Source organism: Larus michahellis, chromosome 7 (genome assembly GCF_964199755.1).
Source record: "Larus michahellis chromosome 7, bLarMic1.1, whole genome shotgun sequence".
NCBI lineage: Eukaryota > Metazoa > Chordata > Aves > Charadriiformes > Laridae > Larus > Larus michahellis.
In genome coordinates this window covers 12426287-12544020 of record NC_133902.1, presented here as the reverse complement: position 1 = coordinate 12544020, position 117734 = coordinate 12426287, and the positions used below count along the sequence as shown (strand labels likewise).

At 50.0% G+C, this 117734-nt stretch overlaps 3 protein-coding genes across 5 annotated transcripts; all 3 read right to left on the bottom strand.

The window, feature by feature from the left end:
- Positions 1 to 17571: 17571 nt before the first annotated feature.
- SUPT4H1 (SPT4 homolog, DSIF elongation factor subunit) lies at positions 17572 to 21535 on the bottom strand. Of its 3 annotated transcripts, XR_012588359.1 has the most exons (6): positions 21389 to 21493; positions 21142 to 21248; positions 19721 to 19776; positions 19479 to 19532; positions 18653 to 18871; positions 17572 to 17995 (listed from the first exon to the last, which is right to left on the bottom strand). XR_012588359.1 is itself a non-coding variant. In XM_074594895.1 (5 exons), exons 1-5 carry the CDS (start codon positions 21455 to 21457, stop codon positions 17928 to 17930), a joined length of 354 nt encoding a protein of 117 aa, XP_074450996.1. In that variant the 5' UTR covers positions 21458 to 21535; the 3' UTR covers positions 17572 to 17927. The 3 variants fall into 3 exon arrangements, 2 of the variants coding, with proteins under 2 accessions (XP_074450996.1, XP_074450995.1); XM_074594895.1 differs by lacking the exon at positions 18653 to 18871 and having other exon boundaries at positions 21389 to 21535; XM_074594894.1 differs by lacking the exons at positions 17572 to 17995; positions 18653 to 18871 and having other exon boundaries at positions 19262 to 19532.
- Positions 21536 to 24921: 3386 nt separating this feature from the next.
- RNF43 (ring finger protein 43) lies at positions 24922 to 86536 on the bottom strand. The gene is made up of 9 exons (XM_074594893.1): positions 86191 to 86536; positions 42134 to 42256; positions 36910 to 36984; positions 35464 to 35595; positions 34836 to 34937; positions 33915 to 34070; positions 33240 to 33342; positions 31287 to 32816; positions 24922 to 25057 (listed from the first exon to the last, which is right to left on the bottom strand). Exons 1-9 carry the CDS (start codon positions 86425 to 86427, stop codon positions 25014 to 25016), a joined length of 2502 nt encoding a protein of 833 aa, XP_074450994.1. The 5' UTR covers positions 86428 to 86536; the 3' UTR covers positions 24922 to 25013.
- Positions 86537 to 91323: 4787 nt separating this feature from the next.
- Positions 91324 to 116170, bottom strand: HSF5 (heat shock transcription factor 5). The gene is made up of 6 exons (XM_074595646.1): positions 115609 to 116170; positions 112460 to 112831; positions 104280 to 104374; positions 98798 to 99316; positions 95828 to 95981; positions 91324 to 91391 (listed from the first exon to the last, which is right to left on the bottom strand). Exons 1-6 carry the CDS (start codon positions 116168 to 116170, stop codon positions 91324 to 91326), a joined length of 1770 nt encoding a protein of 589 aa, XP_074451747.1.
- Between the last annotated feature and the right edge of the window lie 1564 nt (positions 116171 to 117734).

Here is a 117734-nt window from a genome sequence, read left to right as displayed (position 1 = left end):
GCGGGGGTGATGCGGCAGCGGGGGGGGGAAGTGGGGAGTGGTGGGGTGGTGAGGGAGCGGGCTGCCCCCCGGCATCGCATCACCCCTCCGCACTCCGGCGCCGGGGTCCCTCGGAGCCCCGCACCCCGCCGGGATGCGGGGGGGGGGGGGGGGCTGGGAACAGCACCCGGCGCAGGGCGAGCAAGGCTGCTCCCGGGAAAGCCCGCGGGATTCGTCCCCTTTCCCTCCTGCTCGGGTGACCGCTGGGCACAAGAAGGGGCAGCTCGGCCCTGCCCCGGGGCTGCTCCCACACCTTCCCTCCGGGCCAGCAACACCTCAGCCCCCCACCGACACAGAACCATAGGACCGTCTAGGTTGGAAGGGACCTTTACGATCACCGAGACACGGCCCGCTGGAAACAACCCGCCACTGAAAACGCAGGCTGGGCCCTGCCCTCAGCGTGCCCGGGCCAGGGGCTGCAGGGGCGAGAGACAGCGGATGGTGGTGGTGGGGGTTGATATAGACTCATAGAATGGTTTGGGTTGGAAGGGACCTTGAAGACCGTCTAGTTCCACCCCCCTGCCATGGGCAAGGACAACTCCCACTAGACCAGGTTGCTCAAAATGCAATCCGGGGAGACAGGAACAGGCAGCAGATCGCTATAGCAAATGGGGCACTGCCATCTCCGAGCACACACACACATGCGCATGCAGAGCAGGCAGACACGTGCTGTCTCTCTCTGCCCACTCCCTGCGTCTTTGATGAAGATCATCTCATTCATCAGGCTGCACAGTGCTCAGGGGGGGAAAGCCACGGGGCCACCCTGGGGGACAGCTGTCGGTCCTTGCTCCCCAGCCCTGTTCGAAGCTCGCCCCGCTGCAGAGTGAGGTTTGATGATCCCAAAAAGCAGGAGGGGTGGCACAGGCCTCATACCGTCGCTGAGCAGTGGGGCCAGGTCCTGCCTCCCCGCCTCCTCGTGTGGGGCAACAACTCGCAGTTCACTGCTGGTGCCTCCCCGCTGCGGGGTGGGGACGGCATTTGGCTTTTCACAGTGTGTGGCTGCCTTTGGGGTCCTGGCTCCCGCTCCAGGGGAGCCTGCTCTGGGGCTCCTGCTCCAGGGGAGGTATCGCGCAGGGGGTCCGCGGTGCCCCTTTCAGGCACCACGTTGCGAGCACCTCCTTTGAGACCTTTGTCAGCACATCCAGATGTGTACGCTGCAGATGTGTCAGCTCTTGAAGCGGATGCCTTCGGCTATGTGTCATCGCTGCCTGAGTGAAGGCAGCGCAGGCAAATCACCCCTAAGACAGTTATTTCTCACCGCTGACTGCAAAGGGTGCAGATGACCCACTTAGATGGAGCCCTGCGCCACGGGGAGTTACCACCAGGTCGGACGGTCTCGCAGCATGCAGGAGCCTGCCTTCCCACCCAAATCCCGGTATCCCCGAGCTGACCGTTTTTAAGGAGTGCGTGTGCATGGTGGGGGGAGCACCAAGCTGGTGGTGAGCAGTGAACACAGCCAACAGGCCAGAGGGAAGATTCCAAACAACTGATCCCACCTTCCTGCGCTTCCCGGTACTTGTGTACCTCCAAAACACCAGCTTAAGTGAGCCCTACCCTTCCAGGAACAGCTCAGGAAGAGTCCCACCACCTCCCACTGCTGGGATCCCCCTGGTCCCTGCCCATGACTGTTGACTCTGTGTTTCCACCCCCGTCGGGGAGACACCAGGCAGAATCTCCGGGTGCTGTGCAACTCGCTGACAGGACAGAACAAGCAGGTTTAATTAGCAGGAGGCGAGAGCCAGCAATGGGAAGGGAAATGCACCACTGATAAGATCGTGCGGTTGCGAGCGGCACGCACGTCGCTCACAGCACGGCCTCCTTGGAAACCCTGCTCCGACAAGTCTTGTTTTGCACTTCCACCGCCATGCGCTGCTCACGGTCTCTGCTCATCTCATCTGGGATGTGCCGCCACCACCACGGCCCCCTGGGCAGCTTTCTGCTTCTCCCACGCACCGGTGCCAGACCCACGTGGCTCCATGGCACTCCCAAGACCTGCTGCCCTGGAGAAAGAGGGGGACAGGGACAACCCAGGCTCAGTTTTGAATCTCCCACAGCCTTCACTGAAGACTCGGGATGGGATGTCCACACGCCTCCCACCCATTCTCTCCTGGGGCCCTGAGCCTGAGAAGCTGGAGATGATCTTTCACATCTTGGGCAGCCTACAGCTATTTAGCCAGCTGGATAAGTCATGGCTGCAGACCTTCCTGAGAAAGGTGAGAAGATAATTTCATGTGGGCTATTAAACAAAGACTCAGTGGCTCAGGAGCTCTCTGAGCTGTAAGTCAATTAAGTCTTCCTGAGAGCTACGGGGATGGGGTGCTACAGGCACCCCTGGTCCTCCAGGTCACCCAGGGACCTGCTGTGGTGCTGTGCTCCCTGCGGAGGACAGGGGCCAAAGCGCTTCCTTAGAGAGATCCTTGAAGCTCTCCCAGACCAAGGGAAACCACAGGCTCAGGGAAAAGAGGTGATGATATACAGCAACAGATGAAAAACGGGTGATAAAGGAGAGCTCACCATCAACAGCTCAAGTCTGGGGAGATGAAAATGGATCCCCACAGAGCCCTCCAGCAACACCCACTGATCACCAAAGGCCTGTGCCTGGACAGTGCACAGTCCCCCAGGGCCTCCTGCTCTCCTCTGTCAGGGAAGGGCAAGGGGAGACTTCTCCACAGCTGGCAACAAATAAGAAGCCAAGCATGACCCCAGCACACACAGGGTCCTCAAAAGCCAGAGAACCATCCCACAGCTTTTGAGCAGGACACTGATTAAGAGGGTCCCTTGACAGCCCCAGGCAAGATAAGATGAAGCAGGAACAGGAGGAAGAGGAGACAGAGGCAGCACTACAGACAAGGCTGCAGCACAGATGGCGGGGGGGGCAGTCCATGCAGGGTGCAGAGCCAGAGGCAAGCTACCTGCAACATGGATCTAGGGTCCATCCAGAAGACATGGCTGGACACAAGCATCTTACAGTACAGATCCAGGGACCACTGAGGAGACAAGATGACGTAGAAGGTCACCTCCATCAATGCTCAAACAAGAGCTAAAGCCCCAGGGCTGAGCTTAAATAACACCCCGGCCCAGGGGCAGCAGGTCCACAGAGTGGGGCCCCAGGTGAGGCTGCTCAGGGCAATTAAGACCAATTAGTGCCTGCTGTGTCCTGTTGAGCTCCTCCTCTGGCTCTGGGGTTGGCATTTGGCAGGGACCAGGTTCATAGGAGCTCCACTGTGGTCTCAGCTAGGGGAGGAAGAGTGAGGATGAGCGCCCAGGGCCATGCCAGCCCTGCGGGACCTGCATATGGTGCGAGGACGATGACACGTATGAGCACTCAGGGGCACCTCCAGATTGAGGTGACCGGTGGGTGCCAACACGTTTCCACCTGCTTTCCGGCAGATCCCTGGGCGTGGCATCAGTGAGACGGCCCCTCCTGCCTCCATGCACAAGGGTGACTGCAGGAACGCGCAGTGACACGCGTGGGTGCCTGCTCTCCCGGGGCGAGGGGTGTCCCTGTCCCACTTCCCCACCAGCTTCCCACTTCCCAGCTCCCGCTTCCCACCTCCCTGCACCCACCCTGTGGCCGGGGTTTGCTCTGGCGTGCCCTGGCGCAGCTCCAAGCAGGAGGCGTGAGCGGCCCCGTCGCCCACACTCGCTTCTTCCCCCTCATCCTGACACCCCCAGCAGCACGCGGCCGCTGGTGGGACCATGCTGTGGAGCAGCGCAGGGACCGAACCCCCAGCAGAAAAGGGGCTTTGACAGGCTGGCCGTGCTGGGGTCACGGTGCAGCCCCGGACATGGTGGGGCAGAAGCACCATTAGATGCACCGGGGCTGGCGCAGGAGACTGATTCTTACCCCAGATGTCGGCAGAGCCTGGACGGGTGGCTGCAGGTGCCCATAACCCTCCCCAGAGCCACCCCGACAGCACCGGGACGGGCACCCACACCCTCCATGGCACCCGGAGGGGTCTCTGCCCCAGCCCCTGCCCCACCTGGGGCATTTCTGGGTCTGCAGGGACAGGGACCGTGCTGCCTGTCCCCCCCTCAGCCGCATCCAGCAGGGGCAAGGATGAACCAGCCGAGGTCCTTCGGAGAGCAGGAGCTCACCCCAGTATGGAGAGGACACGTTTCCTTGCGGGAACCTGCCAAAACACATGCACTATGGAGGGAGGGCACTAAAAAATGGAGTGGTGGTTTATTTTTTTTTTTTAAAAAGGAAAAAGTAGCAGATTCTGTTTTGCTGCTCTCAGCAAGAAATGTCTTTCCAGGCGCCTCTCCCCGCAGTGAACGCTGAGGGGCTGTAATATTCGTAACCACAATGATCCCCGACCAAAAACGTTTGGTATTTATCATTCCCAACACTTGAATATTCATTATTAGGGGGTGAACTTTCAAAACTTTTGCATGTTAAAAAATTGGACTTGCTTTTCCCTTCCAGCACGCAGCAAAACGAAAGCCGCTCAGGGCGGTTCGCACTGGCTGCTTGGGGTTTTTTTTTTTTAGCCCTTTTTCGTTTTTACTGTTTAAAAACTTGCCTCCTTGTGACCATGACGACAGTTTTGATTTGATTTTTTTTTTTTTTTTCCCCTTCCTTCCACATCCCCTTCGAACAATCACAAAGCCAGGGAACGTGGGAAAGCCAGGACAGAGAAGAGAAGCAAAACACCCCAGTCCTTTCTGGGCAGCCCGGGGAGGAGTCAAAGTGAAAGAAAAATACCCCAAAGTCAATAAAAACACCCACAAACGCTCCCGAGACCGGCACAAGAAGTTTTACAAAATGAGGAAACTTTCCATTAACATGTGGGCTCAAAAAAGGAAAAAAAAAGTGTATTTTTAATATGTTTTTTTCTACTATTTTTAGATGCTCTCTCCCATGGGCAGGGAATGGGGAGTCAAAGCCAAGGGTGAAGATGCCTGGGGGCGGTTTCAGGAGCTGATGTTTGGGGAACAGGGACCCTCCTTCTGCATCCCTGGAAGTGGGGTCGGTTTTAGCCCCCTCCAGGAAGGACGGGCCAGGGGTGCGTGGCTGGCAGTAGACAGGGACAATAGGAGGGTCTCTTTGCCCCACGTGGCCGCGTCACCATGGCCAGGGCTGCCACAGGACATGGCAGCTTCGGCAGTGAGCTTTGGGGGACTGACGGTGAGATCTGCCGGCTCCTCTGGAGCTATTCCCATCACCCCCACCCGTGGTCCCCCCAAGGCTCCCCCAGGGCTTTGAACATGGTCTCCAGCAGCGTGCAACCTCGTGGTGCCACTGTGGGACAACCCTGCTGCCCGTGGCCCTGGGCACTGCAAGTGTCTCTTCCCTGGAATAGAATAAGTTTCCCAGGAACAGAATAAAACAATCCACGAGTCAATGCCGAAAGAGTTTTATTTAGCAGCCCCTCGTCCCGCTGCACCCAGCCATCATGTGGCAGCACGGAGCCCCCGTCCACCTCCCATGCCTCTCCCCATCGCACGTGGCTGCCACCACCCAGGTCTTCCCGGGGCTTCGCCACGTGGAAAATGAAGATAGGGGGGAAAAAAATGGGAATTGGAGGCTTTGCTACCTACCTGGCCTCCCAGCATGGTGCTTGCTCCAACCCGACGGGCCCCTCCGCCACGCACGTGGGGCACCGGGCCATGCAGCCCCTCTTCCCCACGTGGCCGGTCCCCAGGTGCCAGCGGGACAGCGGGGACAGAGCGTCCACAGCCTGGGGAGGGTGACAGTGCCCATGGGGGAGGCGGCCGAGCGCAGGCACCCTCCCGCGAGCCGGGCACCCTCCGCTCTCGGACCGCGCGCAACTCGTGACGGACACGTGGGTCGCGGCGGTGCTCTCTTCTCCGTAGCCCACAGTACACTCATCCATAAAGTAGGAAACACTACACCCTGCAGTGCTGTTTAGTAGTGCTTTCTACTTTATGGGTGACTGCACTGTCTCTCAGTCGGTGTCCGGCGATTGCTCTCCTCCGGCGAAGTGCTCGCTTCCGCCCACGCAGGGCCACCTCCCGCACCCCACATGGCCCAGCTATGGGGCCACCTTCGGCATCAGCGTGGCCAGGGATGCAAATTGCAGGGCTGGCCATGCCCTGGGAACAGAGAGCCTCTGCCAGCATCACCTGCCGCCTTGGGGAGCCATGCCAGGCATGGGGGACGTCCTCATCACCATGGGGGAGATCCTGCCTCGTGCTCCCTCATCTACCCTAAAACCCCATCCTGGGCACAGGGGACATCCTCACCTTGTCCCTGTGGGCGAGACCCTACCTCATACCCCATCGTGCCACCTCGATCCCTATCCTGGGCAAAAAGGGACATCCTCACTTTGTCCCCAAAGCGGGGAAGCCACCTAATACCCCATCCTGGTCATAGGGGACAGCTTTGACTTGTCCCCAAAGGAAGGACCCCACCTCAGACCCCATCATGGTCATAGGAGTAAGTTTTCACTTGTCCCCCAAGGAGGGACTCCACCTAATACTCCATCCTAGTCATAGGAGACCACTTTGACTTTTCTCCAAAGCAGGGGACCCCAACTCAGACGCCATCGTGGTCACAGAAAACCCAATTGCCTTGTCCCTGCTGGTGAGGATCCCACCTCAAACCCCATCATCCCCTCTTAGACCTCATCCTGGGCACAGAGGGTATGTTTCCCTTGCCTCCCATGGGGACACCTCCACATCACACCCCATCTCACTGACAGAGGACCCCCTTGCCTTGTCCCCATCAAGGACATCCCACCATTGAACTCCATCGTTGCCCTTCAAACTCCATCCCGGTCTCAGAGGACCCCCTCGCCTGGATCCCAAAGGTGAGATCCCACCTCAAACTCCATCGCTGTCCCTCAAATCCCATCTGCGTCACAGAGTCCCCCCCTTGCCATGTTCCCATGAGGGGACACCACCTAAACGGCACTGTGGTCACAGAGGACTCTTTCCCTTGTCCCCATGGTGAGGACCCCATGGCGAACTCCATCTGCATGACAGGGACCCCTTGAATTGCCTTGTCGCCACAGTGGAAACCTCACCTAAATGCCACTCTGGTCACAGAGGACTCTTTCCCTTGTCCCCATGGTGGGGATCCCATGGCAAGCCCCATCCCCATCACCCTTGAAATGTTCCCATTGCGGAACCCCACCTCATCCCCCCTTCCTTTACCAAAGACCCCCTTGCCCCATCCCCCTGCCCAAGGCCACAGGAGCTCCATGGCCTGGGGCTCCCCATGGGACCCCACCTCACCCCATCTGCCAGCCACATGGAGACCCTTTCCGTGCCCCCATGGCCCGTTGGGCCACATGGTAGGTGTCACCTGGAGGTCCCCATGCTGAAGACTCCAGCCCCGACAGCCTCACCTCACCTGCCCTGCCAGCCTCCATGTCCACCCGGTCTCGTCCCCGCTGCCACTGAAAACCCCGTGTGGCACTTCTGCTTCAGGCACTTCCCGCCTCCTCCCGCCCGCCCGCCAGCACGGCGCCTCCTCCCCCCCGCGCCGCCCCGGGATGGGGGGGCACCCCCTTACCTGCCATCGGCCCCTGGCACCCACTGCCCCCCTCGCATCAGGACTGGGGCTGCAGCCGCCAGCACCCCAGGAGACCCCATGCTGCTCCTCAAGAGCCATTTGGGCACCTTGAATGGGTCCCCCCATTACCGGGTCAGGGCGCGGGTGGCCCTTGCTGGGTGCTGATGGCCTGTGCCAGGCAATGGTGACCCACGCTGGGTGCTGGTGACCCACGCCAGGTGCTGGTAGTGCCTGCCAGATGCCGGTGGCCCATGCTGGGTGCTGATGGCGCATGCCGGGTGCTGGGAGCTTCATGGGGTGATGGTGGTGGCCGGGGAGCAATGGGCCCCTGTGGGGAGCGGGGCTGCTTTTAACCCCATCCTGCCCACGTGGCCCGACCACAGGAAGAGCCGTAGCTCTGAGGAGATAACGGTGCAGGTCCCACCCAGCGCCACCCCGCAGCCCGACCGCAGCCGGCCCAGCCGTGGGGCGAGGGGCGGCCGCTGCCGAGCGCCGGAAGCACCGGGGGCCGTTGCAGAGCAGCCGGTTACGCTCTCCTGGGCTTCGCTGCTGAGAGCGACAAACATGTTTGTGCAAAAAAAAAAAAAAAAGAAAGAAAAAAAAAAAAAAAAAGGCTGTTTGCACAGGGTGACAGTAACCAAATCCACACCACCACCACCCTCCCCGGGCTGTGTGGGGAACAAGAATGGCCGCGCAGCTCCACTCTGTCCCCTTGCCCCATCCTGGTGGTGGGACCTGTGCAGGAGCGAGATGTTCCTGACCATGGAGAGAGCTTATGGAGGGGCCGGCAGGCCATGGCGGGCGTCTGCAGGATTCAGGGTGCTGCCCGGTGGTAGGGGCGAAGCAGGCGGGGACACGGGTGCCAGCGGGCCGCAAGCCCTGGACCTGCTCTTTAGGAAACATGTTGCCCAAGAGACCTCCTGGAGCCTCCCACCCCCTCCGTGCTCTGCAACACCAGACTTCCCCTGGCCCCGGGCAGCTGTAACGGCTGAGGGGGGACGTGAGGCCCCTGGGAAGAAACCCAAAAGCCGGGTTTGGCTGCCCGACACCGGCACCGGGGCTGGAGCAGCTGCGGGACTCGGAGCAGGGGCTGTTTGCACGGCCGGCACCGCGCTGCATGCCCGAAACACACCCCGTCCCAGCGCCAGGTGAAGCTGCCCATTAAACTGGGTTAAAAACTAGGAGCTGAATCCCCGAAAGTGACTGTAAATGGGACCGCATCGCTCTGTGCAATGGTTTTCAGGCAGCTCTGCAAAAGGCTCTTTTTTAGGCCAAGGCGATTCACTCTTTACAACGATAATCTGGACGGAAATGTAAAAAAAAAAAAAAACCTAACCTACTGGTGAGGTTTGCAGAAGGCAGGGGAAGAGCAAAGTCAAAAATAACTGAGCAGCAACACAGTGAGAAGTGATTTGCCTTGGGCAGCACGTGCGCTGGTGACAGGGGGTAGAAGGGGCTTCGGTGGAGAAGGAGTTGGTCAGGAAACTTTCCAAACTGAGGTCGAACTGCTTAGAGACTTTCACCAGGAAAAACAAAACAAAACAGGCTGGAGCAAGTCCCTCCGCACTGCCCAGCCGGGCCCATCCCTGTGCCTCCGGCCCCCAGAGAGCTGCCCTGGCTCCCACTCTCCACTGCCCATCTCCATCCCTTGTGGTCACCAGGCTGGGGACATGGCGCATAAGCAGCCATGGGTGATGTCTCCACAGGGTCCATTTGGCAGCCAATGCAGCTCCAACCCAGGAGAGCATCTCTCTGCATCGCCAGAGCCTGTGGTGAGCAGCTCCTCGCCGGCAGCGGAGGTCACCACGTGCACAGCTGGTCCCACGTGGAGTTGGGCTGGGTCAGGTGCCTCCTGGGCTCCCCGAATTAGCCCTCCTGGGGACAACTGAAATGTAGCGAGCCGGTTGTTCCTGACCCAAAGAGCCCCCCTGGAGGCAGCACCCAGCACTGTTGGCCACCTCGGTGCCATGGGACTGAGTGGTGGTGGGCGCCATCACGGAGGGTCAGAGTTGCACAGGGCAACCGCGCTCTTACTGCAAAGCTGAGGAGCCTTTTTCGGTGCTGCTGGAGGGAGCTTTGGTCCCAGAGGTGCTGCCAAGGGGCTTTTCCTCCTGCTCTGGGGTCAAGGCCGCATTTCTTGCAGTGTGCTTTGCTCTGACGACAAGCCAGTCCCTGCTAAATACAAAGTGAGGGAGGCAGAGGGGGGATGGTAAGAAGCCAGGCCCTAGCTGGCCATTTACAGGCTACCCTAAGTTTTGGATAAAAGATCCGTTGAACTCTAACCACGTTGCAAAGCAAGATGAAGACGTGTTTCCTAAAGGAGGCACTGAGCGAGACGGCCCCTGGGGCTGGTGGAGGGAAAGGTGTCAGCGGGAGAGCGAAGCATGTGGCGGGTGCCGGGGGGCGCAGCAGGGAAGGAGCTGTGCCCTCCCGAAACAGGGTCTGCAGCAGAGCGCTGCTGTGCCGCGCCGAGGAGCCCTGCGGGAGGGACACGGGCGCCTTCCCAGCAGGGAAGTGGGGGAGGCGATGCTTCCTCTTTCCCCAGCCAAGCACGGACGGGGGACATGACATTTTGGGTGTCCCAAGCTGGCTTCCTTCTGCCATCGGCGGCCACCCGCCGCCTTGTGCTGCCTCTCAGAAAGGAGGAAATCAGCAGATCTGGTTCCTCGGGCTCAGACGAGGAGGTCTGAAAGTCTCCAACTGATGATGAACTTACCACATCCCCCGGCCATTGGTTAATTTTACCGGCTGGCAAACGAGGCTGCGGGAATTTCTACCCCAGCCCTTGCCCCCCGATCGCTGGTCCTGCTCCGCTCGGCACACCCGGCCAAAATAGCTCCCACGGGCCTGAGAGGACAGAGGCTTTTTGGGGTTGGGGGAGGCTGAAATATCTGCGTTTCCTCCTGCAGGGACCTCATGAGAGTGTCTGGTCCCCAGCGCCGCAGAGGCCCCTCTCCGCTCCCTGCCCACCACCTCGGCACCACCTGGGGAGGTGCCGATGGGCCCCCAGGGTGCAGCTCCCCGACCCGAAGCATCTCCCACCGTGGCACCGCTGCCCCGGCTCTGCCCTTGCCTCCCCTCAGGGCACCCAGGCGTGGGTCAGACACCCGCAGCGTCCCCCTGTGCCCAGCAGTGTCACCCAGTTTTTGCTCTGCATTGAGCACCGGGGGTGCATTGCCATGGCCACCCCCTCGGGACCCGGGCTCCCCGCCGCCCTGTGGGACACGGGCTGTTGCTTTTCCAGTAACTCCCAGTATCGGTGAGCGCAGGGGAGCAGGAGCCGGGGGCTCGGGGGGCAGCAGCGCCGCTGGCCCAGGGGCAGGGGGAAGGGCCTTGTCGGGCGGCGCAGCCCAGGCGCTGCGAAAGCGCTGATATTTCTTATCGCGCTTTGCAGCAACTTCCCCTCCTCGCCTGCGGTCGCAGCGCTCGCTGCACACAGGGGAAGTGGCGGCCGGGCCGGCTGCCTTCGGCCTGCGCCGTGTTTAAAGGAGACGAACTCTTGCCGGCGGCCGGGCCGGTGGACCCAGCTCCGTGCCGGGGCAGGCAGTGCCTGCTGCCCAGCCATGCCCACGTGGCTCCATCCATCCATCCATCCATCCATCCATGCAGGCCTGAGAGCTGTGCTGGGGGAGGAGGAGGAAGAGGAAGGGGGTGGTCTCACCCAAAGTCTCCCTGAATGCCCTCCACTGCCCTGGGGCCAGTGGGAAAGGGGGTCTGCTAGCCACTGGGTCCGGAGCCCTGGGGGCACAGCCAGCCGGTAGCATCTCTCAGACACCATTATGCCAGACCCCAACAGACCTGCGGCGCCCAAGTTATGTCAGTGTTAACACTGAAGCCTAATGACTGCATTCCCAACACAAGCCACCTCTGAGACCAGGGGACAGAGGCGCAGGGGGGTGGCCTCAAAAGAGACCCTTGGGACAGAAGGTCCGACCTGGCGCTGCTCCTGGAGAGCACAGGGAGGGCTGCTGCTGCACCAAAAAAATCAAAAGGTGCCAAAACCAGCTAAACCAGCTCTCCAAGAGCTTTTGGGATGGGCAGACCATCGATCACCAACATTCTGCCAGGCACAACGGGGCACAAGGGAGAACCGCAGCACCAGTGGCATGGCTGAGCGCCCACCTCCGCGCCCAAAAGAGAGGGGCTGGGCTCAGGGTGAGACCCATTGGGCTCAGCCCCATGGCTTAGCCCCTGTTCACCACGGGGCAGCAGGATACTGGCACCGGGTGGGATGCTGGGGATGCTGGGGCGGGGGGGGCTCCCCACTTGCTCCCAGCCTGACCCCGCTGCCTGCACCCTGCCTGCTCCCCGGGGAAGCGCCGCTGCCGGCAGGGCCGGGGTTGGAGTGAGGCCGTTAAAAGTGAGTCAACTAGAAACTGCCGGGTGAAACAGGCGGCGAGCGGGAGGCAAATGAGAGCGTGAAGGGAAACCTCAAAAAGCCGAAGTGACGCGCTGGGGCGGGCGCGGGGGGACACACGGGTTAACGCGGGCGCCTCGCTTTGCCCATATATAGACAAATCGTGGCCCATCTGCGCCAATGACGGGCGCAGGACCGTTGGGCTGGTGCCGGCGGGGGCACAAAGTGCCCTGTCATTTTCCATGTCACCTGCTGCAACCGGTCTCGCAGGTGGGGGAAGGGGAGGCCACGGGTCTGGGGCCCCAGCGCCCCCAGAGAGGCCCCCCCCCCACAGCACCCGGCGCTACGCTGTGGCAACACAGATGGATGACTCCTGTTTTCTCCCTTCCTTGCCTTAATCCAAGGGTTGCGCAACTTCCCGGGGTGCTCAGCGCCAGGGTGGGCCCCTTTTGGAAGGAGCGTGCTCCGGGATGGAACCCGGCAGTGATACAGGGAAAGAGGGATGAGATTCCCCCCACCCGCTCCAGGCTGTGGATCTCCCAGGGCAGGACGGGCTCAGGAGATGGGGGCTGAGCTCTCTGGTGACAGACCCTCCTTCGCCAGCAGTCTCTGTCGTCCCCCTTGCCAGCACAAGGCGTGGGAAGAGCTGAGCCCCTTCGAGGTCCGGAGACCCCGAGGAGGGGGGACAGGCACCCAGGGCTGCCAGGGCTCCCAGGAAGCATCTCCCCAAACCTGGCATTAGTGGCACGTTTCCAGAGCAGGCTGGGACAGGCGATGCTGGGACAGCAGTATCAGAGCCCCCAGCCTGGCTGAGGGGACAGATCCTGCGGCCACCAGGGCGTGCTGACACCCTGCCCTGCACCACAAGCCTGGGCTGTTTGGGGACCCACCAGAGGAGGTGTGATGTCCTCGGCCAGTGCATGCCCCAGGGCTCAGCAGCTCCTCTGTGACTGCCCGTGCGGGAGGACCATTCCCATGGCAGGGACAAAGTCCCTTCCAGCCCAGCAGGTGCTTTGGGCAGAGCCTGGGTGATGCACATCTGGCCAGGAGGAGGAAGGACAAGTGCCATGCAGGATGCAGCAGGAGGTCCAGGAGAGCTCGGGATGGGGTAGATACTGTCAGGTTCCCAAATCCCTCCTGTGACTTCAGCTGTGGTCTTGCTTTGCCATTTGACTTAAGGAAACGTGCCCTCAGAGACCTCCACCATCAGGATGAGACCCCACGCTGCCCCACCAACCCTTGATGTCACCCCTTCCTGTGATGCAGAGCTGCAGGAGCAGACCAGGGAGGTGAGAGGTCTCAACCCAGAGAAGGTTTGGGACCCTCCACCAGCTTCTTGTGTCCCTCCATGCACCAAAACCCCAACTCTGTCGGCAGACCAATGGCTTTAGAGGGGTCCACCATGAAACAGCCATTGGCCTCTTTGCAGACAGCACCAGGCGTGCGACGGGTGGCAGTACCTTCTTTTGCAGGCCCTTCTTCAGGAACTGATGGCCCACCAGCCTGCCACTCCTCCACAAGGCAGAGCCTCCTCCTTCCACTGCAATTCCTGAGAGGCAGACACGCAGGGGAACCATCATACATCAGAGCTCCCCATTTTTCCTGCGGATGCCCTCAGCAGGGAACACGTCCCAGCTCCTCGCCCACCCATCTCCATCACCAGCACACCAGGAACCTCCTGGGACGGCGCACGTGGCAGCTGTGCCTCCTTTCTGCCACGCTTTGTAGCTGCCTGCACCTCCAAAACCTGCACCCATCCCCTCTGCAGCCCGTCCGAACAGCTGCTGCTGAAAGCTGTCCATGGCGCCCCCTCCTCTCCCCACCACATCAGACCCACTCAGGCACCTCGGTGGCTCTTCTGCCCGCAGGCCCTGACGCAGAGGTGACGGGCAGGATGAGCCACCCATTAACGACGGGCACTGTGGCTTTGCCATCCTCGCTCCAGCAGGGTTTCACTCCAGCCCTGGGCGGGCAGCACGGGTACCAGGAGGACAACGTGGATCATCTTCCCCTGCACCTCCACCCTGCCAAGGTCTCCTTGGCCAGTTGCCAAGGAAAAGAGCTTTAAGCTGGGGTTTGTTTTGAGGTTCCCCCCCCAGCCCCAGCACCTACCACCAAGGGTCTCTACACCCCGGCGGTAGGTAACCAGCCCCCCCAGACACACAGGGATGGCTGAGAGGCACCTGGGGAAGTCCAAGTCCACACGCTGGAAGGTGGCGAGGCAACAAGTGAAAGCAGATTTTGGGTGAAGCAGGCCTGATGTCGCTGCCGCCGGCCCCAGGCAGCCCTTCTGCCCGCTGCCCTTCCCACCAGCACAGAGGTGACGGCAGCGGAGGATGCCACAGTGTCCCCAGAGCACACACAGGAGCTAAACTGGGGGGGAGTCACCCTGCCTCACCCACAGCCCCTCTTAGCCAGAGCCCAGCACGCTCTAACACCCGTCCCCCTTCACCTCACGCCGAGTTGCCCAAGATACAAGACAATGGCCACCGTGAGCCGCTTTCATCCCCGGGCGGTGGGGAACAGCATGCGTGGGTAGGTCCCCGTCCCCGGGGCGGCAGGTCTGGGGGGCCCCCCCCGAGCCGGTGGGGACGACTCGGCCGGGCATTTCCCAGCGCCCGCCAGCAGCCGCTTCACATAGAAACACCGTGTGCTCTGCGGTTTTGGAAAGTCACTTTTCTGGCCCGGAGGGAGAGCCGGGGTATCGGTTCTCAAAACCCGCACGAAGAAATCCACTGGCTCGTGGTTCCTGCCCTGGCCCCCCTCCCCCCGGCCCCGCTACCCCAGCACAGCCAGCCTGCTTCGGATGCCAAACCTGCAGGATTTTCAGGCCTGGCTGAAGTATTTTAGCGTCATTTGGTGCAGGGGGAGGAGCCATCTTAAATTGACTCAGACCTACAGCTCCCGGCCCGGTTGACGCTTTCTCTCCCGATTACAGCCCGGGCTGCTGCCGCCGCCGCACATTTTTCCTCCAATTTTTTCAACGTGAGAGCTCCCTGACCTACTTTTCTCAGCAAATAAAGCTCCGCATCCGTTTGCTTTTTGCCGCTGCAAAACCCTGGCAGCTCCAGGGCTGGAGTCTAACCAAAATGCTCATTTCAGGTGCTTTGCAGAGGTCCAGCGCTCAGCTCCTGGCAGCCCGGGAGCAATGAATCACTTGGGCAGCGTGGGCTGGGAGATGCGGTGTGTGTGTGTGTGGGCGAGCGAGCTGGCAGGGAAGAGGTTGCCGAGCCAGCCCGAGCGGAGGCAGCAGGTTCCTGCGAGCACCACGAGCTGCTGCAGGCAGAGGAGGTGCAGCTCTGAGAGACCACCGACATTCAGCCCATTGGCCTCGCCGTCCTGGCTCTAATGCACTCGCACGGCGGCTTCCACCGATCGTTAGCTCCGTACAACCCAGAGTGGCTGCACGTCATGGCAAAGGGTGAGGTCCCTGGGGTTTTACAAGCCCCCTCGCTTTCCCCGAGAGGCGCAGTGACAACACACGCTGCTCCCTGGGGACAATGTCCTAAGCTGAGCTCCCAGTGCTGGGCAGCGACCGCGTTACTGCGGGACTGTGGCTTCTCGGGGGAGAGACAGAACCACCGTGCCCACAGACCCACAGCCAGAGCTGTCTGAACAAGTCAGCCCTGCCCAGGGCCCTCGTCACTTCCTCTGCACTTTGGGGCCAGGGGACAAGGTGGCCTGGGAGTGGGGAAGGGATCCTGACGTGCCTCCAGCTTTGGAGCAGCTCCAGCATGGCCATCCCCATCCAGGGAGCCAGGGAAGGTGGGGACACAAGCCGGGAAACAGATAGGGAGCGAAAGGTGCCGTGAAATGCAGCGGAAAATGGAGATGTGCCTTGGGTCCCCCTCCAGCAGCTTCACCCCAAGGCTGTCACCGGGCTCCGGCCGCGCTCCACAAAGCCGTGCTGCCACCCCGTGGCACCCGGAGGGTGAGGCTGTGAGGGCTGGGCACGGCCAGGGTGTCTGTCCCCTGTCATCCCCGCCATCCTTCCAACCCGGCGGCAGCCAAAACCTCATTCCCCCAGAGCCATCTCCCTCCAGCCGGAGGAAGAGCTGCCCAGCTCATCCTCCCTGACCCTTTTCAACCTGAACCTCGTCAGGTCTTTGCCAGCCTCACGCGGCTGCCCAAGCTGCAGCTTTCCAGGACTGTTCCCCAGGGGACAAAGGCATCCCAGGGAAACCCCAGCTCAGCCAGGAGGAAACCAGCCTTCAGGGCCTGCAGGTCCGTGCCCAAGATGTCCAAACGTGAGCACCCTGGAGAGTCACGCCACGGGCTGCTGGGACAGTCACACCGTTTACCCGCAGACCTGACCTGCCAGGCATTTCCGAGGCACATCTCCTGCCCAGTCTCTGCAATCAAGCAAGCCCGAGGGATAATTATCAGGTAACTCAAGTGCTTCGGACGTTCACCAGGATGTGTAAAAGCCACAGCCAACTCCTTCCTCTGCCCAAGGACATGAACCTGCTGCTCCATCTTCCCAAGGGGAGCCTCTAGCCCCCAGGTTAGGGGCCAAAGCACTCTCAGCTCTTCCCACAAAAGGCGATCTCCACCCAGAGGCGTCTGCTGGAGCCCAGAGCCCATCCCCAACTTGACTTGGCCTGGTCTGCACCCAGCAAATACTCTTGACTTCAGCATCGTGTCTGCAAGTCCCCAACCAAAGCATGGCTGAAGATGCTTTTCTCCGCGGTGTTTCACCTCCACTAATGCTGCAGCCCCGTGCAGTCCCCCCCCTCCGTGCTCTCAGCAGGCTTCTCCAGCCACAGGTCTGCTCTGACACCCCGCAGGAAGCCGCGCTCTGGCTGACCCGCAGCACTCGGGACTCTTTTTCAGGGCCAGCCCTACAAAGCAGAGCAGGGCAGAGAGCACCCGACAGCGTCACTCCCCAACAGCGATGCACTCCCTTTGCTGCAGCCGCTTTCGCACCAGATCAAATGCAGTTTCCAGGCTGTACCCATTTTCTACTATTTGTCTAAAGAAAACAAAAATTGGGCTTTCCAGCTACAGAATCATCTCAGAAAAACAAAAAAAAAAAAAAAATGCTTATTTCACAGGGCTACTAATCTAGGATTCTGCCCTTGGACAAGGTACCTTTGCGATTGGTGGCTGCTGCTGAACAGGAACAAAAGAAATTAAGCAGGAGCCATCAGCTGAGGAGACCAAATCTCTCAGGAGCCCACACAACGCAGACACTACCTGAGCTGACACTCACGACGTGCACAGTGACAGCCAGACCTCTGCAGACATGAGGCTGGATGGGCGTTTCCACCCCTCGCTTGTCCTCCGCAAGGCCCACAACCCCACCAGCAACGGGCTCATCTCGCTCTGCCTGTCCTGCAGGCCGGCAACGATCACTTGAAGGTCCTTCAAGCCTGCTTCCATGACCCTGTAGGCCCAGGGCACCATGACTTCCAGGTAACTACCTCCAGATGAAATACTTAACACCACCTTACCTGTCCCATCCAGCCATGAGCTGTAAGGCACAAGTCGCCAGTCTGCTTTTTCCCCTACAGCAAAGGGCACCCCAATTCAGCGAGGGCAGGGTCCCCTTTCGAGGCAGGAATGCGGTCCATGGCATAAGAAGTGATGGCAATCATTGGTCCGGTTTTGCAGGCGGGGGAGCTGAGTGTGAAACCCCTCACCACGCCATCCACCCCCTGCAGCGGGTGAAACGAGTGACTGCGCATACAAGTTGGACTCCACTCCCACCAAGGAGCACGTTTTATTGAAATATTTACACGGCTATCCCTTATCCCAGCTCTCCCCTTTTCCACACCGACTGTAAAAAAGCTCGGGCATCACCATCAAACACCCCATTCCCAGACCTGCTCCCACCCTCCCCCTTGTCAAGGCTCAAAAAGGTTTCTATGGTCCGTGTGGGCAGAGTCCAGAGGTTCCGAGACAGAGGAGCCGAGCCCGCAAGCTCCCTCCAAGTCCAGGCTCGCCTTCCCACACGCTAAAGCTAAAAGGTTTTGGAGCAGTGCCCTGCGTACCCGCTGCCTCTCCCAACGCAGCACCGGGAAACCCTCCAGGCAGCACAAGAGCCCCTTAGGTTTTTATAGCTGTGTCTCGGGACTTGTACGCCACGCCGCGGCTCTTCAGCTCTCGGACGATGCCTGCAGCAAGGAGACAAACACATTTCAGTATTCTCTAGGGATGAGGAGCCCTGAAAAAATCCCGTTGCTCTGTCACGGAGCCTTCATTGCAGAGATCAAGAACTGGACAATCATCATCTTCATTTCTTCTAGAATTGTTAAGTGTTCCCTCTTCTAGTTTAAATGCCTAAACAGAGCTCCCAAACATCAACTCGTGGTTTGCCTTGGCAAAGACCAAGGTAGAGACTTCATTTACATTATTTCCTACCTGAAAATGTTTGAATATTACAGCTGTATTGAACTGGTCAAGCTATCAGGGGTACTTCTTAAATCCTTCAGTCACTTCTGTGACATGCCTGCACATCCAACCTTCTCAGTAACCCTTGAAGAACAGGGACAGCAGAAGAGCACTGTGGTGTTCAGCCCGGCTCTCACCAGCACCAGGGACAGCCAAATGACAGCTTGCGAGGCCCTGAGTGCAGCCTGCTGGTTACCGCGCTCCCCAGCCCTCTCACTCCTCCCCGTGACGCGAGGACGGGCTGAGTGAGGCCAAAGATGGCCTATCCCACCTGCACTTCCTCCACCAGCTGCCCTGTGCTCCCTGCCAGCACCTGCATCCAGCCGACGCCACCACCTGCTGCACCCCCCCGCTTATTTCGGATGCACCCAAAGCCGTACCTGCAGCCCTCGGCTTCAAGCCTTGTGATGTTCCAGCTTTTTCCCAATGCGGATGGCGGAGCTTGTGTCAGAAATAAGGATTCTGGGATTCCAGACACAAGCACAGCTTTCCCCTTGGGATACGAGACTGCAGCGCCCCTGGGAAGCGGCACAGGTCGGGAGTCTGCTCTGGGGCTCTGTGCCGGGCAGGGGCTCTCAGCTAGACGGATGATGCAGCTTCTGCGTTACAAAGATGAGGCCAAACCCTCTACACCTCCACGCTGTTTATACAGCCACAAAACCCACCTTAACGTAAGCCCTCAGCGCAGCATGATGATGGAAAGGGGCATCTGCTCACCGAGCCTGCTGTAAGAGCACCCCCTCCTGCAAATCTATTTTCTAGGGACAAACCTTCGTGTTTCCCTGTAGCAGAAATGCACCCACTTTCTGGGGTCACCCTTTAATCACAGTTTGTCCCTCCGATGGCCTGCCTGGTATCACAGGTTTTAGTCAGCAGCATCTTCAGTATCAACTTCTGTCAGGCAGAGCGCTGAATGACTGCGGGTTGAAAACCTGTCTGCAGAACCCTGAAACCGCCCTCCCGTTCAGCATCTCCTTCTTGCTCTCACCTTGCTAATCCCACTGGTTTGGTACCACGTGCGCTCTGTTCACAAGACACACTGTTCTCTGAACCCCCGAATCCCAATCTATCACATGGGTACAGCGCAACGCTGTACCAGTTTGTCACCTCGGCAAGACGGCCACAGCCCCAACACCTAATATACAGAATAATCTCGCAGCTGCCATCTGCGCAGAAGCCTCCCCTCACACAAGCCGGCAGCATTACCTTGGGGCAGGCGGCCAGTCACAGATACTGCATAGACACCCGGCTTGAAGTTACCTGGGGGAAAGAAAACACTGAGTTACCCCTCCCAGGTGGGTGAGCATCCCTGCCCCCCTCCGCAGGTGCCCCCATCGGGAGCAGAAACTCCCTCGGCAGCCCGAACAGCAACTCCCACTGCCCCAGAGAAGGGCTTCCTGGAGAAAAGGCATCTCCAGCTCTCAAACTGGCTGGGAAAAGCCACTCACTGATTCGCTGCCACTTGGAGACCCAGCTGTCCTCAGGGCTCATCATGGCAATGATTCTGTAGTCAAAAGAAGGGTTAACAGTCACAAAAACTCTCATTTTCAAAACCAGGTGGACTTGTATAGTTGATGAATGGGGGACAGGTCAGGATGGCCCCAGGGGCAGAAGCCTGTCCCCAGGTCATTAGACCTGGATAGCCCCAGACTGCTCTCAAACAAAGACAATAGGTGTCTGCAGATAAGAGAATGGTAAATTTCTGCCTCCATAAGTAAAGTTAGGAGAAAGGCATGACTGACTCACCATTCACTGTGTCTTCTTTGTTATTATCTTTGTTGGTGACATGGACAGTGGGAAACTGGAGACATCAAGCTGTGTGGCCAAAGGGATGCCATCCAGAGGGACCTGGACAGGCTGGAGAGGTGGGACCATGCCAACCTCATGAAGTTCAGCCAGGCCAAGTGCAAGGTCCTGCCCCTGGGTTGGGGCAATTCCAAGCACAAATCCAGGCTGGGCAGAGAACAGATGGAGAGCAGCCCTGAGGAGAAGGACCTGGGGGTGCTGGTGGACGAGAAGCTCGACGTGATCCAGCAATGTGCACTCACAGCTCAGAAACCCCCCGCAGCCTGGGGCTGCATCCCCAGCAGCGTGGGCAGCAGGGCAAGGGGGGGATTCTGCCCCTCTGCTCCACTCTGTGAGACCCCCCTACAGTGCTGCCTCCAGCTCTGGGGCACCAACAGCAGAAGGACACGGAGATGTTGGAGCGGGGCCAGAGGAGGCCCCTGAGATGCTGGGGGGGCTGGAGCCCCTCTGCTGTGAGGACAGGCTGAGAGAGCTGGGCGGGTTCAGCCTGGAGAAGAGAAGGCTCCGGGGAGACCTTCCAGCCCCTTCCAGTCCCTAAAGGGGCTCCAGGAAAGCTGGGGAGGGACTCTGGATCAGGGAGGGGAGCCATGGGACGAGGGGGAACGGCTTCAAACTGAAAGAGGGGAGACTTAGATGAGATCTGGGGAAAAAAACTCTTTGCTGTGAGGGTGGTGAGCCCCTGGCCCAGGTTGCCCAGAGAAGCTGTGGCTGCCCCATCCCTGGAGGGGTTCAAGGCCAGGTTGGAAGGGGCTTGGAGCAACCTGGGCTGGTGGCAGGTGTCCCTGCCCAGGGACTGGATGGTCTTCAAGGTCCCTTCCAACACAAATCGTTCAATGATTCTGTGACTATTTGGTACATAAAGACCCGGCTCACTCCTCAAAAGGCACGCTATCTAACTTTGTGGAGTCACCACCCAGCGCCCACCTCAGCGCAGACAGGCCGTAAGCAAACGCCTCGGCTCTGTGTGCTGCCCGGTTGGGTGACACCAGCCCCGCGGAGGAATGGCTGCCAGGGGAACGCTCCCCGGCCAGGCGCCACCGCGGCGTCCCCAAGCCCCACTCACCCGTCGAAGGAGGAGCTGGTGCAGTCGTAGACCATCTCCCGGTTGCCCTTCATCTGCAGGTAGGCATCGCAGTTGTCGCACCCGTCGTACTCGAACTGGTCGATGGTCTGGGGGGGGGGGCGGGGAACGGGGACAGAGGCGTCAGCACAGGGATGGGGGAGAAGGGACGGGACGGGAGACCCGGGAAAGGCCCGAGGGCCGGGACGAGCGGCAGAAGCGGGGGAGAAAGGCCGGCCGCCGGTCGCACCTTGACGAGGGAGCAGAGGAGACAGGCGCGGAGGTGCCGCAGATCCTTGGGGACGGTCTCCAGCGCCATCTTGCCGTCGCCGCGCAGGCGCAGAGCGGAACCGGGCCTGACAATGGCGGAGGCTTGGCTCTGTGAGGGCCCGCTCTTGTACCCGGGGGAGGGCGGCAGAGAGCCGCCGAGAACCGGTCTCAGGACTCCAGGCACGGCCAGAAACGACATAACGACACGGCCTCGGCCACCGATCCGGCCCCGGCTGCGGCCACCGGCTGCGGCCCCGGGGCCCCGGGGCCGCAGCCGGTGGCCGCAGCCGGGGCCAAAATCCAAACTATTTATTTCCACGACATTTATAACAGAGCCACAGCCCTCATGGCTCGGTACAAGGAAGAAAAAAGGCCAGCAGACCGGATAGGTGGATAAATATATTAGTAAATAAATATATTTCTGAGCACATCAGCATATTCACACATCTTTTGTTTCTATCCGACATAAATACACAGTTTTGCATATATATAAAATGTATTCTTCCTCTTTTTTCTTTCTTTCTTTTTTTTTTTTTTTTGGTGGGTCATAATTTATTCCCAAGCCCCGAGAGCCAGGACAGACTCGGGAAAAAAAAACAAAACGAAAAAAAACAAAAAACAAAACAAAAACCAACAACAAAAAAACAAACCGATATTCACATTTCAAAAGGATCTGAACATTATAAAAGGGAGAGCAGAGGCTCCGTGCGGGAAGGGAAGAGGTCCATCCAGCCCGGCCTGGGTCCTGGGAAGACGGTGTTCCCCGGGGAAGGGCTGGGGCTTCGGTTTCGGAGAGAGAGAGAGGGAGTTTGGGATGCTCTGGCTTCCATCAGTTTTCACATGGGACCTTGGACGCAACGAAGGAAAACGAGCTCCGCTTCATTGCAGTGATGCTGAAGAAATCCGGCAAGGGAGCCCAAGGGTACTGAGCGCTCAAAAGCATCGCCCAGAAGCGAGAGGTGCAGGACCAGAGAGGAGCCGTTCCCCATTTTCTCATTTCTTCCCTTCCAGGCAGCCAAGGATGGTAGTCCATCTGCTGAAGAGGATCTTAACAACCACCTTCCCAGAGAGTTCCTCCCTCTCCTCCCACCTGAGAACCCACCGAGGCAGACCTGCACGCTCTCACTCGGCTCAGCAAGCCATGGGGAGGGAGCCCGGCATCTAGGATGGCCGTTATCTAGATGAAAAGGAGCAGCAGCATAACATCAGGAAAAGAAAACACTTTAAAGCAGGCATTGCCCTGCGCAGCCTGGTAATACTGCAGTAGGGAGTGGAAAGGGTGCGTTACTGCTCACCACTTTCTCCAAGAAGCTTGGGGCTTGCCGCAGATTCAGAGCCCTCCTTTTTTTTTAAGGATAAGGAGGGAAAAAGAGGAGGACTTTTAGGCTGCAAACTAGATGCTCATTCCTTTGAGGCAGTGAAATGCATCCCTGGAGGCTCTCAGCCTTCTTGACTCCTAAAGAAACCAGTGGGAGCACCCAGACTTCATGACCCTCCCCTCTGTAAAGTCACCCGAGCCCTCCAGGATGGCTAAGGAGGTAGGGAGCTGGTTGAGACAAGCCACAGACCACGTGCACAAGAAGTTGAACAGGGGGAATTTAGACCCGCTCCTGGGTTTTTTTCCTCTAGTTTAAGACTGACTTCCCTGCAAGGGAGAAAACAGCTGAGCTCGTGTCTCCTGCTTGCTCTGTAAGACAAGCGAGAAGAGCCTGGAAAGGTTAAAATAGAATTCTGCTGGGTTCTTTGATGAAAGAAATTCAGGCCTTCCCTAGACTGAAAGGTACTGCAGTGGCTTGGTCACAGGAGACGAGAAATGAACACTAGCAAGGGAATAATGTTTTGCTTTAAAACAGTGCTATTGGCTGACTTTTAATACCATGACTTGAATGTCAGTGACTGATTAGCAGCTGGGACAAAGATGCCTTTTTCAAAGGCGAAGGGCAGCAAACCCCGTAAAAAGCTTTCCTCACCAACGAAGAAAGGCAGAGGCAGGATTATCCTGAACTGGGACTACAGGACCAGTGTGCTCTCTTCAAATGGGGAAGCAGCTGCTGCTTCAACGGAAGACACAGAAAACTTACTGAGCACTGAGCTCTGTCCCTACAGCAGGTTTCAAATCATCAGGAGTTACCTTCAGCTCCAGTGTTGTAGCCTCACCCCTGCTTCGTTAGCATTAACTCTGGAAATGCTTGGTGCCATATACACCCGCACTTCACGTGGGAATCTGGCTAATTCTTTGGCCTGAACGATCATTTAGGGCAATGAACTCAACAGTCTAATTCCCTGCTGTATGAAAACTGTTTGGGTCCTATATGCTCTGAATTTGGCAGGTTTTATTTTACTTGAATGTCCCCAAATTATGAGATGTAGGAAATAAGAACTAGTGACATTCCAAAAAAAATGCTGCAAATGGGAGGGGGGAAATAAAGTAATAAACTGAGAGCCTAGCAATTTCTCAAGTTTTCTCTCTCCATCATCAAAATGTTAGAAAAGGCAGAATTCTGAAAATTTTCTTTGCAGGATCGTTTTGGGTATCTCAGAAATATGAAGATAAGGCTGGGTGATGGATGCGGGCTCTGCTCTGCGTTTATTATGGGTGCTTTTGCTGGGAATTTTTGCTGTGTCTTGGGGCAATGAGGGAGGAAGGAGAGAAGCGGGAGCCATGTGAACTCAAGGATATTCCATGACTCCTGTGGCGGGGGCATCTCAGGTCTCAAATGTGCTCAACAAATGAGTTGCTTGTAACAGGGCTGGACACCACACCTATTTTGAGGGTAGGTGGAGGAGTTAGAGGATAAGTGAGAGATTTGTTCATGTTGCCAGATGAGAAGGTGGATTCTTTGCAATGGAAAGAGCCTGACCCAGCTCCTTCCCAGAAATGCTGACATTGTCTCCGGGTCTTCACCTCTCCTGCGGCTGGCAAAACACAGCAAATGGCCGAGATGGCATCAGCTGAGGGACAATGAAGTGATCGAAAGTGGTGAGAGCTGCTGGTTTCCAATGAAGTCAGAAGAAGCACTTTGCAGGGCAGACCTGTGAGTGGTGAGATGGAGAATAGCTTGTTCCTGTATCTGAATTAAGAGTGGAAAAGTTAAATGAAGAAGTCTAGCTTTTGACCTAAGTGAGGAAATGAAGTCAGGAGCTACCTGGCCACAGAAAGTCATTTCTGCAGCTTTTGGTCTCGAAGGCTTGTTTATTTTTGAAGTGTTTAGCAAAACCTTCTGTGGCATGAACATGCCAAAATAGCAGCTTGCACTCACTCCGCGAGCTCTCCAGCTGATGACTCCCAGGACCGGTCTCTGAGCGAGCCAGCCCACGCACACAGATGCCACAGGATGAAGATGTGCCTGTGCCTTCAAAGGAGAAAGGGATCTGGAGAACATGGCTCTGTGTTTGTGTGACCATCGCAACGTGGGAACGTGTGAGGAGATGACAAGTGTCACATTGCTTATTGGCAGTCTGCATCTTGGCATGGGCCGTGCAGGTCAGGGCCGGTTATTATGCATTGCCTGTGCAGAGAGCAAGATGTGAGCTCCTCTACGGCTGGTGTGCTGAACATCTTTGTCTGCTCCAGCTCTCCAGTAAGCAAACAGGCCAGTGTTTTATTAAACCGAGTGTTCATGGACATCCTGGGCCTCCTCTTCAGATCCTGCATTCAAAGAAAAGGAAAAAGAAAAGTGTCAGCTACAACTGGCTGAACGTTCCCGGACTCTGCAGCTGCCAGGGCCTTGACCCTGCAATACAGAGAACAGATGCTGCAGTGAAAGCCACTAAGTTGCTCCCAGTATTTTGGAGGGACTTTTCTGGCCACCTCCCCCATCAGTTTATTCTTCTAAGTGAGAGCACAATAAAACGTAAAGATAAGACGTCAAGATACTCTTTAAATATTTCAGAAGATACAGGCTAGGGGCATGGTGCACCCCAGGATTCACATCGCTACTAGAGGTTTGCTTTTGAGGCTTTTTGGTCTTTGCTCTTTGACAAAAATCTGTACAGCTGTTTTAAAAATTGTTAGCAACAGAAAATAACACTGATTCATATTCGCACAGGGCCACGGCAGCACCTTCCAGGGACAGAGGACATCATCAGCAGTAACTCCAGACCACAAAAGCAGACTGCAAGTGATGTGCGCATGCAAGAAAGCGATGGCACGTGCATTTCACAATGTTCAAGAGGTTGCACAAATTGCTTCCGAGTCCCACACAAGGCAAACCCAATGGATGGTGGTCGGCTGCAAACACCAATCCCTCGTGCCCAGCCAGCGAGGACTGTGGCTCATGCTCTTCAGCAGCCCCTTCCGCCTGGTCAAGTATTGACAGGCAAGTGCCGAGTACTTTACTTTGACACATTCAAAATAAGGGCTGCCTAAAAATGCTGCACCCTCAGTAACTGCTTCAAATAGTCCCTTTCTCTCCAAGTGACGGAGTGCTGACGCACACAGTGTGGTCCCTTTCCCAGATGTCTCACCAGAGACATGTCCCTGCCCAGAGCTCTCACGCAGGGTCAGCATAGCCCAGTAAAGGCACACATGCATTATTTTTCACATTTCGCTTTTCCTGAACGTTCTTGAGATCACGGGGAAACGAAAGCCCATGTAGACATTCATAGAGAGCAATTCCAAACAACTTTTCAAAACAGTCACAGCAAATTATTCTTTGTTATAAATCACCAACTGTAGGAACAGGACCTCTGAAAATTAAATATATGGAAAGAAAACAAACAAAAGAGATTCTGCTTTGAAAATGTGGTTAATCAATGTGGGAAAATTAACGTACAGGCACAGCGTTACACACACACACATGTATGTATGCAGGCATGGCCAAAGTACCAGAAGACAGAGTTTGAGCATATCTGGCATTTGTGATTAGCGTCACTGGTACATTGAATAAGCCATCGCCAACTGCTTCTCATGTACACCAGCTCACGTGCAACGCAAAAGAGAGTGTGAAGCTTCCATCACTCTGTGATCAGTCAGATGCCCCGAGTCTCAAATAGCATTATTAAAACATTTTCTGAAAAGCGCGCCTGTGTGAGTGTCCCCTGTTATACAAACAGAAAGAAAGGTTAAAAAAAGGTCTTGAATTGTGAGAGGCGGTAGAGCCTCAGCTGCTGGACTGGCCATCGAGACCCACACAGGGCAATGACCTGAAGGAGCACACCTTGGTGATACAACAGAAATCTTGTTCTTTGGGTATTAGGTTTTAACAGTGCTCTTTTTCTGCCCTCTAGTCCTTCTCCCCCTCTCTAGTAAAAGATCAAAGACATGACATGAAAGGGAATGGCTAAGAGGATGAGCAGGAGATGGAGGAGAGGGGGAGGATGCTGACAGCGTGCTGCAGGAGGTGAGATTTCCCAGGGAGAGAAATCAAGAGATTTCATCAGCCTCTGCTGGGAGTAATCTGGCTGTTCTGGGATGAGATCCGTGCGTGCTGGGGTGGTTTAGGAAGCCATCTAGCTGTAATTCACTGCCACTTCTCTGACTTCTCTTAAAAGGATCCATTCAGCGTTGCTTGAGGATTGATTCTTCAGTGAAACAACTCCCAGGTACAGTCTCCCAGGCAAGAGAGTCAGGGATGTATCTTTATGCAAACCCCACCAAGAAAAGCTGGTGAAGGTGCTCAAGGAAGTGGCATAAACTCCGAGATCATGCAAGCATCTCTGGCATCGTCTGCAGCACCCTGGCAGTGGCTGCGGGCAGCGTTATTCCCTGCGATGCCAGTGCATGGCACTGCCTGCACAAGGGGATTTTCTCGGGGGGCTATGGACCAAGGCTCAGCCTCATCTTGCAGCTGGGTGAGGTGAGCACACACCTGGAGGGTGCTGCATCCCACAGGAGCACCGTCAGCTTCTGGAAACCCTGGTTGAGGGACTTCCTGAGCCAGAGAGGGCATTTGCATCTCTGCATTTGATAACTCTTGATCTAGACTCTCGAACCCATTTTACTTCTGGCACCTACATCCTCTGGGCAATGAGCACCAGTTTCATTACACACCGTGTGTTACCTTATTGGGTGTTTTGAAGCTTCTGGTTCCCATTTGATGCCACCACTTACTTTGTTATAAGCATCAGTGAGTCTCTTTTATCTGCCTTCTCTCCTGCTCTCCTAATTTCATATCCTCCCTTTCATTTCCTCTGCTAATCATCTTTTTCCCACAGGAAAGTCTCTATATTCTTTCTGTTTTCTCAGAAAAACCTCATCGTTGTGATTGTACTCAATACCTTTCTGCACTTCTCCCAGGTCTGCTATATCCGTTTTTGAGAAGAGTTGATCGGTGGCGGATGCTGGCTGTGAAAGCACCACAGACTTAGGCGGATGCATAATGGCACTTTCTGCTTCTTGCGCATTTATTCCAAGCTAGCTCCTAGTAATAATTTGATTTTTACTTAGAAGTGGTTCTGCTCGTGTGTGTCATTTTGTGCTACTTACATGGGATTCCATCTGCACCACAGCCCGATAAGTCAGCAAGGGGAGATCGTTCTGTAATGTTTTCTGACCAGTTTTAAAGCTGACAGTCCTGAAGGATTTTGTCTTTTGTAAGCTTTGCCATCTCCTCTCCTTGTCCAGGATATTTATGAGCTTGCTGAAAGGTGAAGACAGTTGGAGAACTCCACTTTTCTCCTTCTTCAAGTAACCTTCCTCCATTAAGACTGATCTGCACTTTGCCTCCTATTTTTTTAGCAAGTTATTTACCTACGAGAGCTTTTATGCTTTGAGAGCTTCATTCCCCTAAAAGCTCTGCAAGGCGTTATCTCTCTCTACAAAAGTTGTGTTGCCTCCTCCCCTGGTTTTCACATTTAGCCAGGTGCCTACAAGTCAGACCCTGTATTTGAATTTTTAACAATTTGCTTGGCAGGAAAGTCAGGCTCATCGTTCTGTGGCTTCAGCTATTTCAAGCTGATATTGCCCTCAGCTCTTCCTTCTGGCTCTGAGCATGGGTAACAGATTGCAGTCCACGTTCGTGATTTAGCAGTTTTGTGCTTGAGCCCCTGTGTGTTGCCCAGGTGAGGGATCTGTAGCCCTGGTAAATTGTTACTGTGCTCTTTACTGATGTGCTTCAGAAACGCTCAAACCGATGATTTGATTTATGAGGGATCCTCTACTCCGTGCCCTGAACGGAGATGTGCCAGGGTGAGAACCTCCACGCTGATCACTAATGCAATAAATGCAGTTTGCTCTTCTGCTACGTGGTTACAGCCTTTGAACATCCCTCTGAGACCTGCGTTACTCCCTGGACTTGCAGAGCCTCTGGCAGTCTTCTTCCTTCTGATGGAGTTGCAAAAGGTTTGCATTAATATTCCCTCTCTTTTTCACAAGCAGTTCATAGAAACCTTTCCTGGCCTGCCTTGCCGTGGCTCTGCACTTAGCTTTGCATCCAACTCTTCTGATTTCTTTGTCTAGCCACACCTTCGCTTTGGAAGAACGGCTTCTGGCTTCTCATTGCCCTCTCTGCTGCTTGGCCAGCCCTTTTCTGGGGCTTTAAATGATCCCTGTGCTCAAAAGCGTCTTATTCTTTTGACAGCTTCTTTTAGTATTACTTAAAGAAGATTCCTGTGTATATGTAGGCTCCTCTTTTGCAGCCTGTGCTAATGTTAGGTCTTATAACCCTAATACCATACTCCTCCGTACTTAGGCGCAATTGAGGATTTTTGTGTCGCTTGTCATTGGACTTTACACTCTCCTTAACGCATAGTGTCCCTCCCATGCCACCAGTAGAGACACACTCTTCTCCTCTCTGTAATTTCACCTGGGAATTACAGGGTCCCACTGCTGGGGTGTTTTTTTTAAACTGGGTTTCTGAAAATTTTATGTCAAAACTTTAGTTTGAAGCTGGGCTTTCTAATTCATCCACTTATATTTTTAGCCTTACAAAATTTATCTTGAGGCATATATGCATTTCTCCTTGGTGTTCTTGTCTACTTTTTGCGTCCTGCTTACATGGGACTGTCTATTGAGATTGTTCTTCGCTCTTTTTACTTGTTCTCTATTGATTTATGTCCAGTCCCTTTCTAAGATAAAGAACCAATGTGATTATAACTCAGAGGTTGTCTCATGTCAACCAACGAGTTTTCAGCTTGACGGCTTTTCTGCATAAGCCCTGCATGAGCTCCCGCTCTCTTCCACTGTCCTCAGTTCCTAATAAAGTTAAATCCTTCCTTTCTATGTATTTTCTCAATCTTACGAGGAGATTCTGACACTCCGGCTGGTCCTGAAAGCATCCACAGAAGCTACTGCCACCAAACAGACAGAGTCACACTGTTTTCAAACACATTGGTCCTTCTGGCTCCTGGCAAAGGGAGGTACGAGGGAAGGAAGGTGTGTGTGCTCGGCAAAGCACGCTGGCACTGGCTCTGGATGTGTGTCGGGGAGCCTTCCCCCGTCACGCCATCAGGAGGTGGGCACAGATTTGGGCTGCTGGGACCGTCTACAAAGAGACAGAGGTATCACAGCACGGGGCCTTGCAATCCCCTGGGCACTGCAGCACCCTGCGCCCCACGTTAGGGACACAGATCCTGCTCTGGTGGCTTGGGGAGTCCTCCCAGTTTCATTTTGAAATGGGAGCTCAAAGCAACTCCTGAGCAGCCTGCCCTCACGCCAGGAGGGCTCTCTCCATGTGGAGGTCCCCGGCTGTGATCCTGGGAGGGCTGCGTCCTGGCCATATCACTGCCCCCTGCCTCCAGCTCGGGGGACGTCAGCACTCAGAGCTACCTGCAAACCAGAGGAACATCTCTGCACTGCTGCCTCCTTATCTCTCAAAACGGCAGCATCCCTCCAGGCTCTTTGAAGAACCTCTCGTATCACCTATCTGCAGTGTCAGGCACTTCTGTGCCTGGGAAAAAAAAATGTGTTCCTGGGAGTCTGGGAGCCCGGAGCGCCGCAGGCAGCCAGCACCGTGCCCCATCCAGCCTCTCCCCCTTCCCTGCTGCCTCCCCGGCAGGCGCTGCACCACCAGCAGCCTGGGTGTGGTGTGGGGCTGGATAGACAAGCATGGGGAGGAAGTTATTATCTCCGCGGCACAATGGGCACGGTGAGTCACGAGTTTAAGGCCAGCATTTTAACAGAAATTAGGCAGCTAGATCTGTATTTGGTACCTAAATCAAAACGATTTGCCCGAGGACCTGCAATGAGTCAGTGGCAGGGCGAGGAAGGGAGCCAGGCTCTGCTCGGAGCCAGCACCTGCCCATGCTGACTCGCAGGTTGCTGTATTCAGAGGAGCCAGAGAGAGAGCAAGACCTGGGAGCTAAACTCAGTTAGGCACTTTCAAACAGCCTCGTCTCAAACGCATTTTTCCCTCTCTGTACAGCAGTTAGGCAAAGGGCCAAACTTTAATTACAACTGATTTCCAAAAGACACTAAAAAGCAACTCCCACGCAACAGAGGCAGGTGAGAAATCAAGGATGTGCAAATCCATAAACTCATTTAGTCTGTTCTCCTGCTACCACCGGCTATGCACACTTCCTTCCTTACTGATTCCAGCTAGCTGGGGTTGGCTGAAATGACTAGAGCCCAATAAGCCTTGATGATAACGACTCTGCCAGTAAGACATCCAGACCGATGTAAGGACACTGAGAAACGTGGTCCCACCCCTTCCTTTGGGAGATATTCCAGCTGCTAGAGGTGTTTAGTTAAAAATAGCCACCTTATTTCTCATTTGTATTATTTTAGGACGAGACTGCAAGGTTTGGTGTGCTCATTAACAGACTTGCTCATCATTCAGGCCATCATCTCCAGACAGGTGAGCTCTGAAACGCTTCTGTTGTCGGCGATCCTGTAGGAAAGCCCATGGAGAAGGTACCACGTCTACCGGCAGCCAGAGTACCTTCAGCAAACCACCCTCATTCACCTGCTTGCTGCAAGAAGAGACCAATGCCAGACTTACCCTGACCACCCTGCTGAGCCGGGCAGTGAAGGTGAAGACTCAGACTGTGTCTGGAGGTGCCCGTCCCTGAGAAATCAGCAGGAACGGCCCGGTTTCCCTCCCGTCCTGACAACCCCTCCTCCTGCTTTTTCAGCTCAGAGCCGGACTGCGGCACTAAACACTTCCAGAGCGGCCGAGAGCCCGAGCTGCAGGGCAGGGGAGCGCTTGGGATCAGGGGCTGGACTTCGGGCGAGCAGCGGTAGCCAGCGGGATGGCCGTGAGGAACGTGAGCATCACAGGCTTTGGGCAAGGCTGAGTCCTGGGGCAGGAGAGCAGGGTCGGGCTCGAGGGGACACTTTCTTTTCCTTCGGTGATGACGGCTCTGTAAGCTGTGTCTTGGGGGCAGCGGGACAGGGGATGTGCCAGCTGCTCCTGATTGTCTGTTGGCATCTACACTGAAGTCCAACCTGTTTGGAGAAGCGGAGGGGACATGAGGGGGCTCCCGGCCTTGCTGGGGACAGGCTGGCTTTCCTGCCAGAGCTGCCTCCGGTAGCACAGCACTGCTTTCCAGAGGCTGCTGAGAGTGATGGCTTTTCTCAGTCCTCTTTTGTGTCCGAGCACCATGGAAGCCAACCTTGGCCCCAGAGTACCGGGATTTGCGCTGCCCAGGCCCCTGCCCAGCCCGCCCCGGTGGACACTCCGCATCTCTTCTGTAGTGATGGTGCTGGTGGTGGTGGTAGTGGACGTGGCTGAGCACCTGGGGCTTGGCCGGAGCAGCCCCCCCAGGCACCATCAGGTCCAGGGACCTGGGCCGTGTCTCCCTTGGCGGCTGCGGCCGCTCCTGGCCATTGTCCGTGGCGGGTCCCTCCGAGCTGCAGTACACGAAGGGGTCGTAGTCACTGCTGAGGGAGCTGCGGAAAGTGGAGCAGCTGCCGTGGATGCCCTGCAGGCTGACGTCCGTGCAGTTCAACACGGAGTCACTGGAGGAGCCATGGCAGGGCCCCGAGCTGGAGTCGCTGCCCGGCCCGTCTGCCAGGTACCCGCTGTGCTCCGTGAGATAGCTCTCCCCAGAGCCGCTGCTGTTGTGCTGGTGCCCATGGCCGCCCCCCCGGCGCAGGGCGGGGGCACGGTGCTGCTTCTGCACCAGGGCTGCCTTCAGCCCCAGGCAGGGGGGCTGGGGCTGGAGAGAACAAGTCCTGTGGGGTGGCAGCGTCTGCCCGCACGCCGAGGGGCTGGGATGCTGCTGGCCCAGCAAGCCCGGGGCCAGGGGGGACGGGTGGCCACAGGCGAGCAGGGAGGTGGCTGGCCTGTAAGGCATGTAGTGTATGGTGCCAAAATCCAGCTGGGAGAGCTCTGGAGAGTGGAAGAAGGGGTTGCCGTGGGCTGGCTCTGGGGGAAACCTCCTGAAGTTCCTCTGAGGATACGCGTGTGGGAGGTGGTAAAGGGCATGTCCTGGGTGCTGGCGGAAAAGGTGGAGACGCCGTCCGGGCTCCATGTCCCGAGGAGCCAGCCTGGAGCCAGCAGCTGTGGCCTGGTCCACCGATTCTCTGGCTGTGGAGAGAGAAGGGAGCATCCAGCACACATCCCACAGCCCAGCTGCTGTAGCCCCAGCACCGGCCAGCCTCCACTGCCCTCCCACTATGGTCCCACATCCCACCCGTGCCCTCCTCACTGCCACCACCAAACCATCTTGGTGGTCCTGCACGCTCAGCACCCTCTCTGCTGCCCTCACCTTCAGATCCCACCTCCCTCCCTGCGCAGGTCCCAGGGCTGGAAAACGCTCCTCTTGGTGCAGGTCCCAGCCCAAGCCCAGCCCCTCACTGTACACTCCAGGGGCTCATACGCACAGGGACCCCCCTCCATGCACACACCATCCTGCACACATGCTCCCGCTGGCTGTACACGGACCTCCCAGGCACAACTCCCGCACCCAACCCCATCCCTGGCTGGGAAATGCTGTGTCTTGAGCCCTACCAAGAATATTGAACATGCAAAGTGGACACGTGTGGTGTTGCTGCAGCCAGGGGTCAACACACTCCCGGTGAAACTCATGGGAGCACGAGATGATCCGCAGTTCCTAGAGAGAGGTGGAAAGAAGAGGAGAAGCATGAGGAGGGAGAACCACGTCTCAAGACCTGGATGGGTCATTCTTGATGGAAGCGAGCCTTGTAGGATGGAAAGATGCCTAACGCAAGCGATCTGCAGCTCAGTTTTGCCCGGAGGAGGTTGTGCGGCCACTTGGCAGCTCTGGTTCTGCTCGCTGCATCCAGCTCTGGGGTGTGAAAGTCCAGAGAGGTGCTAGCCCTCGGGAACAGGGGGGTTCAAGCTGAGTGCTTGGGAGAAGCAGATCCCACTTTCGCCTCGTTGTTTCAACATGGACTTATTAGAGATGTTTTATCCTACAGCGGCAGCTGGAGACCCTTCTTCAGGGAATCTGAGTCTGCAGGCGAGTGACTTCAGCAGGGGCAGGCCTTTTTTGGCCATGTGGCAGGCAGACCTCCATCGATGCCAGTCCTCTCCCAGCCCTCAGGAACTGCTGAAGGAAACATCCCAAGGGCCTCCCGCCCCTGCCAGACCGCTCAGCTCCCACCGGACTGTGGCTGGGAAGCGCAGAGCCGTAGGCAACCAGCAGCCGTGCCCGCAGCCTACCTGACCCTCGCTGAACTCCTCCAGGCAAATTGCACAGACCGGGGCTGAGCTGCAGCTGCTGGCCGAGTCCCACCGCGACGCCTGCCGGCACCTTGCCTGGTACTTGCGCGTGGCCAGCTGCCCGATGGCCTGCATGGTCTGCTGCTGCAAGGGGTCCTGCCAAGGAGAGACAAGGCTTTGAGGAGAGGCTCAGCCTTACCTCGCCATACTTCTCATTGCCTTTCTTCTTTCAAAATGGGATTATCAGGAATTTGGGGGTGATTTCCTCATTTCCTGAGGTGACTTTTTGTCTAATCTAACTTAGCTTTGTCACCAGCAGGAGACGTCTTGCACTGGACATTCAAAATCGCTCAGCAAGTGCTGAATTTTTGAGCCCCAAAGGCTTATCTTTCTATAGAACAAATGTCTTTCTATAGGACAAATTCTCAAATCTGGAAATCCATCTGACTCTGGAAAGGCAATTATTTAATTTGTTAGTTTCTATTAAAAATACTAAATGTTCTGCTCTTTGGAAATCCATCCGATTCTGGAAAGATGATTATTTAATTTGTTAGTTTCTGTTGAAAATACTGAATGTTCTACTCTTTACCAATACAGACAACACAATACTGTTAAAATCAAGGGCTTGTGGGCCAGCTCTGCAGCTTTGGGTGCTGGGACAAGCTCTGAAAGGTGCTGGGACAAGCTCTGAAAGGTGCTGGGACTGCAGGCTGCCATGCTGGTGGGGCAGCAGGGGGAGAGAAAGGCCACCGCAGCAGGGATCCATCTCAGGATCACTTCGCTCATCCCTCAGCCGCTCCTGCCTCATGTGGCCACATCTTCAGCTCGCACGGAGGCACATTTCCCCTCCCAAGCTGTGTCCGTTCCTGCCCTTTGTGTGTTTCTCTTTGTTCGGACACACCTGCTCCAGGAGATACGTACCTGAGTCCTGTTCAGCTGGCACTTTGTGCGAACAACAAAAATCAAAATGATGACGACCACGGTGCTGACCACCGTGAGAAGAATCCACACGTCGTAGTCTGGCTGTTGGATAAAACAGGAAAGAAATTACTCTTGTGTGGCAGGGGTGGGAATTAGAGGATAGGCAGGGGAATCCCCATCTCTTCCTGACCATCAGCCTTTGAATACGTGATCCTTAGCCAGGATCTACCTCCTTGCTCTTTCTAGGTGAAAGCAAAACGGCTCAGTCTTTTCTGCACATTCCAGCAGGAATGGAAATCCTCTGCCTTGCAGAATCTCAGCTCCCTAGAGGCCACGGTCAAAGGTAGCACAAGATGAGAAAATCAAGTCTTCGTCTCACCTGAAGAGATGGGGAAACTCCTCACCTCACTCATCACGTTTCAGCAAAAGAAACTACATAAGCTGAAAGCGCTTTTGAGCTTTTATTTGCAGCGCATCATCTGAACAGTGCAGACAGGCAGCTGCTGCAAAGGGCTGTGATCTCCGTCCCTGGGGAGAAAAGCTCAGCATCTTTGGGCAAGTCCTGTTCCACGGCACAGCAGCTTAGGAAGGAGGATACAGAAGGCAGTGGGAATGATGTGTCTCTCACCCAAGCTGGTGGCTCCTTGACCTCTATCTTCACGTGGGCCTCTCTGTTCTTGTTCACGACGCCCATGAGAAGCTCCGCATCATGGCCCCTGATCAGAACCACAGGCTGACTCAGCCCTCGGGGCTTTCTCAGCTGTAAAGAAACAAACAGAGTGAGAGATGGTCCAGAACAGTCTGAAACAAGGACTACCTCGGCCCCCCAGGCACGTCTGGTTCCTCTTGATGCTTCTTGCGCACACTTTAGAGACTGCCTGCTCCCCCAAACTTGCATACCCCTGTATGATGAAACCAGATGGAAGCTCCTCCTCTTTTACCAACTCTTCAGCATGGCTTTCTTCATTTCCTCCGATGGTGCCTCCTCATGCACAACTGGACACTGCTCAGTGTCTCTTGTGCTCCCCTTTCAAGCCCCTGTGCAAAAGTTCTGGGTCTCTCCTCTGCCACGTGGTAACTGCCAACAACACTGCCGAGTGCTGCCTTCGCTACAGAAACGCTTCCTCTTCTCTTCCTGTGAGACCCACCAGTGTTCCCCCTCCTCCCTCTGTGATCTGCAGAACACTCTGCTTGTTTCTGATCGTACCGTTGGTTTTCCACCAGGGCCCAGGCAGCCTGCCACGGGCTGGCTCAGCCAGTGTCCCGGTCCACCCTCTCCTCCAGGCTGGCCTGAATCAGGGTGGCCGTCTGACCCACCAACCACCTCCCACACCCTTACTGAGCAACCTCAGCATCACCTCCTGGGCCTGCACTCACTGCTGCATTTCTCTGGCATCAGAAATTAAGTTGTAAGTGCACGACAGAACCGCGAGGGATGGATCCAGCGAGCAGGAGTCAGCCCAGAGTTTGATAAGCTCAGGCACCAGCTCCCCTGTTTGTCCTCTTATCGAATGCTGGATGCTTTTCATTATCCCTTGATTATTTTGATGGGGAACCAATTCCTTTCCAGAGATGACAGCAGCATTGGTGGAAGGGACCTCTGGAGGTCTCTAAACCCACGTTAAACTTGCAGCAGGAGTATCACCAACAGCATAGCAGGGTGGCCGCGGCTTTGGCTTGAAGACTCAAGAAATCATTTTTCCCCTAATGTATCCCCGGGCTGTCTGTACTAGATGGGATCGGGTAATCTGTGACTTCCCAAGAGGAAGCATCTAGCTCCTGGCAGAAAAGCTCAACTGACCAGACCATGTCCTTTAAGAGCAGGAAGGTGCTGTGGGCAGGCTGCTGGCCCGCTGCTGCTGCGTGGAGGTCTGGACATGCCACGGAGCGAGCAGAAGAGCAGAGCACTGTCTGTGTGCATCGTGAGCCGGGTGAGAGCTCACGTTCACAGCCAGCCTGCAGCATCCTCCCGGGACCTCCCACCGCGTGGCGGTGGTCGGTGGGTCCTGACCCGGGCACATTTGGGGATGGGAGAGGGGCACTGTGGTTTAGCTGATATCGATGGGGTTTGTACCTGATCAGCAGCGCTTTCATCATCGGTAATGTCAAAAAGGATGGCACGGGCTCCACGCTCCCCCGCCAGCTTCGCCTGTCCAAAAGAACACAAGCTTCAGCGGACATTTTGTATTGTACCTCGGTATTAACGTCTGCCATTTGGATACGTATCTGCCTCCCTGGCTCTGCACAGGAGAAAGAAGCACCTGCTGCTCAGATTGAGAAAACAGTTTGCACCTTGGCTCCTGTACTCGTGTTGAGCTGCAGTGCCTGCTCTTGCTGGAGCTCCCTGTAGTTGTGGGGGCAAATTAGTTGGTGGGCTTGCAGTCACAGCAAACCACAAACCTAAACGCCAAATTCCCCAGCTGGCTGCGCCATGTGGCCCTTTGCTTCAGAGCTGGATTTGCTGGGGAGGGATCTGCAGCCCCCTTAGCCCTGCTGACCGCTGCGCAACCCTCCTGTCCCAGGGCAGCAGAAACCTCTGCCCAAACCTCGCCGTGGCTGCGCCAGCCGGGGGCTGGCTGTGCACCTGGCTCCCACGCACATTGCTCTCCCTGGTCCCTGTCCCCCACACGCATCGGGGAGAAGCTGAGGCCATGCCTGGGCTGCAGGTCTGCTCTAAGATTAGGAGTGGGACCGCTTTTTGCAGCCCACCGCTTGCTGCGGTCTGAGGAGGACAGCTTCGAGACCCACCCAAACGAGCGTGCATGCCAGCCCGGTGAGGTCAAAGCACACTGCCTGGAGGACCTTGCGGGGTGACCCACGTCCTCCCACCAAGCCCTTCGAGCCCTCCGGGCAGGCAGAGGCAGCCTCTTGTGAAAGGGAGACGGGGAACGTGAACAAAGTGCAGGGCTGGGCCGCTGTTACTCATGCGGAGCCCTTTGATCTGCGCGTCCCCGAGCGCCTGTGCAAACAGGGAGCTGCCGGAGCTGCCGCAGCAGTTTACCCACTGCATTGCCAAACCCCAGCTCAGGGGCCAGAGGTCAGTGCCGCCGCTTCCCAGCTGCAATATCAAACGCAGGGCGCCGGCTGAGCCAAGGGAAGGGGCATTCCTGGCACAGCCAGCAGCGGCGGAGCAGGTTCGGCTCCATCCCTCTCTTGCAGGTGCTGGTCACCTCCACGCAACATGTCGGGGGAGAAGTTGGGTGCCTGGGTCTGGGACAGGGACAAGGGTGTGAGTGGAGCTGCAGATGGAGACCACGGAGGCAGAGCTGAAGTTGCTGATAGGATTAGACACTCTTGGGTTTGGTATACCAGATGGGGAAGATGGAAAAGTGGGATCGGAGGCTTGGGGTAGGAACTGGGGTCCTGCCTGGCATCAAAGGAGCCCCAGCACTTGCCAGCACCAAAGAAGAAACAGGACTTTCAGGTAGTGACTTCCACCTGCTGGAGCCAGCCAAGCTTTGACGAACAATGAACAGCTCTACAAAGATTTTATCCCGGTAAAGACACCAACGATGGGGAAACGAAGAACTGAGACCAGACGGGAGACTCTTCCCAACACCTTTCTGACTCCTGTTGCAAAGGACACAACTTCTCTTTGAGCTATTCACAACCTGCTCGCTGTGATCGTTTTCTGAGCGCTCGCTGTCTTTGCACCGAATCTCCCCAGCCACATGGCACAGCTGACCCTCCCTCTTTGAGGACTGAACCACTTCTGGTGCAAATATGTATTTACAGGATGATTTGGGAGGTTTCAGAAGTCTGTCAACCAGGCTTGCGATCAATGGTTCGCTCATTATAAAAAAAAAAAAAATACACCAAAAAATTTACAAACGATGCATCAGAAAGAAAAATAAATGACTTTGAATTGATTTCAGAGGTATTTTCCAAGCCTTCCTCTCCCCTTGCAGACCAAATGCCTTCCCTACCGATTATAGCTTCGGATGCTGAAGCAGTGCTAGAATTTAAGAGAGGAGAGGCAGAAGAGCGTGTCGGGCAGCTGGCGGAGTTACCCTCATGCTGGGCTGGACGGGGTTGTCTGTGTGCGCTGCTTGGCTGGGTGACAGCTGAAGCAGAGGTTATGATAACACTTTGCACATGGCTATTTTTATCATCATTGATAGAGTGCCGCAATTCAACATGCAAAGCTCTACCGCAAGAAACACACGCCAGGAAAACAAGGCTCCTGCTCCAGCAAGCACCAGCTGCATCCCTGCCCTTGAGAAGAAGCGTTGTCCGGGGGTTTTGAGGAAGGGAGCTGTATGATGTTTGGAGGGAAGGAGCTTGGCAGAGGCGTCAGGAGGACGGAGAAGCGGCCAGAGAGCAATTGCAGGGGGATGGAGGAGCCAAGGTACAAGGCAGGGCCTGGGGATGTGGCCAGCTCACGCAGCTTCTGCCTGTATTTCATGGCTAAAGTAGTCCTATCTGGGGGGAGAAGAGCTGTGAGGTGCCCTGGGTGAGATCCTGGCATGATGGCAACCGACGTCACGTTCAGCTGCCTCTCAAAATCCAGTGCTGGATCCAGCTCTGGTAACAGAGCAATGGTGACTAAAGGGCAGTGAACTGTCACTCTATCAAGCCATAAGCGTGGCAACAAACTATGGGTTGATTTGCTTTGGGGGGGTTAGTGGTCCCGGAGAAGGGATCAAGGCTAGTGAGGATGACCACAGTGCAGCAATGCAGCATGTCTTATCCTCCTTGGGCAGACCTTCCTCAGCCGATCCCCTGGACTCACTAACACACTGGTACTTCCAGTGCTGTGATCAGAGACGCAAAGATTAAGGACAAAACTAGCAAAACCTAGTTTTTAAACCTTTTAGGTTCTTTGGTGGAAGATGAGTCTTTGAAGCTGCTCCTTCCTCCTGTTCAAGATCCTCCACAGTAGCTGCACGGACCAAACCAGCCATTGCTGCCCCCACCCCAGCGTCCTCCCCTGGGACATGCGGCAGCCTGGGACCATTATAACTGATGGTCACGTCTGGCTGGACACAGGAGTGCTGGAGTACCCCGCTGTGCTCCCTCAGGCACCCGCAGAGCCCTTGCTCTCATGCCTGCCACAAGCTGCACTGGAAGCCCTTGGGTTTGCTCTTTATCCCACCATCCTCATGCATCACTAACCCCCACAGGCAGGGCCAGGACATTTTCCAGATCATAGAATCATAGAATCATAGGGTTGGAAGGGACCTCTGGAGATCATCTAGTCCAACCCCCTGCCAGAGCAGGGTCACCCAGAGCAAGTGGCACAGGAACGCCTCCAGGCGGGTTTGGAATGTCTCCAGAGACGGAGACTCCACCACCTCTCTGGGCAGCCTGTGCCAGGGCTCTGACACCCTCACGGGAAAGAAGTTCCTCCTCATGGTTAGGTGGAACTTCCTATGTTCAGGTTTGTGCCCGTTACCTCTTGTCCTGTCCCTGGGCACCACTGAGAAGAGCCTGGCCCCATCCTCCTGACACCCACCCTTTCAGTATTTATAAGTGTTGATACGGCCCCCCTCAGCCATCTTTTTTCCAGACTGAAGAGACCCAAATCCCTCAGCCTTTCTCCATAAGAGAGGTGTTCCAGTCCCCTCAGCATCTTGGTAGCCCTTTGCTGTCCCCTTTCCAGCAGTTCCCTGTCTTTCTTGAATTGGGGAGCCCAGAACTGGACGCAGTGCTCCAGCTGTGGCCTCCCCAGGACAGAGCAGAGGGGGAGGATGACCTCCCTCCACCTGCTGGCCACACTCTTCTTGATGCCCCCCAGGATGCCATTGGCCTTTTTGGCCACAAGGGCACATCACTGGCTCCTGGTCATCCTGTTGTCCACCAGGACTCCCAGGTCTCTTTCCACGGAGCTGCTCTCCAGCAGGTCAGCCCCCAACCTGTGCTGGTGCGGGGCGTTATTCCTCCCCAGCTGCAGCACCCTACACCTGCCCTTGTTGAATTTCATGAGGTTCCTCTCTGCCCAGATCTCCAACCTGTCCAGGTCTCTCTGGATGGCAGCACAGCCTTCTGGTGTGTCAGCCACCGCCCCCCCCAGCTTTGTGTCGTCAGCAAACTTGCAGAAGTGGGGTAGCTGATAGCAAGTCAGTAACTCCCGCACACCAGCTTGTGCCGACAGCTGGCATCAGCTCCAGGGCAGCAGCAAACCCAACTCAGGCTTCCACCCTGGTCCAGAAAGGGACGGGTGTTGCTGCCTGGCTGCCCATGCAGCAGTGGGGGGGAAGCAGCCCCGAGGTGGCATCACAGCATCACATCCCTTTCCTTGCTTTTGTTGCGAAAAAAACCTGCTGTGCAGGAACAACTGCTTGGTCCAAGTTTTGCCTGCCCTCTTCAGCCGAGCTGCAGGGGGGACAGAAAAGGACTCTGTCCCCATCGCCAGCACGTCGCTACCCGCAGAAAGTCGACAACAGGGGCGGCATCACCTGGATGCGACCCAGATAAAGCCAAGAAGAGCTAAACAAGGTGGTTTTTTTCATGTTAGTATGGTGCTTGTGGAAAATAACACAACATTTAGTACAGAGACAATAACAGGATGCAGTGAACCACTGGAGAAAAAGCTAATGTTAGCCTTATCCATGCAACTTTATCAGAGACACAAAGATTTTAAGGCTTAAAATGACCCTCGTTCCTACCTGACTTCCTTATTACCGGAGAATTGTATCAGTGACCTCAGCTTTTGCCACGGTAAGGGCTGTTTCACTAAGGTACCTCTTTCATAGGAGGCCTCTGAGATCTCCCATCGCTTTGCGGGGTGGATGGTGGCCTGTGCTGTTAAAGAGTCACGTCCCACCGCCAGTTCCTCTGGTTTGTGCTTGTCTGAATTGCTCAGCACCGATTCTTCAACGTGCCTCACCCCGCGAAGTATTACAGTATTATTTTTAAAGACAGAACCACGGAAGATGTTCTCCGTGTCCACGTTTTCCCACAGGGCAGAGGACATAAAGAAGCACAAATCCCCCCCAAACAGCTCAGCAAAGCAAGGGAGGCTGCGAAACAGGAGGGTCACGAGGCTGCCGGGCAGTGAAGCGTACGGGATGCTGGGGTAAGGTCTGACCTGTCCTGGAGCAGCCAGGTTAGGGAAAACTCCACACCTTTTACAAAGCCAGGCAGTTGAAAAAGTACGGAGGGATGGGCAGTGGGGTTGGCTGGCACAGCGTCTCTCCCCAAGGACCCCTTCTGCCAAGGACCCTGCTCTATCCGTGTCCTTTTCTCCACCTTCCAACAGCTCTTTCCTACCTGCTCCCTCCTCCTGCTCTCCCTCTTTCCTGCACCACGGGTTTCGCTTCCTAGGTTGGTGCCGCTGGGGGCGTTTTTGCACCTACCTTGTTAGCCAGCGACAGGCAGGGGTTGGGATCCCGATCCGGCTGTTCAAGCTTGACGATGGTGATGAACCCCGACTCGGTGTGTTCATCCTCGCTGGTGTTGCACAGGGACAGCGGGTGGGACTGCAGGACAAAAGCAAAGGGAAACTCAGACCTTGGGGCTCAGCATTGCAAAGGGGGGCTCAAGCCCACCACAAACTCTGTGACCTGCCCAGGGGGTGTAGGACACCCCTGCGGTGGGCATCACCACCGCTGCTACATCCCATGGCCCTGTCCGAGCGGTAGTGAGGCTTTGAATGCCACAAGAAGTAAACTGTTGGGAAAGTTTCGGTCCACCAGGAAAATGTCCCAGAGAAAGGTGGAGTTTCTGCCTTTCTGGTGGCAGCACGCAGGTCTGACATTGTCTGAGTCACAGATATGCAACGCCAGCACAGCCTGCGAGACCACAGCCCTCGACTGCTGGGACAGAGCACCCCACCGGCACAGTCCTGGTGCTGCAAGAACTCCCTGCAGCGCTCTGGGCGAGGCGAAGGGACCACGACAAAAGCAAACGTCTGGTGCCCTCAAAGATTCAGCACTTCTTATTTCTCGACCACCAAACTCAACAACTTTATGATAAATTTGCAGAGGAGAAGCCAAAGGAAGGAGTGAAAAAAAATGAAAGTAGGTCGAGAAGCACCAGGAATGAGAAGGGAGAGGAAAAGATCCCAGTAACCACATCCCCACTGAGTCGTAGAACCATAGAATGGTTTGGGTTGGAAGGGACCTTAAAGACCACCCAGTGCCACCCCCTGCCATGAGCGGGGACGTCTTCAACCAGCCCAGGTTGCTCCAAGCCCCGTCCAACCTGGCCTTGAACCCCTCCAGGGATGGGGCAGCCACAGCTTCTCCGGGCAACCTGGGCCAGGGGCTCACCACCCTCACGGCAAAGAATTTCTTCCCCAGATCTCATCTAAGTCTCCCCTCTTTCAGTTTAAAGCCATTCCCCCTCGTCCCATGGCTCCCCTCCCTGATCCAGAGTCCCTCCCCAGCTTTCCTGGAGCCCCTTTAGGGACTGGAAGGGGCTGGAAGGTCTCCCCGGAGCCTTCTCTTCTCCAGGCTGAACCCGCCCAGCTCTCTCAGCCTGTCCTCACAGCACAGGGGCTCCAGCCCTCCCAGCGTCTCCGGGGCCTCCTCTGGCCCCGCTCCAACATCTCCGTGTCCTTCTGCTGATGGTGCCCCAGAGCTGGAGGCAGCACTGCAGGGGGGTCTCACAGAGCGGAGCAGAGGGGCAGAATCCCCCCCTCGCCCTGCTGCCCACGCTGCTGGGGATGCAGCCCAGGCTGCGGGGGGTTTCTGGGCTGCCAGCACACATTACCAGCTCATGTCATGACGACATCCACTGAGCACTGCTCTGGTCCCTGCCTGGAAAGTCTGTCATTGCCTCTGATTTCCCCGTCTAGCGGTGGAGGGATGATGGTCTTGTGCTGGATGGCGGGAGGTTGAAGGAAAGCACAGTTTAGTTCTTGGTTCCCTCTTGGGAGTCCCATCACCTCACATGAGCCCTCCCAGCTCTTCCTAATAAAGCTGGCTGGCTCCCTCCTCTGTGACTGGAATGTGGTGTACGAAGCACGCAGGTTATGGGACAGAAAAGCCTGTAAATACTACGGTTGTTGGACAGCTTTTGTTACTGCATCAGTGCGTGCCAGCGTGGGAAACAAGCAAGAAAGCTCAACGTTATCAACCAGGAGGACCAGGGCAGGCTCTGTATCTGGTACCCATCCAGAAGCATGCCCAGAAGGCTTGCCTACCCTGCAGGTAATCCTGCGACAGCGTCCCAGTGCTATGCCAAAAAGACAGATTTAAAAAGAGGGGGAGGAACTGTCGGAGCAGCCCAGGGAACCCCCCCTCGCCCTCCATCCGCGCTGGGCCGTGCCCACACTGCCCCAGGGGCTGCGGGGCAGCATTGCTCCCATCCTCAGGCTGGTGCGGACCCCGGGACAGATCCAGGGCACACCCCTTGGCATGGGGCTGGGAGGAGCTGGGGAACGGGGCGGGCCGGGAACCAGCCAAACGTGGTGTCCTCCTCCAGCTGTGGGGGGAACCAGCCAAACGTGGTGTCCTCCTCCAGCTGTGGGGGAATGGGAGAACGGGGCCCATCGCACCTAACTTCAGACGTGCTGTTATCACATTTTAATGTTGGAGTGGGTCACAGGAACTGGTCTTTCAAGGGAGCACGACTCACCCGGGCTGGTTTTAGTCACATCCTTCAGGAGGAGCTGCACCATGCCCATTTCCCGCTGCTGACAATAAAGGAGTGATTTGCTCAGGTGCAGCCACCTGTAGGGAAACCTTCAAAAGCTGAAGGAGACAAGCAGCACCTCTACTCAGTTGGAGATGCAAAATACCCCCGTTGGCCCTCTGGGCATGGGGAGAGGAGAGCTCTGCCTGTCGGAGCCTCTGCGGTCGGAGAGGTTGGGGTGGACGGGGCTCACATTGTCCGGGGGCTGCGCGCTCAGAGCCGGTCCAGGTGCAGGTTGGAGCATCCTTCCCTGCATCTCCCCAACCAGCCCACCGTCCCCGGGGCCAAGAGGCGCCGCTTTTTACCCCAACCAGCCCCGGCCGAGCCCCCCCGGGGCTGCAGCAGGACCCGCCGCCGCTTGGTGGGGCTCTTGGCTGGATCCCGAGCCCCGCAGCACCCGGGGCACCGGGGCTTCCCGGGGGTCGTTTGCCGAGATTGCCCCCTGGATCGCACGGTCGTACCCGTTTGAAGGGTGCAAGGCACGCTGCTGGCCCTCGGAGGGGGTGGTGGTGTGTGTGGTGGTGCTGGGGGGGTTTGTGCAGCCCCTGCAGCGATACAACCCCGCGCCAATTCCGAACGCGCACGCATCCCGGCACTGCAAAAATCGGGAGGGGCGATGAAATCGCAGTGCTCCGTTCCGTAGCACTACATCTTGGGCTACAAAATAATAACAGGTCTTACAAAGCCATGAAAGTGAGTTAAAATGGTGAGGATTAAAAAAAAAAAAAAAGAAACAAGAAAAAAAAAAAAAAACCAAACCACAACGAACCCACAACCGCAGACATTTGCAAATTGCCCAGATTTCGAGGTAGGTAACACCTACAGTCACAAGGGCATAGAGAAATCAAACCCCAGGCTCTCACCTGACCTTCAGGAGCTTGGAGACCGAGGTGTAAGAGATGGATGAGCTAAGACCTAACCTGCTATGCTTTAAAATATTGCGCAGGATAGCTGGGCACTGACGAACTGCCGCGTGCCTTTGCCCGGCAGTCCCTCATCCATCTTTCTCTTGGGGCCTTCCTCTCAAATCCATAGTGATACTAGAAGAAAAATGTCAAAATGCTATATCATTTAGACTTCAGACGTAAAGATGCCAGACAGAGTGCAACTGTACCAAGCCAAGCACCATAAACTCTAGAAATTCAGGTTTCCGGGGAAGCAATCCCATCTGTTATGACTTGGGAGCGCTGAGGGCAGGCTCACAAATAACCCCCCTGCTTCACCCCCGCAACGGCAGGCGCTGCCCCCACCAAGACCAACACGGCACTGAGGTGCCCGTGATCCCGCTTGGCTTTACCAAGCGATAGCATTATTTTTATACTCTGTTTGCTTGACTGGGAGTTCTCCGGCCTTTTGGTTTATATATCATTTTAATAACCGTGCAAAAACACAAAACAGGAAATGCAGAGAGTGTGTCTCGTGATACATCTAATAATTCAGAGATAATCCTCCTGCCGGCGTTATCGAGCCTTCCCCGGGTTGCTCCCGGAGGAGCCCAGGGCACTGGTGCTGGGGAGGCAGTCGCACCTCCCGGCGCTGCTTGGAGCTGTGTCCGACCCAGGGTGGGAATGGCTTGGGGTGCTGTGGTGTCCCTGGGTGATGACTCTACGGGGCGAGGGACAATCCTGCGTGCTGAGCATGGAGCAGCCTCTCTGGGACGAGGATTCCCGGTCCTGATCACAGCATTAATGATGAACACTGGGAATAACGTGCTCTGGAGCCCCTCTGCTGTGAGGACAGGCTGAGAGAGCTGGGCGGGTTCAGCCTGGAGAAGAGAAGGCTCCGGGGAGACCTTCCAGCCCCTTCCAGTCCCTAAAGGGGCTCCAGGAAAGCTGGGGAGGGACTCTGGATCAGGGAGGGGAGCCATGGGACGAGGGGGAACGGCTTCAAACTGAAAGAGGGGAGATTTAGATGAGATGTGAGGAAGAAACTCTTTGCTGTGAGGGTGGTGAGCCCCTGGCCCAGGTTGCCCAGAGAAGCTGTGGCTGCCCCATCCCTGGAGGGGTTCAAGGCCAGGTTGGACGGGGCTTGGAGCAACCTGGGCTGGTGGGAGGTGTCCCTGCCCAGGGCAGGGGGGCTGGAGCTAAATGATCTTTAAGGTCCCTTCCAACACAAACTGTTCTGTGATTCTATGAATAAGAGCAATGAACTAAGCTTCTGCAGCTCCAAATGTGCGTGGGGTGCACATATGAAATGCTGGCAGCTGTTTTGGAGGGGGACACAGTTGGCAAACCTGGAGAAGACCTGCTGATGAGCACACCAAAACCTTCCATTTGGTTTTCTATTAAGACTGGGCACTGTGGCCTTTTCCTTTTTCCCTCAGGACACCCACCTTCCCTGTCCGAGCAACGGTCCTCCACCTCGGGCATTCCTGCCAGGGCACAACGGCACCCACAAAGGGCATGGCCAGCAGCCGAGGCAGCGCCAGGTGAGCCACAGCCACGCAGGTTCCCAGCCAGCCGAGACCCTTCCTCGTGTGGGCAGGTGCCCACGGAGCTGAGGCAGACTAGTGGCCCCCTCACTGTTCCGTGACGAGTCCCTCATCACACACGAATCACCTCAGGAGGTCTGAGAGTCCAGGTGCCTTCCCCAGCACCCTGTACCAGACGACCAGGAGGCAGATCGTGATGATTCTTCTTTGTGCAAGGGACACACGTGTCATCCACCCACGCTCCACTCCCCTCTGCTCCAGACCACTTCTTCCCTCTCCTCCTGCCGTCTTCTCCTCCCGTTTGGTGCTATACTGGGCAACTCCTCAAGCAGCAGCAGAGGAGCAAAACCTGGCTCCTCCTGTCTACCGCATTTCTTGGCACTGCCCCTGCCCCTGCCCCTCGCGTGGGTGAACGATCACGGCTGCGCATCGTGCTCACAGGATGAGAGCAGGCTCGAAAAATAATCTAAGAACGATGTGGAAAACCAAATATTATGAGATTCCTCAGCGCAGCGGCGGCCCAGGCTGCAGAGTCAGGATCCCCCAGTCCCTCTGAAACCAGACCCGTTTGTACATGGCTGCAGATGGGCTCAGAGACAGCGGGAGCGAAGGGTTTCTGCAGAAACCCTTTCTGGTTTTCAGCAGAGCATCCCCCCCTCTGCTGGGCTGGGCACCTCCGTAAGCACCGACTGCCACCACCAAGAAGCCATTTCTTCTTACAGAAAGCCTCTCTGATCCCGTAGACAAAGGACAGGCAAAACCCAGCCACTGCAAAGAGGAGGTGTGTTCATATCCAGGATTAAAGAGGTCTCCTGCACGTTGCCTAAATTGCACCAGGGTCCAGAACCAGCGCTCGCCGCTCCCGGGCTCAGCAGAAGGACCTCGATGGGCGTTAGGCTGGATCCCGCCGTGCTGCTCCAGCTGGGCGTCCCTGTTCGGAGTCACATCGATGCTCCCACCGGAGCCTCCCAGCGTGATCCCTGCCCGGCTCCATGCTGCTGGGATGCCGGGGGGGTGTGGGGTTAGCTGCTTCCCGGGCAGGGTTTGGACCTGGGCTTGGGGCGACCCAGCCCTGCCAGCTCTGCCCATGCCCTGGCCCTGGCCCTGTCAGCCAGACCTGTGAACCCCCCGCCTTTGTCACTCTGTCCGTCCCTGTCACCACATCCCTCCTGTCATCCCTTTACCTCCAGAGCTCCTCTGCATCCCTGTGTGCTTGCTACCACCTTTTTTCCCCTCCCTGTTTCCTTACCCTATGGCATCTCCTTTTTTTTTTACCTTTTCCATCCATGCCACCTCTCCTAAAATACTGAATTTCTCTTTTCTAACTTATCCTTGCCATCTTTCCCACTTTATTCCCACTAGAGCCACTATCTTCACCCCAACCTGTCCCTCCCACCGTGCTGGCACCACTCACGGGTTGTACGGAGCAGCCAGCAGCTCCGCCGCAGAAACGCGGGGGACGGAGAAAGGTCCCGGGGGGGAGGCCAGGCAGCAAGAGGTGCTCCCTTCTCACTCGGGGCCTTCATTTATAAAACAGCAGGGGGAAAAAAAAAAAAAAAAAAAAAAAAGAAAGATGACCCCCAGAGGTCACCTAGCCCACTTTGCTGCCCGAAGGCAGGATCAGCCAGACCTAAAACATTCCTCAGAGACACTCGCTCAACCTGTTTTCGAGACCTCCAAAAAGGGAGACTCCTCACCCGCTCCAGGGCTGCCTTCTCCTCTGCACCGCACAGTATTTTCTAACGCCTCATCTGAATCGGTTTTGCTGCAGTCGGAGCCTAATCATTCTCACTGAATCAGCTGTGCCCATGGAAAAGAGAGAATTCCCCCTTCCCCCCCGCCTCCCCCCCCCAGCAAAGAGCCATTTAAATGTTTCTGTTCCCCTTTCTGTTCACAAAGGAGTCTTTAGGGCTGAAAAAGGACTCGGAGAAGCAAAGACCCTGACACACACCAGTTTTCTCGGGAAGCCAGAGCACTTCACGCCCTTCCCTCATGGGGGGATGAGTCAAAAGGATGGATTTGATGTGAAGTGGCAGTAAACATTTTAGAACCATCCAGTAAGGTTGGCGTGGAAAAGAGAGGAAGAGAAGAGGACGAGACAGTGTTCAGCGAAGGGCTCTAGAGAAATCACAGACCGAACCGGTGAACTGTTAACACCAACTGAACTCATCGCTAAATTGACCGCAATACCAGAAAAAACCGCAGGCAGCAAATACCAAGCTGAACTTGAAGAAGCTGAGAGTGATGCAGGGAATGGCAGATTGAAAATCCCGACGTCCCCGCCAAAAAAAAAAAAAAATTGGTTAAAAACCACCAAAATGAAGAGAAGGGAAGAACTAACAGCGCTTTGGAAAAGGAGAGCAATGCTTTCGCAGACCCACGGGGTTCCTCAAAGCAGTCCTAAGTGTGGGAATAAAGGTAGTTGAGTTAATGCCGTACGCTGCTGTCTCCTCTTCTGCTCTCCAAGGGGTCAAGGCTATGGAAGACGACAGAACATCACGCAGCACTACGCAGGGCCATCTCCAGAACCGAGAGGAGAAAAAAAGCAGGGCAGCCTTTACCACAGCGTGAACTTACCGGGACAGTCCCAGAAATAAACTGTGTTGTCCAAATATTCCAAACAGGACTTGGAAAATGAGAGGAATAGAGCAGTGGCCAAGTTTTTCAGTAACATGTGAATATTCAAGTTGGTGAACATTAAAACTGGGTGCAAAGGGATCTCATGATACTGTGTGATGGCCTGATAAAAGATGCCAAAAAAACACCGAAAATAAGAAAAACCCTATCTAGCTATTTTACGCAAGGACGAGCTCTAGGTTAGCTCTTAATGAACGGGAAAGATCTTGGAGTCATTGCGGGGAGTTGTATGGAAGCGGTTGTTGAATCGCCCAAAGGAGTCAAAAGGCAAATAGACTGTTAGGTACTACTGTAAAAAAAAAAATTAAAAAAAAAAGCAAATCTACTAGATAAAGCTGCGGTGTGTCAACACCTTGAATATTACAAGAGGTCCTGCTCACCCCATCTTGAGCAGAGGGCACTATTTCTGTACGAGAAGCGATTAAGTGAGCAAGAATTCTTCAGCTTCGTACGGATGGGATATGTTAGAGCAACGTAAAATCGTTAAAAACATGGAGAATTCATGGGACGAAAGACCACGAAGGGCTGTTAAATGTAAAGATGTGCCGACCACCGTCTCTGAGCTCAGCCCGCCGGCAGCCGGGGAGCCGCGGAGAAGCGGCGCTTGGTATTTGCCCGTTCCCTGCCCGTTTTGGGGCTGCAGCCGTGGCAGGGGGGAGGGGGCTCTGCCCTGGCTCTGGTGCACCCGCGTGGGCACCGCTGGGCAGGACCACGGCCTGCCTCTCGCCTCCCTGCCGCGGGGCTTTTGCCATAAATATTTGGCTTAGTAGCCGAATATGAGAATAAAGTGGAGATCCGCAGTCAGTGCCAGAGAACCGGGAAGAGCTTCTTCCACCCCGCGGAGCCAGGCACCGCCCGCGCCTTCAGGGGACAGCTGTGGGACTTCTGTCACCCAGCGCCGATTCTCCTGCCAGCACCTGGAATCCCACGCAAGACTTTGAGGGAATACTCAAGCGTTCGGGGCCAGGAGAAGCGCGGAATGATTCCGTTCGGGACAGCAAGCCCTCCCACTGCCGCAGCTCATGCCAGGACCATTTCGCACGTGCTGCTGGTGCCGCAGTTTGCAATGGATGGAAATGCCTTGTTGGAGAAACTCCTTCACAGGTGAGCTACTCGACAAACCAGAAAGGAGCCCAGCGGCAGCGAAGAGATAAGCAAGGAGCCTAAGGCACGGCGAACGGCGGCCTTTTGAGGGTCCGCAGCATCTCGGACATGGCCGTGCCATGTCTGCTCGTCGTCTTGGAGACGCTCACTCCCCACGACCTGCGTGCTTCACCCAGTTGTGCCACGTCACTGTCCCAGAGCATGAGCTCGTGAGGGCAGAATACAGACATCTCTGTATTTGTAGATATCAGTCTCTGGCTCAATACAGCCTCCTCCCTGCTGGAAGTCTGTCAGTGAGGCTCTGAGCTAAGTAAGTTATAGTCCTTCATAGGTTTATAGTCCTTCATAGGTTTCAAAGAACGAGGCATAATGGCTTCAAACTGGAAGAGGGGAGATTTAGATGAGATCTCAGAAAGAAATTGTTTGCTGTGAGGGTGGTGAGCCCCTGGCCCAGGTTGCCCAGAGAAGCTGTGGCTGCCCCATCCCTGGAGGGGTTCAAGGCCAAGTTGGACGGGGCTTGGAGCAACCTGGGCTGGTGGGAGGTGTCCCTGCCCAGGGCAGGGGGGTGGAACGAGATGATGTTTAAGGTCCCTTCCAACCCAAACCATTCTATGATTCTGTGACTCAAAAGCACAAGTGGAAGTGCTCTACTACCCTCCTCCCTGTCTTTGCTGTGAGAGTTTTTGGGCAAGATCCTCTGCTGGGGTCTATGAGGGGAACCTGCGATAGGATTGCTGCAGGAAGGAGAGGGGCAGATGTACCAGCTCTGAAAGTCAGGCAGGTACCGCAGGGTGCATCTCCCAGAAGTGTCAGGGCACCGACACTGTCACACCTGCTGGCACCAGGGAAACCTCCGGGGACCTCTGCATGGCCAGGGTGGAATAGGGCACCTGCGCTTCCCCGGTCTCCTCGGTGACACGCCATGTCCCCGAAGCACTGACGGCCCTTAGCAGGCTGCGTCTGCGATGCGGGGCAGAGCGGTGCTCCCCTGGCACAGGGCGAGCCCGAGGAACGCCCCTGCCAGTGCACTGCCCTGCTGGGACACCTCGGTCATCGGAGCCTCCTCTCCCAGTCTCCCCCAGCGCTCATGCTGGGTGAACGTCTTTATTCCTGTATAAGAGAGGCTCTTCCTGGTGTATCTTAACCCTCCAGCTCTATCAGCTCAACCGAAGTCCCTCTTACGCCAAGATCGCTGCACTATGTAGCTATCACTCTACTCAAGACACAGCAGCCGGAATGAGGGGACGCCACCAAAGGTACAGGAGATGCTGGCAGGAGGCCGGCGTGCAGCTACAGCGGCGCTGAAAAGTGCTGTGGGATGCTGCTGGAAGAACACAGGAGAATGAGGAGGGATGAGGCAGGGAGGTGAAGTGGACATTAACCGTGAAGAAGATGGAAATGGCTGGTTGGAAGAGAGTGGCGGAGTGTTTCAAAGGGCCTGAGGAAAAATTGTAGCTTCCATGACTCCTGGGCATGAAGCTTAGCCATGAGGATATGGGGCTTTTTAATTTACCTGCATAAAGTTTCAAGAGCTGTTATAACAGCAAACACACCTTACCCACATGTGAGTCACAGACAAACACGTTCCCTGATAACAAACGCATTATTCTTAGAGAGGCTCAGGTCCTACCTCAACGTGCGAATAGCTCAGACAACTGTCCGGGTCCCCTGAAGGAGGGGCAAGAGGTGGGAGAGGAGACAAAGGATCTACAAGCTGCCAGTGCAACACCCCTACGCTTGTTCCCTTACGCGTGCTCGTGAGCTTCACTATCTCAAGGCCATCTCAAGGGTCAGCAGTGCCCAAGGGTTTGATACAAGTCAGTCCCTAATCAATAACTCCATCTCCTTCTCCTTTTCATTACAAAGCTGGTGAGCAACAAAGAGACGTGCTGAACCCCAAGAGGGACGTTTATTTGATTATCGCAGGTGCAGGATTAGATGGTTTAGGTGAGTCACGAAGTCTGGATCTTTTCCGTCTAATTGCACAAGCATGGCCGTGGTGCTGGAGAAAACTCTCGCTTCACACCTCACTGTCCTGCTGACAGCTCTGCTGAAGTTTTCTCTCCTGAGGACAGAAAGGTCCAACTCAGGGCAAGCAAGTGTCGCTTCTAGCGCAGCCACCGTGATGATAGTGCGGGCCGACAAGGAAATCTTTGGCCAAGTTCCATCATGACGTCTGCTTTCATCTCTCTCTCTGGTCCACACATCCATTTTGGAATATCAAAGGCAAAGGGAGGTTCTCTGGTCGGCCCTGACTCACACCACTAAATGAAAGTAAAGGCAAGCTGGCCCAAGTCACGGGAGAACAGCTCACGCTCCTGCTGCCTCCAAGCACACGGCGAGCAGTCTGGATTCGAACCCCAATGAACGGCATCCCACCCCTGTTGGCCTGCTCACCTCATACAGCCCCACTCTGGGGGACAACAGCACTGGCAATTTCCGTACTTCAAGGCGCTCTTACACAATGGCCTTCTGCGCTGTGCTGACAGCGCTTTGGAGGCTAAAACTATGCCACAAAGCTCACGCAAGTCTTGCCCCTCAGCAACAGCTCAAAGCACTGTCAGGACCCAAGCTGTGCCGACAGCACGGCAGCCCGGTGGCATCCTTCCTGCCCCTCAAAGCACGAAGCTGTGCTGGCACTCGGGACCAACGGAGGGGTGGCACAGACATATGAGGTCTTCCATGACTGACACGTCAAGCACCTTCACAGGACACAGCTCTGACCCTGAAAGCAACTCTGCAGCGTTAGGCCAGATACAAAGACTCAGCCAAACCCAGATCACTTTACGGCAGAGGCTGAAGTATCGTTTCCTCAACCAGCAAGTTTCTACAGAGGGTTTCAAAGTTAAAGCCTTGAAAGTGGATGCCAGAAAGAGCATTCTTGCTCTTCTAAGAAAGGAGATAACAGATCTAGAAGAGCAAAGACTGACAAGGAAATTCTCCTTGGGGCAGATTATGCCATAATTTCTTCTGAAGCATCACACATCTCCAGGAGGGCTGAACTGCTCCTGGAAGGAGACCATAGGGCTCTCCTGAGGTTGATATGGACTGGGGAATCCTCTAGGACTCTTCTGAAGATGAAGCTCGGCAGCAGTGTTGCCTCTACTGTTGCTTGGAGATTGCAAGGCTCTGACATGGACCTGAACCATCAGGTCGAACCACCACTGAATGACCACTGTGGCCATTTCTGGAGAAGCCAGCAGTGGTCTGGGGTACCTGGTCATGAGTGAAACGTGGGCATTTGTCACGATTGCACATGAATCTCTGCTCACCGGGGAAAGGCTGCAGGCAGGAGATGGGCATGGGGTGGAGGAGCCACCCCTGCAGAGCCCTCCCGGCTGGCGCTGCGCCCCGGGAGGGGAACGTTGCCTGATCCCCTCCCCCTTGAATATCCCTGGGCTCCGCCGCCTCAGCCAGGTGCAGAACAAAAGGAAACTAATGATTTAGTTATTGCTTCAGCGCCGAAGGTTTGAAGGTCAGCCATTCAGCGCGGCGCTCATTGTATGACCAAGCGCTGCCTGCCCTGCCTGCAGACCTGCAGCTACAGTCGGCTCAGCAGGGGCCGGTACTGTACGGCTGGCTTCTGAGCGGGGAGATGAAAGGCTTTTTTCTAATGTAATAACTGACGGCCTCTTCAGTGCCGTTTGAACTGTTTACAGACCGAGTTAACGATTACAGGCAATGTGTACTTTGGCTGCTGCCCAAAATTCTTACCCGCCCGTCAGATATTATCAAAGAGCCCTTCACTGCTGGCCTGGAGTCCTTCCAAAGCACAGCGCCGAAATGCCGGCGTAGAGGAGGGGCCTTCGGCGCTCGATCGTGAAATCCAAAGCTAGAAAGTCACAGATCTGCTCTGGTGAGGTGTCCTGGGGACCGGCCACCGAGTCACGTAGAGACGGGGGAACACCCAAGGGGTTCCTAAAGCCCCTTGCGCCCCGTGGCTCCATGCGGGGTGGGCTCTTCCCTGCAGGATGTCACCTAGGGCTTTGCCTGTGCTGGCTCCCGGGCTCGATTAGAGCACAGCACACAGCCCACGAGCTCCGGCTGCCCCGGCTTCCCTCCCTGCGCGAGGTCGCCGCCGTCCGTACCTCGTTCATTACACGTAGCCTGGGTGGTTGTGTTAACGCTAGTGGTTACACAGCTTCACGCTACTCCTGCCAAAAGCGTTTTCGACACCCTCATGCCTGAGAGTGTGGACAAGAACAAACCAGGTGGTGGGAGATTAGATAAAATCACTTCCATTGTTATTTGTATCTGGAAAAATGCAGGTATAGGTATAAGGTCTGGCTGGATTTGGGTTAGAAAACAAGCCCCAGCTCTCTGGGGCAAACTGCACCACCAAGTCTGGAAATCCCGTTGAAACGAAGGGATGAAATCAAGAACTGGCAAGCTGCTCTAATTACAGCTGAGTAACACAGGGCCACATTCAAGCAGTGCCGAGGCTGCAGAGCAAACCGTGTCCCAGGCAGGAAATACCGCAGCTGCGGAGGACGGCTCTGTCCTACCGACCGTCCTGCGCCGCGGAAACCTGGGGAGGTTCAGTGAGGGCAGAAGGTGATCTCCGCGCCGCGCATCCCTCCTGGAAGTTTCTGTCAGAGGCAACTTCCTAAATACAACTAGGAAAAAAAATCATTTCAGTCTCCCTTTTCGATGGAAACACGCCTTGTGGACCATCAGTCCCCCTTAGCAGCCCACTTTAGGTTGTAAAATGTTATTTAATACTGTTCACTAGACCATCTGCAGACTGAGCTACCACGGCTTCGAGGTATCCGCAGGCCATTGTTAAAAAACCTCTGCACAGTCCAACCCAGGGTTTAAACCTCCGGCTACACCAGCAGCACGAACCGCTGCGTCCCATACCAGGAGGCTGCAGCAGGGCCGGTATGCCATCATCCGAAAGCTCTTTGTAGAAAAGGCCAGATAATAAAAGCATGTAAATTTTATGTTAATATTTTGCTCCTGTGTTCCCAAAACGAGGCGTTTTGTCCTGCACAAAAAAAATGCAAAAGCCCCCTCTTTCGCAGGCCGGCAGAGACGGAGTTTCCAAGGGATGCTTCCCAGAGAAGGGCCGATGCCTTCACGTGGTGCCAATTGTGTGCTTGAAATATGATGTATGTCAGCAGGTCCCAGGCATGAGGGCAAAGATTGAATAGCTAAAGGAATAAATTAATTGCTTTTTAACCACATACCATACCAGCTTCCCATTGTTTTATTGCTCAGATATAGTTTTTTTAAATAGGGATGAGAGAGTGGCTGGTGAAGGACACAAGTATCTCTCTTGCTGGATGTTGTAGTATTGCCAGGAGACAGAAATGTAGATGCAAATATATTTGCTGTGATTTGATTCAATAAAACTTGCTAGTACAGCGCAGTACACTACAAAAATTGGTTCCTCCTACGCTTACTTGCTAAGACATGAGTTCAGGCCCTCTGGGATCCGCAATTCCCTGGCTGCTATCGATGACATCACTGACATCTAAGGAGCTGCAGGAATGCCGAGAATGCAGCTCCGGGCTCCCGGGGATGCTGAGCTCATCGGCTGCTACAGGAGGCACGAAAGATGGGGTGCCTGGGTCGCAGTCCTGGCTCATTTACGGCCTTCCCCTTCCAACGTACACACACGGGCTCTTTTTAAGGCCACACAACACACGGTCACACAAGGCTGCACCGGTTTAAACGGCAACAGTGGAATTGTTTGAAAATTTATTTCACCGACGTCTTCAGACGCTGAGCAGAAATGAGAATTTCAGCACAGGCACATGGGGTCAGACCCAAAATTGACGTAACCCCTTGATCTGTCACTCACAAGCCAGCAGAGCCCACTCGAGCAGTGCTCTTCCGCTTGTCACACTTTTGCAGCGTCACTGGGGTCACTGATGTGGAGGACGCAGCCACAGCAGGGTGCTTACCAGCCCGAAGGATTGCGCAAACAACGCCTCCTTCCCTTTGTGCCCGTTTATACTTTCTTCCACAACATCTTCTGCCAATGGGCTCCATAAAGGGTTTCAGCTAAGTCAATAACTAGGGTTTTTTTGATTGAAGATATTCTCACAGGGGACTCCGGAGAGCGATCTCTGTTAGCTCTCAGGTGCCCCCTTGACTCTTACCATCCTTGCTGCGTGTAACCAAGCTTGCACCCTGGGGAGGCCAGACACCGAAGGTACCACAGACGTTCAAAGAGCTGGGCTGGCATGCTGGAATGAGCTTGAAGCAGGTAAGCATAAAACTCTCCCCCTTTGTTTCAGCCTGTTGGGATCCTCTGAAGACTCCAGCATTCATCACCAAAGGGCATGTCTCCACGCGGAGGTTCTTAGGGATGAGGATGACACAGCTCTTGGCCCCGTACACGAGAAGCTGAGGCCAAAAAGGTGAAGAAATTTCCGTTTTCAGCCACCTCTGCCGCAGTGTTCAGAGCAGCGTGGAGCCGCGAATATGCAGGATCCAGCCCCGTCAAATGGGGCAGAAAGCGAAATAACTTCCCTGCTCAACAGAATGTGACCCAGTAGAAGATTACCTACCCACTGTCTTTACTTGAGGCTACCCAACAATATGACCAAACGTTACTTTAAAACAATAAAGACTGACTGAGCTCTAACAGCTTTTTCCACTCTGCAAATCGGGAAGGGAGCCATTCACAGACCATTTGTTCGAGGCAGTGAAAGTAGGCTAGTTGCGACATCGCCTCCACTGGAGGATCCAACTCTCATCAACCCGCATCTCCTCGAGAGGGGAGAGAGATCCAGCAGGAGGACAAGTGCCAGGACAGCGGGGACATCTGGAGTCATCGCAGTTAGGACAGAAAGAAGTTCAGAAAGGAGAAAAGCCCTCTTGCTTACAGGAGGGAAGACCTTCTCTCCCATCTCTGGTTATTCCAGATTAGGAGACATGATGGATGGAGCTGCCAGCCTGACACCTGGCAATTCTGCTCTTTTTTCATAGAATCATAGAATCATAGGGTTGGAAGGGACCTCTGGAGATCATCCCATCCAACCCTCTGCCAGAGCAGGGTCACCCAGAGCAGGTGGCACAGGAACGCCTCCAGGCGGGTTTGGAATGTCTCCAGAGACGGAGACTCCACCACCTCTCTGGGCAGCCTGTGCCAGGGCTCTGACACCCTCACGGGAAAGAAGTTCCTCCTCATGGTTAGGTGGAACTTCCTGTGCTCAAGGTTGTGCCCGTTACCTCTTGTCCTGTCCCTGGGCACCAATGAGAAGAGCCTGGCCCCATCCTCCTGACACCCACCCTTTCAGTATTTATAAGTGTTGATACGGCCCCCCTCAGCCATCTTTTTTCCAGACTGAAGAGACCCAAATCCCTCAGCCTTTCTCCATAAGAGAGGTGTTCCAGTCCCCTCAGCATCTCGGTAGCCCTTTGCTGTCCCCTCTCCAGCAGTTCCCTGTCCTTCTTGAACCGGGGAGCCCAGAACTGGACACAGTGCTCCAGCTGTGGCCTCCTCAGGGCAGAGCAGAGGGGGAGGATGACCTCCCTCCACCTGCTGGCCACACTCTTCTTGATGCCCCCCAGGATGCCATTGGCCTTCTTGGCCACCAGGGCACATCACTGGCTCATGGTCATCCTGTTGTCCACCAGGACTCCCAGGTCCCTCTCTGCAGAGCTGCTCTCCAGCAGGTTAACCCCTAACCTGTCCTGGTGTGGGGGGTTATTCCTCCCCAGGTGCAGCACACTTTTTCTTAACAATGATGCTGGTCCCTGCCAGAGAAAGAGCACTGGAAAAGAGAGTTTAGCACTGTCTAGAGTTTCTGATATGGCTGCTCAGCGATAAAAATACACTATGTTGTATAAAATCAGCCATCTACTCCTTGAGTTGACTCATGCGGACTCCAGTTCCCTAGGCTGCTTGCCTTTTCTGCCCGCTCTGAAGGGTCGAGGTGGTTGTCGCAACCACAGATTCTCCCTCTGTATCTGCTGCTTTTCATCTTGCTGAGCTCCCCCTCACCGAGGCAGGATGTCTGATCAAGGGTTTATTACACGGCCATGCTGGAAGCAGAGACAGCAGTTTTTTAATGTTGTATCTCGTCACTCCATGCCGTAAGACTCCATAATTCCGCCCTGATGGCCTGCGAAAATGGCAGATGCCCATCTCCCAGGGAAGGGGAGAGCTTGTTCTCGCAGCTCCCATCGCCAGAGCCGTGCCTGGTCCGTGCAACGTGAGTTTGCAGCTCTCCTTGACAGAGAGCAAACTCTCCATACAGCTGTGCCTCCTGGCATCGGCGTTACCATGTGGACACTGCTGAAGTTCACGATGGTCTGCAAACTCTGGAAGGGACAATCCTTCATGACGGCTCAGCTGATTTCTCCCCCAGTGCAATTCAGTTGATTTTCCCACCAATATTCCCTAGCGTTACCCCGAGCAACGTGCATTTACGCTGCCCAATACACCAAGCCCTTGGTTTCCTCAGGCGATCTGCATCTCTCCTCACTGTGTAAGGCCAAAACGCTGTCGCAGCCAAAACCTTAAAGCCTGCAGAGCACTGCTTCCATGGTTCCTGTTGTATTCGGGATCAGTGCAGCACTTGAGAACACAGGGATAAATCATTAACAAGTCATTATTGTTCACAGGTATTTTTGGCAGGAAACCACTGAGGTCAACCACCCAACTGGTGTGGGGTGGGGGGGGTGGCACTTTTCCTGGAGAAGCATTCAAATCCTCCTCCGATACTAAAAAACAGGCTGGGAGTGACCTTCCTTGCTGAATCTAATCGACATGAAGGGTGCCACAACCCCTCCTTCCCGCTCTTCTTGGCCTGAGCTTTCTTCCCGCGTCTGTGATCAAGTCCTTATGTCCGCAAAGCGCCTGCCGTTCTTCTGGCACACGCGGAGTGACAGCGCTGTTAATCACGAGCACCCCTCGCAGCGTGGGCAGCCCGGCAGCCCAAACGCTATTTCTCATGTACCAATCCTCTAATCTCCCAGCTCGCATCCATCACTTCTGCTACCGGGGGTCGGGGAATGCCTAGACAACTGCCGCTTCTCCTGGAGATCTGTCCAAGGATGGCTGCTTCTCATTCTTTGGGAACCTGCAGAGATGCCACTTCCTTCCGTCCCCAGCGAAAAATCATCATCTCCGTGGGCGATACAATGCTCCCGCGGGGGCACATGTGTGTGCGGGGAGGGGGGGATGAAGCCACACACCGCTTGCTCCCATGGCCACGGCTGCTGGCAGGCAGCTGAGCAACCGCCCAGAGCCCTCTCCACGGTTCATATTCTGGAGGCTGCTCCGTCCTCACAGCTTCTAGCCCTGTCAGACACTCCAGCTCCATGAAACGCTATTTATTCTCGTTGTCATTCGGTTTCCTGCGCCGGTGGCCAGCTGGCCACTGACCCCATTGCTATTTAGCTGTTGTAAATCAAGTGCCAAAGGACACTTTCAGAGCACCATGATGTGGCAATCCGTCCGATTATGTGGATATGGTCGTTTTAAAATTAAGTAAGCAAACAATTCCGACACAAACAGCTCAAAGGCTGCCGTGTGTCGTTCGGTGTGCGCTCCTGGCCAGGAGATACAACATGAAGATGGGACTGCCTTTAAAGCCCTAAAAATCTCCTACAAAACGCCATGGAGTCAGCCCAGCTGCTCAGACGGTTGCGTGCCCAGCCAGTTCTGGATGGCTTGATGGTGATTTTTTTTTCTGAGGAAAAGTACTTTCAACTTTGACATTTAAAAAACGCCTTTCGTAAGCAGAAAAATATTCCTTTCCAAACTCACCGGCTTCTGGACACATTCACGGAAGCCAAGAAAACCAGTCAGGTAACCGAGTCCAGCTCCTGAGCCCACGCTTCCATCTTTCTCTAAAAAATATTGACTCCAGCACCACAGACCCAGGCAGGGACGTTTGTACGGCAAGGGGAAGGAGCAGCTGCTTTACCAAAGCCTGAAGTATGGTCAGATAACTCAAAACAGTTTTTCGCCCGGCCTGAGGTTGCCAACCCCCCCGACTCCATGTGTCCTGAGAGCGGAGGCCAGGCCTCCGCCTGGAGGCCCTTCCTTCTGATGGTGTTCCTCAGCAGCCTGCCCACCACCCTGCCCTATCTTCACCCTGAAACCACAGTTGGGCTGTCTGAGGCCCCGGCTTTTTCTGAGCTTTGAACAGTTTTTGATTTAAGAGGCTGCAAACATACGTGTGTAGCCTGAAAGGGCAAAGAAATGAACAACAGTTCATTTCTTTGTGGTTGGATTATGAGACCTGGGCTATAAACGAGGCTGTCATAGGCACAGAAATAGCAGGAATAGGATTTGGAAGCATTTAATATTTCCATCACTGAAGAGGAGACTGCAGGGCACCCCTCTGTGATAAAAATGGCAAGGTCTCTATCTCGCGCTATAAACCATTAGTAACGGTGATGGCAGATGGGTAACTGCTCTGGGAGATGCTGGTGGCAGCTGTGTTCCAGAGCCGGCAGAGCCTGCACGCTGAGCACGCGTGTTTCCCACTCCTGACAACAGGAACGGCGGCCGTCCTGCCCAGCTGCAAGGCCAGCTGTGTGCCACGAGCACTCTCCAGCACCTCCACTGGCAGTGACCTACTAAAATCCGTCGGCCACCCACGTCTATGTGCCACGGTTCCGAAAATCACACGCTGCTGCAAACCCCACAGTATGTGTCTTCTTCAAGGAGAAAACTTCCTTCTTTCCCTACGGCTGTCCACAGCTCTTGATGTTGATGGGACCTCCCCAGGCTCTCATGACATCCCACTTCTGTACCTCTGCACAAAAGAGAAGACTCATGACAGGGCTGCCATCAAGTAGGGTTCAACTAGAGTGTTTTTTTTCCTTAGAATGATGACCAACACTGTTCAAAGACAACCCTCCTGAGTTTGACGCGGTCTTATTGACTCTGAGGTACAGCCCGAGCTACAATCAACATTTCAAGGATCTTCATGCGATGGAGCACCCAACAGAGACATTAGAGTCCACCCACAGCAGCTGCAGGAGTTAACAGTCTTCTCAGCCCACCAGAGCACGCACCAGGGACCCCCCAACCCTTCCTTTCTAGGGACCATTCCTTTTCTGGCATTTTGTCTGATTACTCCCACCCCTGGAGCTGCATCCAAGACCTTCGCTGACTCTGAAGTGACCCCAAAAATCATCTGCCCCATCCTGGCAGGGCCGTGCCACCGGCTGCTGTCCCCTGGCTTACATGACTTCCAGGCTCTGTTTCCCTGGTCCTTCAAAACCCCTTTCATACCCCAGGACTGGGGATGAACATCAAGTTGATTATAAAACAATTTCTTTTGTTGATAGAAAATTCTTTGCAGGGCGTGAACAGCAGGAGAAAGAAAGGACTCTTCTGAACTGCGCGCTGGCTGGAAACCCCCGGAGGGCAAGAATCCGATCCCTCGTCTTTGAGGAGCGCAGGCCTGTCTGTACAGGCTGCAGGAGCAGCCGGCCCAGGAGAGCTTTGTGTGTACAACGCCGACAATAACACACACCAGCCCTTTCCTTGCCAGCGCAACGCGCGAGGTTCGTTAACAGCCTCCAGTTTCTGCACCGTGCACGGAAAATGGCTTTGTTCCTTCCCGTTCGCACCCCTGGACAGACCTGGTCCTCCTTGCCCTCCTCGATCCCCCTCCCGCGGAGGCAAACCTCCTCCTCCCCAGCATCTCCCAACCCTCCCTCCCCACCCCCACGCGCCCTGTGCCAGCCGGATCATCCGCCCAGAAATAAATCCTTCTCTCCCGCTGCTCAAAACCTACCTGTGCATCCTCCCACAGCTGCTCAGGAGGAAGAAATCCTCCATCCATCCACTCACCACGAAACCTGGTCAGGGGCACCCGCCCACCTGTTAAATACCCCAGCGAAGCACCCTGCTGCCGGCAGCAAGCACGGGACACAGCGATTCTGCAGATGCCACCAAGTAATCCGTGACTGTCTCAAGTCAACGCTTACAAAAAGAAATCCTGAGGATCATAAAGCGCCACCGTTTTGCAAACTGGGCAGAACGTGTTCCTTGGGAGCAGGTAATTTGTTTATCAGCACCGAGCTGGAGAAGCCAAGCTTCACGGGTTTCGTGTTTTTCAGCTCGAGGAAGAAGCATCGTTCCTGTCTTTTTCACAACAGCTGCCGCGAGTCGCAGACTTGGGCAGCCAGCCCTGCTCTGGACTAGCCCCATCTTCTTCCCAGGAAGACCAAAGTCCCTCAAAGTGGGCCTCTACGTTTCAGTAAAATAACAAATACAGACAAAAAACCATCAAGAATGCAGAAATCTCTAAGAACGGGTTTGAAATTCCCCCTGAAGATCTCTACACCTGAGTGACGGTAACACCACTAGCCCACCAGCACCTCTTGACGCAGCCGGGCCGTCCCAGCAGTCCAATTAGCGTCAGACCCATTCCAGCACCGTTCGCATCCCACATCCAGGAAAACCCATGGCTGTGCTGGTTGCCCCTAATCGTGTTTTCTTTCTCCCTCTACTCCCGCCACGCAGCTTTGCTATGGGGTTTGGCAGTCTCTCATGCAGTGCTACCAGCTAATAGAATAATATATATGTGATATATAAACTAATAGCTGCATCCCAGCTTGTTCTGCTGCTCGCAATGTTCAGCACCAGCCTCCGAGCGAGGAGAAAGCAAAGCCAAAGGACCTGGGGTAGGGGAAGGGGCTGAGTCCTCCATTTCTGGCCCCCCAGCATTGAACCGAACACGTGCTGAACGGCTGCAGTGCCCTTCACCCCCTGGTCACCTCTGGATTTTGGGTGATAATGTGGTCCCCATCAAAGCCGGGCAAGAGTTACCGCAGCTGCTGTCTGGTTATTTTTGGTGGCAGCCCCCCGGGGCTCTGCTCGTCCCAGTGCCCTTTAGCCCACCGGGACACCACAGACAGCCCTGGGGGGAGGGATTTTCCCCCAGGCCAGTTCCAGCCTTCTCTGCCATTCCCATCCTTTCTGCAAGGAACGCTCTGTGCTCCTTCCAGCTCCCCCGACACAGCCCCCGCCAAGGATGCCCTATACATTCGCACAGCTTCGAGCTACCCCAAGTCTGGCTGGAAAGCCAAGGTGGGGAGGAGACCGTGATGGCCATCCCCCTCTTCCCATCACACCATGGCTGAAGAAAGGCTCCAGCTCGTTTCTTGCCCTCCCGGCTTCACGATAAAGGCCGGCTGGTACCTCCGTTGCCATCTCACACCACCAGCCTTGCCTGGTCCGCGCAGCCCGGCTGGCAGGAGGCGGAGGGGCCGGGGCAGGGGATGGAAGGGCCGGAGGTACGGGAAGGTCTGCTCAAGGAAGCTTCAGCTAACGTCTGATCAGGAATATGACGGGAGCCGAGAAGAAAGCATAGGGTGTGGAAAAAATAGGGAGGAGAAAGATTGTTTTGGAGAATAGGTCCAGAGCTCTGGGCAGTTTCATTAGAGGAATATTAAGTAAATGAGTCAGAGCTTGCGGTGCCTGAGGCTCGGGAAAGCTGCTGCTGGTGTGAAGGGATGGCAAGGGAAAATGAGGTTCGTGGCATGCTGTCTGCATATGAAATTCAACCATAACAAAACAAGAGGAAACATGTTGCCTGCCTAATACTTTTATTAACATTTGCAGAGATTAAGCACTGCAGACGTTCGATCGGTGCCTTCGTCTGTACCCGATTCAAGCTCTGCCCCTGCCTTGCCCTGGGCGAGCGACTTCAGCCAGCGTTTTCCAACTCACCGCGCTTCCAGAAGGCGACGCAGAGCACTCGGCGCTGCCCCCTCCAGCAGCGCCCACCTCCCCCCTGCTGCTCTGCTAGATTCCAAAAGGAATTTTCTATGGCAGGCTTTTACGCATTGGTAGCTGGAATCTGGACATAAAAAATCGTCTCTTCGTTCCTGCACCTAAAAAATGGGATATTGCACTGATATCTGCCATGCAAGAATGCTGTGTCTATCAATAAATGTGTGTCTTATATGTGTGTATATATATGTACGTATGTGTTTGTGTATATATCTATATAGATCTATATACAGATATATACATCTGCGGGTGTATGTACATAAAAATACCCATCCATCTTGCAAACACAAAACCCAAGCCTGAAGTTAAGAGGGGTAAAACAAAATGCCGACTTTTAAATTAGAATATTCATTTTGCAAGCACCTGGGAAACTCACGGTAAGGAAGTTAATCCAAACGATGCCGTAATAATGGAGATACAGGAGTAATACAGTAGACTGTACTAATGCATGTCGAACTGAATCAGAGAGTTCCAAAGATCTGTAGGTTGAAATTACATGACTGCATGGAAAGAGAAAGTATTAAAGCTACCAACCGACCACGTGTCCGTGGAGATGCCAGAGACCAGGAAAGGCTAAAGGGAAGTTAGGAAGGTTACAAAAGTGGCAAAGCCCAGTAGTAATGGGTGACTTCAACCATGGCCAAAGGGGCCGGGTGAATGGATTGAGGTCTGACTGCTTTAGGTTTCTTTATCCACCTCTTCACGGAGCAATTTGGAGAAACCCCCAAAGGAGATGCAATCCTGCAAAGTACGCAGGGCTTTGGGCTGAAGACAGGTTATTTCTGTAACAGCAACCATTATATATTCAAATCCCCTTATTTGTAGGAAAGGAAAATAAAAATAAATAAATCAACAAACCCCCTCAAACCGCGAAAAATTCTAAGAATAGGGCAAGTAGCTAGAAAAAACGTTTTAGAAAGCAAATGGATCCTGGATGGGGCTTTAAGCAACCTGGTCTAGTGGGAGGTGTCTCTGCCCACGGCAGCGGCTTGGAACTGCAGGAGCTCTAAGGTCCCTTCCAAGAGAAACCGTTCGGTGATTCTATGAGAAGGTAAAATGTTTCCGGGTGATGCCGAAATTGTTTAGAGATCTCCTGCTAGAGGCTCGGAGCAAACCTACGCCGTGGAGCAAAGGACCCCAAGAGCCCAACAGTGAACAATAAAGAAAAGGAGAACACCAGAAGGAAAAGGCAACCTTTGAAAAGTGGAACTTGCATCCAAATGATGACAGCGGAAAAGTCTGTAATCCTGGCAAGCTGAGGAGACCGGTCAAAAGAGAAAAACATGCTAGGGGCTTACATACAAACAATAAAGCCTTTTTCAACACATCAGAAGCAGGAAGCCTATTAGTGACTTTCTGTGGCTAACAAATAACATAGAGAATGAAGGATGCACTCAAAAAATATCTGCAAAAAAGCTCACTGAATTGTTTGCATCATGGTTCACGACGGAGGAAGTCAGGAAGTTCCCATGCAGAGCGTTTCAGCATGTTCATAAATTACTTGGGAAAGGGCAAATTAATGAGGTGACAAAATTCGCAGATGAAACAATATTTTCTTGAATTATCCAATCTCAAGCAGATTGTGAAGGGCTTGCACGAAGGATCTCGGGCTACCCGGCGTATGGTTTAACGAGTGTTAGGATGCCAATAGCTCCCCCCTCCTCCCATGCTCCTGGCCACGTGTTCCCCGCTGCTCCCCCCGTCCTTGACTTCTCCATGAGCTCATTGAGCTTATGAAAACAGCAGAAAATGAACCTAGCAAATGAAGTTGAGCATTTTCTGCAGTTTTAATGAGCTGGACAGGTTTGGGAAAGGGTCTCATGAGCATTGGAGCCATAGCAAGGGAAGGATGAGTTATGACATGGAAAGTAGGGGGGGAAAGAGCCATAATTAAGGGAAAAAGAGAGAAGAGCAAGTTTTCTTCCTTTCAGCAGCAAGGAGCCATCAGTTGGGATCAGCTGTACATATAACTGCAGCTTATGTGATAAAATGCCAGGTGAAATCCAGTATCGGTGAGTGCAAAGGGATGTGCCTGGGAAACAAGCATTCTAACCAAAATGACAGGCTTTAAAATAGCTAATTAAACTCAGAGAAGATCACGGAATCATTCTGGAACATTTTCTGAAAACATCATGCTATTTGTGTGCACTGTATATATATATATATATATATGTATATTTGCACCATCCAAAAAAGCAAACGAAGTTAGGAACGTACAGGAAAAGAGGACTGGGAAATACCATCTGTGGTACACTTATAGCCGAACAGTCCATTCGGTAACGGTCATCCTATCTCAAAAGGGAAAAATATAAAAAAAAAAAAAAAATACACTGGTAGCAAAAGTAGACAGGCAGCAACGAGGTGCGGAACAGCTTGTGTGTGAGAAGAGCCTAGGATGCTCCACCTGGAAGAGGACAGAGCCCTGTAAAATTGTGAACATTGTAAAAAAAATACAAATACAGGATAATTATTCTCTGTTCTTTATAACGCAAGGATGAAGGGGGCACCTCAAACCACCGCCAAGTGAAAGGTTTAAAGTAACCAAAAATAATTCTTCTCACGGGCCCAGAGCTGCATTCCCAGATGAAAGATGATGTGGGGGTGTAAAAGATCCAGAAAGCCATGTAGGCAAGATCCATCCCGGCTGAGAGTCCAAGTGTCCTGCCTGGCATTTCCAGCCCAGGTGCCCCCAGAGCCACTGGTTGCTGGGATTGGGAGATCATACCCACTTTTCTCCTACTAGGCTTTTTCTCCTAACTTCAAGCATCTACCTGGTACACCTGTGTCTGCAGCCCACGTGCTGCCGAGCTGGCTGCCTCACCTCCCTTTAGAGACCAACCCCAAAACATCTGTGCCCTTACAGCACATGGTTCATTTGCCCTGTGACAGATGCCTACGTTGTATCGGAGCAGCTGACCCCAAGAAATCCCAGTCCCTTCCAGTGGCTTTCCAAAAAAAGGGCTAAAACTCATCTGCACAGAAGACAACCTTTTGGAGGGATCGAGTCTAACAGTACGGACTGGATTCCCTGAAGAAATAAGTGTCATCACAGGTCTTATTTTTCACTTCTAGGTATAGACACCTTTGACTTCATGTTCTCCAATAAATGTAAGAAAACCGTTCTTCGAAAACCAGCAAAGCAAGTCTCTCTTCTACACAAAAAATCCTGACCCTAAGGAGATGATGGCAAATCAAGCAGTTTATGAAGGTGGGTACCCGTGCTGCTCAGTGTGCTGATGGAAGAGGTTCAACATAACCTCATAGGCTAATAAACAACGTAGAAGAACCTATCCAGAATTAAACTCTTGACTCAGGCTTTCAAACTTCCTTTAAATCTGGCTCCAGGCTTTGATGTCAAATAATTAAACTGATCACGCAGTTTAGCAGGGCTGAGGTTATCACCGGTATCTCTGTGGGAGGCCCTAGAAGAGGTGCAGCACGGTCGCTCACCTGCCGTCCTCAGGCTGCCTTAGCTCGTTCTTGTTAACCTCCCTTTTCAGCGCGTTTGCGAGGTCACTGGACACCCCGGAAGAGTGAAGATGCAACACAATAACCTGTATTTGCTTGGCTTCAGACAGTATTATGCCTCTCTAAACATTGAGCGAACACTACCCAAGTAAGACTGAAACAGCATTACCAAGCAATAAGAAAGAGAAAAGGCATTATCATCTTGACTTTTGTTCAGTTATCCGAATTTACAACCTTGGTTTCTCATTCGATCCAGAACCTCCAGTCAATAACGGGCAAAAGTACATTGCAGTCTGATGTTGCTACAAGGTAGACATCTCTTCGCTTCTGGATGAGATTGCATCGCGGCTACCTAGGTATTTTTTTATCTGGCAAGATCACGACAGTGAGCTCTGCGGATGCAGAATACAGCCGAATACTTCCTTAGCTCATTTGAAGAAAGCGTATCGCACCTGGCTTCAAGAGACAAAACTGCTTCCTGGTTTATTTAATGTAGAACTTCAATTATTGCGTTCTAGTCATAAACTCCTTTACGGTTATAATCGTATATCTACTCAAACCTATTTCTTTTTCTATGTTGCTCTGCAGCACAGAACAGAGGCAAACACTGAGTTTATAACACCTGGATTGAATTTTCAGGGGGCTAAATGATTTCAGTGAAAGACCTTTGAAAACCTGAAAGAAACTCAATTCCCACCTCGGTGTTTGATGATGTCAAATTTCCAGGCATCCGGTACGCATCTCTGTTTACACAGGTTGTGTCTTCGGGGAGCAAGTTCAGAGAAATTAGTACTTTTTTTTTTTTTTTTTTTTTTTTCCCATTTGGTGCTCTGAGGAGATTTTAATGAATTACCTGAGATGATAGTCTGATTAAGGGAGGGCTCTCTGCACTGGTGTACGCGGGCTGCGCACCCAGATCTTGTAATACCCGAACACAAGAGCACAGGAAATCGGTCACTAGAGATGGCAATTACTGAAATGAAGGGGAAATACACCGAGAGATGCTTATCTTGTTAAAACATGGTGGAAAACAAAGCAAAACAGAACAGTGAAACTAAGAGAAACCCAAGGATATCGGCTTACAGGTGCAGCCAGAGTGGAAATGACAGATATATTTTCCCTGTAAATATATCTGAAAGACACTTGAATTCCTAAAGTTACTCTGAACTCCGGCAAAACACAACTGAACATGACAATTTAAAGATGAAAGAGAAATTACTTTGAAACTCAAAGTTCTCCCCCTCCGCCGGTGCTCAGGGACGTCTTCTGTGCAGAAATCAGCACTAGACTCGACCAATTCAAAACGCTATCTTTTTTCCCACTAGGTGATATTTTTGCTTTAAAAACTGTATGATTTCTATATTGCAAGTCTTCATCATGGTAGCAGTTACAGACAAAATGCCACAGATTCCTTCAAAGCTGGGTGAAGACATCGCTCACCCGGGCTTTGCATCAGCTGAGCATAACAAAAAGAATAACTGCTACAAAAAACATTTGATAAACACTATTATTTCAGTCAGTTCTTTCCTCCAGTATGTTTCATTTCTCAACTGTAGAGAGCAAAGGAAATTTGGTAGGGACGCACGTTCTTAACAAACAATTCAGGTACGCGTAACAGCCGGACTTCCAACGTTTATATGGAGAAGACTACACACTTCAGTATCCACAAGTGAGGCATTAGGTGAAGAATAAATCAGAATGGCATTCAATACGCACGTACATCGTTCTGTTTTCTTCACCCTGCTCTAATCACTTCAGTTTAACCATTTAAACAGAACTGAAATTACGTAATTTAACAACTACCTATTTAACTGGAAGTCAATCAAATGGGGAACCTTAGATTACTTCTTTCTGGCAATCTTGCTGTAGATAACACAAAGTCCTGCACCATCATAAATAACGTCAAAACTAAGGCTTGCCATCAGCTCTGATGTCTTGGCGACATGGGAACGATGGACGTTTCGGTATATCCGCATACAGGCACCGACACCAATATAATAAAAGAACAAAGAGCTCAGAAAACATTTGTACCCCTGAAAGCACCAACTCTGAAAACAACCAAAGGTCGATGAAAGGACAGTATCATGACGAAATAACAAATGAACAGACGTTGCCAGTCTGATATCATGGTCAAAAGGTCAAATGTGATCCTCTGAGTACAATTTAAACTGAGGAGATTGAAGATCACAGGAATTGCTATACTGGATCAAAGGAAAGCCTTAACATGCGCCCAAGCTACGGACTGGTTTGCGCAGCCAAGAGGCAGGCAGACTGTCACTAACCTCTCCAGACAATGTCATCTCTCCACCAGGACACAGACAAGCTATAATTCAACATAAAATCTTCCTAAATCTCATAGACTAATAGAATGGTTTGGGTGGGATGGGACCTTAACGCTCATCCAGTTCCACCCCGCCTGCCATGGGCAGGGACACCTCCCACTAGACCAAGTTGCTCAGAGCTCCGTCCAGCCTGGCCTTCAAATCTGTGATAACATAAACATCCCAAAAATATACCAAAAGTTCTTGAGTGTCAGCAGCTTTCACCTGGGTTCTACAGGATTTTTCAAGTCCTACATAAACTTTAGTGAAGCACAGGAGTATTCACAGAGCATCTACAGTTCCTCAGCCCACCTACTTAAACTCGTGTTCGTACAGATGCTTAACCAGAGTTTATAAGCTATTAAAAATCTCTCAAAGTTCTTAACACAGTCAACAGAATTAAATAAACATCAGGAAGTTTGCCTTCATGGAAACATCAGGCTTCTCAATACCAGCATTCATCTTGTTTACTCAAAGCAGTATGTCCGCCCATAAATACTGCCAGTTTCATGTCACTCTTTTCTCCCTCACTTCATCAGTCATGGCACAAGGGCCAGATTACTGCTGTGGAAGAAGAAAAAAGTCTACCATCATTAAGCAGTCTTCTTTGAGATGCACGTTGTCAGTATGTATGTATTCAGAAGGGTAAGCATGGATATACCCTTCATTGTGGGCCTACAACCCATCCCAACCGCAAGATTTCAGCGGAAGTAGAGAGAGCAGTTAATGTGGATTTGTACTATACATCTCAAAACAGCCCAATTACTACCACGTTATCTCCTTTTCTTCTTCAAATGACAATCCACATACATATTCAGGAGGTGAGTAACTCCAAGCAGTAATTCCCTCTCTGGCTCTCCCCACAAGTCAGCGGGGAGGGGTGTCTCAAGCATTTTAGAGTAGTCTGCAAACCACAACCTGCCTAATTTGGCATCATTCCTGGAAGCATCTGCAATGGTACGGAGTTTAATGGAACTCCACATGCCAGCTCTGCAGATGTCAAGAATGGAGACATCCTCTGGAGCGGCTATTGTACAACTTGACCTTTGACGGAATTTACTGACGGCCAGAGGCACGAACGCTTAGGCGGTATCACAACATCTCCTGATACAATAAGTTTTGCAATTACCAGTATCACTGCACCTCTTTATCTCCCGGTTCATGATACAAATGAACAGAGGCCACCTGGCGGGTTTGGCTCTGTGCAGACAGGAAGGAGATGGTCTGGCTGACATCAAACGTCTGAGGAGACATACCAACGTTTTCCATGAAGGTCTGGGGTTCACTAAGGGGAAAAGAAGGGCTATTTTCTGGCTCCAGTGAAACTTAGATATGACCTCAGGAAAGCATATAAGGAACCTTATCTCGGAAAGCGGAATAAAGATCCTGGATGTTAGACATTTAGCAGTGGGTCTTTCTCACCCTCTGGCAGAACTTCTTGCAACCAGGAAAGTCACATTTAAGAACATGGTTGCAATAACGAACAAGCTGCCACAGGCTCATGTTATCACGCTGTCTGGACGGTGAGAGCCTGCTTACGATCCCATGCTGGGATAGAGGTCAACACTCTTCTACCAAAGCTCCGTACAGAATTTTAGGACCATGGGGTCAAAGACAATTGTAAATCCCTCATATGGACAGAAATAGTTGCTCAGGTATCTGCAGCGATGTAATCTATACATTCCTGTTCATTAGTCCCAGTGAACAGTCCAGGATCACTGAAACACAGGTCTATGTAGGGATGAGAGGTCTAAGATAAGAGAGGCAGCTTCTAATAAAAAACATTATCTAGCATCAAAATCGAGAGGTGGGAGTTCAGAGGAGGAACTGGAGCACATGTCTTGACTTCTGTGCGAGTCAGTCTAGGAGGAAGGACAAGCTTCTCTGCTAACACTGGCTTTAGTGATTCCTCAGCCTGTCCCAGCCAGACTGAAGTCTGCAGGATCGCCACTAATCCATCTTGCCTTATCTTGCAGTAGGCTTTCGGGGGAAGAAGGATTAGACAGGTATCAATTAGTCCTTCAGACTACAGAATTAAGAATGTGTTTACCAGGAATCCAAGAAACAGACAGGCCTATAGGCAACGGAGCTGGTACTTGTTGGCACTTGAGGAAAAGAAGTCAATTTTGCAAAACCCCTAGCTTCTGCAAACAGTCCTTCAGACGTTATCCCACATTTCTCATTTGTAGCCTGTCAGCTAAAACGGCTTTCTACCACTTCATGATGTATTCAGCATTCCCGATGTTGGGTTCCCACCAGGCACACTGCATTCTCTGGCTCCATGGCTTCCAACAGAAAGGACGGGACCTCAGAATATCTGGTTTGACACTACCTGAACATGAAGACCTTAAAATGCAAATGATATGGTTGGCAAGGGTTTGAAACTATTTTTGACTTAACACATCAAGAGGTCTTCTTGGTGACCAAATACCCGATGTTGGCAGGTTACCATGATTCACTCCCCGGGCAAGGAGAGAGGTATATATGCCAACAGACCTGTAAAAAAATACATATTCCCTACTATGTAGAGAGATTCTTATTCCAGCCACAGGGATATCTGACTGTCATTTGAGATGCAGTTATTACAAAGAAAAGCTAAGTCCCAAGAGCGCGTACTCTACCCAAACAGTCTGGTAGGTATCAACGACGCAGGCTCTGTTGCCTACAATATAGACAACGCTCTGGGAAAGTCAGGAGGGACGAATACATCCAGCGCCAGTTAAGCAGTCTCCTGCCACAATGGTATCTTGTGACAGAGGTCCTTGAAAAGGTCAGGGAACAGCAAAATTAAACAGTCTACATCTCATTCTTGCTCCCTAGCACGGATTGGGCGCTGTGGCGTTGGCCTCAGCTGGGCTCCTAGTTTGTGCCCAAAAATTGAAGGAGAAGGGGGACAGAAATAGCAGAAACAGGTGGAAGGAATAAGATGCCTCAGTTATCTCCTGAGATCTGGTGCACCAGAGCAGGATGCTGCAAGGTGCGCTCAAAGGTTTAGATATACAGAACTGATAATAGTTTTGTCACAGGTTCTAGAATTCAGCATTGGCTAACGTCGTTGGAATGATATTCCTGATGAACACACCCGATATTGGGGTCTTTCTGCCAGTACCAAAGACAGGATTCCTAAAGAACATGAGCTCTTCCGTGAGTTTAAGACATGGTACGTCCTACTAGTCTGCACCCTTGAAGAAAGCCTTCCATAAAGACAGTTACCTCTGTAGGAAGACTGGACTTCTAAAGGCACACTGGATGTATCAAGTCAGGAGGCACAAGAGACACATCCAGTGTTGTCTACGGAACAATTCTTGCTATTCCTGAAGACTATTTATAGTTGGGACAATGTCATCCCAATATTAGGAGAAATATACTCAACTGGTCACTTCATCTAATCACAGACGGAGGGCATGCAGCAAGTAAATAAAACTCTATAAAATAATTCAATAAATATTACTTAGCCACCCTGCTAGACGTCAGCTGCACAAACTCTAAACTTTGCCAAAACTGGAATATCCAAGCTGGGACAGCATAATTCAGAAGGATAATAGTTGTCCATTCTGCGCTGAAAAGTGCAGAATACTAAACAAAAATTAAGAGGGTGTTTGTTGCGTGGGGTTTTTTTAAACAAGATCCTGAGAAATCTCAAAGTCATTCTGGTACACCTGCTAGACAGGAAGACAGGCTTTATTCCAAAGGGGCATGACAAATTTATGTGGGGTGACCATCATGAAGAGGCCAAATGTAACTCTGAAGCTATTGAAGATGAGAATTGTCCTACATTCTCTTGTCTATGTCTCTTGTCCTATGTTCACGAGATGCAACCAGCCCGGCCCTACCACATATGGGACTATCCGCCTCTGTTGCCACTGGGGTTGAAGTTACTGGGCTATTTCTCAAGGAAAACCGGGTGTCCTCCTCCATCACTTATGCATTTCAGGCTGTAAGTGTGCAGGGCATGGCTGGAGACAAACACGGACAAGTCAGAATGCACAGAGTCATTTTAGCCATTCTGAGGAGCAGGTGTTGCTCTGAAAGAAGAACCTATAGCAACGTTTGGGTTGATATTGCATTAGGTATTAGATATTAAGATATTTCATTAGATATTAGGTGAGTACTATTGCATTAAATAACAGATAAAGGCAGGGAGCACACATGACTAAATTATAATAGTTATTATCCCATCAATTCAGCACAGTTGATGGGATCATGCAGATTGAGGGTGACAAGGGATGAAAATGGTACATCCAGGAAGATATGAAGGCCAAAGTGTCAAGGGCATCAAACACTGGTTAACAGCACCCGGTTGAGAGCTACGCGTTGAGGAGATTTGCGATAATGGATCCCAAGGAACTGTACAGCGCCTTCCAAGTGACCGAATAGCTGAGCTCAAAGTCAGTAATGGGTGGTGAAGGAGGTACTTATCGCAGTTTTTCCACAGAGACTTGCCCAAACAGAGCTGAGGTGGACTGGAAGGGTTGGTGGTGGGCCTAATGGCTGAAAAGGTGTTCAGTAGAAGATGAGAATACAAGAGCGGCAGTGTGGATTCGGACCAAAGGCCCATCTAACCCATGATCTTTGCTTTGACAGTTACCTACAATGGATTTCTGAGGAAGAAGTAAGAAAAGGACAAGCATGTAGGGCTTCTCCCCAGGACACTCTCCAAGCTTCCCAAAGCAGCATTTTATAGACTTCCCCAGGCAAAACTGGGATCGGTTATTTAATAGCCATTGATGGAGTCTTCTCCCATTCATTAGTTCCAGTGTTTTTTGAACCTCTGCAAACTTTTTTTAGCATCCGTAGCAGCTCCTGCAGCAAGGAATTGTACAGGTGAATTGTACGGTGTATGAAGAGCACTTCCTTTTGAACCTGGCTCCTGGTAGCTTCGTGTGATGCCCCGTTATTTTCATAGTGAAAGAGACAAACAAGCCAATCCCTATTCATGACTCCGTAGATCTTTTTCATATCACCCTTTGGCTGCCTCTTTTCCAGCCAGAAGAGTATTAGTCCAGTTAGTTGTTCTTTGTATGAAACGTATATTTGTTTCTTATCCTCACATTCTTCTCCAAACCTCTTCCAATACTGCTACATCTTTTCTAGAGGTCTGGGGAACGGAACTTCACCCAGTATTCAACATGTGGGTGTACCCTGGATTTCTACAGGTGCTTAAAGGTATTCTCTGTTTCATTCTCTTTTTTTCATTCCTAATGTTCTCTTTGTCTTCATGACAACCACCAAGTGCTAAGGTGACACTTGCTTTGGACAATCTATTATAATCACAAGACATTTTTTCTAAGTGGTAATGGACAATTCAGAGCTCATCACCTTAATGTAAAGAAATTACTGATTTTCCACATGCATCTCCTTACAGTATTTAATCTCACAACGTTCTTCTGCAATGCTTCACAGTTGATCCTTGTCTTCATTACTTCAAATTAGTTAAGGTATTGGAAAGCTGTGAAATATTACCAAGCATGCGGTTTCCACGTGCTTATTAAACGTACGGGACAGCATGGCTACCAGCACACATGCCTGCAGAACTACAGTCCTCAGCTTCTTCCACTGTGAAAATATGCCAGTTATTCCTACCACCTGCTTCTTAGCTTCCAACCGTTAGTTTATCCGGGGGCCTCCTTCTTATTCCGTGACTTAGTTTCCCTACAAGCCTTCTCTGAGGGACTTAGGCGTTTTGGGAATTCAGCTGGACCTACCCAACCGATACATCTGTTGACTCCTTCACATCCACTTATTACACTCCGAATTACAGTTTCTACCAACTTTCTCCAGACAGATGTTACTGGTCTGGGTTTCTGCAGATGACTTGGAGCCCAGAGAAAAACTGGTATCACATCAGCCACCTTCCAGTGATTTTAAACAAGAGTTCATCTACACAGTTAATAGTTCAACGAGGTCATCCTCCACAACTCTTGGGTGAATACCATCTGATCCATCCCAGTGACTGGTAATGTTAATTTTGTCTGTCCACATCACCATCTCATCTACAGACATTTTCGGCTTGAGACAGATAAAAGCACAAAAAGAATTGCATTCATTTTTCTGCCATGAGCTTAGCTGCCCCGAGTGCATCTTTCAGACTTCAACTTTTTATAGGCCCTACAGATTGCCAGGCAAGCTTTCTGCTTCTGACGTGACTGAAGAGAATCTATTAGTTTTTTATCATTTTCAAGTTATTTCTCTTTTCCTCTTTTCACTATATTTTTACATATTTTTAGTTTGTTCCCCCTTTTTTTTTTTTCCATTTTACCAAGTTGTTTTGCTTTTTCAGGAAGCTTTCATACACTTTCTCACCCTTATGTTTAGGTATGCTAATATCCTTTATCATTTTTCAAGTCTTTCTTGAGAGGTACATTCAATCTTAATTCCTACTGTGGTGTCCTTAAATACCTTCATGCCAACTGCAAGGACAGAACTCTTAGTTGCCCTCTCGGCTTCATTTTAACAACCTTACTCGGTTCCACGTTAACTCCCCTTTCCGAATTAAAACACAACTGCGGACGACTTTTTGGCCTCTCTCTCAACATCTTTGCAGGAAGAAAATACACTATTATCACTGTTACAGAGCAGCTTTTCAAAATCGGGAGTTAGAATGAGGTCCTGGAGAAGACCAAGGCCGGCATTGCTTCTCCCCTCTGGGCTCCCCAACTGGCGTCTCCCTGAGGTGTAGTGGATGTAGCTGAAGCTCCCCGTAACCGCTGCATTTCCTGCCCCTTCATCTCCCTCAGCTCATAGAAGTTACCGGCCGGTTGAAGGCTCTGCAATGTCATTGTGGACCAAAGCTGTTCCACTCAAGTGTCCTCAGCAAGAGAAAGCTACGGCTGGCTTTCTCAGGGAAGGCTCAGCAGGGACCTGTCCCCCAGTCATTGTTTTATGGAGAAAGCAACCATAAAAGAGGCAGTCAGCGATGGAGCATGAAGACACGGGCTGGCACCAACTCAGGCCACAACCAGGTGCAGCTGTCAGAAATGGCACGTGGTGATTTCTCAACCAAGAACCTACAAAAATTATTCTGACGTAGGGCCTCTAGGAGCTGCATGTTGTACAAGCCCACGGGGCTCGTCCGTCACTCACATCAGGGATCTGCATCTCTCATGGAGGTATGTGCTTTGTACAAAGTTGACAAACAACGGCTTTTGGTAGAGCCGTCTTCCTCTTGAGAGATGAAATGGAGATCAGAAGTCCTCTGAAGGAGATAACGGAAAGACCAGATGATCACAGAGAAGAATGGAGGAGAGCAAAGTGTTGGAGGCAAATGATGCCAGGCAACAGCCTAAACCGCTTTGTGTGCCCGTAATGATCAAGAAGACCACATACAGAAACCCAACAAGAATAAACATTGTTCTGAGCAAAAAGGAAGAAGAAAATGAGAAAAGAAAGAAACTTTGGAGAGTAGATGAGTAGAAAAAAAAATGTGGAACTATATAGTGGAACTATACGACCTGAGGCGTCTTACGTTTGTATGAATGAGACCAGATGAAATAGAGGGTAACGGGGAGGACAGAGACATTTTTGTGGCCCTAGGGAAATGTTTGGACGGAAGTCTCGGGCATTGACATTCACGGACATACGTGCACCCACAGTGTGGCTGCAAATGAGGACTACCATTCAGTAAGATATTTATGGAACAAAGGAATAACTGAGGTACAGCACAACCAGTGGAAGAGAGGGAACTCTTTCTTATATCTTCCGGACCTTTGTGAGGTTCCACTTATTTTGGAGTAAAACTGCCTTAGTAAATAAAAGTTATTACAACAATTTTGCAAGTAACATGGTTCAAGACTGAAGCAGTAACGGATATATACACGTCAGCTCTCTTGCAGCTCTACTGCAAAACACAGCCAACATAGGGCTTCTGAAGTTGTATTTCTACGCTGGATGGTGGTGTCAAGAGATTAACTTGCTAAGCGTTAACCTCTGATTCACACCGACATCCTGGAAGTTACAGGAATTGTAGCAATGCTTTCTCTGTTATTTACTTTCATAGCCTTAGATACGTTCCCTATATTTAAACAGTCGGGAAGCAACATTTTTTGTGCAGGATCCTGCACAAAATTAAACTAATGAAAGAACCAACATTCTCCATTCACTACGTCGATCTCCTCGTGTTGTCTCTTCTGCTCTGCCATGTGGCAATAGCCCCGAATCCTTTTTCAGACAGTACCGTCACTGCGCCTGCTCTGCTCTGTTATTGGGCTTTTTGGCCTTTGGAAGGGAAACCGCTCCTGAAAGAGCCTGTGATAGGGCTGGAGGCCTATTCATTTTTCGTATCTGGGTCCAATCCAATCCCAATGTCTTTCTCGCCGAGTTTCTGCAGCCACGCACCGTCAGTCTTGAGCAAATCCACCTCACTGAACAAAGACCCCATGGAAAAAGAGCTGGGGAAGTGCTTTAGAAGTAGGAAGCCTAAATTCTGTTCTTCCATGTAATTTTGAACGAGAATTTACATACCTTTTGTCAAAACAATAGCAAATTTAATTCCCAAACTGCTTTGCTCGCATTCGAAATGAACACGTCCTCGTGTTATTGGCCTCATAAGCGAACTTGGTAAAAAACTTCTAATTTCTTTCATAGAGTTGGTGGCCAGAGGAATTAATTCAGCTACTTAGTCCGAAGTTCTGTATGTGACAATCCATTACATTTCTGCCATACCCCGATCCTGAGCACAGTCATACGCATCGCAGTGACCCATTTCATCACTGGAGACCAAGTTACTGAGATGGAGAACAAAAGAAAGATCAAAGGGCCACTAACGCCCTTACCTAGCCCCTTTAGGGTGAGGGAAGTGACAAGGTAAGAATACATCCGTTGATCTCGGCAGATGAGTCACGTCTCAAGCCGCAGAGGAAGAGGATACACACCCAAAATTTCAGATAACTTGAACGGGGTGGCTGCAGGGGGGGGAAGAGAGTCTTCCACTTAAATCTGGTGATCTGTTTCATCTTGTGCACGGGAGTAATCCATACAACCTAAGCATACTCAAAACCAATATGCCTTCTACTACCTTTGAACACTGACCTATCCGTTTTAGCGCCTTGTTTCGAGGTAAGGCTAATCCCTGGCGCTCCTAGAAAAAAAAAAAGGTGAAAAGGTCCCAAGACAACTCTTGGCCAACTCCTGCCTGACCCGTGCTGGCAGCAAGCCCAAAGCTCCGAAGCATGAGATGTGATTATGATTCCTTAATGCAGACTGAAAGTGTTATGGGCAAATGAAAGGCAGAACAACGCTTCCTGTTCTTTACGGCCAGTGAAATAAGGGGATATTAAAATAAAATAAACAAAAATAAACAAAAAATCACAGAACTCAACGACAGAAAAGACCACCATGACCATCCACACCACTTCTGTCTCCTTCATACCCCGTCCTCTTGTTCATATCTCAAGATCTAGAATGGAGGGAAGCCCCAAAGGGTGATAAATTATAAACGTGCATTGCTCGAGTGTGATATATACCCCTGCTCTGAGGTTTGGCTTACAACCCTGCTTGGTTTATAAACCAAAATTTCATGTATTTGATTCTTGGCAACCCCTGCAACACCGACTTTTATGATACTGAAGCCAGACAGACCCGAAGATCAAACTACATTGTACTTATTTGTTACTTTTTTCCCTTTTAGGTTAAAACTTGATTGCTTTCAGACTAAGTAAGACTTTCGGGGAAAGTCCAGGGAAAGCTTTTAGGCATGTTTGAGAGCTCTAGGCACGGAAAAATACAGAGATATAACACATAAAAATGCATGTCGACTTTTGTCCAGAGTAAAGTCTAATACAACAGAGTTCTCTTTGATCATACAAAGTTTGTCACGTTTGTATTACTCTGACATTCCGAAAGTTTTCATTTAAAAATAATGAATTCACACGCAATTCAGAATAGCCTTCCATAATCCGTTCAAAATGCCTACCAAAACTTTAGTTGTAGGGAGGCACAGAACAAAAAGTAATTTCTCTAACGGTTCGGAACCATTTCACCGACAAAGCCACACATATCCAACACCGCTGCAGCCAACAGGAACGGCTGAGGCCCGTTTCCCTTCTCCTGTAATCTCACCCCTCTGCCAGCTTATCTTTGGGAAATGTCCACTTGCTCCTTGGATATGTTCCAGGACGGGCGTGCGTGGCCAGAAGTCCTCTGTTGACTGTCACTCACTCCAGCCCTGTTGATTTTGCCTTCTGACCATGTATCTTTGCTCTGCTGCAGTTGGGTGCGTTTCTCCTGTTTATGCCCGCCCCGGGTAATTACTGGGGCCTCCAGATCCGTGACCTTTTTAGTCCTGAAAATCTTCGAGTCTACGCCTATAGGTGTCATAAATAATTCTACCGCGACAACAACCAGCACCAGATGGTGCACTGGGGAGCTGGAATATTTAAGTTTAAAGTCCTTCAAACTCCTTCTTAAACAGAGAACAGGTTCTCACCACGTGTTTTCTGGATCAGGAAAGAAGAAGCCACACCATGCAAAGCTGCAGCTCAGCCTCAGAGAGGGATGGAAGTTCAGAAACAACTTCTTCTAGTAGCCACCACTAGCTGAGAGTCTCTACTCCTCTGCATCCGGATTTTAATGGCTCATCTTTCAGGCAGACTTAAATGCTACACTGATACTAACACCACGCTGGATCGACGCTGCAGGTTGTACTGCACACTACGCCAATCCTACACTGCTGCTAGACGTCCAATTTATAAGAGACCTGTTTGGCCCAAACGGCCTCCTGGACATGACCAACGTATTTGAATTGGGTTATTACTGCCCTTGATTCGATGCTCTGTATGTTTCCCAAGACCGCTTTAACTTGGGAGTTAAGTCGTCCTGAGTAGTATCTACGTCACATCTAAAGATATTTTATTTTTTTTTTTTAAGCTGTAAGAGCCGTTCGTCTCACTGTTTCACTTCAGTGCAATTTCCCGCTCTAAAGGTCGGTGTCAGAGTTCCACTTTTTGGTACTTAGGTAACGAATTTTATTATGCTGCAGTCAACACAAGTGGCTCAATTATTGGGAGCTTTTGAGGCAGTTCTTGCCCATTACTTAACACTAAGTCAAGAATATCTTTCTGTGTACTCTAGTACTAGCTGTTCCAAGAGGCAGAAATTGCTTCTTTGAACTCACTCGTATTGTGCTATCTGACCAGTTTATTCACAGGTAATTTAAGTCGCCATTATCATTTGGTTAGACTTTCCCACTTCTTTGATCTCTGTCAACATTATGCACTCAACATCCTTTTGTTGATCCAGGAGTTAGTAGCGTAGAAGACTACTAATATATTTACTTTCTTATGGGTTGGGAGCGTAACCGTCTATAAGCAGTTAAGTAAGTGATTATAACTCTCCAATAGCGCTATGCATTGCAACATGGAAACACTCTCCATTTCCAGGACAACCTCGTTGGGCTCCTCGCAGCAACTTCACGGGTTAATTACCATTGCTGTTACGAACACGCACCGTGCTTCTTTTCTGAATATATCTGTGTTTGATTTCCAGCTTCTGAATTGTACGCACCACCTAAAAAATGGTGATTCAGGATCTTCCTCTAATTCTCCCTCGTTCTACCCTAAATAGAAGACTGACTTTAAAAATAATGCTTTGGTTTTTTGTTTTTTTTTTTTTTTTCAATAATTTATTTATGTGGGAGGAGATGAAAGAGGGATAACCCTTGCTTTTGGGGTTCAGAGCCTTTAGGGAGCTTGTTCTGTGTTCTCAAGGTTTTTTTCCTGCAGTCAGAAGTTAAAACAAGGTGCTCGGTGGGTAAATGAAAGTTGACTTTCTCCTACAATCACCTAACTATGTAACTGCTAAGATTATACGGGAATGAAACAAAGTATTGTGAAGCATGCGATAAAATAACGCATGTTGGGAAAACCGATTATACGCTTTTGCCTGCTGAATAAGACTGTTCCACTGTTCTACATATCCACAGGGGTTTTCTACATGGAAGCTTTGGTGACTGATGATTGCTTTGCCTTCTCTGCAGTAGTTTGAGTTTATCTATCTATTGTTAAAAATCATTGTTTCTCAAACTTTTAACGTTATTTCCAAAATACTAGCCCCAAAACCAGAGACCGTAATGATCCCAGCCACACCACACAGACTAACGGCACCATCCTTTCCCTTATATACAAGATTGGGGTTATATACACTCGAATAAAAAGATATTAATGCTCAATTTTAATGATGTACGCTTGTATATACACTACTAAAAAAAAATAAATATGTAAGTGCTGAATTATTTCTCATATAAAAGAATTTTTTCTTCCACAATTAGATTTGTGTGTGAATTCTGCTGTAATTCAATTTGGAAAAAATCTTAAATCTCCTTCCCCTGAGTGTCTCCAGTGGCGCTCTCCTTTTCTTTCCAAGACATTCCTCGTTTTCCTGTCTATATTCCAACCAACGTTGTCAACTCCCTCCAGTATCAAGTGGAGACTGACACATGGGCAAGGAGGAAACCAAGATTTATTCCTCAAAAATCAGCTAACAGAGCAGCAAAAATACCAAAAGCGGAGGTTGCAAAAATTGCATTAGCAATCGTATTAACGGGAGTTATCTGCCAACGGCTACGGGAATTGCGGTTCGGAGGGCACGCCGAGCCCTTAGCCGCTCATGGGTTGCCCGTTATCAGTAAGATACAAACATGTTCTTTCCAGCTACTTGTCTAAAAGGTTTGGTTCTTCCATCTTTAATACAGGGCCATTTTCTGACTTCCCTGAGGCTTTTTTTCAGCAGCAGCCCAGGCCCCTGCAGCGAGCTCAGCAGAGATCTCAACTTCCAGCCATTTGGAAACCGCCAACCAGTTCCCACCACAACTTCTCCTGCGTTAAGCAACAGCTAATGCTGAGAGCGCGTGCTATCTGAACAAGCTCGAGCTCTGCACAAGCTTGAAGATGATTTCTGTAAGAAGTCTAAGGTGTTGGTTTTTTGACCTATAAAGTCTTAAGTGGCTCTGCCTACTTGAGAAATTCCTCTCCCTTTGCATCATCCTGCATCGTGCAGAGTGCCAGCCGTAACGCTGCCTGGCTTTAGCTGAAAGGGGCGGGTGGCAGGCAGGTCCTGGGCAGCTGCCTGGCACCCACCTGGCACCCACCGCTGCTCAGCGACCTGCAAAATTGAAAATCCAGAGATTTCCCAGAAGAACCAGTCACAGGGACAAGGGGGGCGAGGAAGAATTCGACATTGGGGTTATTGTATTACAGGTAGAGAAGATACTTTTCCAGTCAGCTTCTAAGAACGGAACACACTATGATCAAAGTCCGTTTCTGTAGATGATCCTGGAGAATACGGCGGGGAGAAACGAAAGCAAGAAAACATTCTGGCAGAAGTACATTTGGTGAGGCTCCAGGGCTCCATCACTTACGTGCAGGATTTTCTGTATTAAATTAAGAACGTATTTCTAAAAATATATATTGACCAGAACACTATGAAGATAATTACAAGTTAAAGAGAGCTTTGCTTGAATATAGGGCCAACTCCGCGCCACTTATCCTTAAGCAATCTTATTATACCACTGAGCTAAGGGAGCATTGCTTTGAAAACAGGACTGGGCCAGCCACTCTTCTTTCCCAAGCCAAGCTCTGCAGCTCCCGTGCTCCTGCCATGGGCATGAGGCCCGACTGCAGCTTAAACGGTTTGACACAACCAAGAAGACCCATCCAAAAACGGTGTAAAAACTAGACTTCTTAACCCATGAACTGTAAAGATTGCATAGAATTGCACAGAGTCATTCCGGTTGAGCAAAGACCCTTGGGATCATCGAGTCCAACCATCAACCCCCACTCTACAAAGTTCTCCCCTACACCATATCCCCCAACACCACATCTAAACGACTCGTAAACACATTCAGGGATGGTGACTCCACCACCTCCCTGGGCAGCCTATTCCAGGGTCTGACCACTCTGTCGGTGAAGAATTTTTTCCTAATGTCCCGTCTAAACCTCCCCTGTTGCAGCTTAATCATGTTATGTACCTAAATTACACGGCAAGATCCAATTGTGCAGGTGTGCGTGAACAGGCTGAAGTTTATCTCAAGAAGAGTTCCAATGACACCAAAGTTAAGCACGTGACCTAACGTTTTTGCAAGACTGGGATGTTGACAACCACATGTAAAATGAGATGTCCCAATAAAGTCTAATTCAGGTGTATTTAATATCTGACTATCTAAATGCGATCTAAAAATAGTTCCTCCCATTCATTTCTTACTTACTTTGTACCTTAAAAGTTACGGCTCCGTTTCTCATTTTGTTTTTCCAGAGGCAGGATCCCACCGCAGGATCAGGACCCAAACAATTTTAGGTGGTATTTTATATTCCCAGTTTTGATACGCAGAGGCAGAATTTGAAACTACGCCGTAAGACACGCAGGAGAGGTCACAGGTACACTCGACTAAGCTTTCCCAGAGCACCGTGCCTGGCACCGGGCAAACAACCTGCTGCGGAAGGCACAGCCTGACCCCCCCCCGGGTCCCAACACTGCCATCTGAAACCAGAGCCGGATGATTTTCCGCACTGGATTCAGGGGGATACGCGATAGGAACAATCACCTGCGCACACACATAGTGGGGAATCAAGGCCTAAAAACATATACAGTGCAGGTCAGTATCTGCATACACAAACGCAACAGATTATAGATTAGTGTTTCCCCAGCCCTCTCCGTTTTGAGGATGATTTCTAAAGGACGAAGCCCGTCTATAAAGCTGACGCTATTCACGGCCTAGTATTCAAAACGCCTCGTTTGTGCTGCTGTGACAGCCGGCGACGCAAAAATCCCGCTTTGTACCACTGCATTTGGTTAAAAACAGCCACGCATCACACAATAGAGGTTATCATCATCTCGTTTCGAAAAGGTCCACACTCTATACTTTGTGCTCAGTTGCGACACCACTGTAGTTTTTGTAAGGAATAAATATTGACTTTCCCGGACATTGCCTCACGACAGAACAGGACCTTGAGTACATTTGTCTAAGATATTTTTTTAGCCTGGTAATATAATTTTTTATAGCATAGCTTTCGTTCAGGGCAGCTCAAAAGGTGTGGAAAACCAGGCCTTATAAATGTCACAAATTGCCCATTTTCATTTTCAGACAGGTGACCGTGTTCTAAAGCTGGCTCAGCTGTATTTCTTTTCTTACAAAACTATATGAAATTTATCACTTTAATTCAAATTTCCAAGCTGCAAATTTAATTAATATGACGACATACCACATATGGGAAGGCAAGACTGGAAAAAGCCATGCAAAAATTTAGATTTCCATATTAAACGCGGGCGATTTTGTCGTTCTTTGCTTTCAAGAATAAAGCACATGAGTGCCAAGCAAATCACCAACAGAAACGAGAGAGTACACACCGGGTCTCAAGAAACTGAGCTCAAACCTGCGCGTGTGCACGAGATGGGTCTGTTCACTGAGCAGCTCGGCTCTGCCTCAGCAGCATCTGCACCTCCTGGCGAGATGTTCAGCCGCTCTCTCCTTAGGAAAGCTGGGAAACCAGCGTTAATTTCACTTATAAAAATACATGGTGGTGACACCAGCGGAACCCGCTGTATGGGTAAAATTCCACTTTCAGGCACAGGCAATACACAAGGCAACAACTGGCAGGGTCAGTCGTGCCGGTGGGCAAAGTCTGGATGTGTATTTTAGCTGTACCAGAACCCCAGCCATCAACAGAAAACCTTATCGATTTCACCGAGAAAAATAACGTTTTCTCTCAGATGTTTAGTGTCCCAACACGTGACTCGACACACTCAGCTTTGTCACATCAATTAAGACACGCAATGATCTTCATGGGATCAACTGACCACAACCAAAATTCCACATCAACACAAGCACGGCTACAGATTGGGACCAAATGAAGAATCAACCGTTTGCACGATCCCTTCTGCCCCAAAACAGCGCGCAGGGCCAGGGGGCAGGAGCACAAAGGAACAAAACACGCAGGTGGGAAAGCTCGCGTAAAAAACGCCTCGCTGCTTCGGTTCTAAATCTGCAGATGGGAAATAAAATCAAATGCATTGCACTGGGAGCTGGAGGAGCCAGGAGAGAAAAGGGGGGAAAGTATCGGAGTGGGAAGGTCAGGCAGATGGAGTGGGATAAAATAAAGCTGGTCTTACCTGGAGCAGTTTTCCTTCGGCTGGAGTCACCTCAGCGACGTTTGCAAACTCCCCTTCCAGAATGATTGGCTCCACTTTCAGGGGGATCACCCTAATGATGGCTTTCTGCGCCGCTGACCTCTCCGACTCGACCGCCGCCACCAGCGCCAGCCCTGTATGGCCCAGTCCTGCCTGCAGGGTAGCCATGAGCAGCCAAGGCCAGAGGACAGCCAGCTGCAGCTGGGGGCCAGCACTCATGCTACCAGCTGCAGCAGCGGGCTCCGGCCACACATACCGCTCCGGAACGCGTCCTCACCCTGCGGCAGGCTCCAGCAGTCAGCAAAGCTCGTCGGGTGTCTGAGCGTGCAGTCCCGGCGACGGGGAGGTGGGAGAGAGGAGAGAGGGGCTCAGGCACCGCCAGCGCTGCTCACCGCACAACGTCTCCGGTTCTCGCCATCACCGTTTCTCTTCCTTGGTGCCACGTGCTCAAAGGCCGCTGGGAGCTCAAAGGCATATTTTAAACAAACAAACTAAAGAAAAAAATAATATATATATCTCCTAAGTTATGAGTCCCTCCTCCAGCAGATAAATCCAGAAAGATCAGCGAAACAGGTTGCAAGCAAGAAATCAGTTCAGACCTACAGGAACTCCAGGGAGCACTGGGAACTCGTCAGTGCCGCGGAGGTGAGGCACGGGGAGTTCTCCCCACGGACGCGGTGCCCTCGTGTCTCCTGCCCAAGAGTTAGGAAGATCCACAGGTCCGAAACATCCATCTCAAATACCCTTGAGAGACACCTCACCTTCTTGCCAGCATTTCCCACAACATAAGCTCAACACGATCCGCGGTTATCAGTATCCTTCTCCAAAATTACGCAGGGGCTATTTCTTGAATTTACGGCAAAAAGAAAGTTTGCTTCTGTACTGTTCTCTTCCAAATAGAGCCGATCCCTTCCATCCTTCTCGTGCCAGAAGTGCTTCATTCACATTTGGCGATCAGCTTTACTTTCCTCCTAGCAATCCATGTTCAGAGTCTGACTCCGGGTGCAGCTCTCGAGGTTAATTAATAGAGCACGGAGCTTCTCTTCATGGTTTCAAGTTCCCAGGAACTAAAAAGGCCCCAAAACACTTTAAAAGCTTTAGATACCAAGCCAAACAGGTATCAAGCAAAAAAGTTACAGCATATCTGGTTTCTCTCACACTATTTCTGTGCACGCCTGAGTTCCGGTATGACCACTTCCAAGCACACATTAAGAAGATCCCGACTAAAGGCCCCACAAAATAAAATATGAAGTTCCATGGTCTGCCCAAAGGTCACATGAAACGTATCGAGGAATCTTCATAACTGGGAGAATTCAGACAGGGGATCTTTTCCAATTAAAACCAAAGTTACAGTGATCATACAGCTACGAAGAGAAAAAGCGATTTTAAAAAAAAAAAATAAAAAAAAAGTCTGCAAACCTGTTCGGCAGTGTGCCTGCTGGAGTCCGCAGGGGCTGGGACGGATGGAAACGTTGCTGTAAATCCTAGGCAAAAGTTACTTCCAGTAGCTTAAGAAAACCGTGTAGGTCTGATGACGTTTGGTTTTGGTCTTTTTTTTTTTTTAAAAAAAGAAAATATTAAAATTTCAGTATTTATAATAAAAAAATATTTTTAAAAAGGCGAAGGAACTCTCTCTCACACACATGCAGCAGGCAGGTAGGTGCGAGTGGAGCTCCACAGCCCGAAAGAGAATCCAGCAAGATCAAAGGGAGAAAATTACTGCAGACAGAAAGCTCCTGGGGCAGGCATGGCTGAAAGTGAAGTGTCCGCATGTAATCTACAGACCTGAGAAAGAACCCAAAAACACTTTGGAAAAACTCCTTTAAAATACCAAAGTCTCTCCTCTCGCTACAGCAAAGGCAATTATCGGCTCTAAAAGCTGGGAGCACGAAGGAAAAGAAAACCTGGAGCATGAGCAGGCGCCCGGCAGGGAAGCCCGGCAGGCTGCCGGACCATTACCGGGCAGGGAACTCTCTCCGGCGGGCGCGGGGGCTGCCAACGGCCGGACAGCCCCGGCAGCTCCTGCGGAAAAGCCTTTCTTCCCGAAAAAAACAAACCAATCCAACCGACCCCCCCCTCCCCAAATCCTGCGGCGGGGCGGGCTGGGGCTGGCCGTGTCCTCCCCCGGGACGGCCGGCGCTCTCCTACCTGCTGACACAAAGTGAGGGTGGAGCAGCCGGAGCCACCGCCCCCCCCCGGCGCGCCGGGACCGCGGGCTCCCCCTCCCGCCCCGCCGCCCGCCTGCACCCGCCGCCCCCCGGCCGCAGGGGCAGCGGCGAGCAGCTCCCCGGCCACCGCAGGGTTCTGCCTTTCTCCGGCTGCGGCTAATTTAGATTCAGTAGCCCCTTTGCGAGGAGGTTTCAGGTCAGGCTGATGTCAGAGGTCTGGAATTCAACTGTTCTTCTCCTCTGACATCACCGAGAGGTGAATAATGCCGCAGGTCAGACCTATAACCTCCAAGTAAGGTTGTAACTGGAAATCCGTACCTCGGCGGGTGATGGAGTGGTGCTTCGGTGGGGGGGGGGGCGCCGGGAGATTAATGCAAAACCCGCGTGCCCCGTGCGCAGGCAGCGGGTGAGCCCCCAGCCCTGCCGGGGGTGGCTCGTCCTCGCTCCCAGGGAACGCGCACTCGGGACAGCGCAGATTGGTGAGGGTCTTCTTGTTACACGCGTAACCAAACTGGAGTCACCCCAGAGAAATTAGTAAATTCTGCCAAAAAAAAAAAAAAAACTGGTCCACGTTTTTTTAAACCTGTCCGTGTGATAACGGTTATTTGTTGATAAAAGTGTCAGCAAGAATGACTGAAACATGAAGCATTTTTTTTCAACTACGATACTCTGTAATTTAAAACACAGAGAAAAGAGAAATGCAACACCCATTTCAGTTTAGATGTTTAATTTATTGTGCAGAGCGCTGCAACCATGCTGCCTAAGCAAGGGTACAAAAGAACATCCGCGAGGTAAACCAAATCCTACTCTGTTCCCACTAACAAGAATATAGTTAAAAACACCTTGTTACAGAAGTTACTTATTATTTACTAACTGAACTACATCCCCGTTAAGGTGCTGAATGGCTAGTCATTCAACCTCGAGTTACCTGAGACTTGTGAGGCCTTCTGCAGTGTCATACTGATTTCCTAAAGCAGCGAGTGCCCCTTCTCCTCTGTGCTCTCTCACAGCACGTTGGTGAGTTGGTTAAGGACACATTGAATTTACACGCACGTGTATTCTGAAAGTGCTGCACTGCAGGAGATCCAGCTCCATAACCTTTTAAAACTAACGCATTAAAAAATTTTAATACTAAGATTTCATCATTTGTCTTTAGAATCATAGAGCGTTAAGACACTAAGGCTCCCCTGACTTCAGCCTCCAAAAGTATCAAATCTTTTGGCGGTAAAGAGGAGCAAGGAAGGTAAGCTAAGAAGTTCCCTTTGTATTTTATTGGAGTTGAAGAGGTAGCAGCTGCAGTTTGGTAAGGCTGAACTGTGATCTCCATCTCCTTACACCTGGAAACCAGGAGGCGAGATCGCGGCTCTCAAACCCAGTTACTATTAATGGCACAAACCACGCCAGGACATACAGACCGGCCACTGTTTCCATCTTACCCACCGCTCTCAAGCCACAGCAGCTGGGGAGCACAAAACCAAACTCAGGTGACAAAGCTGCAGCAACGTTATCAAACGTCTCGTCCTTTTAACAACCTCAAAACTCTCTGAGAAACGCTTTCCACAGTGTTTCAGTTGAGCAGGAGGATTTGAACAGAAGCACCTCAACGGGCACTGCACTGCATGTGCCTAACACAGGATAAAGAGTAACAAATCCGAGGACAATCGGGATGGTAACACTCCCACTTGGCCTACCTAACAGCATCCTCAGATCGCATTTGGCTAGTTTGGACCGTTGGTGAGTAATTAAAGGTTTCGCCTCAGCTCATCCTGAGCACACTGCTCCATGTTCACTTAGGACACCCTGACCATGGCCAGGAGGTGCCCAAAGCTCCAGAGGGCATAACTGAGGTGGTCCTGATAAATCCTCTCTGCTCCTTTCTTGTCCATTTTGCTCAGGGCTGGCTCTAATTAATTACAAAAGAAGTACGAATATGCATGAAGCAATTAAATTCATGTTTTAAGTGCTCTTCCCACATGTATTTCCCTAACAACACAAATACAGAATGTACCTCCTTTATCCTTCAAACAGTGTTTTAACATAAATATAAATGCATAGCTATTAAAAACTTAAGATCTACTACCAATATAAATACAATCATACTTTAAAAGTTAAAAATATATTTTGAAGACCTATTCACAACAAAGTACTAAAACAAGAAATACCTTATCATTACAGATACCATTAGAATCAAAAGAAAATTATTAAAACAGAAGAATTCCCCATTAATGTAAAAGATCAGCAGCTGTCATATGTAATGGATACCCACCAGAAAGGACACACTTGCTGCTGAAACAGAGCATTGGTTTAGGAAGGAAGAGCATTTCCTGGTTAATCACTCAGAAAATTAGCTCATCTTTCCTATAGCTGCTCTCCCGAAATCCCTGACCCATTCAGACCTGGAATCTTGTGACTTTCCTACGCTTTTGTTTCACACACAATCCCCAGTAAAGGGCCACAGTATGACTTCGAGCAAAGACAGCGAGAGCCCCAAACACCATCTCTGCCGAGCATACTGTAGCTTCCAACAACGTTAAATAAAAAGATTCCAAATACAGTGCTGAAAACTATTTGCTTCCCAGTAAGAAATTTTTGAGAAAGTTTTTAAGGCTTCCTATTTACAAAAAGTTCAGACTTTTCAGACCTAAAGAATACAAGCAGCTAAGTAATTACTTCATATTAAATACTCTGACCACTAGATGCTTTATAACTTGACAGGTAGAAAATGTAATGGAAGCAGGGTAAAAAAAAGGAAGCGACTAATACCCTACAAAGTTAAAGTGAAAGCAAAATATAGAGGTTTTTTTGTTTGGTTGTTTGTTGTTTTAACCAGAGTTGAAAGGACCCAAAGTGCCGGTTGTGGGTTGTGCGCGCAGCTCTGCCGCTGGAGTCCAGGCAGGGATCCCAGCTGGCAGCTGCTGCACATTTTCACATACTTGTCACCCACTTCTCACTCTCTTGTTTCTTCCCTGGGAAAGCACCCCTGCTTGCAGGCTATGTCCACCAGCAGATGGTGATCTAGGGAGAAAAGGGAATACTGAGTGAGTATCAGTCCTTGTACGTGTTTCACTTGGCAGCGCACAGAGCCATTGGACTTCCAGCGAGTACCATAAAACATGGCCTGAAAGGCAGACCGTAACCGGAGAATTTGAGGCCTACTCTTTAAAGAATAAGAATTATTCTAATTTTGCAAAACTTTAAATACAAAACAATAACGAAACAAATTATAAGAAAAGTGCTCCCATTCTTCAAGATATATTATTTATATGCGCACTCACTGCCATGGATACCAACTGACAAATGTTAATTGCTATAAAACTCTGGCAGGGTCTACAGAAACGCCCATTCTGCTTGTGACATATACCTTCCTTTATCCATAAAGACACAATGGCCTCAAAGTATGCCACAGCCGGTGCCAAGCTCCTAGAGGAAACTCATGGTGTCACAGACAGGACAAACAAGAGACTCATTTTTTCAAAATTACCTTGACCCACAGCAAAACGGGGATACTTCTAATGTACGGCCAGACCTTGCTGGTCAAGAAAGTGAACAAGTACCCCGATAAAGTCACAATGGCACTACTGCTGCAAACGTCACCCAGGTGAACTTTATTCTCTAAACAGACACATTCACATCCTAGGAAAAGTACTCCAGCCCTTGTTCTTTTTCTATATTACAAAGTTCCTGCCCAATAGTCACCAGTTCTGCACTTTCTGACATTTACCTCCTGACAAAGTGAACTGTTTGGAATAAATCTGGAAAATGCACAGGGATGGCGAAAAGAGGGGGCTAGTAACAACATGACTCTGAAACCCGTAAAGTTAGGAGACAGTGTCTAACATGCACTCATCCAAACTAGCAGGCTGCCAGGACAGGTCATTTGAAAGTTCTTCACTGAATAGAGAATGAAGTAAAGGTAACAGGAGCTGAGCTGGAGCGAGAAGCTGCAGTTCAAAGTCCTGCGAGCAACTTCACTTTGGGTTTCAGAGGGGAGATGTTGAAGAGTTCAGGGCCAGGCCTGTCCCCCCACCCTTAACACCTCTGTAGGAGATCTCACTGTGACCTACTAGGAACACTAACGAACTAAATGAAATTATTTTTTTCTGGAAGGTGTAGGAAATAGTTCAAGTGAACTATAGATAGCATGGGAGACCTTGCCTGAATGAAGATTTGCCCTTAGCAATTGCACCTATAAATCTATTTACCTTGAAGTGAATGAGAGGGAATGCACAGTGACACAACTGCAGTGGCACGGGAGTGGGTGGTAAATGTCTAGGGCACCTTGCAGCACGATAATGATGGATTCATATGAGTCAGTAGCATCTTGGTATTACGTCTGTGTTCTTATAGCAAAAAAAATTAGAGGAAGTTGACAGATTATTTGAAGGACTAGATTCACAAAAAATATACGGCCAGCCATTGAGAAAGAATGCTTTTTCCGTAATGTATCAGTATCAGCTTAAATGCTTACATCCAGAAGTAACAAATTCCCCTGCTCCGCTCTAAGATTCCTATTTCCAGAAAGGGCTGCAAAAAAAAATTTCTCCAATCAGAATCTGGTCCTTCTTACGTGCTCCTTTAGAAAAGGAAGCACAAAGCACAGGTATTAGGTCCAGCACAGCTATATTCACCAGCTGAGTGTACCTGTGGAGTACAGTGCAGAGGAGCTGGGGAAGGATACGTGAAGAATTTAGAGTTCCTATCAATCATTCGTGAAGTCCAAAATGACTCCTATTGCAAGCGGGGCTGTTGCCAACATAAGCAGATAGATTTATTCCAAAAATCCCATTTTATAGATAAGCTCGACTAGAAAGTAGCGGAGAAAGAAGATGCATCATCAGCACCTTCAAATCTATGTCCTAAGAAAGAGCCTGGGGCTGAATAAAGCAGTCCCTGAAAGGTGAGTTATCACTCACACCTCAATGTGATAACCAGGCCAGGAACCAGAGCGCCATACTCACTGTCTCACAAGAAAAAGAGTGGGAAGGAACAGAAGACACAGCCCATACTCATTCATGATGAGGTATCTTAGTGCTCAATTAAATTCTGCACCCTCTGTTGCAGCCTCTGACCGTCAGGAGGACTCACAAATAGCTCTTCTCCTGCTGCTACCGAAGGAAAGGGGGTCCCTCTGCCACTGTCAGGTACAAAGACAATCAGTGCATGAGGATTAAAGATATGGCTCAAGCGAACACTTGCATTCAAAACAAAGAGGAGGGTTCTTCACCCACTGTGTAACTAACCTATGTTAATGACATTAACTTACAAAAAACACAGTGGATGCTAAATGTTTGCATGGCTTCAAAAAAGTGACTAGAAAAATTAGTTGAAGAGAAGTTTACTGAGGCCTTTTCTGCTTAATAATACAAAAATGCCAAAGATATTGATGGAGACAGGACAATGGACTAGAGAGACCTTTCATCTTGACCCTGGCTGGTGGGATGTTCTTAGAACTGGTAAACTCAAATTTAGCTGAGAAGTTGGTTAAGTATATTGGTTTTCATTTGAAGAAAAGAGATAACATATTTCAGTGATTTATGGAGCTGCAGAGATGGGCTGGCAGCTATGGAGGGAAATCTTGGGGACAGCACTTTAGTAAGACAAGAGCTGTCTCTCTTGCTACAGAATAGCTGCAAAAAGGCAAAGAAATCGGGCCTAGTTCTTCAAAGGAACATAATGCTTTCTCCGCGAGGGAGGCTTTGATTCTTGGCTCATTTGTACAAATTATCACCTTACGTTTCAGCCCAGAGCTGCTCCCAGTCACAGAAGTGACTTCTCCTGCCATCTTCATTGCAGTGGCCTTTGGTACCACATTATGTTGGCTCTCACCGTGTGATATCCAGAACCACGTGACAAAGAAAAGTGAATCATGTCAGCAGCCTACTGAAATAGATGGAAGAAAAGCCTTCTCTATAGCAGGATACATATCAAAGTGCGGGCTCAGAAAACTTGCAAATGAGTGCCCAAAGGAAAAGAGGAAGGCAGACAGGACTCAATCACTTTCAGAGGATAAGTTGTGAAGAAACACCTGGAAATTTTCACGATGCAATATTTTTGCACAGAAAGATCAAGGAAGAAGTTGTCTCCCAAGACTCACAGAGGAAAGGAGGTACCGACAGACAGACATGTAGTCAGAGCGACAGAAGTCAGCTTATATTTAAACCTGCCTGCTTCAGGCGCACAGCTGAAATACAGGAGATGGGCTGTGCCAGCTTCCAGCCTTGTATCATGTGCCCAGTTCATTTTGGGCCAACTTGAGCCTGACCAGGTTTGGCTCAGGTGTGCTGTCTGTCTCTACCCTTCACACGCACACCAAGCCCAAAAGGAACAACACTGGGAACGCAGACCTGGATGACTATCACATTTCCCAGAGAGTAGACTCTATGCTAATTGTTGCTAATTAGCATTAGTGTAACAGTGTTTCATCTCTGTGGAACAATCCCATGGAAATGCTTTCCAAAATGTTCCTGTACATAACTTTACAACTGGCATATTAAGCAAATGTTTTGCTGTAGATATGAAAGCTGAGAAGTTTGCTAATTATCCATGGTACCAGGAAGTAATTGAACAAGAACTCTCAATTCTGCGTTTTAAACAAAAGCCTGTCTTCTTTCAAGATGGCATCCAACCTTCTTTCTCAGCTTCCTGACAAAAAGACTTTATTCCTTACTTAAATGTTTGAAACTGATGGGCGTTATGAGCTGAATTATTAACTAGCATCATTATCTGGAATCTAGAAACTACACTTTGAAGTGAGCAACAGCTCTTCAAACTCTACAATCAGCTCTTTGATGAACAGCTGTGAGGGAAATAGCTTCTTGCGAGACTTTCAGGCTGCACCAACATTTCCTCTTGAATGGATCCAAAGTTCTCTTTGTGTCTTCTTATGTCTCCCTAATCTGTGGACATTTAGGTTTTTCCTGTAGTTACTAGATTTGTGAATTGTGTGGCCTCAGATGTTGTGCTGCTTGCTTTTCTCATGTGTTTCAGCATACCTATCAGCAGACTGGTACGAAATTTAATTAGTGATCTGAGACAAAAAGTTTGGACTTCTACACTAATTTCAACGGTTTGGTGGGTTTTCTCCCTGTTACTTCAATCGTCACCTCATTACTCAGTGTTTCCTTTGTAGCACTGTCACTCTCCAGCAAACATATCTATGGACTTCATCTCAATATTGTGACAGCCAGGTTTCTGACACAACTCCCACGACTTCAGGTTTTATTTACTGATATAATTTATACCCTTTTCCACACAAGAGTAATTAGCGCAAGCATCTCTTTAGAAGCACGTTGGTAAGTGTACTAAGAGGTTGTACAAGTACAGTATTTTAACTGAAGGCACAATGAGGTACTGACACTACAGACAATTAACTAAACTATTCTGATCTCCCCTTTCTGTAATAGCATAGAGCTGTCTCAGTAATCTGTAAAAAATGCAGAATCTCTTCTTACCAGGGGACTCGCTGCTGTGTTTTCTTTTCCGGCATCTAGGTTTTACAGATGAATCTGCCTTTTCTACAGCTTTGTTCACAGGCTCAGTTCCTGAAGTGAATTGTCTCTCTTCTGTCTCTGACGTACTGGATCCCCATTCAATACTAGTGTTCTCCTTTAAAAAAACAAACAAACAAAAGAAATAAAAATAAGATCACTCAATATTTTCTTGTAATCATTTTAGGGAAAAAATAACAACTATTGTTCTCCATTCCAAAAGGACATCTAACAAGTGTTGAACACTGCCTAGATGGTTTACATAATACATAATAAGTGTTTTTAACTCAGAATTAAGACTGCCAGATCAAAACTTGAGCTCTTACAAAATGTCGCACTGAGGAAAACACGAAATCAGAAAACTAGAACATACAAAGTTAGGGTACATGCCCTCACAGCCTGAGCTTTGCCCTCAGTTATCAAACTAGCTAGAAGAAATCAGCTAGAAGAAATCCAGGTGCACTGATCGTTACCAACACGTGTATTAGTAATGACAGATCTAGTTCAAACAACTTGACAGAGCTGTGTGATGCAAAACTACACATGCGAGCCACACATTTCTGGTTGGAAATCTCACCCTACCCTACCCAATTGTTAAGACATTAAATTATAATGTGTTGCTTGCTTTTTGGAGCCCTCTGCTGCTGCTCCTTATGTATTTTGCAGGCAACCATTTACTGAACTGGTGTATTTGTGGCAAAATCTGTAGATCATGTGGCAAAAATCTGTCGATTAAAAAAAAAGAGAAAAAAAAAAGCCAAACAACCAAGGTCTGTTTTTATTCCACTGAGAAATTAAAGGCCCAAAGCTAAGCCCTTGGAGTTTACCTTTAGACAGAAAGATGTTCTCACTATCACCTGTTCTAGAATATTCATCTCTTCTGCAAATATCCTATCAATCAATATCCTAAAGATGAACGATTGTTCAGAGCCTGCAACGTTTCCTTCTATTAAGGCAAACAAAGCTTTTGAAAACCTGTATGTGTGAATTTACAGAAGACAAAAGGTCATCACACTCAGTAGGAAGATATTAGCATTTCCAAAAATCACAGTCTCCACCCTGAGTCTGTCATTACTGAATCTTAAGTATATAACAGGCAATGTGTATGCACATTAATAGAATGCACTAGAATAGTCTCACTGAGGCTAAGAGGACAATGCTGGATCTGAACTGTTGAATGCACTAATTCTGCATGTAAAGAATTGTTCTTTAATTTGCTATCTTTTAGGAAATCAGGAAAGTAAAGCAAGTTTTTGCTGAACTCTTAGTTCTATGAGAAGGACAGTTCAAGGCTCACTAGCTGTCACAAGAGCAAGTAAATGCTAGGAAATACTGTGAAAGAAATAGAGAACAAAACAGCAAACATCTTTGTGTTGGTGTAAAAATGGATAGTTTTCCCACAACTTCAATGCTCTCTTCATTTCAAAAAAGGATGTAGGAGAAATGGAACAAGTTGAGAACAAACCCAAAGCTAACCAGAGGTGCAGAGCAGCTGCCACGCAGAGGAAACTCCAGCAGGACTGTGCAGCCAGGGAAAAAGACTACCGAGGAGGCGGTGGTAAGAGATCTGCAAAATGACAAGTGACATGCAGAAAGCAGCCAGGGATGACAGCTGAATGTCTTGTCTGAGACAGAAACCAGGAAGCATCCCACGAAGCTAGTAAGAACCATTCTCAAAAGGAACAAAAGGAAGCTCTTTGTGCAACAGATCATGAGCAAAGTGTCTATTTGGTCAAAGGACACTATGCTAAAATTGACATGGTTTCAAGGGCTGACTTCAGTCCACAGAAGAGAAACCTAGGATTAAGTATATGGTATCATTCCAAGTCCTCAAGTTGAAAGGAGTTGGAAGGTATAAAGAGGAACGCATGTGTGCATTCTTTGTGTTCTATGTGCATGCCTTGTTCTTGCTCTTCCCTACAGATCAGATCACAGTCCCGAGACCCGACACTGGGCAAGATGGACCTTTGTTCTGACCCAGCAGAGCCGTTTCAATGTTCTTGTATTAACACTGGAGGAATTTCCTCCTCCTGGGCTGCTACACAGAGGAATAAAACTGTCTCCTGTGCACAGCCACTATTCTGTCATAAGCTTGCTCTGAGTTACGTGGCACTGAGGGCTACTTACAGATTCAGGGATAAGGAAGACAGCAAACCAGGAGCCTGATGGGAGTACAAGAACAGAAGCCTTCTCTGGAGAGTTCTCCAGAGAATATACATCTGTTTCTATAAAGATACCCAAGAGGAAGATGACTAAGAACAATCAAGCTTGCACCAGCTGAGGATTTCCAAGCTATAAACTTTACTGAAGGCATCAAGATACTGATAGCACCATACAACAGTAGCTTCAACACGTACACAAAAATGAACATCTAGAATGCACACGAGACTTAACAATTTTGTATCCAGGGAAGACCAGGCACAGGTAAACCAAAGTGCAATTACAACTTGTCAGACACCACAAAGTATAAACAAACGAAGATGCTTTATACTATTCAAATATCAATAAATGATACTTTCCACAGTAAACAGAAACTTAATAACTGTTTATCAGGAACAACGTAACCATTTACCTAAATTTTAAACAAAAATTTTTGCCTTCAGGGGCAATTCTCAAAACACTCTTTTTTATTTAAGACTAAAGATGCTATGTTATAACCTGAAAAATGAGTACCACCGCACTATGTATTTTTCCCATTCAAATGAGCACCCTAACTTGGCCAACACAGGCTAACACATCTCATGCTCATTAACGCCAGATACATCTTCATTCTTTTTTAAATCTTGCTTTACCAAGCAAACCCTTCACTGTCCATTGAAAGTTTAATTAAAGAAGCAGTTCTTAAACAGGCAAGAATATTAAAAAGCTATCCATCCAGACCCTACCATTACTATTGAATAGAGTTATGTTGTTTTATATCCCTTTACCCCCTACCTGCTCTGGATTGAATGGTGCTTCCTGAACAAACATGATGGTGGATTGAGCTGGGCAGTGATCTGGTTGTTCTCTCAGGTTTTCACATGCTTCCCCTGTGGTCACAAATTCCTGCATTATTCCAGCAGCAGCCCTTTCTACAGATGCAGTGGCACAGGTAGCACAGAGAAATTCAGAAGGCTGTGATGGAGAACAAGTTACTGCTTGATCTGTTCCCATCACAAACAATGTGTCTGAAGCTACAGGACTAAGAGATTCCAGTTGGCTTTGCTCAGTTGAAGAAGGTGTATCAATATTCTCAATATTCACCAGTTGACCTCTGTTAGACTGAGGGGTTGAACACTGGCTCTCCACAGGTTCCACTTTCACCACGTCAGCTTTGGGTGATGAACACATTTCATCAGCAACCTGAAACAGAGCTTCAAGATTTTCGTCTGTCTTCTTGTTTTCATCGAACGTATCACAAGGCCAGTTAGAGGGCAGATATTCAGCTTTGTAAGGTGGATGCATTGGAGGACTCTGGAAGAAACAAAATACGGTGAACTTTTGTATCAAAAAATTACAGTGACAGGATGTGTATTAGTTCTGTAAGGCTTTGGAAATGAACCTGAGCAATAACTGAAGTGATCGTTTATCCAAAAGCTTGAAAGATTGTCTGTTATTTTCAGTTAAAACAGCGGATTTGATTAAAAAAAAAAAAAAAGGCTACTATTTTGTCTTGTTTTTCATTAACCACCTTACTCTTGGCACGCTTGCTTTCTTCTATTCACTGTCTATCTTGGAGAGAAAGGAAGCTACTTACCAGTAGCTGTGTACTCCTTCAGATGCATTGTCTGCAAACCTTTGCACTGCAGGTAGAAGTGTACCCAAGCATTCAAACCAGGGGCTTCTAGTCTTAGTAGGGCCTGTGGGGGTACATTAGAACCACCCCCTTCACACAGCACACATGCGATAGAAAATGATAGAACAAATCTACCTTGTGTAGGAAAACAGCACAAACCACAAGATTTTTAAGCAAGAGAAAAGGTATGCATGCTGTAAACGTGCATATGGACAACACAACTCGAGGAACTCAGTTACTTACCAATAACATCTTTTTCCTCTTTAAGTGATTGTCCATATGCACATCCACACAAGAGGGGATTCCCAGGGATGCTCCAGTCCCAAAATGAAGGGGAGTTCAGACACCTATGAAAACAAATACTGTAGAACTACCCTGCCTGTCACAGCCTCACATCTGGGCACTCCTGTCACGACACAGTGTCCCACAAACACACGACTCAAAGACTACATAAATCTGTATAAAAGCCCTATAGATCTTCAGGTCAGAAACAGTTCCTGGAGAAGCTGCAGAGGCTGCCTTTGCCATCCCAGGGGAGGTCTGTACGCTGCTAAAATATTTCACTATAACAATGTCACGAGAGGACAGGACACAGTCAGCAATCCAATGATATTTTTTTAGTAGAATTCATATAAATCAAAGACTGTTTAAAGGAGAAAGAAGACAAAGAAAAGTTTCTCAAAAGCAGCAATTCCTACTCAAGTGAAATGATAAATCACACTTTAACAGCCAGTGTCTGTATTGCTATTTGACAAATATGAGTCTCATAATGATGCTGGAGAGAAACTTAGGTATATTTAAAATGCAATTTTATTTTGGAAGAAGTCTAGAATGAAGGATCAATCCTTAGTGCCTGATTATCCTCAGACCTTCTAGCTGAGGTAATAGTTAATAAAAAGCTATTTCCATAGATGAATAAATTAGAGAACAGAAGCCACAGGATCACCTGCTAGGAAAGCCATAACAGATCAAATGCCAGTGAAGGATTTGGTCTCTCAGCAGCATGAACATCAGAAGTCCCTGAAGGAAATACCACAAAGAGATGAGATCCCTTTCTCTGGGTGTATGAAGTCAAGTCCTGTGTGGCTCCATGTAGATGTACCAATCTGCAGATAGCCATAAACTTTGGAGGAGGTTGGGGGGCGGGGAAAGGTCGGGAAGATAAAACCTGGAATTTGAGAAATTTAGGTTAAGTGAAACAAAGTCTTTTCATTAAAGGCAAGCCACCTTTATATTTTTATGATATAGATGTAAACATAGTTCCTTTCATTTAATATTTTTTCAGTTGTATTTTTTTAATTATTAACAAGGTGTTTCACTTTTATTGCATTGCTTGTTTATTGTGTTAAGTAGCCAGGATTTTAAGTAAGATCTGGGTTACTAAGTCAACTGCCCAGGGATGAGATAATCCCTGCCAAAACCAAACCAACCAACCAACCAACCAACCCACACTGCAACTTCTGCCTTTTCTTACGGGACCTCAGCTGGAAGTTGTTGTAACACATACCATCTTCTTGGATGCCCTAGAGGATCTTGTATGCATTTTCAATAGGAGAAAGTGCCCTCACAAAGATACAAGTTAAATCTTTTTATTTTATCTAGAGAAGATGCGACAGACAAGGATGGGAGGGAGACCCCAAGTAATGAAAATTGAGAAGTCATGACTCAAAAGATGAATAGTTTGCTGGTCATTTGAGCTCAAAAGGAAAAATGGTCTAATTTAGCAAAAGTGGTGAAAGGGAAGATGGGCATTTCACTTCTAAGATCAGCATAGCGTGCACAGGACGCAAAGCACAACCACACCTTTTTAGCGACTGCTGGGACTAAAACAATCTGGATTGAGAGCTTGGGCAATCATTCAGAAGTAGTTCAGATTCAATTTAATTTTGAAATAACATGGCTGATTATCATTCTTATTACAAATAAAAGCAAACTACTTAGGGCTATTTTAAAGTCAGGAAAGTTATTCTTTTTTCTCCCACATTTCTTTCTTCCATTTCTAGTTTCCTCTTGCTTCAGTTCCACAAGGAAATACTGACAGCTTAATAACAATGCTAATAGCAACAACCAAATAGCAGGGCTGCTAGTTTAAATAAAAGAAAAAAAAGGAAAAAAGAAAAAAAAAATCACTAAAATCCAATATGTAGCCTTGTTTCACACCTATGATAAAGCAGCAAGGAAATACTGCGCTCATGGGTGAGAGTTGGCGAAACTGCTCTGCTGTTGCAGAAGACAGCAGGAGTTTTCTCTCACAAGACTCATTCCTCTCCAAGGATCCTGGTTCATCACACTGACCCACACCCAACTTCAGGAGAACCCAAAAGAAAAAGGAGTATGAAGCTGCACCTGAGCTCCCAGTTTTGTAACTAATTGTGATGAGAGTGTAATTCACATCTCTGAAACCTTGATTTCAGAAACCTGACAAGAGATGTACCCTAATCAGCCATTATGCTGGGTATAACCACCTATACCCCCTTGCCGTCCCATGCAGTGATTCTCTGCAGCTTTTTCGGGAGAGCAAACTGCAGGCAGACAGACATACACCTACTGGCCTTGTCTGCCCATGCCCCAGTCACCTACGAGTTTCAGCACATCAGGCGTGTACTGTACAAGCCCAGCAGCTGGCCTCCAAGCCCCAAAAAACTGTACCTGTCTTAATCTCTCCTAAACGTACAGTGATGCTCTCTGCAAGACTCAGTAAGGACTAGCACAAGGTTTAGGCTTTCTTGTCCAACAGTTCCTGGTTTTCCTTCTGAGACCACAAAAGAGAGTCTGGATCCAATAGAAACAGGGCTGATAGTGAGCTTGCTGACTGCCAGTGTGCTGATACGGCTCAGTGTCTTCTGGACTGGTCCAGCAGTTTTGTATAGACTTTACCAGTAGTATCTGGTAGGCCACGACGTGATGAAACAAACAGCCCAAAATGCGCTGCAAACCACCCTTCAACAGCATCGCACTGAATTCCCACAACTAGTGGAAGATATTGACTGGAACAATGCAATGCAGAAGTTCTATTTTTTGTGAAGAACAATGAAAATATTTAGTCAGCCAGGGAGGATTAACTTTACTGCTTTGGAGGATTTGTGCAAGTGGTTACTGATGATCAATACACAAGCAGGGCAGGATGATCAATACTGTCTCTGCATTCCTCAGCAGAAGTTTGGGGAAGTATCTACCCCAGAGCACACAAAAGGTAAACTGATTATTCCCCGCAGCTCGGTGAGAACCACAGGCAAATGGCCGTCTTCTGTACTACCTGCACAGCCCCTGTCACCGTGTTCTGGGAGCAATGGTCTATGCTACACTAACACTCAGAAATCCCAAGACGTCCTGTTGGTCCATTCTGTGGGATATTTGTGGGATCCTGCTGAGAGACAGCCAGTTGCTGACGTGGTAGAACGGTTTTACACCACAGCCTGCCTGTGGGCTGCTCACACAGAGGCTCTCTTCCAGCAATCTCTGTCCAGATGCACCAGCAGTTTTCGACCTGGAGTTCCCTGGTTAGGACTGTTTATCAAAGCATCCACCAGTAAGTGGCCTACATCTTTTCTCACTCCACACACTGCCCATGGACTTGTTTCTCCAAACAACTGATTTTTACTAGACCCTTTGGACAGCATATTTATATCATCTTTCAATCTAGCCACAATTACTCCCTTGGAATGATTTGCTATCCCAAACATTGACAGATCCTCGTGTCCTGGCTGAAAAAGCAGCTTCCAGAACTCTCGTGATGTAAGCGAGAGGACAAAGATGCACTGTGTGAAAAATAAATACTGGAGTATCAATGGCATGATTGGCCAGCAGCTATTTATATCCTTACACCAACAGGTTATCCTGGCCATAACCTGGCCATCTTGGATAAGCTTGTATTTTAAAAAATCATGAATAAAAAGACAAAGGTTGATATTTGCAAGACAGGAAACTGGATGATCAAGCTTGGGTAGGTCAACCCTTTTTCAAAACACATAAGCATAACTCGCTTTGCTTGTCCTCTGTGAGGAAAAAAAAAAAAGTTTATGCATTATGCTGTAATACAAAAGGAAGCCCTTGTGTTTTTACTTCAGTTCTTTTGATATCTGATAAGCCAAGTTCTCCAAATAAGGTGCAGTTTCCCCCGGAATTTTATAAAGCATTTACAGTAAGTACCGTAGTTATCTTTAACAAGACATCTCTGAGGTGGGGCCAATTCCAAAAGTCATCTCAGTTTTTCTTATTCATCAAATGAAACTCAGGACTGCAGAAAGCTGTCTGGGACAAAACAGAGGAGCTGTTTCCCAGTATTTTCATGATATTAAAGAATCTCTTTTTGTCCAGACAAGGACATTCTTCAAAGATAAATGTAGACGTGTTAACTAAAATGAATTCTGGGGAAGTCAAGCAAAAAACTTATAGAGACAAAACCACCCCACTGATGAGGACACCCACTATGCTGCTACCCTGAAACCTCACTTGAATTACAAAACTACCCATTTAATGTTCAGTGGCTCTTTGAAATCGATATTTGTAAACCACATTACTTTCACTTTCTCAAGCAGATCAATTTTCACATTTATATCCTTCACTTCAGAAGTCCATAAACCTACAGTTCATCCATACAGTGTCCTCTGCTTTCACCTGACTGCAGTGTGCTACACTCACCTGGAAGAAGCTGCAGTAGGTGTACGTGGAAGCCGTAGGACTAGCACAGCCAGTCAGAGGATCCGTGTGGGCAGGTGAACAACACTGCAGTGCAGCTGCAAGAATTCAAACACAGTTGTCAGACTTCCAGAATTTGTGTTTGGTATGCAGAGTTTTATTGCTTACTTTGATTAAACATTTTTCAATAATCACACAGTAAACTGAATTCCAGAAATGTATTATTACCTCTCAAGTGATTTTAAGACTGATTTCTTCGTCTTAAAAAATATTTATTCTAATATATGTGTACATATATTAAAAATAGATACTGTAAAATTGATATGCACACATATAAACTTATAAAGCACAGCCTTTTGTATCTTAGTATCACCTTTTTAATTTGTCTGCTTGACTTTCTCATCACAACATATCACAGAAAGTGGATTCACATAAGGAAGACCAGACATTCATACACACACACACACAAAAATTAAACAGTGATTTTATTCTAAAAAGCAACTTTGTAGATGAGGTAGTATTCTGCAGGTATTATTTTTTGGTGACACACAGAGATAATTTAAAAGTAAAGGCATTATTTGTAGAATAGATACTCTTTAAAATCTGCAGTCATTCTGAGACAGAGAGAGAAATCCGTGATGAAATCAAATTTAGTCCAATGTTCATAATTAGTAAATCTAATAAGCATAACTTGAGATGGCAAACAGATAAGATCAATTTATTTGCAATGCTTGTCACTTAAATGGGATTTCACATGAGACAGTTGCTACGATAACCAATATGGTTTTTTAATATCTATACCTTTTTAATAAGATGTTGATTTTTTGCGCAGTTTGGAGCAAGAAACACAGGTGCTAAACAACACAGAAAGAGCCAGCAGACACCCTTCTAAAGAAGCATGGGATATGTGTATCACTTGTGTTACTTCAAAAGCTAATTCTGAGCAACTTTATGATGAAATGCGGCCATCTTCCAGAAGAACATTCTGTACAATTCTAGATATTGCCAAAAACCTAAATGATATCTGGGTTTCTCTCACCGGAAACTCCACAAAGTATGTTTACAAACCCAAGAAAACCACCAAAGAAAACTTTTGAAGGGCTATTGCATAAACAACGTAAGACATCAATGACAAAGGAGAAATTTCTTGCAACCTGCTAGAAAGATTCTAAGGAAAAGCAAACACATATTACTAAGAAGCTATTTTCTAAGAAAAGAAAAGGAAGGACCTGAAGGGACAAAGTGCTTGTGAAACAGTAGGTAAGTGTAAAACCCCAAGTCCAGATCATATGCTATAAAAAGCTACAAGTAAAATATAAATGACAGTATTCTTACAGTTAGTAGACCTTGCAGCAAAAGGAACTCATTAGTCAAACGAATTGTTATATTTGTAAATCAAAGTGAGGAGAAGAAAAATAACTGTATAGTAGACTGGACCGATGACCGATTCTGAATGGTTCTGAAATGCAGAATGTTGCATAAGAAGAACATTTTGCACTCACAAGAACTTTTTTTTTTTTTGCCAGCTCATAGACGATGGCAGTGGCTGATCTAACAGCAAGAACAACTGCGTCTGTGGAAATACCACGGGAGATGTGAACATAGTCTTAATGGCAGTCAGTTGAGAAGCAAATCCACTGTAAGATGGAGGCCAGTTTTAGATAAGCACCACTCATCACCCATAGTCACAAAAGGAGAGTCACCATATATCCAAACAACTTTTTAAATAACAATGAAGAAAGCATTTACTGACAGGCAGTATTATCAAAAGGGAAGGTGTTGATTCATTTACAATACTTCAAGTCTTCAAATTGAATCAAGATTCAAAAAGATAGCTGCTTCACTCACACGCTTTTGTCCTACCCTGTTAATTGGAGAGAAGAAATTTCTAAGTTCTTTTGTCTAAGATACAGTTAATGTAGTCATACCCAGAAGAAATTACCAGCTGAAGCACATTCTGTCACTGGCTGTTACGAAATAACTGACAGTGAACAGATCTCATTTGAATACTAAGGAGACAGGGATGAATGGCATCTTACGGAATAGATGAATATTTACTGAATAAATTAAGAAAAAGATACAGATCCTTCCATCAAACAAGATGGACCAGCCTCAAAATAGATTCGGTTTCTGCCAAAAAAGAGACGTACTTCTGCCCATACAAGCTATGCATGGAATATATCACACACTCTTCAGGACACAGTATGTGGAATATCAACACTGATTTATGAAAATGGAATTGCTGTCAGCAGGGCTGTAACCAACCCAGCAATGGACCCCTGAGGACAAGCAGAGATCAACGAAGAGCATAGTTCACAGAACAAGGGAAGGACAGAACACTCTGCATCACCATTATTCTTACACACGATCATATTTCAAACATACTGAAAATATCTTTGGATATCCAAAGAGGTTGCAAAGAAATCAGGCACAGAAATCGATACTTTTAAAGGAAGTTATTTAGAAGTATGTTAACAAAAAATTTATAAGCAAATGTAAGCCATAAACCTGTGGCTAAACCAGAAAAAAACTAAGGAAATACAGTGAAATAGAGAATGAGTTGACACTGGATAATACATAATGGGAAGGAGTCAAGAAGACTTCTTTGTGTTTAAGAGAAGTCACCCTTCATGCCCTCTTCAAAGACCTTCAGTAGGTAAACAAACATGGGTAACTGTGATATGGTATTCAGATTTCCAAAAAGCTTTTAACAAAGTCATAATCAGAAACTCTTACAAAAACTGTGCAACAACAGCACGAGCGGGAAGGCTGTACATTTAAAAAATAATCCATCTTAAAGATACAACAGACAAGATAGATAGGAATAAATAGGCACTTTTCACAGGTGAGCAAGGTCACCAGTGGAGGTCCCCAAGGACCTGAACAGGAACTAAGGCTACTCATCATTCTAATAAAGTACTTTAAAAACTGGGTGAGTAAGCAGTGAGGTGATGCTTGCTGATAATACCAGGTTATTCCTGTCAGGAAAGAGCAGTCAGCTACGAAAATGTGGAAAAAAAACCCCTTATGAGTTTCCCAAAGCCACCAGCCACCAGATAAAGCTCTGCACTTAGGAAAAATAAAACTGATCTCACACAGAAAATGATGGGCTCTTAGTTGTCAATCAATAATCAGGAACTAGATCTTGGTATCATAGTAGATAGTTTCAGGAAGACATCAGCTTCACACACAGCAGCTGTCAAAAAGATCTCCAGAGTCACAAAAGAAGCAATCAGGTTCTTAGGAAATATTACAAAAGGGAACAGAGAATGAAATAGGAACGTTATTACTCCACTGTATATGATTCACACCTTGACCACTGTGTATATTTTTGGACTCTACACCTCAATAAGAAAATAACAGAACTGGAAAAGGTTACAGGGCAGGCAACATGGATGATGTACAGAACACTTTTCTGAAGGACCAGCTAAGTGGGCTGCGACTCTCCGATCTAGAAAAAATGCAGCTGAAGGAACCGCGATAGAAATATTTAAAATCATGAACGATGCAGTGAGAGGGATATGGATATAGACACATTCACACAAAAACCAAATGGAGATTTAATGAATATGCAACAGGCGGAAAAGAGACAAGAAAAGGTGGCTCATTGCACAAAATGCAATTAAGCTATGAAATGAAGCCCTTGTCGCAGATGATTTATGTGCCACAAGTCTACATTGGTTGGGAGAAACAGACACGTTCATGGAAGCGAAATCCACTGAGGGCTATTAAATACGACTCGTGTTATGGTTTATTAATTCCCTGAACCCACACTGTTGGGAGTATTTTGGAAAAGCATCTACTCCTGCAACTCCTCCTTGGCCATTACTGTCAGAGGAAATGATGAGCTATACGGGCATTTGGTCTGATCAAGGCTAGTATTCTTATCTCCAAAGCAGAGAACTATTCATTAGAGAATTAATGAGGCATTCACTAAATCTTCTTTTCTCAACACTGGCAAAATTAGATGAATTGTATAAAAATGGACAAACAAAATTTAGCTGGAGGGATGACAATATTAACATTGCATTCTTATATACTTCTCCCTCCTCATCAGACAATATTGGTTTGTGGGCTCTCAACGTTTCAATAGAGAAGAGCACATCAATCATAATCTTTGATGAAGACATTAAGGCTATAGTTCTACCAGTAAATTAAATGCATCCAGACCCATTCTCTGGCACAGAGTCTGCTAATCCTATTAAAATCTCTTACTCTTCCAAGTCAAAACAGCCACATCCAAACAGCCTCTAGGGAATGGTCCCAAGCCCACGCCAACCACTGACATAAGCACAGCATTTTTAGGGGAGAGTGCTAACCAGGCTAACGATCTAATGATAGAGCTGATGAAGACACACAGGCACTTTTCCTGGCAAAGTCTAACACAGTAGCATAGACGCAGACAGATATGCTTGAGCTCAGACATAGTTTTAGCAAAGATATGTCTTGCCAAATATGTCTGGAAGTTAGAACCTAAAGGTAAATAAAATCTAAGAACATCAAAAAAGCTCCATGCTCATAGTTGGATGTGCACACATTTGTACTGCATGCTTTTTACAGGTTCCAATACTACACACAAACTCAGGAAAGGTGAAAGCCTAAAAATAAATGCGAACCCAATACGATCAGCAGCAGATTTTTACCAAGCTTGAACAGCCCCCGTAATTTCTCCAAAGATCTGCTGGAAATCGAAGGACCGCATGTACCATCTCTATGCCTTCAAGACAGCAACAGACATTAATAAGCGTTACCATCAGCTCTGCTGGCTAAAGGGGTGAGACTGACACTCTCCAGCATCTTCCATTCCACTTGAGCACGCACTACATGGGAAATACCAAGGAAGAACCTTAAGACCGTCCTTTCAGTGTGAAAGTATGATGTCAGGTCCAAAAGTTATGCCTAAGAGAAGCTAACTCCTCAGACAACTGGGTCAACAGTACTCAAAGGTGTGCAGGAAATTAGGGAATGCAGCTGTGCCTGTTCCTGACAGATCAATGAACACATCGGAATGGGCCTGAACACAGAAAACATGCAAGCTCCGATCCTTTACCAAGCAAAAGACTGATGAAAATGAGGATGATACCCAAGGGTATCTTCAATAAGGGAAAATGGGAAAGACAATGTTGTTTGAACTGGCTTAGGCATTTCGGAGGGATTAATTGCATTACTGCTACATAGACTCCAATGTCTAGCAGTTGTCAAAACTCTGCACAGTCAATGAACAAACAGGCTCATCTGAAAGAAAGCAATTGTCTTCCAAAGGCATAGGTCTAAGAAAGCTGGAATGACTCAACCTCTGGGAGGTGCCTGTTTCTCTCTGCTGGCTATATATGTAATCTAGATGACAAGCCCAGGCGTATACAACTAACTATTATACATTCAGATGTATCTTAGGCAAGATGAATCCTACTACTAGTTTTACAAGTGCATTACTAATGCATCTAGTCTGCTTTTCTCAAGGGAAAATATGGTGCTATTTATGCTGCGTTAAAACAGATACTGTGTTTTCAGCTGCTTATTTATTTTAAAAATCCCCTTTTGACCAACACATATGTGAATTTTAAGCTTTGCATACATTTATCTTAACAGAGGGTGTATCATTCAGAATAACATGACTACTGCTAAACTACCACTCACCAGAAAGGTTATCATATGTAAATGACCCCTGCAGCCACAGATGTATTCAGAAGGCATGACTGGACTTGAAATGTCAGCTGGCACCAATAACTAACATTTCTCACATAGTCTCCTTGACCGATTTTTCATTATTAGGATGCCCTCTGATAATAAAGCTTCACTGCATTTCTTTGATGCAATCCTACTGCTATCAAAGGTTTTGCAGATAGTTGAAAGCAAACAGAAATAAATCCTTAAAATAATTATGGTCTAATGCTAGCGGGAAAAAAAGATCCAGATGAGCATCTTTTATTTTACTGCCCTTTCAATGAGAATTATAATGAAAAAAACACGGAAATCTTTTTGTCGCTGAAGTTAACAGACAAGTCTGAATACACATAAAAAGAAATCTTTTGACGAAGTTCTACTTTGATTTAATTTAATGGGACTTCAAAAGTGAAATTACAGTAGTCAAGAATAAGATTGAACATATATTCTTTAGTCCCCTTGCTTATGACATACCTATTTTAGGATTAACTATGACTTTCCAAATAAGCTAATCTTGGTTCTGTGCTCTCAAGATGAAGGAAAGCAGACTTTTTCATGTGGACATATGAAGAAATCAGCTTTCAGAATTCTGCATGCTATAATATACAGAAGAAAGGATGGCAAAGAGATTGAGAGATACACAGGAACAGAAGTAAAAACACTGAGACAGTCCTAAGTGACAGTGAAAATTAAAAGATTTATAATACTTTCTAGTGAAATTTCAAACTTCTCAGAAGTACTAAATAATTCACTGGAGTTTTCAAAAGCCTCAGATTCCATAAGTTTCTCTATTTTAGTCTGAATTACACTGTAATTTTTGTACCTTGCAAAATTTGTTATGCTTTAATCATGCCCTCCCCCCCACGGCCCAGAAGATTTTACCTGTACAACATAGCCAATTTATTCTTCAAACCTTTGTAACTCCAGCGAGAGAGACTAGCGTCATCCAGTTACAGAGATCTACATATTCATGTCTAAATCTACGCTAGCCTCCCTCAACTCCTCTACAGTCAGTACTGCAAAATAGGTGCTCCCAGGATATGAGTAATCTCACCCCAAGACAAACTCTAAACCAAGCTGTACGAATCGCACCCTGGAGATGCCCATTTCCTCTCCTCGACTATAGAAGAGGTCTGGGGGACTAGCTGAGATACAGACATCTAAAATTCAATGTGATTAATTTCAGCCTATGCTCTGTAACTGATAAGAAACATGAAGTGGGGACCATCTCCCACCTTAAGCACGTATTCTGGCTGAGGCCTTGAGCAACCCGGTCTAGTGGGAGGTGTCCCTGCCCGTGGAAGGAGGGTTGGAACAAGATGATCTTTAAGGTCCCTTCCAACCCAAATCATTCTATGATTCTCGGGATACCCCTACTAGTTTGCAGCTGGTAATGCAGGCTGTAGCCACCACAGTAATCTTAGTAAGTAGCACAGGGCAAGGAGCACACGGCAAAAGTTGCCTGTCTCTTAAACATTTAAGAATGTCCACAAGAAATGTCTAGCTCCTCAGAATCCTTCCTTGACAAAAACGATGTTATGGAAACTAGCAATCATTGTCTGAAACATTCTCAGCAGAGGTCTCAGAAGACACGCACAAAAGATATGAAGATTTCACTGTGTACTTGGAGAAGGACAGCAGCCACCACGTGTAGGATTTCTAAACAGGGATATCTATCTTAGTGAAGGTGCGGCTGCCTAGGGAGGAACATGCAGAAGGAAAGAATAATAACCAAGTTTTGGTCTGTTCAAGAAAAGAGTCACTATGTTCTGAGTTTCAGAGGTTTCAGGGAAATTAAAAAAAAACAACACACCCCCCCCCCCAAAAAGTAATTTATCATGTGATTTTTCCAATTCAAGATAAGGCAAGGAAAAGAACACCAATTTGCTTCAACTTGTCTTCTGAAGAATAAAAACACTTAAGCGAGACTGAAAATTTTAGCAGAAACATTTTGGACAAAAGAAAGGAGTCAAGTACAACAAGAAAGCTGTACTTTCTAGTCTTCAGTGCATTAAAAAAAATACAACATAAAGAAGGTAAGCAAGAAAAAAAATTAAGATCTGAAAATAGTATGAGCAGAAATATTCTACACAATACTTTTGACTGATCTTTGACTTTTAAAATTTAACCTGGGAAAACATGAGACCAAGGACTAGTATACTACTTTTCAATAAGTTCTCCGTGCTTTAGTACCATCGTCTGAGCTTTGCTTAATTAAAAAAACTATGTAAGTTTGCCTAACACTGACTAGCTGTGGACAAACGTTTTTTCTCCTCACCCTTTAACCTCAACAGAGAGGCTACCTGGCAAATCGCCAGGGGACACTCAGAATCTGGAGTAAGTACAGGAATACCAACCAGAAAACCTTTTCGCTTTATAAAGGTCTCTCTTCCTTTTAGACTTTACACTTTCTAATTCTCACTTGAGATATACACGTGACAGAGCATTGTAGAAAAATATTTTTAAGTATCACTTTTAAATATCTTTTTGAAAAGCAAGTGCAGAAATTTTTTTCATACCTGTTGGATAGTAGGCTTGTGAGTACTGCATTGAAGAAGTGTAGCTGCTGTAGTTTGGAAGGGAAGTGGCAATGGTTTGAGAGCCTTGCTGAAGCGGCAGAAGAGAGACGACAGGCTGGAGTGTGTATGTGACCTCTGTTGGAAACCTCTGGAGCCCTGGAAAGGCAACCCCTCTATCTGGAAAAGTTGGGGAAGCCTCATGCCCTGGAAGTAACCCAAGAGATCCCTGCCATGTTCTGGAAGGGACTGGAGTCCGATCGAAACTTTTTGCCGGTAAAGTGCTGTGGTTCTGGACTGAGGCTGATACATAGGAGTAAGGAAAGAAACCGTCTCGATGATAAGGTTGATGAAACTGTCCTACAGGCATCAGTCCTGCAGCGGGTACAAAATAAAGTGACACAAGCGTTAAGGAAAGGAGTTTTCACAGGCAATGAAAGGCAATATGAGGAGCCAAGGCTCTGCAACATGATTTGGGAAGACTACCTATGCTCCGATATACTTAATCCAGAAACAGATTGTATTCTTACACCTGAACGCACAGTAACTGCTGCAGTGGCAGATTAGTGCAGTGCCAACACCCAGCTGTAGCATTCAATCTCCTTAAACTTGCAGTAACAAGTTATCAGTATTTAGAAATGTGCTATAAATCAAAACGCATAGTAACTTACTAAACTAAACAAAATTAATTTAGAAAGTACTGTATGTTAAATCGGACAATAAGTTTTAAAAAAAAATGGGAAATCGTAAAGCAAGACTTCAAGACTTGACAAAACTCCAATGCTGGCAGCTGATAGACAGCTAAGGGAAGGGCAATGTCAAAATCCTCCAAGTGACTCTGAAAGTACTTTATGACAAGTCATTTAATTTGTCAAGAAAAAAAAAATAATCAAGGCCAGCTCTTCCAGTCAGCTCAACTAGTTCAGTTTAGACTAAAATATCCCAAACTTCATCATTTTGTTATTTCCTAGATATTCCTTTTATTTTTCTCTTAAGTTTTCTCTCTTAGTCAGTTATTTCATGAAACGGTATTTGCTGTTATACCGTGATAGCTCAATTTCTATTAGAGGTTTTGGTGACTTTGTTGAAACACTGACAGTAACACCGAGAATGTCTATGTTCATTGAATTACTAAAAGAACTACTGCACTTGTGACTTTTCCATGGTGTTGTATATGACTATATACATTGTAAGTTTCAGGATAGTTCACGTCAATAGGGTTTAACTAGAAGCCAGGTTTTTCTCAGACCTGCAGTTCCCAGTTCTCACCTAAAAGACTTTTTACAAAAATAGCCTCACATTTACCTCTTTCACTCCTCTGGTGGGAACTAATTCAAGAAATGGGTAACATACAGTCATTATTCTGCAAGTTCATATTAAATCATGAAGAATCAGTAAATAAATACCACCTGGCCCTTAAAATTTATTAAGAGTTAATGTATAGGACCATTTATTTCCTGTTCAGCATTTTTACCATATATAAAAAGAAAATAAACAGAGGTATGAGTATTCCTTTGTTTATATTTTACCTTTGAATAAGGAAATTAAGATTATCTAGTTTTAACACATAAACAAGACACCAGAGGATGCCAAGTTATGAAGCATCAGTTGCTTTACAGGAATTATTCCTGGATGTTTAACACAGAGTTATGTGTTGCAAAACATTTGGAACAGACTGACGCTTTGCAAACAAAAATATCTTTTATCTATCAAATTACCTCACATTTACAGCAAAGACATGCCCCTAAACAGTCAGTACAGAGTGCACCATAAATTGTCAGCCTGTCAGAACTTGACTGCATATAAAACCTCATGTTTTCCTTGTTCTGTCTTTCTAGAAACTGAGACTCCTGAAGCAAAAGCTCTCTAAAACTGCACCCATAAAACCAGAGGCCAAAAAATTAAAAGCTTGTATCTTTCTCTGGCAACGGCCTGCATTACATCAGTCAGAGCAGATTTCATTGAAAAAGTCTGTAATGACTCATCTTAGTCTTAACAATGTTAACACCAAATCTCTAATTTAAACACTTCCTAGTCTCAGTACTGAAATAAGTTCCTTTCCTTCTCAAATACTTCGTTTTGTTTTCTTGGTATTACAGATGTAGTTCCATACACATCAGAGAAACCACCACGGAAATGAGATGACAATTCCTACTCTGAAACAGCAACCAAGAACAAGTATCATGATATCCTACTCTGTCCTAAACTGGGGGCTGGTGCTGCAGGCAGCAGAACCAACTGCTTCTCCCCTTTTCTCGCACTGAGCCTTACAGCTCTGCACCCACGTGCTGCATCACCCTGGCCTGAGAGCCTGCCGTAAAAAGGCCACTCAAGTCTTCTCCTTGGATCCTCATGCTGAACCAACACAGTTGCTCTATCAACTGCAAGGAAGATGATGGTTAACACGCGACCAAGGGAATGGGAAGCAGGACTGCTCATCTGATAGCAGCCCACAATTCAATCAGACTGAGAGCAAAACAAAATATTCACATCTTCCTTTCAACTACAATGCTCTCCTGCATACATGGAATTTGTGGAATAATCCTCTGAGAGCTCAGACTTGTCCTGGAAAACTCAGATGCTCTCAACAGGGTTAAAAAGAAAGAAAAGGTGTTCTGAGGCTTTTTAACAGCATTATTTTCTATTTAGCTCTTACCTACTCCTTCAGCCCTCTTTAAAAACTATTTAGCTTGTAATTCTTTTTCAGGAGACAACTGACAGAAATCTAACTACCAGGTCTTCTCTCCTTTGCACAAAACTGACAGGATGCTCTAGTTGTCACTTCATCTGACCCATCATTTCACAGATTTAATAAAAGCTTATTGAGCATCCCTGCTGACAGGCAAGGAGGACTAACATTCATCTGGTAGAGCTGTGCCAGCCTCCGAGAGATCAGGCGAGGGTGTTCTTAGTGTAGTATACAACAGGGACTGCATTGTAGACTACAGGCAGACTGAAACACATGTGAACCACGTTACCCATGCTTACCGGCAGCAGATCTACCTGCACGATTTTCCTACACCGGCTGAACTGAGTGGCCACCAGCATGGACAGGTAACCCTCCTCCCTCAGGGGAATGCTGATTTTCAGACCTCATGCCACCCAGCGCTTCTCAAACCCACCGTGGCCCCGCATGGCCCGCCCCGCCTCACCGGGCCTGTTGGCCTTGCCAAGCGTCGAGGGCAGCAGCAGTGGGTTCTCGTGCGGCGACATCCCAAGCAGCCGCTGGAAGCAGTTGGGTGGGCGGCTGTTCACCTCCAGGCCAGCAGCCAGCTTCGCCTTATTGGTGCTTGTCAGGCGCTTCAGGTGGACAAGGAGGTCAGGGTGATCGCGGCAAAAGTGGGGGCTGTGGAAGTGGTGCATAGGCCCGGTGGAGCTGTCGCCATCGCCAAGCCCTGAGCCCAGCCCAGGTCCGGTCCCCGCCACGCTACCCGCCGTCGCCACCACTTTGCGGAAGCCATAGAGGTTGAGCTGTCGGATGAAGCTGGTGAAGTTCTTGGTCTTGAAGAGGTTGGCCCCATCGCCGGCCAGCCCCACGGCATGGCCCGGCCTGGTGCCCAGCACCTCGCACTCGAAGAGCAGCTGGTCGATGAGGAGCCCCTCGCCGCGGGCGTCCCAGCGGACGGAGCGGAACCGCGGGCTGTTCGCCAGCCGCCACAGCTTGGCCGGGAAGTTGCTGGGGTTGATGGAGGCGGGGAGCTGCGGTTCCTCCATGCCGGCGGCAGGGGGAAGGACGCGGCGGACGCTCGCGCTCCAACGGCCGCCGCGCGAGGGCCGTCGCCCCGCCCACCCCCCAGCGCCGGGGCCGGCCCGCGCGCCGCCCGGCACGTGCCCGCCTCACGACGCGCGGCCCGCAGCGCCGCTGCCGCCCCGGCCTTGCCGTCCCCCTAAGCGCCGCCGTCCCCCTCAGCACCCCCAGCCCCCTCAGCTCCACCAGTCCCCTCAGCCCCCCATCCCCTCAGCCCCACCACTACCCTCAGTCCCCCCAATCCCCTCAGCACCCCCAGTCCCCTCAGCCCCACCAGGACCCTCAGTCCCCCGAGTCCCCTCAGCGCCGCCGTCCCCCTCAACCCCTCCAGTCCGCTCAGCTCCCTCAGTCCCGCCATCCCCCTGCCTCCCCTCCGTTCCCCCAGTCCTCTCGGCCCGCCGCCTCCTCTCAGCCCCACGGTCCCCCTCAACCCCTCCAGTCCCCTCAGCTCCCTCAGTCCCGCCATCCCCCTCCCTCCCCTCCGTTCCCCCAGTCCTCTCGGCCCGCCGCCTCCTCTCAGCCCCACGGTCCCCTCAGCGCCGCCGTCCCTTTAGCCCCGCCATGCCCTCAGCCTCCGCATTCCCTCAGGGCCGCAGTCTGCTCTCAGCCCTACCGTCCCCTCCGCGCCGCCGTCCCCTCAGCGGCCCCCAGTCCCCCCTCAAGGCCGCCAACCCCTTCAGCTCCCCAAGTACCTTCAGCGCCGCCGCCTCCCCTCAGCTTCCCCGTCCCCTCAGCGCCGCCGTCCTTTCAGGCCCGCCGGTCCCCTCAGCCCCGGTGCCACCGGCTGCTCACGTCGGCTCCGTCGGGGAGCGGGCGGCTGAGAGCGGCGGTGACACCCGCCGGCAGCGCCGGGGAGGCTGAGGGTCCCCCATCACGGCGGGGGCCCGGCGCGGGGCGGGGAAGGGGGCGGGAAGGCGGTAAAGGGTGTCCTCCTGGGCGCCGCCGTGGCTGGAGGAGGGCTGCGCCGGAGGCGCTGTGACAGGGCTGGCCCCGGGCGGGGGTCGGGGTGGGGGGCAAGGGGCAGGGAATAAAGAGCGGGGCTGAAGGGCCGGGTTCCCCAAAGGGAATTAATTTATTATTATGAAGACAGGCTGAGAGAGCTGGGGGGGTTCAGCCTGGAGAAGAGAAGGCTCCGGGGAGACCTTCGAGCCACTTCCAGTCCCTAAAGGGGGCCTACAGGAAAGCTGGGGAGGGGCTGTTTGCAAGGGCATGGAGCCATAGGACGAGGGGCAATGGTTTAAACTAGAGCAGGGCAGGTTTAGAGGAGACATGAGGAAGAAGTTCTTTACACTGAGGGCGGTGAGACACTGGCCCAGGTTGCCCAGAGAGGTGGTGGAGGCCCCATCCCTGGAGACATTCAGGGCCAGGCTGGATGAGGCTCTGAGCAACCTGATCTAGTTGAAGATGTCCCTGCTCACTGCAGGGTGGCTGGACTAGACGGCCTTTAGAGGTCCCTTCCAACCCAACACATTCTGTGCTTGTATGAATTTAGATGTCACAGAGTAATAATCTTGAGGAGGGTGGTGAATG

Bases quoted from the DNA above. Each gene is read 5' to 3' on its own strand.
- SUPT4H1 (XM_074594894.1), bottom strand. From the start codon at position 21,457: ATGGCGCTGGAGACCGTCCCCAAGGATCTGCGGCACCTCCGCGCCTGT. The intron at 21,249-21,388 runs GTGCGACCGGCG...CCCCCCCCCCAG, and splicing joins TCCTCTGCTCCCTCGTCAAG to ACCATCGACCAGTTCGAGTA. The intron at 19,777-21,141 runs GTGAGTGGGGCT...TTTTGACTACAG, and splicing joins ACCAGCTCCTCCTTCGACGG to AATCATTGCCATGATGAGCC.
- RNF43 (XM_074594893.1), bottom strand. From the start codon at position 86,427: ATGAGTGCTGGCCCCCAGCTGCAGCTGGCTGTCCTCTGGCCTTGGCTG. The intron at 42,257-86,190 runs GTAAGACCAGCT...TTTGTCCTGCAG, and splicing joins CCGAAGGAAAACTGCTCCAG to TCCCACCCGCTGTCCCTGTG. The intron at 25,058-31,286 runs GTAAGTCTGGCA...CTTTGAATGCAG, and splicing joins GGCTCAGCAGGGTGGTCAGG to GATCTGAAGAGGAGGCCCAG.
- HSF5 (XM_074595646.1), bottom strand. From the start codon at position 116,170: ATGGAGGAACCGCAGCTCCCCGCCTCCATCAACCCCAGCAACTTCCCG. The intron at 112,832-115,608 runs GTGAGGCGGGGC...TACCCGCTGCAG, and splicing joins TGGCAAGGCCAACAGGCCCG to GACTGATGCCTGTAGGACAG. The intron at 91,392-95,827 runs GTAAGAAGAGAT...TTTTCTCCCTAG, and splicing joins ACACAGCAGCGAGTCCCCTG to ATCACCATCTGCTGGTGGAC.